The sequence below is a fragment of the Artibeus jamaicensis genome, unplaced genomic scaffold (assembly GCF_021234435.1).
Source record: "Artibeus jamaicensis isolate MK-2021 breed Jamaican fruit bat unplaced genomic scaffold, CSHL_Jam_final scaffold_286, whole genome shotgun sequence".
NCBI classification, from domain to species: domain Eukaryota; kingdom Metazoa; phylum Chordata; class Mammalia; order Chiroptera; family Phyllostomidae; genus Artibeus; species Artibeus jamaicensis.
Window position 1 is genome coordinate 4,093,981 of NW_026522034.1, and position 143,409 is coordinate 4,237,389.

A 143,409-nucleotide genomic window follows, 5' to 3' on the forward strand; every position below is an offset into this window, starting at 1 on the left:
CTCACCCACTGTGACCTCCTAGGCCAGGCACACAAATGTGCACACACAAACACATCCACACCCACACCCACAAGTGCCAACACCTGGGCAGGATCCAGAAATGGCCCTTCTGGTCTCCGTCAGTTTGGCAACATTTCACAGATATTCTGTTTCCAGAGACAGCCCTAGCTGAGGAGGCCAAGCAGAGGGGGAGGCTGACCATGGGGACTTCTAAGGGCAGAGCCCATGAGAACAGGGCAGAGTAGGAGGACCCCAGATGCCTGGACTGACAGGAGGGGATATACTGAGCCAGAGCTTTCTGGGTGTGGGGTAAAGGAGGAGGCTGAAGATCAGCAGCGATATCCTGAAGTTTTGGGACAGAGAGAAGGTTCCATACCTGTCCTGGCACATGCAAATACCTGGGAGAAGCAGGGCAACCAGAAATGTTTCTTTCCCACTACATTCCCGGTTCTTTCCCTTTTCAGAACTAGTCTATCTTCCAAACCCTGGGAGAGACTGGGAGTGCTGCCTTTGGTCCATGATTGTTCTGGAGAAAAAGATAGAAAGCTTATCCCTGGGATTCTCAAATCTCAGGGCAGCTGGCCGATGCCTGGAAGCAGTGCTATTTCACAGCTCTGTCTGAGGGAGCAGGCCCCCTGTGGCCTTTGCCCTTATCTCTGGAACCTGCTTGGGGGAACCTGGCATGTATTTCTTCCATGTCTGCAACTCTCTCATTTGGCCAGCTGTGGGGGCCAGGCGTGCTGCTCCTGCCCTGAACACCCCACCCTGGTGTGGTCATCAGCACCCAACACCCCTGAAGAAGGGCCAGGAGTTCACCCCTCCCCTACCCCTACTCCAGCCTCTATTCCTCTGTAGCCTGCCCCATGCCACGTCCCTGCTTTCTGCCATCCTCGAACAAGCTGTCATAGATTATTCTTGCCCCTCTTGGGCATGGCTGCCAGGCCCACAGTAATGCTGCCTTGGCAGAGCAACCCTTTCCACTGATGGGATTCTGCAGAAAAATGTTAGGTCAAGAGCTCGAAGCCATTCAGAATTATGGGGGCAATTCTTCTGTGACAGGACCTGAACTTACATTGAATCCTGACACTGGCCAAGGGCTGGTCTTGATCGCAGAGTTTTAAATTAAGCCCTGAAGAATATTTACAGCAAATCTACTTCATACATAGAGAAATTAAGCTCCTGAGAGGGGCAGTAACTCATTCAAGGTCACACAGCAAATCAAAGACAGTCCTGTAACTAGAATCCAGTCACCTGCCTCCTGGCCCAGTGTCTTTAAATCTCAACAAAAGGTGATGTTTCAAGGCCAGGCTTTGAGGAAAAGGGTAAATGCTCAGGTGAGGGGGAATCCTTATAAAAGTGCGTCATACTCTCTGGGGCTTAAGCGTTCTTTTTTCCTTCTCCTCCCTTCTGGAGTCGGGCCAAGTGACGGTCAGAAAGTGAGGGCTCTACTCATCGCCCCCACTTTGGGAGACAGGAAGCAAAGGAGACGGGCAGGTCTCCTGAGAGAGCAGCAGCAGCAGCAGCAACATGTAACACTGGCACAGAGAGGCTGAGATAAGAAGGTGGATTGATCTCTGCTGCTTCAAACAGAACAGAGGCCACCCTGTCATGGCTGTTGATCAAAGTCTCTTTTATGTGTCCTTCCTGGCCCCTCCTCCTCCAGCCCCACGGTGGCAGGAGTCCCACTCCTTGTCTTGCTGAGGCCTTCCTCCAGGTCTCACTGGATACTAGAGACCCTCCCCTTCACCCAGCAGCCAAGGTCCCACAGCAGCTACCAGGAGACAGTGCTTCCAGTTCCCCACAAGCTTTTTCTCTAGGCAGCTCAGTCCAAGGTCTGTGGGAACTAATATATCCCCATTATTCAGATGAGAAACTGAGGCATGGAGAAGTTAAGTAACTTCTCTAGATCCACAGGCTAGTTACGCATAGGAAACCCCCATTTTTACAGGCTCACGTGGCTTTGTCCTCAGAAAGTCTTGTGTGATAGTGGAGGCGTATGGAGCTGCCAGATCACCTAGTAGGTCTAGACCCCCAGAAGACTGTGCAATAAATAACCCCTGTGAAAAAGGAGAGCTGGGCCCTGCTTCTAAATGTCTCAACTCAGACATCTGGAAAAATCCAAATTTCTAATTTCAACCCAGAGGTGGGACAGAATGCAGATTTTTCCTCCCCACTCAAACCACACCCAACTCAGCTATCTGCAAATCTGTGCCTTGCATATGAAAATCCTTAAATACTTATCCATTAAATCCAGTGCAGACTCCACATTCCCCAGCCTGGCATTCAAGGCCCCCGGGCCTGTGGTTGAGAGCGTGGGCTCCTGGACCACACTCCTGCGCTAGCATATCAGCTCCTCTACCACCCGGCTCTTCGACCCATGGACTGTTTAGAAATGGGCTGCTTACTTGCCAGTAATTGGTGAATTTAGATGCTTTTGTTTCTAGTTTAATTTCTATTCATTTCTAGTTTAATTCCATTATGGGCAGAGAATATATTTTGTGATTTCAATCGTTTTACATTTGTTAAGGTTTGTTTTATAACCCTAAATATAATCATCTATATTGAAGGATCCATGAGCAACTTGAAAAGAATGTAGATTCTGCTTCCGGTGGTGGAATGTTCTATTAATGTCAGTTAGATTAAGTTGATTGAAACTGTTGTTTAGCTCTCCTATATCCTTGCTGATTTTCTCTCTGATTTTTCTGTCAGTTAATGAGACACGAGTGTTTTAAAGTATACAAGTATAAATGGATTTGTCTATTCACCTTTTAGTTCTATGAGTATTTTTGCTTCATATATTTTGAAGTTTCATTGTTTGGTGCATACACATATAGAATTGTTATATCTTCTAGGTGAATTGATCTCTTTCTCATTATGGAATATTCCTCTCTAACCCTGATAAGTTTTTGTCTCCAGGAGTTACTTTGCTTGACATTAATATAGCTTTCCCAGTTTTTTAAAAAAAAGTTTTATGCTATATTTCTTACATCCTTTTAATCTATTTATGTCATTACATTTAAAGTGAGTTTCTTATAGACAACATGAATTTGTGTTTAAGTCTGATCTGTCTTGTAATTGGTATGTTTAAATCATTTGTATCTAATATACTTATTGATATGGTTGGATTTAGGTTTTACTATTTTATTGTTTGGTGTTGGTTTCTCCCTCTCTTTTTCATTCTTCTGTTTCCCCTTTTCTGCCTTCTTTTGGATTATTTGAATATTGGTTTAGTATTCCATTTTTATTTTTCTGTTGGCTTTTTGACTATATCTTTTTGCATAGTTTTAAAGTGATTATTTTAGAGATAATGACACACATACCTAACTCTTCATGGTCTATTTAGAGTTAATATTTTACCACTAAGTGAAATATGTTGACTTTGTCGTCACACAAGTCCTGTTTCCCTCCTCCTTTTATGCTGTATTTATTATAGGTAGTACACCAATATGCACTGAAAACTGAATTAGACAGTGCTATCATTTTTACTTTTAGTAATCATATACATTTTAAAGTACATACAAGGTTGAAAATGGTCTATTATTTATCATTTTTGTTTCTCTTATTTTATTTCTAAAGTTCCAGGTTTCCTTCTAGTATCATTTCTCTTCTCAAGAACTTCCTCTAGCATTTTTTGTACAGCTGGCAATGAATTGTCTTAGTTTTCCTACATCTAAATATGTCTTTCTTTTGCTCCAAAATATGTATTTTCACAAGATAGAGAGTTCTGAGTTGGCAGTTTTTTTACTTCAGAACTTTAGAGGTGTTATTCTACTATTTCCTGGCCTCCCTGATCTCTAATGAGAAATATACAGTCATTTAAATAGTTGCTTCCCCCCAGAATACTATACCTGCTTTAGCCAGATGGACACACAGTGTTGTCTATCAGAGAATCAGCTTGAGATGAGATGTTAAGACTCTTTTGAGGGGCCATAACTTGACATCTTCTCAGATCGCCAGCATCTGAATAAAGCTCCCGTAAAGATTCAATCTGAGATACAAGATGGTGGAAGAGTAAGTGGAAGCTTCACTAACCTCTTCCTAGGACCAATCTGGAAAGACAACTAAGTTGTAGAGATATCATCCAGAATAAACAACTGAACAACAATGGGAGAGAAGCCTTATAACCACAGACAGACAAAAGAAACAGCTTCACAATAATGTGACTGGTACAGAGTGCAACAGAGATGCAAGAGGGCTGGCTGGGCTCCCATTGGTGGCAGCTGAAATGTTGGAGGAATATTTCTGTGGCCAGGGGATTCACCCTGAGAAGTGTGGGGTCTAAACCCCAAGCTGGGCTCTCCAACCTATAGCACCAGAGCTCAAAAAGAACCCAGATAACATCCAGCTATGAAAAGCAGCAGGGTTTCTCTCTGCCAGGGACAGATGGCTGGTGTCATAGAAAGGTTTTAAAGGGCCAATGTACAAAATTTCATTTGCAGCCACTTACCCTGGGCTCCAGAAAAGGGGGGATAGAGTGGACTAGAGAAGAGACTTGGGGATGGTGGCTTTGGGCAGAGAACTGAGGGAGCAGCCACCAGGATACCAGTGCTGAGTCATCCCCTATACTGCAGGAGCCATATTGGTCAGGTAGATCACTCCCCTCCAAGTGGCATCAGCCTGAAAGGAAACAATAGCCCTACCCACAGGAATTCCTCTGACCCCTACTGTGGTGGTGAAGCCAGACTGCTGATTACAAAGTGACTAGATTAACAACTGAAGGAGTCAGCCATGGACTATGGGTCCCTGGTAGTCTCAAACAGGCTGCCTAAGGCCAGCCTGGGACACCATCTGACATCACTAGAGGCAGATCCAAAAATAAAAAAAGTGATTTCCTACCATAGGTCGCACCATGAAGAGAGGGAGTCAAAGCAGACCAATCTAAGAAGAAACAAAAAGAGTACCTAAAGTGAGGGTACCTAATGTGACTGGTACAGAGTGCAGCAGAGATGCAAGAGGGCTGGCTGGGCTCCTATAGGTGGCAGCTGAAATGTTGGAGGAATATTTCTGTGGCCAGGGGATTCACCCTGAGAAGTGTGGGGTCACCCTGAGAAGAAAAAACCCATAACTGAAAGGAAAAGAAGAATTTCCAGAAAGAATGATAAATGAAATACAGGTAAGTGAACTATGAGACACTGAGTTTAAAATAATGGTTATAAGGAAGCTCATGAGCTCAGTGAGAACCACAAAGAACTACAGGGAAGCGACAAGGAACTTACTGCAAACTACATAAGCATGAAAAAGGACATAGAAACTATCAATAAGAGCCAGGAGGAAATGAAGAATACAATTTCTGAATTGAAGAACACAGTAGAAGGAATCAAAAACAGGCTGGATTAAGCAGAAAATCAAATCAATCAGCTGGGGAGCAAGGTAGAAAATATTCCCATACAGAGCAAGAAAATTTTTTTGAAAGACTCAAAAGGAATGAAGAGGGTTTAAGGGAACTGCAGGACAACATGAAATGTAATAATATCTGTATCAAAAAAAATACCAGAAGGAGAAGAAGAGCAAGACATACAAAACCTGTTTGAAAAAGAAATGACAGAAAACTTCCCTAACTTGATGAGAGAAAAAGTCATGCAAGTCAAGGAAGCAGAGAGGGTCCCAATCAAGATGAATCCAAAGAGGCCCACTCCAAGAAACATTATATAATAAAAATGGCAAAATTTAAAACAAAGAGAGAATACTTAAGGCAGCAAGGGAGAAACAGCTAGTAACATACAAGGGAGCCAAGATAAGGCTAGCAGCTGAATACTCAATAGAAACACTATAAACCAGAAGGGAATGGCAAGAAATATTCCAAGTAGTGAAACACAAAGGTCTGCAAACAAGACTACTCTACCCAGCAAGTCTCTCATTTAAAATGGAGGGTGAAAATAAGAAGCTTCCCAGACAAAAGAAGGCTAAAAGAATACACCTCCACCAAACCAGTGCTGCAAGATATGCTAAAGGAACTACTTTTAGAAGATAAAGAAAAGAGTGAGGAACGGAGATACAAAGGGGGTAAAATGGCAATGAATAAGTGCCCATCAATGTAAATTAATTAAATGCTCTAATTAAAAGACATAGAGGAGCTGAATGGATAAGATATGACTTGCATTTATGCTGTCTACAAGAGACCCACCTCAGAACAAAAGATGTACACAGACTGAAACTGAAGGGGAAAAATATTCCAAACAAATGGACATGAAAAAAAGCCAGGGTAGCAATATTTATATCAGACAAAATACATTTCAAAACAAAGGCCACAAAAAGAGACAAAGGAGGACACTGTATAATACTTAAGAGAATAACCCATTGAGAAGATAAAACCCTTGTAAACATATATGCACTCAACATAGGAGCACCCAAATATATAAGGAAAATATTAAAAGACTTCAAGAAAGCTATCAACAGCAACACACATAGTAGGGGATTTTAACAGCCTATTGTCAACAATTGATAGATCTTCTAAGCAAAGAATCAACAAGGATATTGTGGCAGTGAACAACACTCTAGATCAAATGAACTTAATTGATATTTACAGAACATTTCACCCCAAATAAGCAAAATATATATTCTTTTCAAATACACATGGAACATTTTCAAAGATAGACCACATGGTAGGTCACAAAACAAGCTTCAACAAACTCAAGGAAATTGAAATCATTTCAAGTATCTTCACAGATGACAATGGCTTGAAACTCGAAACCAATCTCAAGGAAAAGACTCAAAAACATTCAATTTCATGGAGATGGAATAACATGTTATGAAATAATGAATGGGTTAACAATGAGATCAAAGAAGAAACCAAAATGTTTCTGGAAACAGATGAAAATAAACACACAACAACCCAATACCAATGAGACACAGTGAAGGCAATACTACTAAGGAAGCTCATAACAGTACAGGCCTACCTAAAAAAGAGACAAACATTTCAAATAACAGCAACCTAACCCTACATCTACAAGAGGTACAAGAACAACAATAACAGTGCCCAGAGAGAGTAGAAGGAAGGAAGTAATCAAGATCAGAGCAGATTTAAATGACATAGAAACTTAAAGGACAATTCAAAGGATCATTAAATCCAGGAGCTGGTTCTTTGAAAAGGTAAATAAAATTGACAAGTTTTTAACTAGACTCATCAAGAAAAAAAGAGAGAGGACCCAAATAAATAAAATCAGAAACAAAAGAGGAGAAATTACAACCAACAACACAGAAATACAAAGGATTGTATGAAATTACTATGAACAACTATATGCCAAAAAATTTGACAACTGGGTGAAATGGACAAGTTTCTAGAAACATAGTCTTCCAAAAATGAAGAAAGAAGAAGCTGAAAGCTGAAAGAGACTGATAATAGCTAGTGAAATTGGAGCAGTAATCAAAAAACTCCCAGCACACAAAAGCCCTGGACCAGATGGCTTCACAGATGAATTTTAACAAACATTTAGGAGAGAGCTAAATCCTGTCTTTCTCAAACTATTCCAAAAAATTCAAGAAAAGTGAAAACTCCCAATCTCTTTTTATGAGGCCAGTATTGTCCTAATTCCAAAACCAGGCAAAGACACAAGAAAGAAAAAAAAGTACAGGCTAATATTGTTGATGAACGTACATGCTAAAATCCAACAAAATATTGGCCAATCAGATCCAGTATACATTAAAAAGATCATACACCATGATCAAGTGGGGTTCACCCCAGGGATGCAAGGATGGTACAATATTCACAAATCAATAAATATAATACACCACATAAACAAAAGGAAACACTAAAATCACACGTTATGGCTGAAAAGCACTTGATAAAGTACAGCACCCAGAAATAATCTGACTTCCGGCCAAGACGGAGGCATAGGTAGACACACATTGCCTCCTTGCACAACCAAAAGAGAAACAACAAATTAAAAAAAAAACCAACCAGAACTGCCAGAAAATAGAACTACATGGAAGTCCAACAATCAAGAAGTTAAAGAAACATTAATTCATACTGGTAGGAGGGGTGGAGATGGGCAGCTGGGGCAGAGAAGACATGTGGTAAGGCAGAATCTGGCAGTCTCACACTTGTGTGTGGGTAAACTGAAGGAACAACTGGGAAGCAAAACAGATCACACAACCCAGGGTTCCAGTGTGGGGGAATAAAGCCTCAAACTTTTGATTGAAAACACCAGTAAGGGTTGAGGCAGCAGTGGGAGAAACTCCCAGTCTCGCAGGAGAGTTTGTTGGAGAGACCCTCAGGGTCCTAGAATGTACACAAACCCACCCACCCAGGAATCATCACCAGAAGGGCCCAGTTTGCTTGTGGGAAGTGGGGGAAGCGACTGAAAAGCATCAAGAGAGCAGAGCAAGTGGCACTGTTCCCTCTCGGACCACTTCTCCATATACAGCATCATAAAGCAGCGACATGGGTTACCCCACCCTGGTGAACACTTAAGGCTCTACTCGTTACAATGTAACAGGTGCACCAAGACAAAGGAATATGGCTCAAATGAAAGAACAGATCCAAATTCCAGAAAGACAACTAAGTGATAAGGAGATAGACAACTTAACAGATATAGAGTTCAAAACACTGGTAATCAGGATGCTCACAGAAATGATTGAGAATGGTCACAAAATAGAGGGGAAAAAAGTGAAGGCTATGCAAAGTGAAGTAAAGAAAAATATACAGGGATCCAACAGTGAAGGGAAGGAAATTGGGACTCAAACCAACAGTGTGGACCAGAAGGAAGAAGTAAATATTTGACCACAACAGAATGAAGAAACAAGAATTTTAAAAAATGAGGAGAGGCTAGGAACCTCTGGGACAACTTTGAATGTTCCAGCATCCAAATCATAAGGGTGCCAAAAGGAGAAGAGAAATAGCAAGAAATGGAAAACTTATTTGAAAAAATAATGAAGGAGAAATCCCCCAACCTGGCAAAGGAAATGGACTTCCAGGAAGTCCAGGAAGCTCAGAGAGTCCCAAAGAGCTGGACCCAAGGAAACACACACCAAGGCACATCATAATTACATTACCCAAGGTTAAAGATAAGGAGAGAATCTTCAAAGCAGCAAGAGAAAAGGAGACAGTTACCTACAAAGGAGTTCCCATAAGATTATCAGTTGATTTCTTAAAAGAAAATTTATGGGCAAGAAGGGGCTGCAAAGAAGTATTCAAAGTCATGAAAGACAATGACTTAAATCCAAGATTACTCTATTCGGCAAAGCTGAATGGAGGGCAGATAAAGTGCTTCTCAGGTAAGGGCAAGTTAAAGGAGTTCATCATCACTAAGCACTTATATGAAATGTTAAAGGGACTAACCTAAGAAAAAGAAGATAAAAAGTATGAACACTAAAATGACAGCAAACTCACAGTTATTAACAACCATACCTAAAACAAAAACAAAAACAAACTAAGCAAACAAGTAGAACAGGAACAGAATCACAGAAATGGAGATCACCTGGAGGGTTATCAGCAGGGGAGTGGGAGGGGGAAAAGGCACAGGGAATAAGAAGCATAAATAGCAGGCAGAAAATAGTCAGGGGGGAGGTTAAGAATAGTGTAGGAAATGTAGAAGTCAAAAAACTTATATGTATGACCCATGGACATGAACTAAAGGCAGGGAATTCCTAAGGGAGGCATTGTGCATTGCAGAGGGAAATAAAGGAGGAAAAATGGGACAACTATAAGAGTATAATCAATAAAATATACTTAAAACAAAAAATTATAGTTTTTAAGATCAGTCTTAAATATTCCAGAACATATTAGAATATGACCTAATAATTCTTTGAATCACTGGACTGGAGTCTAGTAACTATATAGGTCTAACTTAGGACTAAGGCACAATTTTAAAAATACATAATGTAGGAAGTTTGAAGTGATGTTTGGTTTCTTTCTATAAGTATAAATACATTTTAAATTCCATCACATCAGAATGTCGAGTTACGCCATGTATCCACAGCAAGGAGGCAATATTTTGTTCATTTTGAAGGATAAAAAGAGAATACATTTCTTTTCTAGAAAGGAAAATAGAACATTAAGAAATTCTAACAGGGAAAGAGAAGCCTAGTCCCCAAGATAAAAGGGCCATTAATTGAAAAGAGTAATACTACTCTTTATTGACATTTAGAAGCAGTACCCCTATTATTAGGAGTAATGTAATAGTGTAACCGAGGGGTCAGGCCAAACTGCGCAGAGAAGGCAGGGAGGGGCAAGAGGAAAACCCCAAGGTGCAAGCGAAGGTTAGGAGCAGCTTGCCCTCGCTGCGGAGGGAGGGGCCGCGGGGGAAAGAAGCGGGCGCAGAGCACGTGCGGCTGCAGCCTGTGCCCTCGGGTTACACACAGTACACACAGCGGCTGAAGCCGGGCAGAGGCCTACGGCATTGGACAGCCTTGGTTGCAAAGCTGGACCCTCCCACTGGCTCACAGCACGCCTGGGATTCTGGGAGAGGACTTTTAAATGGAGGGCACTAGAAAGCAAAGGGCAATTCTGTTCTTTCCCCTGCCCCAGTAGAGGGTGTGACGACAGACACGGCCAGTGCTGGCCTGGGAGCCCGGGCCTGGGGGCAGGCTCCGGAAGATGCCCAAAGCTGGCCAGTTACTGGAGACCCACTAAGCCACCTGCAATTATGACGCTTTCGGGCAGAAGAGGTTCCTGGTGCAACTTTGAACTGCGCCTGCAGAGGGCGACAGGGCGAGTTTTCTTCGAGCATCTTAGAGGGAATGGGCTTTCAGGGAGAAACTTGCCATTATTTCGAAAGACCTTGGTGATGATAGTCAGCACTGTGAACAGATTTCTGTTCCTCTGTCATTTTCGGTTCTTGAACCTATATACCAATTGTAAAGACAAATATTTAAGTAGCTATTTTTGATGTCATACTTCGACTTTTTCTTTCCCCTTACTTTTGTTACCAAGATATTTTAGACAGAAACTTGCCATTATCTCAAATTATATGATGGTTATCTTTTCCACCAAACTGAATATTTGCCTGGTAGGCAGTGAGCAGTAAGATTCCCCCCCACTGGTTGGGTTTGGTAGCAATAACATCTCCTGTTTTTAATGTATTATAATCATTGAGTGTATCTAAGTACATATATAAAAAATTCAGACATGGCATTCATAAGTACTTTATATCTTAACTGCTCATTTACACCTGAACACGTTTTCATGAACATACTAATAATTTTCAAATGATGTAATAGAAAATCTGGTTGCCAGATTTTATTATTTTGCTGAATTACATTTGGAAAAAAGAAGCTAGATGCTTCACCTATTTTAATGCTAGCTACATTCTGGATCACATTACCAATACATGTATTGAAACTTAAAAGATTATAAATTTCTCAGAGGGAAAATTATTTAGTCTGTGTCATTGGTGTGCACTTCTACACAAGGCCCCTTAGTGGCATCGATCAACTGGAGGTAGGAGTTTATGAATGGCTTGATATCATCACGTCATCATTTCCTGTTGACATGAACTATGCGTCATGACTTCATAGGTTTTGAATGTTACATTGGCTGGATTTACCAATGTTTTTAGGTTTTTCACAGTAAGAGAACCAAACATCAGGGGAACTGAAGGGTCATAATCTCCCTGGCACTGAAGAATGGAAATGTCCCTATGGACACCACTGATAGGACCCTGTGGGAGTGCAGCCCACAGTGGAGGCCAGCAGCCGAGCGCAGTGGCACCTGCCAGCTTCTGCTCTGTGGTAAGAAAGGTGTATAGATAAAGCTCCTCCCTCAGGAGGAATGCCATTCTTCATCTCTTGCTCTATCAAAGCTTTTACATTTTCTGCTCCTGTTTAATTCCAAGTTCATCCTCTGGCGAAAGCCCAATAATATCAAGCCAAGAAGGTATAGCCATGTTCATATTTTATGTTACAGGCATAAGTGGTGTGGGCGGGCAGCGGGCAGATATATTTGATATGTGAACTTCTGATACCTGCAAAGGCTTCCACCCATCCATGCCTTGAATCTCCCAATCTATGAAGGAAAGCCACCGCAGCAGTGGCCTTTGGAGGTTGGCCCGATGTCGGGAAGCTGGGCAGACACATTATTGCCACATTATTGCTGCACACACCTGGGCTGCGCCTGCTGCAATCACCTTGGAGGCGGAAAGGGCACCCTGCCATTGCCCGTGCGAGTGGTGAGTCCGTGATGTATTATTTTTTAAAAATATTTTATTTCTTTTTTAAAAAATTATTTTTAGAGAGGGGAAGGGAGGGAGATAGAGAGGGAGAGAAACATCAAAGTGTGGTTGCCTCTCATGCACCCCCACTGGGGACCGGCCCACAACATTCCCAGGCATGTGCCCTGACTGGGAATCAAATGAGTAACCCTCTGGTTCGCAGCCTGCGCTCAATCCACTCAAGCCAGCAGCACTGCGGGAGCACAGCTTCATGGTTGGGGCTTTGCATGCAGCAACCCGGGGGAGCAACAGAAAAAACCCCCGACATTCTACCCACGCCCCCACGGTCCCAGTCCCTGTGCCCAGTCCTCCAGCCAGAAAGAGAGGTTTCTCTCGGAGCTTGTTCAATATGTGCCCATTGCGCAGTTCTAGGATTCAGACCCTGGACAGTACCAGCTGAAAGATACAGGAAAAAAAACCCCAGAAAATTCACTGTCATGTTGGTCCTTCTTTAAGTGTTTATTTCCCTCCTTAATCTACCTGCATTTATCTATTTTTTAAGGGTCCTTAGTGCTGTCTGTGTCTGTTCTGGGGTTTTTATTTGCAATCAGTGGGAGAGGGACAGTGAAGTGTGTTTACTCTGTTTTAGCAGTAACCACAAGCCTGTAATCTGAGGTTGAAAGATAAGGAAGAACTTGACTAATTTTGCAAAAGGATTGCAACATTTAAGAGAACATGAAAGTTGCTATATTTGTACATTTAATTTATTCAATTTACAACAGTTTTTTAGGTACAAAGTAGAGAGTTTTTGCTTGTTCAGGTAGACATTTAAGTTACTCAGGAAAATCAAACATATTAAATGCTCAAATGTAGTTGAAATTGTTTGAGCAAATTTAATTAAGTTGTAAGTGCCACTGACTGGTTAAGGGAGTTGAGTTTTTTTCAACTTGAGTTAATGAAATTTTAATTGCAGAAAAGTCACGTTTTTATTATACTTATAAATTGAACAATAAGATTGGTAAGTGGAACTTAATCCTTAGGAAAAGCTAGGTTTTTTCAATGTTTTTTATTTATCCTAATAAATTAAATGTTAATTTAAAAAATGACTGTAAGTAGTATTTTTATGCTCCTGACCTTGCCCCAGCACACAGTACAAAAGCTTCACTGATGGGGGGCTCACTTCCTGCAGACGCAGACGTCAGGTTGGAGAGACGTTTTTCCTTCCACCTGACACCTGTAGGTAGTGTAGCCTGTACAGGTTTTTGGAAACAGAGTGGCAAGTTACTTTACTTCTCTGAGAGTCCATTTCCTTATCTACAAAATGGGAATGAAAGCTTTGTTCTGAAGATGAATAGGAGGGTGTGTGTAAAGCATGTGTCTGTGTACGAGGAGTGCTCAGTGCAGAGAGGTGTTGCAGATGAGTAGAGGCAGGCAGCAGTTACAGGAGAGATTAATGCTGTTGCTGGTTCTCTTGCACCCTGAGCCAGTTTCCAGGGGTCCCCAGCACAGGGAGAAGCAATGAGGAAGCCAAACTGGAGTGGGGACAGGCAGGGGACCTCACTCTGGTGCTGCCTGCAGGCCACTCCTGCTCAGCCCAGCCCTTCCTGACAGTGCACACAGGTGTCTGGTGTGGCCGGGTGATGCTGGAAAGATACAAAGCTTAGGCTTCAGAGAAACTTGTTTTCAGACCCTGACTCTGCCCTTCCTCCATGGTGATTTGGACTCTCCTTTACCCATCTGTGGCATGGGGCTGAGGATAATTCACTCATACGGTGGACTTGAGTCCTGCACGAGGCCCCATGAAGTGTCCAGCACGGCACCCAGCATGGCAGCCTTATACTCACACACCGTGGTCATCGCACATCTCCACAGGGCCAGTTGTATTTCAAAATGCGTTCTTTAGCCCCAGGTAATCTGGTTGTCTGCACTGACCCAGATTATCTGGTTGGCTTTTCTACGCTGACTTAACTGAGGAGTAGAAGGCTTGGGATCCAGTTCTGGTCAAACCCCTTCTCCTCCCTCAGACTGGGTTTTCTCATCTCTAAATGGGGTGTAACAATCTCCACTCTGCCTCCAGGGGAGCCCCATGGCTCAGGTGGTGTGTGTGTGTGTGTGTGTGTGTGTGTGTGTGTGTGTGTGAGGTGCCCTGCCTGGCAGACCTGGATGATCTGTGGATCTTGAAGAATTCTCTGGCCTCTTCTCACCCTGACAGAAAGTTGGACGCCTTGAGATTCTGAGGGCTGATGATTCTGGCCAGGCACATGGGCAAACCAGAGAGCCACTCATAGGAGTGTGTTCTGGGTTATCCATTCATTAGCCTAGTGCTCCCTCCTTTGGAGCAAAAGCTGCTGTGGCAGGAACAGAAGGAAACCTCTGTGGCACCAGTGCCATCCCTCCGCTGCTTGAGCTCCCCTCCAGCCACCATAGGCCCTGCTGCTGAACACCTATGCACGAGTGGGTGTCTGTTCCTTAGTCCTGGATGGTCACAAGCTCCTTCCCTGGAGTTTGGTTGTCCTGTCTCCAGGCTGTGTAACCTCGATCAGCCGTGCCCATGCTCACTGCAGCTGCCACTGCATCCTTTAAGGTCAGCTTAAGCCTCTCCCTTCCTCCAGGAAGCCCTCTGGCCTCCTTCAGGACCCACACCACCCTCCTCCTCTTGGAGATTCTAAGCTCACACTCAGCCTTACTCAGACCTCTTAATGTTCACCTTGTCAACACCCCAGGTGAGAAGCTTCTGAAGGGAAGGCTCAGAATACTTCCTTCTCTGCCTAGCTAACAGCCCTATCCTGACTGCTGGCTGGTTGGGGGAACATGAAGTGGAGTATGGGGAAGAGGAGGGGAATCACATCCAGGTCATGCTCCCCAAAGCCTAGGCTGCAAAGAGTCTGCAAAGGAGGAACATGAGGCCCCCACAATGAGGCCCAACACACATCGGAGACCACTCTGTGGGCTTGATAAATGGAAACATGTGTGTACAGAGGGCCTCTTAGGTTCAGAAGATCTTCCCCATCCCTGAGACCATTCGACAGAATGAGCTTAATTATCCCTTGCCTGCAGAAGAGAAAACCAGGTATTCAGATGTCCAAAGGAAGAGCTGGGTTTTCCAAGGGCAAACGCCCGACTAGAACCTAAAGTTCTGACTTCCAGCCTCTTGGTCTCTGTCTCTGACTTTCACAGAAGGAAGGAGAATGGTGGGATGGGAACAGAGCAGCAAGGGAGCAGCTACCCACAGCTTTTCTATGCTTCCTGCCAGCCTTCTCTGCAGACCGAGGCAGCCAAGAAAGGAGCAAAGCATAGAAGCAAAGCTGAAGACTGCATCAGGTCAACCCCTCGTGGTCTGGGATATGTGGAGGCCTTGGGTAGCAGGGTGGATATGAGTACAGGCCTGGCTTTCCTCCACCCTGCCATCCCAGCCATAGCAACAAACATCCCATCAACTCCTGTCCCGTGTTCCTTCCTGAAACTCAGAGGGCGAATATGATCTGAGCATCTCTGGAGCTTCCTCAGCTCCAAACAGCATAAAGGTGAGGTTGGATCAAGAGCAACACTGGCTAGAGGCTGCAGTCTAGCTCGGAGGCCCCTGCCTCCCTTCCTGCACTGCATCCAGGAAGCTGCACCCTCCAAGGTGCGCCGGCCTGGCCCTCTGCCTTCTGAAAGCCCTCATCCCTGTTTTTGGAAAGCTGAAGTGGACAGGTCTTCCACTCTCTGTGTAATTTTACACCGGCCCATTTTCCCTCTGTTTCTTCTCACCCGACTCTAGCGATGGAAATCCAGGCGTCAGCATTCCTTCCTACTGGTCCAGTAGAGAAGCTGCCAGGAGAGAAGCTGTGTGTGCACATGTGCATGTGTGTGTGTGTGCACGTGTGTGTAAATTTCCTGAAGAGGGGGTAGGCGTTTCCGGTCAAACAGGCAGGGGCCCAGCCTTGCCCAGCAGAGCTTCCAGGAGAGGTGACTTGAAACACCAGGGCCTCAATAATTCCAGAGGCAACTTTAGGAAGAGGAGGGGGCTGGCAGTCAGAAGCTGGACCAACTCAGCAGCCACCGCTCTCTGAAAGCTTGGCTGGTTTGTGAGCGGGCAGGAAGCTCTGACACAGTCAGAGCCGAGGAGGAGTGGTGGGAGGGACAGGCCAGGGCTGGCAGCCAGGGACAGGACACATGGGCAAACTTCACAGATGCTCAGCATCGGCAGGCAGTGGGGAGAGGGGTCAAACCCTAATTATATATAGGGGGAAACTGAGGCGGAGGGAGGGACAGGACTATGCCAAGTATTACAGAGCAAGGTAAGGACTGAATATAGGTGTTTGGATTTTTATATGGTGTATGATTTCTCCTTATTTCAAAATCAATAGCTGGAGAGTGTATTCATCTCTACTCATTGCCCACTGCCCAGATGCTTCTGGGTATGGCCCCTGTGCTAAGGCTCTGCAGGATCTCAGGTTACATGAGCCCTGCTCCCTCTGTGGCCAGGTAGGACCTACTTACTGCACAGGAGATTCTACAGCTCCATAGACTGATAGCTATGAAAGAGATTACTACAGGACCTCCACAGTGGGGTACATTGGAGGGGCAGAGGGGGTGGATTTTACTTTCTTCCTTTACCTTACCTCCTTCCCAAAAGGTTTATAGTGGCTGTGAGGCTGTGTGTCCATAAAAGTTTCTAGGCTATGACCTAATGTTTTTATTATTTTTATTTATTTATTATTGCATTTTTTCCCATTGCCATTTAGCCCCTTGTCCTTGGCTGGGGGCTAGGACAGCCTGGCTCTGCTCCACAAATCTCTCATCCTCCAGGAGGCTAGCTCAGGTGTGTTCTCATGGTCGTAGCAGAACACAAGGAGCAGGCTCCAAGGTAAAAGCTCATTACAAACCTCTGCTCGCCGCATGTCTTGTCTGCTGGCATCCATTGGCCAAGGCAAGTCATATACCTGGCCAGGAGTCAAGGGGCAGAGCAGGGCAGGTTGGGGAAAGAAGTACAGTTACACATAAACAGCATGGACCCAGGGAGGGTGAAGTGTTGGGGTTGTGAAAGTGATCAACCAGTCATTTTCCACCCAGCCTGGGCACAAGGGTCCACACCCACTCCTGTTGACAGGCACAGAGCCAGCTGCCAAGACCTAGCTCCAGTCCTGCTTTCTCAGGGAACCTGTCTTATTGACTTAGCCCTCAACTCAGTACAGCTGCTTGATCCCGTGAAGGCTCAGATGGTTCCTTATGTTTGTAATTGGGTGAATGTGCATGAGAAGTATATGTGAATGGTGTATCATATGAGAGTGTGGTAGTGTATATGTGGATATAGATGGGGCTGTGTGTGTGCATGAGCATAACTTGTTCTGTGTAGATGTGTATGTTGTCACCTCAGCCAGGTGGTAGGAAATGGTGAAGGGCCACCTGGTTCCTTGTCATCTTTATATGTTGGGCTGTGGAGCTCAGAGGTCAATCAGACATGCTCCTGTCCTCCAGGAGACAGTCCCACTGTCAGTGACAGTCCAGTGTGGCAGGGACCAGAACACAAAGAACACAGGTCACAGAAAGAGCACTGGCCCAGCCTGACAGCCAGGAAAGCCTTTCCAAAGAAGACGAAGCTTAAATGGAGTCTAGAAAATGAGTGAAAGGAGAGGAGAGAACTGTTGCGTTCAGGCAGGTGGAGGCCTAGGGCCAGTGGGAAGGGCAAAGGTGTGTTTCCGGTCATGGCTGTGTGTAGCTGAGGCTGGGGCCATACCTAGGGGAGAGTGTGGATGAACCTGGAGAGGTCGAGGGGGGCCATATCCTTGTACCTTGGGTCTTGGGTGAAGGATGAGAGAGGCATTGACACTAAGTTAGAAACGGCTCTGCCATGGTTTGGGCAGACCAGACATGTGTGACAACAATCCAAGGGGAGATGGGGAAGGTCTGAACAAGGCACAGGTGGCAGAACCAAAGAAGACAGAGTAGATTAGAAAAGGCATTTAAAATCTGCCGGACTGGGTGACCTGTAAGACATGGCCTCTGAGGCAGAGACATCTTGGACCCAGGGTTCGGGAGCTGGAGATGCGGGGGGTGTGGTTCTTTGAGGTTAGAGGTAAACAGGGCTGGTGCTGGGAGACTGCTGGTTAGAAGCCAGTGAGACATAGGCCAGGGTTACTTAGAAGCCAGGGTGTCCCAGAGGCAAAGGCTGTGGACTCCTAGGCTGGGTTTGGGCTGCAGATAGGCTTCAAGGCCCTGACTACAACCCCGAGGTCCCAGCACCAGGGCAGGGCTCTCTTCCCTCTGAGTAGCCTGGCACAGCCCCTCCTACTACCCGCTTCATCTTCATCTGGCACATCTTCACACAACAGTGCTACTTGATAAAGAGCTGAGGAATCTTGAAAAAGCCACTGAAGAAAGGAAGCATCAAAGCGCCTTCCTAGACCTGCACTCTCCCCCGTAGTTCCAAAGCTTGCTTCAGAAAACCCACTCATGTCACAGGCTCAAAGGGCCTGACTGATCACCAGGGAGGCTCTGAGTCTCATGTCCCTGCCCTGAGGAGCTTCAAAGACGGCCTTGCCACCGACCTCCTATTTCACACCAGGAGTGGAAGTCTTAGTTCCACCCGCCACCTGGATGTCTTTGGTGTCTTCACCTCTGAGCTTCTGGCTGACATTGGCTCACGAAGCATGCCTTCCTCCCCGCAAGGTGTCCTCTTGCCCCCGAGTCCCCTTTGAGAATTGTCACGAGCTGTGTCTACTCCAGCCCAGAGCAAAGGCTTCTCTCTTTGCCAAGAGCTTGCCAGGCCCCCGTCTGGTTCAGCATGCTGGCAGTGTGGCCTGTCTGTCTTGAAGAGCTAGACCCAGCTCTCGAGCAGCCGCTGAGGGAAGTGAGGGCCCCTAGATCCCAAACTCAGAATCCCCTGGGGAAGAGTAGTCCTCTGTATAAGCGTTTTCTTCTTTTATTTACAGACAGAAGCTGGGGTTCAGTACCAACTCTGGCTGCACAATCAGGAGACATGAGTTCCTATCGTTTGACTTTGTGAAACCATTTGGGCTTCAGGTCCTTCAACTCTAAAGTAGGGCCAATATGCCTCGAAAGACTGATCTATAAGTCCGATAAGGTGAAAAATGTCCGATATCTGAAAAATGTCTAATACTGCCTAAAATATAGAAACTATTAATTTTTAAAAAATTATTAATTCAATAATGTATGTAGGTTACCACGTAACCCCTAGTCCTCATATTCAGGGAAGCCTCCAAAGGGCGGGAATTGGATCCCTTTGGAGGCGGGAAGCCTCCAAAGGGTGGAGGGGAGGGAATTTGGAGAGCTCACAGGCAGTTTCCATTAAACACCCTATTCCACTCTGTGCCAAAGAACACAGGTCAGGTATAAAGTCAGCGAGTTCCGGGTTGGGAGAGATCAGTACTGAGAGCCCAGATAGTCTGCCAGGGCTGTGGGAATTGGGGAGGAAGCAGTGCTGTGGGAACTGGGGCAGGAGGCTGAGTGATCAGGATGGAGAGAAGTGAGTTGGGCTGAGCAGGATGTGAATATTTGGGAGACTAAGACGATGAGAATAAGAACCTTCATAAATCCGGCATGGTGTTGGCCGTGGGTCCTTCAGGAGGCCCTCTCCTCTGGAAGGAGAAGAGACTCGTATGAATTCTGCACCATTGATTGACAAAGGGCATGTCCGACTGGCCTGACCCAGGGAGACCAAACCAGCCTGCACTGCAGGCCTCAGGCCAGGTCTCCTGGACTCAGGATGGTGAGGCAGCATGGTCTTGAGCCTCTTGGGCATCCTGAAGTCTTTGCTGCCACAGACCCTTTTGGAAAATGCCTGTTGCTGGTTTTTGTGTGCGTGTGCGTGCGTGCCTGCGTGTGTGTGCCCCCAGCTACCCCCTCCACAGCTGGAAATGGAAACTTAGGGAAAGAGAGTTAAAGTCCTCAACCTCTAATGGCAGGACTGGGAGCCTGGGGACATAGAAACTGCGTGTTAACCACGGGGCGTCTGGAAAGTGATTCTCTCCCTGGCCTGCAGAAGCAAGCCCTGGAGTTCCTGGGCAGGAGGAGCTGGGATGGTCAAGAGAAGAGGGGTGGGGAGGAAGGCAGACACACCCAGAGCTCCTGAAGGTAGGGGCCTGCATTGACTTCTCAGAGCACAGCCAGGGCCTGGTCCAGGTGTGGCGAGAGAGGTTGTCCAGTTGGTTTGAAAAGAGAGATCCACAGTAAGATATAGGGGTGACAGGGGGACAGAGAAACTGAGAGATGAAAAGACACGCACACTCAGGGAGAAAAACCTAAAGATAATGGAAATGGAGAAGCAAGAGGAGAGAAAATAAAACAGCAGAAATGGAGGAGAGAGAGAGAGAGAGAAGACAGTGTCTTCACCAAGGCCCAAAATAGAAGTTGCTGCTGGTGCTGGCAGCCTGCCCTGAGATGGCCCCTTAATTGGGGCTGAATTCAGCATTCTCCAAGCCCAGTGCGTGTGTCACTGAGGACGGCACGTGCTGGGCCAAGGTTGTCAGAAGAGCCCCAGCTGGAGCTGGAATGTGTACCGGGTGCATGGCTTCCTGTCCCAGGCTCCCACACCATGTCCAGCTCCACCCCTGCACATCCAGTCCAGCCCAGGGCTGCTGCTCTGAGGAGACAGTGCCCACCCTGGAGAACTCAGGGCCTTTCCTGCTCCTGGGAGCAGGAGGATGGTGGAGGGGAGTGTGTGATCACTGCATTTGGAGAAGAGACAGTGCTGGTGCAGGCTAACTTGTCTGTTCATGTGCTCTCTTCCACTTGTGTGTCCCAAGCAGCCATAATTTAAGGTATCACCTCCGCTTCAATCCAGTCCTCTATTGCTTAGAAAGAAGGGCTGGTCCTGTGTCTTAAGGGGGCAGAGCCTCTGGGCCAGCTGTGTGTAAGAGGATGTCTTGTTGTGTCCCATTTCCCCTTAAGGTAAAATGAAAACACCTGCTATTCCTCATGCCATGGGAAATTTTTGTTAGATGTCAATAATTTTTCAACAGCGTGAAAATCAAGACTAGCATACAAGAAGAACTGAGTTTAATTGAAGCCAGAAAAGCCAGTGTTCATGCTGCCTGTCACCTCCCAGACCCAATAAGCAGAGACAGGGATTGACTCTTTATGGGCGCTTTATTTATTTGGTCCATGATCTGAGAAGACAGTGGGTTTGTACCCTAACAAACTATCTTAAATTCCATTTTCAACTAACCCTTTTTATAAGGAGAAGGAAAGTGTGGGTAAGAGGATTAGAATTCAGGGAAAAAGTTACTCACATAAAAAGCTGCAGCATTCTTTCATCTGTGCCCTGGGGGGTGGGCATCTCTCCCAGGAGGATGACGGCTCAGATACCACCTTGATTGCTTGTGACCTGCCGGGGCACAAAGGTGGAACTGCTTATGGTCTCCTAAAGTCAGGGTGGGTCATACCTTCAGTTCCTGAAACAATAGTTTTTTTACATACATTGATTACTAAGCTTATTAGCAATTACCTGAAACTAAAATTTTCCCAACATTTGAGTCCCCCATTATTCCCCCACTGTTAATTTAAACTATCTTATTTCTATGAGATCTGTTTCATGTGGAAGTTGAGCACATATCTTAGCATTAGACCATCTGGTAGGGGGCTTAGGGAACATTTAATTGCAGATCCACGTAAGGGGGTGTAGTGTGTGCAACAACAAGCTGTGATAAAGCACAAATTTAGCACAGTTCACAGGAGTTGCGTGCTCTCCAGCTGGGGCCACATTAGTGACTTTTAAGGAAAAGCATTTCCCTGTTTTTTAGAGTTACCACAGGCTCCCAATTATATTTATCAGAGTAGGTTATTTTCTTATTGATATGCTGAAACAGTGTAATTTCAAAGGCTTTCTAGGGGAGTACAAACACCTATAAGACATGTAGTGAATGCTTGTTCAACATAAGTTCCTCCTGCAAAAGAAAAGTCAGAGAGGTTTAGAACAATTTTGCTACACATACCCAAATATTTTCATCTAATTTGAAAGGAACAAGTTCTTCATAACATGAGTTTAAACAAAAAATAATGAAAAGAATGTCAGTCATTGTTTTCAAAAGACGACTTTCAGGTCCTCTTGAGGTTCAGTGGTCCATTGTTGTTCTGGTGATTTTTTAAAAAAGATTTTATTTATTTTTAGAGAAAGGGAAAGGGAGGGAGACAGAGAGGGAGAGAAACATCAATGTGTGGTTGCCTCTCATGTGCCCCCTAGTGGGGACCTGGCTCACAACCCAGGCATGTGCCCTGACTGGGAATTGAACTAGCAACCCTTTGGTTCACAGCTCGCGCTCAATCCAATGAGCTACAGCAGCCAGGGTGTGCTGATTTCTTTAGTATGATGAATCCAAGGTTTTATTTCTGCCAACTTCACTGCAGTGGGACTGGTGAGGAGTATATCCCAAGGTCCAGTCCACTTTTCTTCTGGTTGGCTTTCGGGAGATGCTATTGTCCAAGTCTTGAGGAGCGCCTTATCTGTAGGCTCAAAGGAATGGAGCGAACCTGTAGGAGACATCTCTGTTACAGGCAAGGTCATTAATTACAACTAAGGTCTGACTTAAATGTTGTACATTTTCTTTACCTTCACTTCTTGGTCTAGATACAAATCTCTTCCTGCCCCGCCCCCCCCCATTATAGTCTGAAATGGTCACTCATTCACAGTTTCATAAGACTCAACTGAATCCCACTTCTAGGAGCCACCCTCATTCTGAGCAGGGCAATAGGCAAAGCTCGATCCCAATGGAGACGAGTTTCCTGACACAGCTTGGCTATATTTTTCTTCAAGGTGTGGTTCATCTTGTCTACCTTCCCGGAGGCCTGAGGTCTCCATGCCATGTGGAGTCTCCACTTGATTCCTAAAAGTCTACTAACCTGTGTAATTTCTGAAACAAAAGCAGCTCTATTATCGCTCTGGATGCTGCTGGGTAGGCCAAAGCGAGTAATTATTTCCTTCAGTGAGCTTTTCACTACCTCGAGGATTTCTCCATTCTAGTGGGATAGGCTCTTACCCATCCTGAAAAGTGTCAACAAAGATGAACAAATATTTCCTCCCTCAGACTCTTGGCATCTGGGTAAATTCTATTTTCCAGTCCTCAAGTGGGCTCTGTCATTGGTATTGTTCCCCTTCTTTCTTTGGATAGAGATCTGTCTTGGGATTGTTCTGGCACAAAACACATCTAACAATTATTTTTCATATGGCTTCAGAAATTCCAGAACCTGTGAGCCATGGTTTGACATAGGTGGTTAATGAGTCTCTTCCATAGTGAGTGGCCTCACGCACATGCTTCATGACTGGCTCTACTAAATGTTCAGGAGGCAGTATAACTCCTTTCTTATTCTTTCCCCATCCACTGTCAGGTCCTTCTTCACCAAAACTTCAACTCTCAGCTTTCTCTAAGTCTGCGGTCAAATACTCAGGGTCAAATTGTGACAAGTCTGTAACAGGCACCAAAGGCATTTATAAACGTCCCTTTAGCAGCCTCTTTCACTGCTCCATCAGCCAGTTTCCTCTAGTCACCTCAGCGTCCTCTTTCTGGTGCCCCGGGCAGTGCATTACTGCCATCTGTAAAGGTACTTGAACAGCCTCGAACAATTAAAAAAATTCTGCTGCATGCTTATTCTCTTGTTTTTTAAATTGAAAGTTAACAGTTCTTTTTTACTTCCAGATGGAACCATGTGGTTGAAAAATTAGGAAAGCTTACCTTGAGTTGATGTACACATTCACTCTCTTTTCATGCGACAATTCCAGTGCCCTCGTCAATGCAATCAGTTCAGCTTTCTGAGCAGAGGTTCCTGGCAGCAAAGCCTTGACCTTCACTCCTTCAAGATTCACAACTGCATACCCAGGTTTTCTGTTTCCTTTGTCCATATAAGGGCTTCCATCTGCATGGACAGTCCAGTCTGCCTCTTCAGGAGGATAGTCCTGTAAATTAATTCTAATAGAATACACTTCATCAGTTATCTCAGCACAGTCACGTATTAGTGCAGCCAAGTCAGACTCTGGGAGAAGAGAGGCAGGATTTAACTTACAGTTTTGAGGGAGACATTGGGATTGTCAAGAAGAATGGCTTGGTACCCGCCCCTTCTTCCAGCAGTGAGCCACAAATTTCCCTCTTGCTCCAGCAGGCTCAACACTTGCTGGGGTGCATAAACGGTGATAGGCTGTCCCAGGGAAAATTTTCAGCCCTGTAAGAGCTCACAGGTGGCTGCCACAGCTCTCAGGCAGGCTGGCCACCGCTGGACAGTGTGATCTAGTTTTCCTTGACAAGTAAGTGATAGATTGTAGCATGTCACTAAGCATTTGGGTGAGGACTCCTAGGGCAATGCCCTGCCTTTCATGAACTGAGAGGCCTTTAGTAGGTTTGGAAGCCCCTGGGCTGGTGCAGAAGCCAGGTGCAGCTTCAGGGACTCAAGAGCCTGGTGCACTCCTTCGTCCATTCTAAAGGGATATATACTCTGGTCCTTTCAGTTTTTCCAGTTTAACAGATTTTATGTAGAAAGTGGAGTATGTTCCCAATAACATCGAGTGAGCTGGCCCTCTGGCCCTACTCCCCCTGGAAGTTTTCACAGAGTATTGCCCCGCCCTGGTAGGGGCTCTTCTGCCACTGAATTTAGTTCCCCGACAGGTTCAAGACAACTGGGACCAGTTCAGGGTCACTTTCCCCAGTTCCCTCAGCCGAGTAAGGAGGAAGGTCCCCCAGGGCTGAAGGGGCCTGGGTACCCTGACCACGCTCACAGCAGCCATCATATCCAGATCTTCCTGGGCCCTCTCCTCTGAGCTTGTTATGTGAAAGGTAGCAAATTCCCTTTTCTCTGGACCATTAATCTAGTTCCTTTTAATCCTGCATCCCGATTATATAAACTTATGAAAGTTTCTAATTAAGGCATTTTGCCCCACTTCCCAGATCTTTGACAAAGTAACTCTAGTTAAAATATAATACAGTACTTTAAAGACCCATTCAGCAGCCAACACCATTCTGAGTCTAGATTATACAATACATAGGCCAAACAGTATTACAATAAAAACCACTTTCTTTTTAGTTATAAGTTTATCAGCATAGGTCAACCAATCAGCCAAAATTTACCCCCAAAAGCTGTTTCCCAAACCAAAAAAACGCCATTTTACCAGACACAGCTCTGTAAACCAGAAGGTTTACACCTTAATTCCTGATGAACTAAATTGTGACCTGGGATTGTAACCTCAACCAGAAAGCACAGTGATTTCATCAAGTGTGCAGACGACGGGAGGTGCTGAGAGTTGGAGGAGAAGAGTCTCCAGGTGAAATCACTTGGCAGCAGCTAGTGGTGGGTCTCCAATTCCACACGCCAGGGCCCTCCAGGCAGCCGATGGGAATCCTGGTCAAATACACAGATTTACTGGAGAGTCCCAAAGTTTGTTTTGGTGTGGAGTCTCCAGAATATGAAACAGGAAAAACCAGTGTTCGTGCTGCCTGTCACCTCCCAGACCCAATAAGCAGAGACAGGGTTGAATCTTTATGGGTGCTTCATTCAGATGGCCGGTGATCTGAGAAGACAGCAGGTGTGTACCCTAGTGGACCATCTTAAATTTCATTTTCAACCAACCCTTTTTATAAGGAGAAGAAAAGTGTGGGTAAGGGGATTAGAATTCAGGGAAAAGTTAATCACATAACAAGTGGCAGCATTCTTTCATCTGTGCCCTGGGAGGTGGGCATTTCTCCCTGGATGACAATGGCTCAGGTACCATCTTGATTGCTTGAGACCTGCTGAGATGGGACTGCTTATGGTCTCCTGGAGTCAAGGTGGGTCGAGGCCTTCAGAAGGTTTGGAAGCCCCTAGGCTGGTGCAGAAGCCAGGTTCACCTGCAGGGACTCAAAAGCCTAGTGCACGTCTTCATCCATTCTAAAGGAATATATTCTGGTTATTTCAGTTTTTCCAGTTTAACAGACTTGATGTAGAACATGAAGTATGTTCCCAATAATATCCAGCACCCTGGCCCTCTGGCTCTACTGCCCCTGGAAGTCTTTGCAAAGGGTATTTCCCTGCCCTTGTAGGGGCTTTTCCTCCACCAAGTTTGGTTTACTTCAGTTCCTGAAACTATATATATATATATATATATATATATAGATATAGATATATATCGATTACTAAGCTTATTAGCTACTACCTGAACTAAAATTTTTCCAACGTTTGAGCCCCCCATCGGAATGACCACCACCTCACCTTCCCGCTCCATCACATGAAGCTGTTTTATAGACTTACACCACATCTGTGCTATAGTGCTCAATACTGGGTCAACTTAAAAATAGTAATAGGTAATTAGTTGGAAAGTGCCCCCAGACCCAAAAGAAGAAGGGAAGGGAATTAATTCATATTTGTTGAGCCATATTTAGATGTTAGGCATTGTGCTAAATATTTTTCATTATGTGATATCATTTACTCCTACAACAGTCCTGTGGTGTTTTTATTATCATTTCTGCTTCCAAATATGGTAACAATGGTTAAAGGGATTAGGTATCTTGCCCAAGGTCACAGAGCTGGTTAGTGAAGGAGCTGGGGCCCAAACCCTCATCTGCTTGCCTTCAAAACCCATATTACTATGCCAGCACACCCAAGGAACACCAGGGAAGGCCTGCTTCTGTAGAAGCAAGGCTGAGGACTATCACAGAAAGTAAACAGTCTTTTAGGAGGTTTGGAAGAAAGCGATTTGTGGGACAGCGCCGCTCTGCCTTGGTGGGCCTGGGCTCATGTAGTCAGGCAGTGGGCAGGGGAGTCAGCAGGAAGTGTAATACAATTGGGCCAAGACTTTAGAGCTATCACAGGTCAGGTTCACCTGGAAGTAGACTGAGATGATTGGTATGCGGAAGACTTCTTGGGGAGTGGTCCTTGGAACAAGGATTGTAGGGGAGGGAAGGGAGCAGGATTGGGCAGAGGGAGGAATTCGAATGTGATATGGTCTCAGTGAAGCTTCAGCTGATTCTGCAGGAGCTCTGGAGCCAGGGTGACCCTTCAGTGTTGTCTTGAGTTGGGGTGAGGGAGCTGGGCCTTTGTACCCTGTCAGTGACCTGTCCCTGAGTGTTGACTGCTCATGGAAGAGGATGTATCCTTGGATAAGGATGCTTTTCTCAGCTGAGGCAATTCCCAGAGAGTGGATGGATGAGGGTTGTCAGACAACTGCTTCCCAGAAGCTGGGAGAATAAGTCTTGTGGGGGGTTTTTTGGACACACAGCACCCATGACAAGGTTTCTCAGTGATACCAGTGGGGGAGGTTGCTGGGAAAGGCCACCTCCAGGGTAGACAGAGAGGTCCAGGTATAATACGACCATGCATGAGATTTCCCAGGGGCGATGGCCTTACAGATTATGGGAGAAAGGGAAGGAAACTGGGCCAAGGAGTTCTGAAAGGAAACTTGAAATTTGAATATGCCCCACTGCTCTCTGTGCCAGACGGAAAACGAGCCCAGGATGGAGTCCTGGGAGGAAAATCAAAGCCGAAGTCATCCCCTGGCTAACATGCCCTCCAGAACACCTTGAGATCCTAGCCTTGTGTGGAGCTCCATTGGGTAGGAGCAAAAGAGGGAGAGAATGGAAGAGGCAAGTAAAGGACAAGTTGGTCTTGTCTCAAGGAATTCACGTTCTGGCTGGGGTGCAGCTTCATATGTGGGAGCAGGTGAAGAGCAAACAGTACACGGTGTGCTCCCAGGCTGTCTGGGATGGTTCTGCCAGCTCTTGGGGTAAATTAATTCAGAGAAGAGATCCAGTAAGGTGAGAAAGTCAAGGAGAGATCCCTGGAACTAAAAAGACTTAGGATGAGCTTGGAGTACTGGGGAGGAGTCAGGCATGCAGGATCTGCACTCCTGAGATGTCCTCTCACTTCCCAGTCCTGTGACCTTGGGAGAAAAAGGGCAGACTGTTCCCACTCAGGGTATGTCCATCTCCAGATGAAGAGGTGACTCACAGAAGCTCCCAGTCCTTTCTCTTGCCTTTTTTCCTATTATATAAACTTTAAAAAATTATTATTCTATTATAGTCCCAATTTTTTCCCCTTTGTCCCCTGCTGCCCAGCTCAACCCCTACTCCCACAGTCAATCCCTACAACATTGTCCATGTCTGTGGGTCATTCATACATGTTCTTTGATCCCTCCCCTTCTTCCCCTCTTATCCCCTCCACCCTCCCTTCTGGCAGCTGTCTGTCTGTCACATGTTTCCATGTCTCTGGTTCTATTTTGCTCATTAGTTTATTTTGTTCATTAGATTCCTCATCTAAGTGAGGTCATATGGTGTTTGTCCTTCACTGACTGGTTTATTTCACTTAGGATAATAGTCTCCATTTCCAACCATGCTGTCCCAAAAAGGTAGGAATTCCTTCTTTCTTTCTGCTGCATAGTATTCCATTGTGTAAGTGTACCACAGTTTTTTTTTTAATCCACTCATCTACTAATGGGAATTTAGGCTGTCTCCAGTACTTGGCTACTATAAATGGTGCTGCTATGAACATAAGAGGTGCATAAGTTCTTTTGAATTGGTGCCTTAGGATTCTTAGAATATATTCCCAGCAGTGGAATCACTGGGTCAAAAGGCAGCTCCATTTTTAATTTTTGAGGAAATTCCATACTGTTTTCCACAGTGGTGATACTAAGAGATCTGATCAGATCACTGAGGAGGAGTAGGGAGGGGATAAAGGAGGAGGTTGCCGGAGGCAATGGTAAACAGTCTAGAACAGGATTGGCTGAGAAGCCAAGTGCCTCCACAGCACATGGAATTATGGGCCAGAGATTTGAATTAAAAGAAGGGCTCTTGCGCTCTTAGTCAGGCTGGCTCTCTGGTTCTGTTTTCTTTCTCGAGGATACCTGGGTGGTTGTGCAGCAGCTGCCTGCCTTCCCCAACAGACAGAATATAGCCTAGGATCAGGCTATGCTGGCACAGTCATTCTTCTTTGGGTATTCTAGTGGAGATGAGCAATGAGGCAGAAGCCTGCCATTCTCCCAAAATTGTGTAGCTTTTGTATCTTATGTTGTGTTAGTTTGTAAACTAACCCTATACAAATGTGATAGTTAAAAACTAACAGGGGAGCCCTGGTTGGTGTGGTTCAGTGGATTGAGTGCTGACCTGTGAACTAAAGAGTCGCAGGTTGGGTTCCCAGTCAGGGAACCTGCCTGGGTTGTGGGCCAGGTCCCCAGTAGGGGGTATGTGAGAGGTAACCACACATTGATGTTTCTTTCCCTCTCTTTCTCCCTCCCTTTGCCTCTCTCTAAAAATAAATAAGTAAATAAAGTCTTAAAAAAAACTAACAAGGAGAATGATAGGGGAACTCAGTGTAAAAGAGTTTAGCCATAATTGATAGGTTTAAGTAATAAAATATGTAACTAAAGAGTTAAAGGGTTTAGCCTTCATTGATAGGCTTAAGTGACTAATTGATAGGTCTAAGTAACAGCAGGTGGAAAGCTGTTACTCCAAAGTTGTGAAACTTTTGAATAAAGACTTCTTTCCTTTATCACCAAAACTTTGCCTCTGGAATTTTGCCTAAAGATTGGTGGTGGGCAGCAGGATCCCACCTGCTGTTCAGTAACAATGTTGAGTATTTTTTCATACGTCTATAGGCCATCTGAATATCTACCTTGGAGAAGTGTCTATTCAGGTCCTTTGCCCATTTATTATTTGGATTGCTTTTCTTCATTATGTTCAGTTGTATGAGTTCTTTATATATTTTGGAGATTAAAACTTTGTCTGGCCCTGGCTGGTGTGGCTCAGTGGATTGAGTACCTGCAAACCAAAGGGTTGCTGGTTCAATTCCCCATCAGGGCACATTCCTGGGTTGTGAGCCAGGTCCCCACTAGGGGGCACATGAGAGGCAACCACACACTGATGTTTCTCTTCCTCACTTGCATCCACTCTCTCTAAAATAAGTAACTGAATCTTTTTTAAAAGGTAGGGAATAGAAACCTAGTGAATAAAGGGAGGTAATAAAATTTACAGTGTAAATAAAAAAAGAGGGAGTGAGGGAAAATGAGTGATAAAAGGGAAGAATATAATATTGGGTTTGAATTTTTTAAGTGAAAAAATAGGAACAAAATTGAAAAAAACAACCACTGCAGCAATATCCATGACAATGAGCAAAGATTAATAAAGATGGAAAATGAATAAGAATATTATAAGAAAGAAGGGAGATTATAAGATGCCTAAAGGAAAGAAAAATGATTTGTGAGGGTAGAGGGAGTAGAAATAATAAACGCAAGGATTAGAAACCAGCTTAAGAAAGTGACAAAACAAAATTAAAAAAGAAAGGAAAGGAGGAAAATGAAATGAAGTAGGACAGGGGAACAGTAAAATATGAGATTTGAAATGAAAAAATAGTGAACATCTAGGAATAAAAATTGAAGAAATGCAACAACAACCACAATATCAATGACAAATTAGCAAAGATTAATAAAGGTGGAAAGAGAATTAGTATATTATAATAAAGGGGAAAAGAATGTGAGATGACTAATAGAAAATGGTTTTGAGAGGATGGAGGGAGGAGAAATTGTAAAAGTGAGGAATAGAATCAAGGTGTGGAAAGGGAAAAATATAACATTTAAAACAATAAAGGGAAGGAAGAAAGCAAAATGGAGTAAGAGAAAGGACTAGTAAAATATGAGATTTAAAATAAAAATAGGAACAAAATAGGAACAAAATGGAAGAAAAATGTTAAAAAGCTATTCAGAAGAAAAAATAATGCAAATAATGAAAAAGAACAAGGTGGAATTAGTCTCAGCAGAGTCTAGTGTTTGCCTATTCTCTTTTCTTTCTGGATCTTTCTCTGGTAATGTCGGATGGTGTCCTGGTATCCCAGTCTAGTTTGAGGCAGACTGTTCGAGGCTTCAAGCGCTCCACAGTCTGTAGCTGTCTTCTTCAGGCTTGGCTGGTCCATGCTGTTCTCCGGGCTGGCTTTTTATCAGCGTAAGGTCCAGGGATGGTTCATCTAACATCCAATAGCACCACATGTACCACCTCCACCTGCCTCTAGAAGGGGCTTCTGCTGTGATCAGGAGGGTAGAATCCCTCGTTCTCCCCTGGGAGGTACTGTTCAGTCTTCATGGAAGATGGCAGATGTATTTCCCCACCCCTGTGCCACGTCTTGGTTTATCCCAGATTATTTCCAATAATGTATAGTTTCAGATGAATTAGCTGTCCATTTCATGTGAGGGACCAATCTATGTAAAAGGGTCAAGTCTTTCCTGCTTGGCACTGATGGCAGCTCTCTATAAAAGCCAAGCCTGGTCAGGGCCTTAAATAACCCTTGCTGCACCAATTTCTAATCTCTCTGCTCTCTGTTTTCAGTGGAATAGGGCCCAAGGAGGAGCCAGCAGAGTCTAATACATAGTGTCTAATTAAAGTTCATAAAGGCCTTTTTGGAAATTGTCTTTCTTTTCCCCGTGGCTATGCGCCTGGGAGGGGCTTCTGGAATCTGGCTTTACTATTCTTCAGAGTTTGCAGTCCTGCAGGTGGGGGTTAGGCGAGCCTTCCTCTTCCCAGAGTTTTGTACTCCATGATGTGAAGAGACTTGCCTGGATGCAAAGAATCTCGGGCACTCAGCTCTTGCTCCTCTAGCTCCCAGCCCACTGCTCTCACAGGAAACTCAGACCTGAACTTTCCATTTTGCTTGCTGCCCCCACTTACCAGCCCACTGGGTGGGGCCCCACAATCCCTTCGCCATGCAGCTTTCTAATATTCCTTACCAGCTGGATTCTGTGAGTACGAACTGCACTTTCAATCTAGTTTCTTTGCTGGCAGGGCAGCTGCATATGTGTGCAGGGTCCCTGCCCAGCCATGTTTCTGCTCCCCTTTTAAAAAGTCTCTATGTGGTACCCACACTGCAGTGCTGAGTCACTGCCCAGGTCTCCACCTTCCCCAAAAGCAAAAAGTCTCTCTCAGTCAGGGTTGGCCATGGCCAGCTGGTGCCTCTGACAGTTTTAGGAGAGAGAATTTCTCTCTAGGACTCTCCCAGTTGGTACTGCAGCAATGAGGCTGCTTGCTGCGTGTGTGCAGCCTGAGATTCCCAGTCTCTGCATGTCCTCCCAAGTCTCTTGAATATGGTAGGGGGTTGCATCTGTGGGACTGGTGTCTGCCCACCTACTCTGGGAGGGGAAGGAGCAACGAAGCTGCATTTTCTGTCTGGTCTCTCCTCTGTTGGAGGAACCTCACACAAGGTATTTCCCCTCCAACTTATAAAATCTCTCACTGGATGGTACAAAGCATCCTCTGTACTCCTTGAATTAAAAAAATTTATATCGGTTGAGGTTACATTAATTGTTCAAGTCACTTGTCAGAAGATCAGCTGAAAATCTGTGTTGGGGCCACTAGCAAGTGGGCTCAACTTCCACCTACTCAGACATGAAGGAGAGGGATGAAGGACAGCTGATCATTGCCACCCCCCAAAATGGGGCTCTCAACTCCTTATCCCTCTCTTGCCCCTATAAATCCCCTTTGCTATCCCAGGTACCCTGGAGCTGTTTGTGGTGCTGAGTCTCAGGGGCTTGTCCACACCTCACCTTGGGAGGACCAGGTCTGCAGAGTTTCAGTTTCTCTTCTGCAAGAAGGTCACAAATGAGCCTTTTCACAGACAGCTGGCCCTTAGGGGTGGCAGCCAACTCCAGGAGATATGCCTCTGGACACCCAGGCTCTGCTTCCCCTGCCTGTTCCTGATTTCGAGGTTGAAAATAATTCCTGACATCTTTAACGCCCTTCCCATAAATCATCCCACTTGGATGAACAAGTATGGATTGATGGTTCCGATTTAAAGATGAAACGAATCTTCAGCAGGCGATGCTAAAGGGACTTGCCTAATGTCACCCAGGGAGACTGTGGCAAGGCTGTCTAATCCCAGGGCTCCTAATTTTTGCTCCTGCACTCAGTTTAGGGTTCCCGTCCCTATCAGCCCTCCATAGTCTGCCGGCAAACACTGCCATGGCCTCCTTTGCCATACTTCCCTGTGTACTGTGCTTTGCTTTGTCTTTCTCCTTTCTTCCCCAGGACCCAGCTTTGAGCTGGGTGCTGTGGGGGAGGAAGAGGAGGCAAAGTCCAAATCCCAATGAGCTTCAGGCTCAGGGGGCCAGAACAGCTTCACAAACACATTAAGTTTCCAATTGCCATAATAAATTACCACAAATTTGGTGGCTTAAAATAACACATTTATTTTCTCACAGTTCTGGAGGTAAGTCTGCCACTGGTCTTACTGGGCTAAAATTAAAGTGTTTGCAGACTGTGTTCCTTCTGGAGGCTCTAAGGGAGAATTCATTCCCTTGCCCTTCTCAGCTTCTAGAGGCCACCTGCATTCCTTGGCTCATGGCCCCTTTCCCATCTTCAAAGCCAGTGTCAACCTCTGGTCTTCAGTGCTAATTCAATGCCAATAGGATCCCCAGTTTGGGGTGTGATGAAGAAGGAAACATTATTCAGTGCAAAACAGTTCAGCTGTGATACAGCACCAATGTGAAAACAGCACGGCTGTGACTAAACCCTGGGGTCAGGTTCTTCTCTGGCTAGACAGGTCTTTTCTGCATGTGCGAACTCTGCACTGTGCTGATCTGCTCCTCTCTGCCCTGGGCATCTGCTGTGGCCTGCACTGGTCTGCTCTACTCTGTTTCAGTGAGATAACTCAACTGAGGAAACACAATCTTCAGTCTTTGGTGGAAAAGAGAAGTGTGTTCCTAGAGCCACAGGTGAGCTGGCTTATATAGACAGAGGTTCCTATTTCTGGTCCCTGATTGGTCTGTCCTTATGCAAATGAGGACTCCAATCATTACAAGTTTGATTGGTCCATAATGCACTATCCTGATTGGTCAGAATAGAGCTGCCCTTGTTGGTCAGAGTTGTCAGCTGTGATTGGATGGGGAAAGACCAGCTCTTCTTAGTCAACATAGGACTCCAGGAACTCCTTTATAAGGTCTGACTCAGATGGTAGAATCAGTGCAGGCAGGCATTTCAGCACAGAGGCAAGTAGTTCAGTCCAGGCTTCTCCTTGAAGTGCAGTTTGTATGAAAGGCCCTGTGTAGAAATGGCTGCTAGGCTTTGTTTGTTTGTTTATTTGTTTGATTCCAGTTAGCCACCAGGAGCCCAGTTAGCCTAATTCTAGTAGGTATCTTCTTTCTCAGGGTTTACACTAGCAACACTGGCTGAATTTTTCTAATCTATCACTCTAACATGACTCAACCACTTTTAAGGACCATTGTGATTACACTGTGCCAACTTGGATAATCCACGTTATCTCACCGTTTTATGGTCAGCTGATTAGCAACCTTGATTCCATCTGCAACTTTAATTCTCCTTTGCCATATAAGCTAACATATTCACAAGTTCTTCCGATTAGGTTGTGAACATCTTTGGGGGCCTGGGAGCATTATTCCGCTTACTACACCAAGTAAAAGAAAGTGTAGCTTCTACCAGTGGGGCTCAGGCTGCCATTAGGAGCCATAGACCTGGGTCGTCACTATGGTTTGCCCCAACTGTTGTATGGCCTTAAATAGGTCCTTCCCCTCTTGGGCCTCAGGATTTCCTTCTATGTTTAAGGAGGGGAAACTAGATGACAGCTCTATTAGTGTAGAACTGGGCTTTGAAACACAGATATCCAGCAATAATTCAGTGGCTCTAAAAAAGCAGCCTGATATACCAAACCAAGATGGACAACCCAGGTACACAGAGGTTCTGCTCCATGTACTCATTCAGGGATTGAGATTTTTTTTCTCTGTCATACATTGGGGCCTTGCCACTTAAGGTGTGGTTCCTGGACCAACAGCATCAGCACCACCTTGGAGCTCTTTAGAAATGCAAAGTTGGATAGCATGACAGGGAACACACTGGTTAGTGCCCTCCCCACTCCATCAGTGTTATTAGTGCCAATATTTATTGAGTCTTCATCATGTTCCAATCCCTGAGTTATATGCTTAATGAGAAAGTGACACTGATTGCTGAAGATTTCAGAAATGCCAATGATGTAGGTAAGAAAAGAGGGAAACAACTTCTCATCCTCCCCTCCCTCCTGCCACATTGCTCCAGGAGCCTCTTAGGGTAAGGTGAGAGGCCTGTTTCTCTATACTGGATGTAGTTTAGGGACAGAGACTCTGCCTGCCCTTGGGTTCAGAAGCCTCAGGAGTAGAGTGTGTCTCCTGCTCTCTCTCCTCAGTCATATGGAGCCCTCTCTACCATTCAGATTTTCTGGATGTTCACTTGCAGATACCCCACACCTCCAGCCTGTGGTGACTGCAGGAACACTGCCCCAGGCTGGCCTTGGTGCTGAGCCATGGCTTCTACAGAGGAACTGTGAAGAGCGTGGCTGCATTTTCTTTGGCTGTTTGGGAGATGCTGCTGGTTGTACAACTCAATGTACCTTAAGTAATGGTTCCCATGATAAATTCTGCTTAGAATTTAACACCAGGGGCATGTTTATGTTTCCTGAAATCTGGCCCTTTGTTTTGTCAGGGAGAACACTATATTCTTTTGGTTCCACTTTGGTCTTGAGCTGCCAGGAACCTTGGAGCTAAATTTAATGATTAATTTCAACAACCTCCATGTTTTCAGTGTGGAATGTGGTTCTTGATTCCTTTCCCATTCACCAGAGCTTCTCAAAGAGAGGCCTATAGATGTTTGGACCAGACACAACTTGCTCAAGTGCAGCTTACTGGTCTGATCTCAGACCTGTGGGGTCAGAATCCTAACAAGGGAGGGGGTCTTATGCATCCCAAGTCAATTTTTATGCAAACTTAAGACTGAGACTCACTGCTACGAGTTAACTTGATCTTTTCTCTCAAGCATCCTCTGCTGAAGGTATGCTTTCCTATAAACCACCTCAAAATGTGTTTGGGTGTAGGAGCATTTTGAATAATAAAAAAGACTGCAACGGAGTACTATGCAGTTGTGAAAATAAATGAGTGAGCTTATTAAGAAATAAAATGATCTCCAAGATATTTCATGAGGTGAAAAAGAAAAAAGCAAGATGGCAGGTATAAGATACTAACTTTTGTGAAAAATAGGGGGAAATGGGAATACATATTTGGCTTGTCTTATAATAGACATAAAGATACTCTGGAAGACTTCATAAGAAATTAATAGCTGTTTGGAGTGGGGGAGTGGTAGAAACTGTTTGGATCTTAGATGGGAATGAAAATAAAACTTTTCACTATATACCTTTCATAGTTTTTCATTTGGAACCATGTCAAGATATTTCAGATTTAAAAAACTTAAAAACTTATATATCTCTGATCAAAAGACACTGCTTTGTGAGAACCATGTTACCTGTTTTACTAAGACAGGTATTTGGAGCCACAGAGATCCTTCTATGTGAATTCTCATCCTTTGAAAGGGCCCTGTAGAACATTGCTTTGGATAGAACTAGCTGTACCCTCATAGAGTGGAAAGTGAACTGGGGAAATTAGAATGAAATGCTTCCCAGCATCGAAGAACATCTGATGTTCAAGACCCAGGTTCAGAAATGTTTCTCCATCATTTATTCAAAGGAGGTCTCTTAATGAGACAGCCTCTGATAACATTAGACATCCATAAGACCAATTAGAATTTGAGAACTGAGGCTTCAGATTCTGACATTGGGTTTGGGACAACACTGGGATCCTTTCTGGCTTGACAAAATGTGGTTTGAAATAGTTTGTGGGAAGCCAGAGAGCAAATTTCAAGGCAGGCATAAATCAGATAAGAAGGAAAGGGAGAGAGAAAGAAAGCAGAGGAAAAGAGGGGGTGGGAGCCAGCAGGGAAGCACCACCCCCAAAAGAACAGCTCCAGATGGCAGCCACCCAATGTGAGGCTGATTAAGTGTCATCCTCACAGACCCAGCCTTGGCCTTTGCCTCTGGCTTCCCTCTGGAACTCTGGAATTCCCACCCTAGACCAGGCTTTGCCTGGAGCCAAGGCATCCAGAATCTGTGCTTCCCCAGTTTCAGAGTGGGAAGAAGCGTTAGGACTCATCCAGTTCGGCCCTGTCATTTGATGAAGAAAGTGACAGTCCCAAGAGTGAAGAGTGACTTCTCCAAGGCCACACAACTGGGACCCAGAATTGCCATTGTTTCTGTAGAGCCATCAAGGGTGAGAGATGGGGGCTCCCCTGTAATGCTCACATCCCCAGAGTGTTCAGCAGGCAAATCAGGAAAGGGGCCTAATATAGGTTATACTCTGGTCATCTGTTCTCCCAGGTCAGATGCAGGGGCTGCCCTGAGGTGAGAACTGACCCATGGGATTGGAGGAGATAATAGAAAATGTCCCCCAGAAAAGACCTGCAGGTGGGCAGACACATGTCTTAGGTCATTAGGAATGGCACGTCAGGGAGATAGAGGTGTTTCAGGAAGACTGTCCCTGAAATGAAAGAGTGACATCCATTGTGACTTAACACCCCCAGTAAATACTAATCTGACACTTCAGTGTTATGGCTGCAGGCATAAATGGGGGGCCTGGAACGGATGGATGGACAGATGATGTGCTTGAAATGATGGAGTGTTCTACCTGCACTTTCAGTTTCTTGGATGGTGCCTGCTCGTGTTATGCTCAGTATCGGTAACAAGGATGTGTCCTATAGTGAAAGATAGTCCAGAGATGGCAGGACCAACCCATGTCCACTACATCTTCATGGCAGCAGAGGACTGCAGGGTCAGCCTTGGACCAAAGGAGCTCATGGTCCGTCTCCTGGTGGAAGGAGAGTGCACACGCACTGGCCTCCCCTCCTACCACTTGCATCTCTCCACCTCTTGGCCGTGAGGAAGCACGGAGTGACCAGGTTTACACCATCATCAGCACAGCAGAGGAGTATCACTTATTCCAATTTGGTTTCATTTTCTATGGCTTAGGGCATCAGGGCTTGGGTAACCTGTTCTACAAACCCAAGACTGAGGGCTACAGATGCCTGAGTCCTTGGCCATTAAGATCTGGACTGACCTCCTAGAGATGAATCTGTGTATGTGGGGAAATGAAATGAATTCATTCTTGGGCCCAGGCTCTGCTCACAGAGAAACAATCCTGGAGGGGCCTTGGGCCTGATGGGATCACCCAAGGATATATTTTCTGTATCCATAACCTTAGCTCTGAGCTGAAGTTCAGAAAAATCTCTTTCTGGATACTCTTTCCCACCGCTACACATTTATATATGCTGAGCCCACCTGGGGGGCATCCCCCTCCTCTAATCTTCTAAGCCATTCTTTCTCATTCCTCAAAGGAATGAGACTTAACAAAGGCCAGGTTCAAACTCTGCCTCATCCAAGAAGCCTTCACTGACCACTCTGGTCTGTACCAAATTCTTCTTCCCCAGCTCCTATGCACTTAATATGTGAATCCCCTGTCACCTTGAGTTACCTGGGTATTTCACTTCTATCTAATTGCTTCTATGTTTCAATTCCAGACAAACTATAAACTTTACTTTTTATTTAAACATTTTTAAAAATATTTTATTTATTTATTTTTTAGAGAGAGGGGTAGAGTGGGGAGAAAGAGAGGGAGAGGAACGTCCATGTGCCAGAGAAACTTATCAGTTGCCTCTCACATGCCCCCAGCCAGGGACCTGGCCTGCAAACCAGGCATGCGCCCCAACCGGGAATCAAACCAGCAAACTTCCAGTTGGCAGGACAATGCCCAACCCACTGAGCCACATTGGTCAGGGCCAAACCATAAATTTTTTAACTTCCACAGTTAGCTCCTATCCTGCCCATGTCTAGCAGAGGATAGATGCTCAATAAATGGAAACTGAATGATTACCCTGAGTTGGAGTGTGAGTCTCTTCTTTCTCACCAACCTGGGAGCTCATCAAGCATCCAGAGGCCACCTTCTGTCATGCCCCATTGTCCGGCACAGAGCACTAGCACAGATGTTGCTAGAGTGAGAGCCAGTGGAGCTGCGGTTCAGTCTCTCACAGCAAAGCTAGGCTGTCTCAGGAGTAGCTAGGCAAAGCAAGCATTCTCCAGATGCTGGTGCTGAGCTCCCCAATTCTTGCAGGAATCTCTCCACAGATCCCAGGAATCTCACCTGCCATAAGGGCCCAGACAGGCTTCTGTCCCTCAGAGCCTCAAAGATCCCAGGGCCAGGCAACCTGCTGCTTCCTCTGTGGGCTTGGGGAGTGGCTGCAATGCCGGCGCAGCTCCTGGTCTGACCCAGGGGACAGAAGCTCAGAAGGAGAAAAAGGGATCATTGAAGACTTCCTCACATTGTCAGGTTCAAGCATTGTGTGTCTACCTCCGTGGGGCCTGGCTGACTTTTCCAGCTCTGTTTGCAGGAAGGCCTCTGGGACTTGCTGTACACTGAGCCCTCTTCCCTTTGCCCTCTTCCCAAGTGTCATCTGCCTCCACCTGCACAGTCTTCTCATTTGACAACAGAGCCATTCCTATCCCCACACACCTTGGAAAGGTCCCTGTGTCCAAACCTGTCCAGGTGGGATATATGTGTCCTTGGAAAAAGGAGGTGATGTCACACCTATGCCAATGTTTAAGCCCCTCACCTTCAGGAAGTTCATCCTTGTACCTGACCGCAATTTCCATGAGTGCAGGTGAAGCCCAGTTTGCTCACTGTCCTCCACAGAGGTTGGCTGCTGTCCTTGAGCTCATTCCCTTGCCTTCTCTTTGCCTGCTGTGCAGCCAAGATGGGGTCATTCTGTGGCCTCACTTTAAATCTCAGAGCCTGGAGATCAGCTTTTATCATTCCCACCGGTTGGTTCCATCTGACTTAATTACATTTTTTATTTTGTCACTTACAGTCACTTTGTATTTCCTTCAGTGGTTGAGCATGCCTTTGAGGACCTGGGTGGGGGGTCCCTGCCCTTCCTGGCTGCTTGGTGGTTCCTGGCTCCATCCATCAGGGCTGGAAAATTGCTGGCACCTGCCCCAGGGATTACTGCAGAGCAGGCTGAATAAACCTCAGCCTCACCCTCTGCCCCAACTGAACTGCCTTGGCTTCGGCCCAAGGCTCTGATCCAGGATGTCCCTGCTGCCAACTCCTCCAGCTGGCCGCCTGCCTGCCCATGGGCTTCAGGGTGAGCTGGGGCTTCTCTCCAAAGCACTGCAGGAAGCTGACAGTCCACTAGGATGCCCTGGGCTGGTCACCTGCTCAACTGGCCTCTTGCCTGGCTCTGTCTCTTTCTGAACTTGCTATAAGAATAGAAGTAGCTTGTTTTAACCCTCTTTGCCTGCACATCCTCTTCTACCAGAAGGGATGAGGGTCTAAACCTAAGTTTGGAGGAAGAATAGAGAAGACACCTGGAGTAAAATGGATTTGAAGGGTAAGTGAGAAATAAATGTAGAAATCACACACGCTGACTGCCTGTCATTGTGGTTTCTTATTCAAGGAACTAATGGCATTGGGCTCACACACAGGAATCATACACAGGGGTTAACAATCTTTTCCCATCAAAACCTGAACCGGACACGAGTCCCAGACTGAGCCCTGCCACTGGTTCTAGAATGAGCTGTGGCCCTCATCGCAGTCTAAGCTGTGAGCCTGGCCCAGGCTGAGTCTAACCCCAGCACAGGCTGGTTCATGGCTAAGTCTAATTTCCTATCCTGGCCCTGGACTCATCCTTCACCCTGGACAGTCCTGACCTGGTCCCTAAATAACCCCTGGCCCTGTCCAGTTGAGGCCTAGTCCCCACATCGTAAACATGCACCCTTTATAAAGATGGGTGAAGAGAGAATGGCTAGGTGGGTGTGGCCCAACCCCAGTGCTGGACATGCAGTCTCACGGACTGTCCCTGTGCCCCAGGCCACTGGCCTACTAGGGACACCCCTGTTTGAAGGCCTTCCTGTGGAGCTACAGGGCAGAGGTGGGGAGAGCCAGACCAGGCTCTACTTCATGACTTGAGGCCATTTCCTGAGTGTGTCCATCCCCATCCTTGTTTTCAGGGACTTGAAACTAATGTCTCGGAGATACAGGTCCCTCCCTGTGGAGCAATGCCCAGCCCCTTTCCCTTCAAACCTCCCAGGCCACCCTCTGGTCTCTATCTTGCTCCAGGGAGAAGGTCAGCTCTCCACGTTGACTGTGGGCACCACACGCTCTCCTGCCTAGGAGCTGGCAGAGGGCTCTGGGGAAGGGAAGGAAAATGGCCTCCACCAGAAAGCCATTCTCTTTCTCTCCATCCCCAGCTTTACCTCCAATAAGAAGTCTTCCCCAATACCCCTGGACCCTCTGAGCACCCTCCAATTTCCCTTTGCACAGAATCAATGGCTCACATTTGGCACCAGCCACAGCCTTGAATACTGCTTTGTCTCTCAGGGGAGTATTTGTTGCTGCAGTCCTGATGGCCAGGCTGAGCTGATACTCCAGCACCATCAACACTGCAGGTTCTGGAAGTGATTATCTCGGAGGCCTCATTTCACACTTCTTGGTGCTGTGTCAGAACAGGCTCAGCTGCTGAAACCGTGACTTAAACAAGACAGAAGTTTACTTCTCAGCCATGCAAAGGTCCCAGTTTCTGTGGCATTTTTGAGACCTGTAATGTGATTGGCTGCCATCCCACAAAGTTAGCTTCACCGTCACGTCCTCGTTCCAGCTGGCAGGAAGGGTGGTAGTGAGTACTGAGCAGTGGCGTTTGGCCTGTCCCTGCCCTCCTCTGCTTTCACTTTATCACAGAGCCTGGAAGCCTCAGTACTGAACTGCTCAGACCCATTCGCTGCTAGGATTCTGGGCGTGACTAGTTCCAGCCAATGAGCTTCACGCATATGTGACTGGGAAGGCAGAAAGAAGGCTGAGGCCATTCATCCTGAGGCAGTGACACAATTGGCCTGTAGCCTCTGGCCCAGGGGGGGTTCCTACTAGTGGCTAGATCTCCAGTTTGCTGTCTGGTAACCTTGTATCTATGGGCAGCTGTGACATTGGAGTGGTTTTCTGGAGCTTCCTGACTTCTGCTTTGTAGCTGCCAGGACTGCAAATCCTAGCAGCACCCCGCCACCTCCCTGCTTCCAACCCTGCCAGTTGGACTTCGTAAGTGCCTTCCTCATTATCGAGTCTCATCTTGCTTAGAAATAATACGGTAGATCTTGTTTCCTTTACTGCACCCAGAGTGATTCTCAGGTTATGTCCACCACACCCTGTTAAAAGATCGTATCTAGGCTGTCTGGGAAGTGCAGACTTGGTTCTGAGATGCATGTCCCCAGATAAAGCACTCTGTTAGCAAAGGAACAGGAGAGAGTGGACACAGAGGAGCAATGTGATGTTTTGGGTGCTGTGATGCACGTGACAAACCTGACGAACACTACCACAGGCTTCGTGAGGGATACCACCCTAGCACCGGTAACTTCAGAGTGCCCCCAAGGCCACGTAACTACTGCAGATTCCAGAACACGATCAGGTGAATCCAAGGCAACTGACATAACTGGGTTTCTCTGTCACCGATATTCTGGCCAAGATGTGGAGATGATGTGAATGAGTGAGAGCCAGGCTCTGGGCCACTGTGTCAGCTGGACCTCTCTGGGCCTGGCCTTCGGCCCTACTCAAAGGTCATATTAAAGCCATTCATCCAACAAGTCCTGGGCTCCCACCACTCTAGTACCTACCTCCAACTCAGCACCACAACACAGATTGTACTGATCCTTCTGTAGCTCTGTCTCTCCCATGAGGTGGGCGGTCTGAGATGGCGATGACCTCATCTGATTAACCTCTGGATTCTCAGAGCCCAGCACCACTTGCCCAAATACTGTCCTCCATCCACGTTCCCCGCTGCCCTTCTCTAACCTGCAATTTTTCTCCTGCTGCTGGGACTCCACAAATGGTGCTCCTCCACCCAGCACGTCTTCTCTACTTTTCTCCCTCAAGTCTTATCAGCAAAGACCCTCCAGATACCACCTCCTACAAGAAGACCCATAAAAGGGACCAGGTACCTCCTCTGAGCTCGCGTAGCCTCTGAGCTTCCCTCTGCACCTTCTCTACTCAGTGCGTCAGGGACCATTGGCAGCAGCATCCACCCAGAAATAGTTGGAAATGTGGAATCTTGGGCCCCACCCCAGAGCTCCTACAGTTTAACAACATCCCCAGTTGATTCGTGAGCATATTCAAGTTTGGGAAGTGCTGTACATGGACCAAGGCCATCTCCTGCCAGGCTGTGAGCTTGTTCTGGGGGCAAGAAATATTTCTTATTCTTTTTATCCCCTCCTTCTTCCCCTAGTCAGGTTGCCAGATTTAGCAAATAAAATACAGAACACTAGCAAATAAAATACATAACAACGAATAATATTGTATTTGAGTGTATGTTCCATGCAAGATTTGGGGCACAGTTAACACTACGAAATGATTTTCTGTTTATCTGAAGTTCAAATTTAACTGGGTGTCCTGTATTTCATCTGCAGCCCAATCCCAGCCCCTGTTTAGTACCTGACCTGCTCACAACATGTCCTCCGTCCACATTTACTGGATGTGAGCCTCATTTACAAACCAAAGAGGCTTGCTGCTGTCTACTTACTTCCCAGGGTCAATGCTAAAATAAAACTGTGGAAGTCCTCTGCAATCACCAAAGCTGTGTGCAAATGCAGTTTGTTATTACAGCCATTATTACCATTGCCATATTTCTAAATGGTCCCAAATAAATCTGAGCTAGGCTTTGGGAGCATTTGTGTATGCCAGTAATTCTTTTCTATTGCTCAGATCAATCTGGATTTAGCATGTTAGGACAGATGACATTACATTCTAGTCATATGATTACTATTATTATTGCCACTTCTGATATTGTTACATTATGCCACTTTATGGATCACTGTGATTATTTTCTCTGCAGAGAATTTTATGTTCTTGTCAGTGACTTCACTGTGATACCAACAGCCAAACCCTCCCCAGGGCCCTGAGTGGTGGGTGGCTGGAAACCCCTCCTCCCGCTTAGTCAGGGCAGCTGTCAGTGGATGCCAGACCAACAGAGTGGTGTGCTGGCATTGGGCTCTTTCGGGGGAAACCGAGATACAGGGTTACCTTCCAAGTCAAAATCTAGGTCAGCTGTTCCCCAAAGTGTGGTCCTTAGACCAGCAGTATCAGCATCCTCCTGTAGCTTGTTAGAAATGAAAATACTTAGACTGCACTCCAGACCTCCTGAATCAGAAACTCTGAGGGTGGGACCCAAGAATCTGTGTTTTAACAAACCGTCAAGGGGATTTGATGTGCCCTGAATATGAGAATTACCGATCTAGGGCGGTGGGGGAGGACTTGGAGCTCTCAGGTTCCTTCTAACTCCATTAGATAATTCTGCTGTATTTACCAGGATCTAGGGAGACAGAGGCTGGGGGAGCACGGTTTAAATCCTGAATTGACAAAGTAATAAATGGACAGTATACACTTTCTATTGGAAGACACTGAGTTACCCTGAAAGGGCACGATCTCATGATCAGGCCTGCTGGTTAGGTTCTCCTTGCATCGCAGACTCCGAGGGGAAAAGTGGGATGGAGGACCATGGAGCACTCCATGCAGAGGATGCATCATGTGTGAAAGCTGTGAGGCTTGCTGGCAAGGGGCAAGTTTAAGTTTGACTGGAATCTACCCTTTGAGTAAAGGTGGTTTAGAGCCACGGTGTAGCAGCACAGTGTACTGGGTACTATACAATCTTTGATTTTTCAAAAATCCTCACCAGAAGACCTGCTTATTGACTTTAGAGAGAGAGGGGAAAAAAGGGAGGGAGAGAGAGAGAGAGAAACATCAATCGGTTGCCTCCCTGCACATATGCTGACCAGGGATCAAACCCAAAACCTAGGTATGTGTCCTGACCAAGAATTGAACCTGCAACTTTTGGTGTACGGGACAATGCCTCAACCAGTGGGGCCACCCGGCCAGGCCAAATCTTCGATGGTTTTTGAACAGAAGAGGGGCATGATCAGAGCCGTGCTGGTGTGGGATGAAGAGGCTGAGAAGAGAAGCCGGAAGCACGGCAAGGAGGCATCTGCCGGGGCTGCCTCTGACAGCCACACAGCTGGGCCCTGGGGTTGTACAACATGCCACCTCGTCACCCTGGCTCCAGAGGAAGGTTGGTGTCCTTCTCCACAAAGATATCATTTCACTCACAGCATTAAAGAGGTAAAAACAGCAGCCTTGGCCGGTTGAACTTTGCAGCTCCTGTCAGCTGGGGATTTGGGATCTGTTACCATGACCATGACCCCTGTGACAGCTCTGACACCCTCCGCAGGCCTTGCCCTGAGCTTCCCAGCAGAGGCTTTGGTCCAGCAGCAGCTGTTGCTGTAGACATTCATGAGGGCAGGTTTTGGGGGGAAAGTGAAGGGGATTGGGCCTCACAAGGGCAAGATGGCAGGCGGAATCGTGCCCTGCCCCTCTTTACTTCCCTGGCCTGTGGGAAGGAGGCTGCCCTTGATATGGTCTTGTTAAGGAGGAGGAAGCAGGATGGAGCTTGGGAGGCAGGGGAGAAGGAAAGGACGCATATTTAAACACCCCTGTTCACCCTCTTTCGCCTCCTTCACTGGCCCCGGGCCTGCCTCAGAGGACAGAGGGCATCTCTCCTTTTCCTCTGAGGAGGGTCAGAGAGAACATCAGGCTTCCTGGTCCCCGTGGACGGGCATCTCTGGGAGCACAGCCAGCTGTGGCCTTCTCATTAAAGGCATTGGTGATGAAGCCAGCAGTGGGCAACGCTGAGAGGGTCTCTGGTAGGAGAGCAAGGACATGGCGTGTCCCCACTTGATAGCAGGGATAAATCCCCAGGGACACCCCATGGAAACTCCAAATATCCCTGTGCGTTGCGAGGGGGGAGAGGCTTACATAGGGAAAGGGCCAGTGAATTGAAAGCAATTACTATGAAGTTGCCCCCATTGTACCTCTAAGCAGGGGAGACATGATTTACATGTGCAGAGTCCCTGGCACAGTGCAAGCCCCCGACAAATGTTTGTCGATAGGTGAATGTTTCATACATGAGCATTGAGTAGTCACGGAGATCTAAATGCTTCTGCAGCCCCATGGCCCCCTTCCCCAGTCCCTTGGGGACAAAGCCACTGATGGAATGTACCTTCTCTGCTTTCCACGGATGGACATCTGGTCTCTCCCTCTCGTGGGTGATCCCCAGAGAAGCAGCCAGAAAGTGAGAGCCAAGTCTCTTCACGACTTTTTAATTAACTCCCACCATGTAGTGGAAATGGAGACACAGAGCCCTGCTGGGGGAGTATTACGGTCCCAAGTCCTGAAGGAGGCTCTAGAGTCTGGGTTGTCTGACTTTCACACTAACACTGGCTCCTCTGAGTCGTGTTATCAATCTCAGGACCATCCCAGGAGGGACTGGGGAGAGTTTGCTGAAAGAGCGCTCTGACACACGGGGCCAGAGCTGCAGGGTTTGCATCTTCCTTTGCCTCACCCCCCCCCCGACAGAGACCTCAGGGGAAGCTACCCCCCATCCTTCTAGACACCCATGCCTCTAGAGCAGTTGCTGAGGTTAGTGATTAACTCTTGGGCAGTGTGATGTTTACAGACACAGAGTCTGCAACCAGACTGACTGGGTTCATGTCCCTGTTCTGCACTTACTTCCTATGTTGACCTTGGGCAAATCCCTCAGCCCTTCTGTGTCTCCGTTTTCTTATCTCAAAGTAGAGATGCTAATAATGCCTACCTCACAGGGTAGCTGTGAGGATGAAATAAACTTTTTTTTCATAAAGGACTTAGAACAGTATTTACACACTATTACAGCTAGACAAGAATTTAATGAAATAAAGTACCATTGGAATTTAGATTCCCTAGAAACTGGGCCAAGACAGAGTTTCAGGTGCATGGGATTTATTGACAGATCCTCAAAGGAGAAAGGGAGGGAGGGAGGAGGACAGAATAGAGGAAGGACTTAAATAAGAATGTGGTCTCAGCTGGAGTCTGGCTGCACACTCTGGAACATTAACCACAGCAAAGAGGCAGCCTCACCCGGCAGCAAGGGGCAGGGGTAGGGGCAGGGGTAGGGACAGGTGCAGTGGGGCAGCCTTTGCTTATACCACTCAGACCTTGTCTAGAGGATGCCTGAGCAGCAGGGAGAATGGAAACTCCCAGTGGATCTGAATTCCTTTTGCCAAAAGCAATTATAGAGAATAGGGAACTGTGAGCCATTAGCGGCTGGCACTTGCAGCCACTGGGCAATGGGGGTTGGCCCAGCAAAGGGGCTCTGGGCAGGCACCAATGGTGCTGGCTCAGAGCACTAAGACCTCAAAAATCCCCCTCTGCGTGACAGAAGGAAGGGCAGCGTCTTTGGTCCTGATCCTTCCCTTGTACTTCCAGCAGAGCTGGGCTTCCTCTGCTACCCCATCCTCAGCGATAAATCCAAACTTTCATCAGGAGCCAGAGAAATTTAAGGGCATCATCACCGCCTGCACCATGTTATTAGCTCTCCTCAACCACCTCAGCCCCCTAAGGATTCCCTTGACTCAGGAGGCTCTGACTCCTGGCGCTCAGGCAGGGTCCAGCCTGCTGGTGATAGTTTGACCTCAGCTGCCCCCACCCAGGTCCCTACGGTGGGGACTTTACCATCCAGGAACTTCTATCACACCATGATCACCTCAAAGGAAAATCAGCAAAATTAATTGAAAATTAAAGTCACCAAATGAGCACTGAATTAAGAAACCATTAACTCCAAATGACTGCTGGAAGGGAATGGAAGTTATTGTAATTACAAAGGCTGCCTGGTTATTTTGTGTGTTTTCTGTATCGCAGTTTCATCTGAAATCCTGAGTCTGAGTCTGGTCAGCATTCTGTGGATACCAGTGTTTGTTTCGATGAGGTGTGTGACCCTGCCCTGTACCCATGGACCAACATGGGCATTGAGGCAGTCTCCCTGGCCTGAGACACGGCCCACCCACAAACCCCCTGCCTGGTGCATGGCAGCATGCCCCCGCGCATGCCCCCCACCTCAGCACTCTGTAAGGGAAGCTATTGCCAGGGGCATCCCAGGAGTACTTGCCCACACATTATCATTGCATAATGGGCACCACCATCCACCTCATTAGGCTCTGCAGGGGACCAGGACTAAGTGAGATAAAATGGAAGAAGTGCATGGCTTATTGGCCAAGGGGGCTGTGGGAGAGAGTTGGAGTAGGGAAAAGCTGACTGATCACCCAGAGAGCCTCCCAGATGTACTGCCCTGAAAGACAACTCTGGACCCACTTTCCTCTCTCCCTGGGAGCAGTCTACAGCAATAGAGTTGGCTATTATGGTGGCAGCCCCACAGAAGCAGGGGATTTCACTGTTTGGATCACAGATCTATCTCCAGTGCCTAGACTCATTTTAGAACAATGAATATGTGCTAAATGAATGGGTGAATTGCAACCCCCAAGAAACCTTCATTTGACCACGTGCCAAGGAAAAGGATCTGTTTGTAATGGCCATTCAACTGCTGGGAGCCAGGTATCTCAACTGGAGGATGTGGTTGAGTCCTCCATGATCGCTCCCTGATGCTTTGGCAAAGCTGGTTTCCCTTGATTCTCATCTCCCACCCTCATCTCTATATTATGAATGAGAGTACTTTTTCTAAAATCCATATCTAATCATGTGCCTCCTCAGCTTCATACTCCTCAATGACTCTTTGCTGCCTACAGAGTAAAATATAACCATAGAGAAGGTCCCCAACCTGGCGTTGGAGATCCTCAGAGATCTATTGTCCCACAGTTTCCCTTCCTGAATGTCCCTCCTCCAGGAAGCCTTTCCCCAACACTTAGACCATTATGAACCCGAGTCCTCTCTTCTGTGATGTTCTTTGTCTTGACTTTAGCATGTAGCCAGCAATTGTCCAATATTTTTATTCTTAGTGTCTTATGAGTGTTTCCCCCTTCATATTAATTTCGTTGAGCAAATGGATTAGCATTTTCTTGGGACTCCCACAGAAAACTCCAGAAAGGGCTGAGGAGATTGAGATGTCCTGAAGGACACTCATTGCTCAATTGAGTTCACTGGTTTCCCCTCCTTCCACTCTCCCACCACACTGTCTTATCATAGTCCTCAGCCCAACTCTTCCTGGAAGACCTCACACTCTCTTCTACGCATTAATTTTCTTATCTGGCCTCATTCCCTGGGCTATGGGATCTTAGAGAATAGGGTACAAATGCCCCTTCTCTCTAAATCCCCAGCAACTGGTACAGTGCCTTCCACTGTCAGTAAACAGGAGATGATTGAACAACACCTCCTCAGGTGTCTCCTCATCCCACACTCTAACAGAGCCTTATCTATACCTTCCATAGCATTGTCTCCTTTGCTTACTCATTTACTTACTTATTTGTTCAGCAACTTTATTAAATCTGGACTACATGTCAGATATCAAGTTAGGTATTGGGGAGAGAGTGATGAAAAGACAAGACATCTTGCTTTGCCTATTGTACAGTGAGTTTCTTGAGGTTGGGAACATTGCCAAATCACCCCATGGTTCCATTGCTTAGCATAGTGCTTGGCACATTAAGTGTCTACTGAATTGGTTAGTAATGCATCTAACTGGCTTTATCTTCCTTTTATGCCTAAGATCTCCTATTAATCCTATGGGATATTAGAGGGACTGGCATTGCTTATAAGGCTGGAGTTGGAGGAACCACAGAAAGGCCAGGTCACTGAGAAGACACTTCCATTCAGGAAATATTTCCTGAAAATGTCCCTGCCATTGAGGAACCCATAGTCTGAAAGAAAAGACAAAGATAAATAGAGAGGTAAACCCCGCAGGGCAAGTACAGGGAGAGAGAGACAGCCAGACTAGGGAGAGAGGGCAGTGATAACAGAGAGAAAGTAGGGAGGGCTGCTTCCTCTGTCCTGAAGTGGGGGTGGGGCTCCGCAGAGGAGGGATCTCTTGACCTGGACAGCCAATCAAACAAAGTGCAGTGCATCATGCAGATGAAGTGGCAAAGGCAGAGGAAACGGGTTGTGAGAGACATGGTGAAGACCTGGGAATTTGAAGAACTGCTGGTGGAAGCTGAACATTGCCAGAGCTTGTGAGATAATGGAGAGGGTGGAGCCCGGGCAATAGGAAAGGTATGTTATAGCCTCGGAAGCACAGACTTTATTTATCGTGTGAGTTGGAAGAGACTCGAACATTGCTGTAGCCTCTTGAGAGGCTACAACCTTTAGCAGAGAAGGATGAAGTAAAAATCCATGAGGGTGAAGCAATACAAACCCACCAGGTGTGGTAAGATGTTTATCTCTAGTTCCTGCCTGGCCAGCACCCTCCACCTGGTAGGAGCATTTTTCTCTGTGGAACAGCCCCTGCCAGTCTAAGTTGGCCTAACCAGAGAGGTCACCTGCCGAACCTCCATCTCGAGTAGAACCCAGGCCCCACCAATCACAATCATCCCTTCCCCTGGCCAGTGATTGCCTCAGAGATGGTCCAGTGACCACACCCAAGGCACTGAGACTCAGTTTCAAGGTGGTGGTGGTGGTGGTGGTTACAGTGTAGGAGACCTATCTTCTTTTGAAGATGTTGAGAGGGTTTAAGAAGCCGAAGCAGTGTGTAGCCCTCTGCCCACCAGGTGGGAAAGGCCTGCTCAAGTGAAGCCATCCCAGGAATACAGAGCCAAGAGATGATATGCAGCTGAGTCCAGATGACATCACCTGAGTTCTGGGAGCCATAAGATCAGCTTTTAGACTTTTCAGTGGAAATCTTTTTTCATTTTGTTTTAAAGTTAAGCTAATTTGGATAAGGTTTCTGTTATTTGCAACTGAAAAAAGTCCTAACACGCGGTTTACAAAGAAGTTTGGGTCTCCTAGGGGAGATTCCTGGGGTAGCTGCTGGTGTTGTCCAGGCCATAAGTGTGGCATGGGGAAGATGAGCAGGAGGCTATGTGCCTAAGGGGAGTGGGCTTAGGAAACATTTGTGAAAGAGCTCAGAGAACACCACTAAGTTACTGTTTGAGGAGAGTTGTTTAAATGTAAAGAGACGGTGGACCTAGGACCCATACGAGTGCAGAAGCCTGCTGGGGGAGGCTGTCATCACAAGCCTAAATTGTTGACATCACCACAGCCGTAGATGAGAGCTATCTAAGTGAACATTCTACTGTTTCTTGGGCAAAGGGTTCAGCATGCTTAGAACACTTCTGCAAAGCCAGTCCACACCAATGGACTATAAAAAAAAAGTGCACATTACAAAAAGCCATTAAAGTTTTGGAAACCTGTAGAAAACAACGGAAAGACCCAACTCAGTATTCTGACTCCCCTCATGGGCACATCACACTGTGCTGCCCCAGAGACCACACAGGTCCTTGGGTCAGGGGTGCAGAGTCCCCAGCTGCCTCTCCCAGGCCAGGGGCACCCTGCTCAAGCAGGGTCAGAGGCAAGGCACCAATAACTTATATATCCTGTCTACCAGAGAGTAGTGTGAAATGAGATTGTGTCCTTTTATTAATGATATTACATGAGACCCTCTTTATATTCTCATTGGCTGTATTTTTTCCTTTCCCAGGGCCTCCTGCCTATGGGAAAATCAATGACCCCAGGGGTACATTCACAGTCCAATGTATGGGTTGATCCTGGTTCCATGGCCTCAAGGAGAAGTGGAAAGCTATGGGCCAGCGAAGGCATCCTATGATCTGCAGCTGAGCGTCCAAGCTCTGGAAGGGCTGTGTGCAGTTTGGCAGGCTGGCGGAGTGAGTCCCTGTCAGAGGCCAAAGCTGTGCTGGTACTGATGCCCAGCAGCACTTTCTCCAGGGATGTGGGAGGTGGAGAGCTCATACTGACCTGTGGCCACATCCAGTCTCTGTAGGCCTGAGGTCCCAAAGCAGTTTTCTTAACTCAGGAGCACACTCACTCCCTACCCATACACACATACACACACACAACACACCACATACCCCTTCACTCTTCTCTAGGGCTAAGCCATGCGTTTCTGCCTGGGACCAGCAGACTATGCACTGTTTTTTTTTCATGTCCCCTGATCACAAAAGGGGTCCCAGTGTAGAAGGTCTTCCATCTCAGGCCTTCTCCTCCTGGTTCTGCACCCTCGGTGCTTTTCTCTGCCCCTAAAGGATGGTCCAGTGGAGCAACCCAGCTCTCCCAAGGAATGCACTCATACCTGAGCATTAGTGAAAGATGTAAACTTTACTGAAGACCCCACAGGACAGATGAGGAGAAATCCATATTGCAAACCCCAGAAACATCCCATGGACCTGTCTCCAAAGCCTCTCCCTGCCTGCCTGACCCCCAGCAGGATGCAGTCCTCTCCACTGCAGCCGCAGACCCTGTGCCTCCCTTTGCTAAATATAAATGTCAACCTTTAGTGATGGGCGACATTTCTAAATGAATTTAACACTATAGTTGTAGTAGGCTGAATAAGGCCCCCCAAAATATCAAGTCCTGGAAATGTTACCTTATTTGAAGAAGAGTCTTTGCAGACATGATTAAGTTAAGAATCTGGTGAAGGGAGATTACCCGAGATTATCTGGGTGGGGCCTAAATGCCATCACCTGTGTCCTCGGAAGAGGGAGGCAGAGGGAGATGTTATACACACAGAAGGAAGGCAGCGTGACCACCACAGAGGCAGAGAGAGTAGTGATGTGGCCACAAGCCAAGGAATGCCAGCAGCCACCAGCACTTGGAAGAGATAAGGAATGAATTCTCCTCCAGAGCCTCTGGAGACAAGTGCAGCTCTGCTGAAATCCTTGATGTTAGCCTTCGAGGTCCCAGAACCATGAGAGACTAGATTTCTGTTGTTTTAAGCCACCCGGTTTGTGGTCCTTTGTTATGGCAACCTCAGCAAACAATTACAGCAATTTAAAACAAATCCTATCCACAGCGAACCTTTAAAGTCACCCTTTGAAGAAACTGACAATCCCCCCAGGCTGACCTGATGGTACATAATGCATCCAAATCACAGAGAAGAAAATGGGTCCAGATAAAGGTAGGAATTTGCCTAAAGCACAAAAGCAACTGATTTTTACCATAGGCACAGACAGAACAAGAACCCAAGAAACTCAACTCTCAGTCCTCCCATGGCCCCAGGTCACTTCCTCCCACCCTTTATTTTTTTTCACCTGGGGAGAGAGAAAGATCTAGAAAGGTCTGATGAAGCTGGAAAGTGATATTGGAGCCAAGGTGGGAAGAATCCAGAACAGAACACTGTAGAGCTGGAATCCTGTCCAACAAGGTGCAGACACTCTAATACTTTTCCTACTAAAAAGCAACTTCCAGAGACTGTGATGAATATCAAATGTGGTTAATAAGGCCTTAAGGGAAAAGTTGGTTTTAGATGGTATTCTTCACAACCTGCAATGGAAATCAAAATGGGCACTTGTCAGCCCTGACCTGTGTGGCTCAGTTGGCTGGGCACTGTCCTGCAAAGCAAAAGGTTGCCAGTTTGATTCCCGGTCAGGGCACATGCCAGGGTTGTGGGCTGGATGTCCAGTGAGGGCATGTACAAGAGGCAACCAGTCAACGTTTCTCTCTCACATTGATGTTTCTCTCCCTCTCTTTCTTCTCTCTCTAGAAACAAACAAACAAACAAACAAACAAATAAATAAAGTATTTAAAAATGAGCACTTGTCAGTCAAGAGGCATCTGGTGGGGAAATAGCGTAGAAGGGAAAGCCAAAGGGGCAGCCTAAGTTGTGGAGGGAGCCAGGGCCAGGGTCTGAGAGGGGGATGGAGCACCAGCCTTGGAATTCTCAAACTTCTCAGCTTTGCTGAAGAGTAGCCCTTGCTGTGGGCAGAAGATATGGGCAGATGTAGCCAGGCCTTAGCATGTAGACATACTACATGCACATGTGTATAGTTAGGAAATACTTGTTTCTAACTATTTTTAAGGAGAGAGAAATTTTCAGCTTAGAGGGAGAGAGAGGGTCCAGTGTAGCAGCTGACCCAGGAAGTGGAGCTGCCCAGAACTACTAGTCTTGCCCTCCTCTCTTAAAAACTTGTGTAGAGACAGCTTGGGATCAGGGCATAGGCCCCAGGCCCCAGCTCCTATGGTTGAGGGTAGCACCTGCACACAGCCATTCTGCTATGCTGGGTGCTCACTGTCCACAAGTCTGTCTCCCTGCCAGGCTGAGAGCCTTGGGCAATAGACTGTTCAGTTCACCCCTGACCCTGGCATCGCCAGGCTGGATCTGCACCGGAGCATGCCTAGTGAGTCCCTCTCTTGGAAGAAGTGAGGGGGTGCTCATCAGAGGGCCCAGAGTTCCACATGGAAGCTTCACTAGAAGCTCCCAGAGGTCCCTTCTCCTCCAGAGTCTGGGAGGCATTACCTTGTCAGGCCCTCCTGCTGACAAATGATGGACATCCAATTTGAGACAGTTAGGCACAAAGGGAATGTTACTGGATCCCAAAACCAAATGTTGGGAAAGTCTGGGGAGCAGTGAGCCTCAGAAAGGCTGGATGTGATGCGTGCACTGCAAGGGCCCCTCTCAGCCTCTCCTTTCTGCTGGCAGAGCCGTCAGCCTCCTTACTCATGGTAGTCTTCTCTGCCAGCCAGAGCCTGGCCCCTGGGCACCAGGGTTCCCTCTGCCAAGAGCTTTCTGCTCTTCCTTGGGCTCTAGATGTTCAAATCTAAGGGAAAGATGCTAATTGGCCAGGCTTGGGTCTTGCACCTCTCCCTTTGAGCAGGGACTGGGGTGGAAGGCAGGGTGGGGTGGGGTGGTTCAATGATTGGCAGGTCCCTGAGAAGCAGGAAGAGGGGCTGAGCAGACAAAGCAATGGAGGTCTTGTATTACTTACAATATTCCCTCCTCTTCTGAGCTGGCAGAAGCCAGAAGTGGGGGTGCTATAGGTGGGAAAGTGGTTCAGGGAATATACAGAGGCTGTCACTTCTACTTCCCTGCCATCCATCAGATCAGGTCTCTCATCCTCTCTAGCATTTAAGTGCTTTTACAACTCCTCCCTCATGCCATTACCTCTCCAACTCCTCCTGTCCCAAACCCCTCCTCCACTCAGGTAACTTCTCACACAACAGAGCAGAGTGGTTATGAGCCTGTTCTCTGGGGCTAGACTATCTGAGTTCAAATCCCAGCCTTGCACCCTGGCTGGTGTGGCTCAGTGGATTGAGTGCTGGCCTGCAAACCAAAGGGTCGCTGGTTTGATTCCCAGTTAGGGCACAGGCCTCGCTTGTGGGCCAGGTCCCCAGTACGGTGCACGTGAGAAGCAACCACACACTGATGTTTCTCTCCCTTTCTCCTTCCCTTCCACTCTCTCTAAAAATAAATTTAAAATTTTTTAAAAAATCTCAGCCTTGCCACTTACTAGCTATTTTGGCCAGTGACTTAACTTCTCTGTGCCTTAGTTGTGACGATGAAATAAATTCATCCCTGCAAGTCCACTTAAAGCAATGCCTGGCACATTGTCAGCCCTCAGGAAGCACCAGTGCTTTGGTTCTCGCTGCCTGCATCCAGGAGGCCCTCTTCTCGTCCAAGCCCTCCCCGCCCGAAGACTCCCCTGACTTGCACCACATGGGACCCTCCTCCTGGCAGACTCCTACTGTCTTAGGGCATCTGTGGGGGAGACTCACGGTTCAGGCTCCCTCCTTTTGGTGGCACTGTCCCCAGAGCACTCTGGCAGGTCTAGGCACGCTGGGTCAGGAAACACTTGACTCCTCTCCCCTGCAGGGCAGGAAGCACTGGGAAGGAGAAGCCATTAGGGACACTGGAGAGCAGCACTGACGGGAGCCAGTAGAGCCAAGCAGGCACAGTCCCTCCTCCCTGGCTGCCACTCCCCGGGAGCCAGGCAGGCCCTGTACCTGTGCCATCACACCTTCACCCATAAAAATAACCAGCACATCTAAGCAGTCTGCTCTGTGAGGTGATGCAAGCCAGGCCCCGCTGAATGGGCGACACCCCTCCTTTCCGACCCCGGAGCAGGGTGATGTGCGCCCATCGGCAGAGGGCTCCGAAGACTGGGAGAGACAGGAGAGGCAGGAAGGCAGGCAGAGGCGGAGCCTAGATCTTCTAAATTCAAATTGTAAACTGGGGCCTGGCTGCTGTGGGCTCTTGTTCGGGCTCTGGGCCTGGGCCCCAGCCCCGGCTTCTGCCTTCATTCTTCCCTCCCCAAGCCCGTCTTGGCTCAGGGCACGCTGAGGGCTGTGGGTGCTGGACGGCAAAGGGCAGCATGACAGGGGGTTGAGGAAGACAAACACAGATTAGGGAGGAACTGTCAGGCTCAATTACATCTCCAGGGAGCCCAGCAGCAGCATTATTTAGTCTTCGGGCCTCCACAGGGCCTCCCTGGGCTCTGGCCACAGAGGGCAGCTGGGTGCTCCACCCGACTTTCTAAGCGAGCCAGGGTTAGAGGGGGTGCCTGCCAGTCCTTCTGCACTCAGCAAACGGTCTGGGATGGGCAGCGGTGTTCCTGTTCCTCCCCAACCCGGGGGAAGCTGACAGTGACGATAGCAGTCTGGGTCACTCTTGGCCCCCGGCCCCCCAACCTTTCAGCTCCCTAGCATCTAGGAGGTTATCAGAAGCAGCAATGGCCTAGAGAAACACTCAGAATAGCCCTGAGTGTATGCATGTGTGTGCGTGTGCAGTTCTCGAGTCTGCATGTGCTCAGAGGGGAGTGTGTGACTGTGAGCTTGGATGAGTGCTTGGCGGTGACTGTGGTGTAGCTGGTGGTGGCGTGCTGTGGGAGGGTGTCTATGAGGGGAAAGCTGGGGAGGCTTTTTGGGGGGGGAGACAGTGAAGGAGGCTCCCTGCACATGTACCTTTAAAGGCTAACCCCCTTTATTATGTTATCCCACTTCTATCCCTTCTGGCAAAGAGTGGAGACAGATCGCTCCAAACACTATTTAACTTGAGACCTCATTACACAATTATTTTTTTCATCAGAAATTTTTTTTTGCAGCAAAATGCTGTCTGAATTCAGCAAAAATTAAGCCTGTTTACTTTCCCAGAGCTCAGCTGGAGGAAGGGCAGCGAGGAGCCCAGGGCCACGGGAGGCCAACTGGGGACCCTGGTTGGCAGCGAGAACCCTCCACGCTGCCCAGTGAGCAGCCTCAAGGCCAGGGGGGGCTCACCCTGGTCTGCCTTTGCTTGTACCATCTCTGCCCTAATGTTCTCCTCTCCCCCTGCCTACCGATGGACTACAGCTCTGCCTTCAGGGGTTCGCGCACCTGCCACGTCTGTGACGTCACCTGATGCCCTTTCTCTCATGATGCCCGCAGCACCCACCGCATCTCTGCAGTTGTCCTGCGTTCTCTGGTGGTTACTCTGAACTTCTCCCCCACAAACTGGTGTCTCCTTGCAGAGAATGCTCTATTCAGTTTCTAACCCCAGGCTAGGGTCTACGCACAGTAGTGACTGTAAAAGTTAACACATATTGGACACCTACTATGCACCAGGCACTTTACAAGGATGCCTCTTTCGTTCTTCCAATAACCCATGAGCTCAGTTCCCTTTAGCATCCCTATTTTACAGAAGAGACTGAGAGTCGCATTGGCCAGGAGAGGAGGTGGGCAGTGAAGCTACATCTTTCCACCATCAGAGCCCATGGTCTTCACTGTTAGGTTGTGCTGCCGCCTTATAGGGACAGAGGCTCTGGACTTAGGTCAGGAGTCTCAAGGTCCATCACGGCCACGCCACTTAGCTCTTTGTCACCTGAGGCCTTGGTTTCTCCACCCATAAATGGAAAAGTAGGTGCTTCCCCCTTTAGAGCTATGCCAGTAGCTGCAAAGACAATGGTTGTGCCCGTGAATCCACATCTCATTTCCAAGGTTCTTCTCTCAGCTTTGTTTAATTACAGCCTCTGCCCATGGCCTCTGGAGCCTGGCTGAGTGAGGCAGGCTTGTTTTCTCCTACAGTTGGAGCAGGGGACAGCACCCGAAGCTGGGGTCTCAGACACTGGGGTTCAGTTCCCACTCTGCCCAGGCACCTCTGTGTGGTCTGCACCACCCAGCCCCGGGGCTGGTATCTACGGCCACGGGGAGCCAGCCAAGCTGGATCAGAGCCAGCCTCTGGAGCTGCGGGACAGGCACCACTAGCTGTAGAGACCCCCGTTTCTCCTGTCTCTAAGGGACCTGTCACTCTGGGTGCCCCTAAAGCTCAGGCTGAATCCAGCACAGTCTCCCCAGCCCCTCCGGGGGAGCCAGAGACCCAAGTGCCCAGCCGGGCAGGCAGGGCTGTGGGAGGCGGTGACCAGGTGCTGGGTGCCTGAGCGTGCAACCGTGCCCACACTGCCCCCAGCCACTCCCAGACAAGCCTGCTCACAGCACCGGGGACCCAGGACCAAGGAGCCCTGGGAGTGTGAACCCATGGGCCCCGAGCCACCGCCTTCTGAACAATCCCAGCAGGGCACGACTCTCTTCCTCTGCCTCCTCTCCTCAGCTCCTTGCTCCTTCTCCCCTCCCCCTCCTCAGCCTTCTTTTCTCTTATTGTCCGCTCTGACACACAGCTACCTCCTAGGAACTCCTGATGACATAGTCAAGCCTTGAAGCAGAAGACAGCAACAGGGCTTCAGCTGCGCTGTTTGTTCTCAATCGGAGAAGTTCTCATGGAGACTGACAGCCTGACTCAGGTTACCTGAACCCCCATCTGCAGGGACCATGACCTTTCATAATTTAACTTCTGATTAAAGTCTCACACGCAGCTGGGAGCTTGTGGAGTTGTACAGCCACCCAATACACACACACACACGGAGCACACACCCATGCACGTGCGAGTGCAGGCACACACCACACCCCGCCCGATTAGACCACAGGCTAATAGGACGGATGGGTGGATGTTTGAGAGATGGAAGGCTGGGCGCTACCACGAGTGGACAAATGAGCCTGGCGTGGCAGATGAAGGGGAGATAGACAGGAGGCTGGCAGTGAATGGGGGGCGTTTGGTGAATGGAGAGGTGAAAACCAGTGTTGCTGGTGCGTGGAGGTGCCGATGAACAGGCGTGGAGCCAGGCCGACCGCGTGCTCACACAGTGCTTGCTCGTGGTGTGCCAGTGGGTGTGCAGGGGGGGCGCTGCCTAAAAATTCAACCCTGATGGATGTGCGGCTTTCATGATCCAGCTGATCTGTGAACAGTCTCAGGCTGGAGGGCGGCAGTCATTCAGTAAAGACACAAAGGCCACACAGAAGGTGAGGGACTGGCCCACGGCAAGGCCAGCAAACTGCCGTACAAAGGGTCGGATAGCACGTCATCCCGACTCTGCAGGCCCCACAATCTCTGCTGTGACTGTTCCACTCCACGGTCGTGGCAGCAGAGCCACAGAGAGTAAGTAACAGGTGAATGGGCTGAGTTCCACCAAAGCTTTATCTGGGGTGCTGAGGTTCGAATTTTATGTAGTTTTCTCATGTCAAGCAATATTATTTTTCTTTCGGTTTATTTTCAATCACTTGGAAATGTAGAAACCATTTTTAGCTCACAGGCTGCATAAACACAAGCAGTGGGCTGAAGGGGGTGACCCCAGGGGCAGAGGGTGCCCGAGACAGATCGGGTCGCAGAGGTAGGGGGGCACGTGTGTGCGTGAGGCATTAGACAGCGAACCACGCTGCCGTCCCTCTGTTCAGCCCAGCGTTCATTTAGGTTTGCTCAAGGGTCTCCTGATGATCTTCTCTTGTAACGTATTTTAGGGAGAAAGACAGACTCGCTCGGAGTACTGTTTCTCACTGTGAATCACTAAGCCAGCATTTCTGATGATAATTCCACTTCCCATACTACTTGCCTACTGGGAGAGACTCCGTTCTGTCAAGGCAAACATCCGTTCCACTTGAGTAGCATTTCTGATTACAAATTAATAAGTCGGCATGAGGGTATGTGTGTAAGCACCAGTCCCTGTGAGCCTGGTAAATATTAGTCTGTCACAGAGCGATCACTGTCCTTAGTACCCAGCTCCCCAGAGCAGGTTCTGCAGCTCCAAGGCTGGCAGCTGGGTCCTTGGTACCTTCCCAAGGTAGTGCCCCCTTGAGGAGCCTCCGGGCTGCCAGCCAGGCTGCGGGTGAGGAGCCCCTGTCTGTGCTGCACCGTCCGCCTTTCCCTTGTGTGGGGAGCTGGCTGAATGGGTGGCTAGACGTGTGGGTAGATGAGGGAACAGGTAGATGGTAGATGGGAACTGGTGTGTGTGTAGGGGGATGGGTGGATGAGTGGACCCAATCTACAGATTTGTGCCCACCAGCACGAGTGGCCCTGGTGGCCACTGAGGGTGACTAGGCAGTGACATATGCCTCAAAAGTTAAAGGTAGAGCCAATGACTAACGTATTAAGCACCTACCATATGTGAGCACACAGCATAAGGCGGGTTCCCTCTCCCCTTGCCCCCTTTGTCCCCTCTCCCTGCTCTCATGAACTCGTATGCATGAGCTTGACCTTCACAGACCTTATTCAGGCCCTTACTGGCTCAGTTGCTAATTAAGAGACAACTCTCTTAACTGTTCCGAGGGCTTGCAGGAGCTGGAGGGGGGCTGTCTCCTCCCACACCCTCTCATCAGCTCCAGCCCTTGGTTTATTTGTAGCAGGTACAGAGTGTTTTTGCCCCAAACCTCACTTGCAGGGGCAGAGCCCATCTCTAGAGAGATTTTGCAACAGTTAAGGCTTCCAAAAAAGGTCCCCAGCCCCTCTCTGGACTTCACCCCCCTTCACTACATAGCAACACTGTATCTGCCTGTGCCTTTAGTCCATTATGGGTCAGATTCAGACAACCCCTTCCCATTCTCAGATCTGCAGGGCTTTTCCTCCAGGAAGCCTGCCCTGATTGCTCCCAGTTGAGCCCCTTCTTCTACAGAGTGCCTCCTGACACTCTGTGTAACAGTCATAACCGTACACAGAGAGATGCAGCAGGCTGTGGTGTCTGTGTGTAGGGGGGCATTCTGAAGCTTCTGCATCTCCTCTCCCCTCCAAGCTGAGCTGGCATGAGCTCTCATAGGTGCTAAGCAGCAGCCAGCACAGGCTGATTGCTCCATCTTAAATGAGGAGCTGTTTAATTTTCCCAGCAAAGCTCCCCTTCACAGATGCAGTAAGGGAGCACGGCAGGCTCATCAGAGGAGGGGACCGGCAGAAAATAAACACCAAACTGGCTATTATTACTTTTTGTTGTTAATTTATCCCCTGCTTGGCTCCTAATAGGCTCCAAGATGACTAAATAAACCCAGGAATCAACTCCCTGCTCCGCAAACTCGATCTTCAGCAAGGAAGAGCTCTGTCTGCAACATAAATTAGCAGAAGCCTGGGTATAAAAATATGACTCTGTGAACAAACAAAAGCCTTCAGTCATGAGACCAGCAGTGGCCGCGTGTTCCCACTGCCGTCAGCTCTGTTTCCAAGCAATTAAAAGGCAGCGGGAGAAGAGAGAATAGCACCCCTCAACCCCCTGTGGGGCCAGCAGGGAGGCCCCCAGGGCCCCGATGCTGCCCTCGAGACCCTGCAAGCTGGTGCCAGGGCAGGCCTGGCAGGCAGGAGACCTGGTCTGTCTGGCCCCAGGCTGCTGGGGCATCAGCAAGCACAGTTCTTGCCTCTTGGCTTCAGTTTCTTCATCTTTAAAATGAGCATAATAACTCCTGGTTGGTTTCTCACAGATCTGGGAGAATCAGACAAAATAGTTTGAGGAAAGGTAGAGGCATGTGAGGGGTGATTGCTGGACTGCCTGTGGTCAGCCAAAGGACTGCCCAGGAAGATGCATGGCCCAGAGGCCTCCCTTCCTGGTCAAAACCTCCACCCAGGCCCAGGTCAAAAGTGGAGGCTCAAGGAGGTTGGGTCTGGCCCAAGGTTACTTTCCAGAAATCAAGCCATGTCTACCAGACACAGTAGGCTGTGTCCTCCCTGCTCCACTTTACAGTCAGAGCACCGTCTGGCGAGCCAGGGCCAGTTTGTTGACACAAGCGAGAGCTGTGGACTAGCCGGTGCAGGGAGTGTGATGGCAACTTGGGCCTGGCTCACTCGGCTGACTCCAGGAGAGACTGGGCAGCTCGCGGCACAGCACCTGCCAGGAAGGTTGGACTAAAACACCCCTCGTCAGAGCCTGAAGGCATTGCTTCTCTGGCCACTCAGATTCCCAAGAGGGCTCATTACAGGAAAGGACACTGGGGACCCTGAAATGGCAAGACATGGTCCCTGTCCCCGAAGGACTTCCAGTCTGCTGTTGCCGACAGACTCACAGTGAACTTCATGACTGGCCTTGGACGGAGCATCCTCTGCCCAAAATGCCACACTGGGGCCCCCAGAAATGCTAGAGGTGGGGGTCCACTTCACTGCGCTGACTCAGAGCCACGTGCTCCCCCTGCTCTCTCCTCCCGCAGGGCTCCAAGCAACCACCTCTGTGAGCCAGCTTACAGTCTACTGTTGTTGAGCAAAATGAAACACAGGATGTTAAATGGTGTCAAGTGCTATGCAAAAAAACAAAAAACAACAGTGAAGGGTGTTAATAGCTTTAAGTCAGGCTAATTTAATCCTTAAAATACCCCTCATTTGACAGTTGAGGAAACTGAGACTCTCAAAGTTTAAGTCACTTGCCCCAGGTCAGATGGTGAGGGATGGAGGTATTAGGTTTTGATCCAGAAGGTTCTGATGGGGGAACTCTGCTCTGAACTCCCAGGCAATCATGACACCAAACGACCCCACAGCAGACAGAAAGCGATCTGGATGGAAGTTCCAGCAAGGAAGCTAGCCGACCGAGAAGTTCCGTTTATTCTGTGTAATCAGGAAGGCTTCATGTAGGAGGTGGCAGCACCTGCAGCTTATAGGGGAGAGGCCCCTGCTGCCCCTGACAGGTGTGTTGGGCCTGGTGGAATGTGCTGGTGCAGGCTAGGGTCTGCCCCTAGTTCCCTGCCTTTCCTCTGCTGGGCTGACCAGCTACATTCTCTCAGCCAACCTCTGCCTTCTGACTTGGTTTGGGAGGCAAGCACAGAGCTCCCTTCCTGCGCTGGTCTATGTGAGGTCCACAGCCAGCTCAGCCTGTGGCTCCTCCTGGTTGCCTGCACAGCAGAGGGGCTCCAGCCCTGGGCTCTGGGCATCAGCCTGTTGGCCCAGCAGAAAGGCTGCTGGAGGTAGTTAGGTTGACAAAATGAGAGACATAAAGTGAGAGAACTGATTTTTTTTTTTCAGGTACACGGTTGTAAACATAAACTGGAAGATGCATCTCTTCCTTTATGGGAGACAATATAAAACACAATGCAAGTTTATGGAGGGAACGTGTCTTTCTTACACAGAGTATTTTCCCCAAAACACTTGGCGGCCTGAAACCACTTCATTCCAGACACAGGTAATCAGGGGAAGAGAAAGTGTAGGAAGAGACAGCCACAGTTTTATGATCAGAGGCCCTAGTTGGTTAGGGGGGGAGGCTCTTTCCTTATTTCTTGCTCCACTGGAGACCCAGGGCCTTCTGAGATGATGAGCCCAGGGACCTGCAGTCAGCCTTCGGCAGCCGAGAACGCAGCCTGGGTTGTCGCCACACACTAAGTTTTCCAGTGCAGCTTCCCTGGGCAGCTCCTCTTTACCAGGCGCTGTGCTGGGAGCGTGAACAGACAGATCAGATCGGATCCTTGCCCTTGGGGAGCCAGGGAGCCAGCCAGCCAGCCGCAGGGAAGGAAGATGCTTAGGCAACTGATGCTGACTGTCAACAAAAGAAATTAAGACTTCTCTTTAAGATTTCTGGGCTGACCTCCCAGCCAGTGGAGTTTGAAGCCAGTGGGTCACTTGTTCCGGCCTTCCATCTTTCAGGTAAACAGTTAGGGAGGTCCCAGGGGAACGGAGCCCCACCCCCACCTTGGCTTTTCTGCTAATGTTCCTTTTTTTTTTTTTAATCAGCCTTTCTGCTTTTCCTCTTTCACTCTCCTGACTCCCTCTCTCCTGCTCCCAAGTACACCACTGACACTCACATCCTCCTCTCAAGTTCCGCTTTCAAGGGAACTCCAATTAAGAAGCCTCCCCTCCCCCACTTCCATGCCTCTGACGGGCACTATCTCTGGCACTAACCCACTTGGAACTGTTGTGAGAACAAAGCGAAGTCCAGTGTGGAAGTAGAAGCACAATCCAGCTAAAAAACGGTGAACCACTGTTCGTATAAATGTTGTCTCCCTAAACAGACGCCAATTTCTTGAAGGCCAGGGCCTTCTTTACCATTTCCTGTCTACCCCGCAGCACCGCCTGGAGGATCTCACCGAACACTCCAGAGCAGGAGGGGATTGCCCCCCTCCCCCTCGCTGAGCGTCCGGAGGCTGAGCAGGCCCTGGACTGCATGGAGCTGGCCCGGCCCCTGCCTGGTGGCGCGGGAAGACGTCCCAAGCTGGGAGTGGGGAGTGAGCCGGCCAGAACCTCAGGGAGGTGGCACTGGCTGGCACGGTCCCTCCGCCCTCCTGAGATGACAGTGTAGGGCACTTTCCTCAGCCCTTGAGGAAAGGGAAAAAACTGGCTTCCACTCTGAGCCCAACTGCATCCGACATCTGGCAGCTCGAAGTGAAGTGACTCATGCAATCCTTAGACACGAGGAAGTGGGGGGAAGGAGGGGAAGAGGGAAGAAGATTGCAGAGGGAGAGCAGACGGGCAAGGCCATGCAGCCCCTGAAAAAAATATCAGCAGTCAGAGTGGGGAGCAAAGGCTGGTCTGTGCCCAGGTGGCCAACGAGCTGTGGCCCAGCCTTTGTTCTGTTCACCCAGCTTTGGGTCAGGACCTCTGGCACCAGGCACAGCAGACCTAAAGACACACAGGTTCTGACTAGCCCAGGCAGGATATGAAGTGATGCTACAGGTAGTGAGTAGCCTGTCACTTGAGGCATGTAAGAGAAGCTGCATGTTAAAGGCTTTGGTTTAATAACCACATATGCTTGTCGGACCCTGCCATGATCCATCCACTCAGGGCTTAGGAGGGGGCTGACCTAGGTAGTGGATGAAGTCATAGAGATTAGGGGGCACCTAATCTCGTGCCTAAAGCCATTTCTCTGTCCACGGAGGTGACAAAAGGCAGGCGGGATAGGGTGGAAAGGCCCGTCTCCGGCTTCCCCTATACATCAAGGCCTGGTGGCCTTCTCTTCTCCAGCAGGTTTGCTCCGGAGGCAGGACAGGGCTGGTGCCTGGAGAGCAGCCTGCCACAGGCTCATCCCCTCGGGGAGCTCAGAGCATGGCAGGGAGCAACAGCGGGCCCGTGGAAGGACAGAGTAAGAAACCCCGACTTCACACAATCCCGTCACCCTCGTGAGAACAGACTCAGGCTGAGAGTATGTGGGGGAAGTGGGGTGGGAGGGGAGTGGGCAGGTGGGGACAATCTTGGGAGACTTCTTGGAGGGAGTGAACCTGGAGCGGGGTCCAGCCGCAGATAAAGGCCTGGCCAATATAGGGAGATTTGGAGAGATGGAAAGGAGGGCGGAGGTCATTCGAGGTGCCGGGAGCTACTGAGCGAAGATGAGGAGCAGCAAAGAAGCTGGCCTGTGAGGGGCAGAAGCAGCAATCGGGAGCTAGGGTGAGGGAGGTCAGCCTCTGTCCTTTCTAGGCTTTATTTTATTTTTTTATTTTAAAAAGATTGTATTTATTTATTTTTAGAGAGAGGGGAAGGGAAGGAGAAAGAGAGGGAGAGGAAGATCAATGTGTGAGAGAAACATCAGTTACCTCTCATACGCCCCCTACTGGAGACCTGGCACACAACCTAAGCATGTGCCCTGACCTGGAATCGAACCTGTGCCCTTTGAATCACAGGCCAGTGCTCAGTCCCTGAGCCATATTGGCCAGGGCATAGGCTTTAGTTTAGGTCTCCCTCAGGGATCTATCTTTTCAGGGTTTCTCCTGGGTGGAAATATCCTGCCTGTGCTCCCCTGGGAGGTAGGGGCCCTGAGCTGCCCTCCCTTCCTGGGCCTCCTGTGTCCCATCTGCACAAGGCAGACTGGGCCATCTGATCTGTGAAGGTCCCTAACTATTTCCAAAGTCGGACCAAAGCAGAGGTCACCTCTCGGCCAATGTAGCAGCCTGACTACCAGCATCTCCCCTTTGCATCAGCCAGACCAACTTCAACACTCGCTGGTGGGTCCTCAGCACCCCTTCCCCACCCACTCAGGAACTCTCTCCTCAGACTCCTCTCACGGGAGGCCCTGTCAATCATCCTCACCGCCAGACCCCATCTCACGCTATTCCTTGTCCTGTTGATGACCTTGCTCTTCCTCTCTGACCAAACTACAGGTCCTTAAAGGGCCAGCGGGAGACCCACATCACGTTCCTTCACTCAGCCTTCCTGGAGACCGGGGGCCGCGCAGGGCCCTGTGCTGGGAGCAGTCACCGCAGGGTTCTGCTCAGCATCTGCCTGGGAGGAGCACCCTCCTGTGGGTGCCTTTGCAGAAGGCACCGTCCACAGAAATTTTGCCTCTCCAAGCACTGAGCTTAGAGGAATCAACACCTTGCTTTTCTTGATTGTCATAACCTTGCCCTGCTGTCCCCTGGTTGCCTCTCAGGAGGGCACGGTGTGGGCTTTAGGACCCCTGGGCTGTATGCCATCTCCCCACCCCTAGCTAGATGATCATGGGCAAGTGAGGGGACCTCCTGGACTTGTAAAATGGGGACACGATGGAACCTACTCCCTAGAGTTCTCATGAGCAATAAACGGGTGACATACATTCAGTGCTAAGCATCACACCTGGCATATTGTGGAGTTCAATGGTAAGTGTGATGTTCACATGGTAGTATTGTGAGGACCCAGGCCCCTCTCCCTACTTGTATCCCAGGTCCTCACGGGCAGGGTTTTGGGGGCCCGTGTCGTTGAGGGCTGCATCATGAATGTGTTGGCCATTTGCTTCATTAGTTCCTCGAGTCCCAGGGACTCCTAGGAACAGCCTGAAGAAAAGTGGGGAGGTTGAGGCACCCCACAGAGTTCCTGTCGAGGTGTGTGGTAAACCCTGGGGTGAGGACTACTGACACAGGCGAAGCAGCTTTGGCCATATCAGGCCTCGTTCAGTGCAGGGAGCTTGAGGGAATAACCTTAAGTGACAGACAGGCCTTGGGTCCCTCCTCAGGTGCCACAGTCCCACAGTCCCTGGCTGGGTAGGAGCCCTAGGCTGCCACGCCTCCCTCAGCACAGATCTGGACTGAGGAGGTGGAGAACTTGGGGTGCTTCCGGGAAGGGGCCTGGCCAGGGCATCTGGGAACCACACTCCGGGGAGGCTCTCACCTGGAACGAAGGGCGCTCCAAGGGTAGGTATAATGGTCTGCTTCCTCCTGGAATTCCTCACCCCTCCCCCCAAAATAGGGCCTGCATGTGGTAGCTGCTCAGTCAGCTTCCGTGAAATGAATGAGTAACCCAGAGTTGGGTTACCAGGCAAAGCTTGCCCATGGGATCTTCCCTAACTCCCCAGAAAAGCCCACCTTCTGGAGTTCCCCGGTCCTCCTACCACTTGAGTCCCTGGCCCTGGTCCAACTACTTCCCCTGGTCCAGCCCCTCTCCCTGGCCCAACCTCAGCCCCGCTGGCAGCCTCTTGCAGGCTTTCAGGCAGCCCCAGGGAGAAAAGCCAATATGCAGACTTTCTATTGTCAGTGGCTGGCAGGTACTAGGTAATAATAGCTCCTGTGGAGAACTAGCTGCCTTCTCTGGAGAGTTGGCAAATGCAGCCCTGAGGGAAAGGGAGGGAGAGGCCAGCCTTGGGGCAGACCTCCAAGTTGGCTCCTCCTCTGGACACCCTGCTCCACCACAAGCAGGGATCAATACAAGTGCAAAGGCCCAGGTTGTCCATGCCGGCCCCTCCTGGCCTGGAGCTCCTCATCCCAGCCACAGCTCTCCCAGGTCCAGGTCACTCCTGAGCAAGCAGGAAGGCAGATGGGGAAACGAGGCTCAGACCAGGCACATGCCTTACCCCAGATCAAAGAGTGAGCTGCCTGTGGAGCATGGGGACCAGAGCTCATGTCTGTCTCAGCCAACGAGTGGGCAAGGACGGTTGGTTGTGCAGAATTCACAAACAAATCTAGCCAAGGACACAAGTGGCACCAAAAGATCCTGTAGGTCTCAATGTTGTCCCTTAAGGTCGAGGGGTCATAAGTGGGAGGAAGGAAATTAGCAGCCCCTCCCTCCTATAGTTAGGAGGTTCACCACCCAGGAGGAGCCTCAGGACACCTATCAACCCCCAAAACTAGTGGTGTCAAAGGGGTTAACTGCATCCAACTAGGGTGAGCAGCTCATCTCAGTTTGCCTGAGACTTCTCTGTTTTTAGCACCACAAGTCCCAGTGCTCCAGGAAAGCCCTCGGCCTCAGACAAATCAGGACAACTGGTCATCCACTTCTACCTCGCCTTGCATCTCCCCTCCCAGCCCAGCACAGCCTGGGCTCCAATCCCCAGGGCTTCTCACTCACCTGCACCACCTCCGCAGAGCCTGGTCTCCCGTGAGGGCCGCCAAGGCCTCCACCTCAGAAAGCTCCAGCAGCGGGCCCTAACTGGCCTCAGGTAGAGCCTGCCGTACTGTCCTGCCAAGACCCTCTACGGCCATAATGACATACTGACAAATGGGACTTTTCAGGTAGCACTCCCTCCACAGAGGGCAGGCCTCTGGCTGTAGACTGGGCAGGCCCCAAGGCCCAAGGTGGAACTGCCTTGATGTCATTCTTAGATAATTGGCTGCAGTGCCCAGCCAGGTTCAGGGTGCCCTCTGACCCTCCTCTGCTGGCTCAATACCTGGTTCGCATGGGCTGAGTGTCTCTAACTGGGTCACCCCCACACCACCCCCCACCAACACGCCTCCACCAGCGATAGCATTTCAGCTGCAATTAAGAATTTCAAGTTGCAATTAAAAATTAATTGGAAACTGTGGGTTGTTTATATCTCTCTGACCTCAGTCACCAGTGGGCTGGGAGGGTGGGGTGTGGAGGAGGGAAGAGGGGCAGGTGAGAGAAGGAGGTCTTTTCAGAGCAGTTAGTCACGGGGGGAGGGCTCTCTGAGCTGGTCCGAGGTGCATTGGAGCAGATTTCTCCTGGAGGCTGGAAGGAATGACATCAGCCAGCTGGCCTTGAATGCCACAGTCCCTGAATCCTCTGACAGCCCCAGAGCATGCTGGTCTGTGGGTGGAAGACAAGAGAGAGGAGATGAAATTCACGTAAGAGAACTGATGGCAAGAACCAGGATTGGAGGTAAAGCTCATGGTTGCTTTCTTGGATCCTTGGCTCCCCCTCCCCAGAGGCAATGACAGCCAGTGGGGTGGACAAGGAACTTGGACCAGGTAGTTCAGCTTCCTCAGAACCCACAGAGAGGTGGCTCTGAAATGGGCCTCATGTTCTCTGGCCTCAGGGCCCTCTGGCCAGGCCCACAGACAAGATTCTCCCTGATGTTCTCAAGCAAAGAGATTCTGAATTCACCACAGTCCTCAGTCTTCCTCCAGGGTTTGGTGATATGATCTCCACTTTCAGGTGAAGATGTTTCTCCTGCTGAGGATCCCCCGTGGACATAGAAGCCAAAGGCACCTTAGCAGTAAGCATCACCTTAGCCTGTGCCTACAGCTGGCCTCTGTCCACCCTGAATGTCTTCTCAAAACTTGCTGCCCTCAGCTGGTTTTTAGGGACCAGGTCCAGGGTTCTCTCCCCCTCCAGGAAATCCCCCCTAATTCCTACAGGCCGCTATCTTCTCTCAGATCCCTAGCACCTCGTGGTTACAGCCCCCCATGGACCCAGATTTTATTTTGTCTGAATTGATGATAAACCAGTCTCTGTGAGCCTAGCTCCCCGGGACTTGGCGAGGGCAAGTCCTGCGTTCTCTTCTACCCCTGATGCAGAAATCTGATCTCACAGCACTAGAAGCAAAAAAGCTATCAACAAAAAGGTTCTAGATGCCAGATGTGAGATGGGTTTGTGCCCCAAAGTCCCAGAAATGGGGAACCACAGTGACAAAAGCCTGGGGTGGAGCACTGAGGAGATGGTTGGGCTCCCTACTTAGAGGAGGTGACTACTCCTTCCAGACTGAGGTCATGTGTGAAACAGTGTATTCATGTGTGTTTGTGTGTGTACACGCATGCCTGTGCCTGCAGAGTGGGCTCCCATTTTTTTTAATCACATTCTCCAAGGGGTCATTGCATTAGTTAGGATTTGCACGTAGCTGCTAGTAACAGAAACCCAACTACAATGAGCTTAAGCAAATTAGAGAATTATTTTCTCTCAAAAGAGAAGTCTGGATTTAAGCAGTCCAAGGTGGTGTAATAATTCCACAATTACTAGGGATCTGAGCTCCTTCTATCTTTTGACCCACCATCCTTGGCATACAGCTTTCATCCTCAAGGGCCCAAAATGGTTGCTTGAGCTCCAGCCATCATATCCACACTCTAAGCAAGAAGTAGAACCCAGGAGGACAGTGAAAAAGGGCATATGTCATCTGTCTATCTTTCTCTCAAGGAATAGTCTTAAAAGTCCACCCTACATCTTCTGCTTATAATATCATTGGTAACCTCTAGCTGCAAGAGAGGCTGGGAAATGCAGTCTTTTTGTTGAGTATCTTGCTATCTGGAATAAAAGTTAGGTTCAATTGCTAAGAAGAAAAGTGGAGAATGGGTATCAGGCATGTGACAAGAGGGCTATGTCCCAGCCGGCAAACCCCATAAGCTGAATAAGCCCTAAGATATTCAGCTTGGCTGGCCTAGACCAAGATATTATCTCTTCCAGGAAGGAGAGGGCCTCCACACAGCCCCAGGACCTGAGCCACACCAGCCTGTTCACAGAGAGTAGGAGGGCAAAAGTTCACCTGAGCAGATGCTCAGCAGAGCTTCCTTTTAGCTATAGCTGTGGCTATGAAGGACAGAGGTGGTAGAAGGAGGAGCAGCCAGGTAAAGCCTGGCTGGGAGATGGAGATATCAGAGACCTAATTATTTCATTCTTATATTTGCTGTTTTGTTGTGCATCTAAATTGTTGGCCTTCCAATAACTCTCCTAGGAGGTGGTGGGTACCATGACTGTCCCCGTTCTCCAACTCTTTTCTAATAAAACGCCTTTGTCTGCCTCTGGCTCCTGCCAGGAGAGGCTCAGGATGCTACCCAGAGCCTGCAATTCGCCTCTGTTTTAATTAGGAAAGAGGCATCTTCTGAGGATGTCCACAGCGAGGCTGGTAATTAGGGAGCAAACTAACTGCCTGCTCACTCGCAACTGACTTGGATGTGCTGGAGGGGGCTGCTTTGACCTGTGCTGCTTGGAAGCTCATTAACAAACCGGTGTTGAGCACTTAGCATAGTTCAGGTGGGGGTTAGGTGATGTGGGCGATATCCCTCCCACCTCCAGTAAGTAGTTACAAATGGAACAGGGGATGGAATAAGAATGCTGGACGGAAGGGGCCGGTGGCATTATTATGGTGAGGTGACTGGTGGGAAAGATGGAGGAAGTGTTAGGTAGGATAGATAGCAAAGCAAGGCAGGGAGGAGGAGGGAGACACTCTCACCGGCTAACCCAGCAGTCCTGAGCCTGGTCGGATAAGATTGCCAGATGTTCCAACATCACAAGAAACACCATGTTAGCCCAGGAGGAGGGGAACCCTTGAAGTTCTATGTATCTTTTCCACTCACTATCTGGGAAAGGAAGCCTTTGAAACTGTGTATTCATCCCAAGGTTTAGAAGGGGAAGAGGAGGGGGTCCACAGCACCCAGAAAAGAAGGTCCATAAAACAACTTTGGTTCATTGTCTGTTTCCAGTCACTATCAGTTTTATAAGGAGGTCCCTAGTACTTACAGAAAGAGCCCATTAATAACCTTGGGTAATGCCTTAACTTTAATTAACTGCCTCCTGTCACATATCTGTTTTACAACAAGATGGGAAAGTGTGGTCTGGAGCAAGATAAGAGTTCTGGGCTAACAACCCCCCCCCCACATACCTACTTTTGGGTAGTCATGCCCCCCCGCCCCGACCAGGGTCGGGGGAGCTGGCACCACCTTTACCCACCAATCAATATGCAACGTCCTCATCCCCATCCCACCAACCATACAGGTCTTCAAGACAAAGGACCTGATGCTCTTGCCTCCCCTGCTTTTGCAGCCCTTGCTTTTTGCCATCCAAGCCTATGCCTTTCACCCCCACCTTGGCAAGACCCAGTCTCTTTCCTGAGACTTACCTCTAATAAACCCTGCTTGCATGCTAATAGACTTGCTGATCTGTAATTCTTTACTGCATCGGCAAGAAAAACCACGTGTTTCCAGTAACAGGTAGAGGAGAAGGAGGCCTAGCCCCTCTCCTGGGAGCCTAGACTAGGGAGAGACAGGGCTCAGCTGCATGGGACAATAATAGAAGCACATTCATTTAACTAGTGTCTACTGAGCACCTACTTTGTGTCAGCCTCAATTCTAAGCCTGCGGATGCCTCAGTGAACACAGCAAAGGTCTGTCTGCCTTTACAGAGCTTACAATCTAGAGACAGACAGTAAATGAATGAGAAATTAAATGCACATGCTATGGAAAAATAAAGCAGGTGAGGGGACTAGGGAGTGAAGGTGGGGGCTGGGAGATTGCTATTTCCTACTGGCTGGTCAGGAAAGATACCATTCGAGATGAGATGGAAAGTGGATCATGGAGGAAGCCTTGAGGGTCATCTACGCCCTATTATGGCAGAAGGAACAGCTAGTACAAAGGTCCAGAGGTGGGGATGTGCCATGCATTTGTTCAGAAGCAGTAAGGAGGCTAATTTGGCTAGAACAGAATGAGGAAAGAGGAGAGGGACAGGAAGGGTGTTCAGGCTGGTGAGGGAAGGCAGGTCATTGAGGGCCTTATAGGCCACAGTGAGGACGGAGGATGTTGAGCCTGCTGTAGTGCAGAGATCAGGACAGAGAGGGCAAGGGCCCTCTGCAGGGAGCATAGCACAGTCATCTCAGGAGGTTGTGAACATTTCGATCAAACCCGTCAGGTACATCAGATTATAAAAACAAAAACAAAAGAAAAGCTGCAAATGGCCTAAGCATGAACAAAGGAATTTATTGGCTCACAGAAAGTTGAATCAGGGGCTCAAATGAGGTTCTCAGGAATCCATATGATTTTCTCTGTGCCAGCTTCCCTTGTAGTAGCAAACAGTCCCCAGCAGTTCCCAGTTTACATTATACCAGCTTAGCCAGTATAATGGAGGGCACCTCTTTCCTATTGATTCCAGTGAAAGTCCCAGAGCAGGACTTCACTGGCCTAGGATGGATCATGTGACCACCATTGTGACTCTGATTGGTTAGGCCTGGGCAATGTGCCCATTGATAAAATTATGGGGGTGAGGTCAGCACCACCCAGGCCTCATAGACTGAAGTGAAAGAAGGGAAATTTCACAAAAAGGAAAAATGGTTATGGTTTCCAGAAGAAGGGGGAACTGATCCTAAGAGAGCAAAAACAACAGGTACACTTTTTTTTTAAAGATTTTATTTATTTAGTTTTAGAGAATGGAAGGGAGGGAGAAAGAGATGGAGAGAAACCTCAACATGTGTTTGACTCTCACATGCCCTCAAATGGGGGATGCGAGACATGTGCCCTGACTGGGAATCGAACCAGTGACCTTTTGGTTCATAGGCTGGCAGTCAATCCACTGAGCCACACCAGCCAGGACAGGCACACTTTACATGGCATATACAGAACAGAGAGCCAGTATACAGCCATTATTAGATGAAAGAAAGGAAGGCAGAGAGGAAGAAGACTGAGACGAAGGAAGATTCAAACCTAAGAGAACTTGTTCCAAGAGGAGATTATGGAGAACAGGACCATCAGTGAGGACTTCCTGGAAGGGGAGGGGCTGATTCAGAGAAAGAAGAGGATTGTGAGTTTGGACAGGGAAGGGGTAGACTGACCCATTGCACTGCGCAGCCACTTCTTGCAGCAAGAACACAGAGTAACCAGGTGGTTCTGCCTGTGCCTACTCTATGCCCTTGGAATATGTCCCACCAACTGCCTCCCCGGCCACCTTTCTATTTGTGGAACAGTTATCACACCCCATGTTAGACATGGCTGCCATTCCAAATGGATTATTACAGATGATTTAATCACTTATATTAGCACTCCCTGGCTCCCACGTGGGGGCCCTGGAGCTTCTCCTCTCACATCAGCCCTGGCAGAAGCTTTTCTTCTGAAGGGGCTGTTGCCCAAATCACTACGGTGCACGCAAGCTGCTAGTACATGAAGCAGTCGCCAAAGCTCTGTGTCTGCCCCTAGTAGGGGTGCCAAAGGACCCACTGGGGTGTGGGGAGAAGGTATTAAAACTTCTGTTTACATTTGATTCATCTTATCCTTTTAAAAGTACGATATTATATATGTTTTATGACACACAGAATATATTACCACAGAAATATATGCATACAAATGAATTGGTATCTATAATATTGGAGGAGTGAACTGTCAGAAATGTTTGACACCCACTAGCAGAAATAAATACGGTTAACAATTATATTGAACTTGCCATGTTCTAAGTCATTTACTCTTCACAACAGCCCATTTTATGTAAAGATACTGGAGCACAGAGAGGTTGAATAACTTTTCCAAGGCTATGTAGCTTGGAAAATGCAGGGTTGGGATTACCCCACTGGTCTGGTTTAGAATCCTCTATGCCTATCTGATAAGATTGGGGTCCACTGGACAGGAAGAGGGGAGCTGAGATTATTGAGTTTCTCTTCGTTTCTAGCCTGAGAGAATCTTAATCACTCTCCAGCACAGCCTCAGACGCTCAGGAGCCCCTGGGTCCTCCCAGTGGCCCTTAACAGGAGGGAGAGGGCAGGGATGTTGCTTCCCGTTTGCAGATGAGTCAAGGAAAAGGGGTTGGGAAAGGGGAAGTAGCCCATCCAAGTCCCTGCCACTTCTCTAGGAAGCCTTTCTGATACTTCTGATCGTCTCAGAGGTCTCCATCCTCTGCCCACTGGCACGAAAGGCCCAGAGCTTGGCCTTTTTCAAGGCCATAGTCTGTCTTTATAACTATGCAGATGCAGATGTTAGAGTCAGCGATGGAATGAATGAATGAATGAATCAGTGTATTCATTACTGGGTAGCTGGCTTACTGCATGATTAAGGTCTTTGTCAACATCACAGATTCTCCAAAATGGCTTGGCCATCCCGCACCAGGGGCCTGACCTCAGTTCTCTCTCCCCTTCGCTGAGGAGATGAGGCTCATCCCAGCTGTGGCGCATGGGGATGCTAAACTCTGAGCGACTCCAGGCAAGTCATTGGCCTCTTTGTGCAGTTCCCTTGTGGGAAATTAAGATAGCAGTGGTGTCCACCTCCCAGGTTTGCTGTTAGGGTTGTACCTGGAGCTGCATGTAAAGCAGCTATGAATGAGTGGGACCTAGCAGAGTACCTGGCACTCAGTGGATGGTCAATTCATCAGAATCCCAGTTCCCAGCCTCTACCTACCACCCTCTGTATGTTGTCATTGGCAAGGGATGAAGTGAGGTGTCATTGTCTGGCCAATCCTCTATCCCCGTTGAATCCTCAGTCTCCCCCACACCCCCAACGCCAATTCATTCCCGCAATTCTCCACTCTGCCTTCCCACCCCCACCCCTTTGCTCCTGGAGCTGTTGGTTTAATGTGCACAATACAATTAAGGCAAAATGACTTTCCCATCAAACCCCCATCAACTTCCCGCTCCCCACCCTACCCCAGCATCACTAGCCCTATTCCCTCCCTCACTCAGGGACCATGGAGTTTAATTTCAGGAAATAATTCCCTGAATGGTCTCCTCTGGGGAGCCCCACCTACTACATCTCAGAGAACCCTCAGAAACCAAGATGGGGTTTTGTTTGATGGGAAGCTGCAGGAATCGGGGCGGGTGCCCAGTGGTAATTGAAGTCCTCGGTAGAGAAATTTCTACTGTGTAGCTCACTGTCTTAGTAAGGGTTTTCTCCAAAACAAAACCTAAGATTAGGATGTGGGGGCAGAAAGTTTGATAGTAAGGGAACAGCACCGCGAGCAGGGAGAGAGAAGCAGCCAGCAAGAGCAGCATATGCAGGGTCCTACTGTGGAGACTGGGGCTCCATGCAGCCTTGACCTCTTGGAACAGGGTGGGTGGGACAGATGGCTGTGGAGCAGGGACCCTAGAAGTGGAGCCAGAGCCAGCACCTCCCCCCCCCACAAAGGGAGAGGGGTTTCAGAAAGTGCCAGAGGCCACCTGGATTCACATCAAAACCTCAGGACAGCCTTCCCTTACCCTAGTGCTACTGTAAACAAAGGCAATGCGGCTGCACTGAGCCAACCAGTATGTGTTGCCTCAGCAGCTGAGGAACAGAGGCTTCGAGAGCTATGGGGCCCAGAAGCCCACCCTTGGGCCAAAGTGCTCGTGAGCCTGTGTGTGGCTAGGAAACTTCTGACCCTTTCTGCAAAGGGGCAGTCAGAAGAGGGGTAAAGACACTGGGGGGCTGACAAACATGGCAGACATTAGTCCATCTTGTTTGAAAAGCCAGACACTCCACGGCGCACGGGGTTCTGGGCTGAGGCTTCAAAACAGACTGTGCAGGGAAATACGAGGTCTTTCCCCTCCCCTTGCTAGTGGGTCAGCTGCAGGGGGCCTGAGTTCCCGGGCTCGTGGGCCCTGGAGGCCATGTGGCCTGAGAGCATTCTCAGCACCCCTCCCTGAGTACAATCGGCAGCAGCACTGGCACTGTGTGGGCAGGCCTGGCCAGGCAGACGGAGGTAGCAGTGAGCCAGCGGCGGAGGAAAGGAGCTGTGCGCAGCAAGTGGGACTCCAGCCTGTGTGCACAGCCTCCAAAGGACGCCTGGGGCAGAACTGCAACTGGGAATCTGCCAAGCAGCCTGGATGAATATGCTACAGCCACCTTCACTTCCCGAAGGATGGTACTTTTCAATGGGAAAGAAGGGATTCCAGGCACATTTTTTAACTGGTCTGGCCTGGCAGAGGATGACAGGGTTATTTCTCTTCAGGTGTCTTAAAAAGAACAGGGCTCTAAGGCAGAAACTTGCCATTATTCCAAAATGGTATAGCCTTTAAATCAACAACTCTTTTCCTTTTCCACCAGCTCTCTGACTCCAGAGTTTTGCCCCTAGGCAGTGAGCAGAACCCCATGAAGCCGTTCAGTAACACTGAGAAGCACACAGGCCTCCTCCAGAACTGTCTACCTGAAAGGCAGGGGCTGGAACAGTTACCCATTGGCTCCTTTTCCCCCATTGGCTGAGGTTGTTAATTTCCCTGCACTTTCAGCTCTGTGTTTGCTCAGATCAAGCAAACTTCCCTAGCACTGAACAAGACCCTGAAACATAAAGTGAACTATCTCAGGGATGTGCTTGAGGAATAGCCCACTGCTAGCACACAGTGAGCCTGAGCTTACCTCCGCACCACAGCTGCGGTGAGAAGCAAGCAGAAATGTGGTGCTGGCCTTGAAGAGATCCACTATGCTCGGTGTCACCTTCCTGCTTCAATTTAAGTGACTTTCATTTGTCGAAGACCCTCCAAGTGTGGGGATCACAGTTTTCCTCAGTTGAAACCATCCCGCTCAGTCACTCATTTATTCTGCACACATTTTGGGATACATGACGAGTGCCAGGACCTTGCTTGGCATTTGAGTTATGGAGATGAATCAGGCAAGTGTCCTTCCCTCCACGACTTCCCAGGCTGGGGGGGAGGCAGAGTCACATCTAAGTGGTGCCATGGAGGTTTGGGAAATTGGGAGCACAGAGGACGTAGTTACCTTGGAGGAGTCAGGAAGGGCTTCATTGGGGAGGTGGTGTTTGAATTGGGCCTTAAAGGAGTTCACCGAGCTGAGAAGTAGGCAAGGATTGTCTAAATCTATGGCCTGCCCATAAACAGCTTACAGGTAGTCAAGAGACCATGTGTTTAAAATCCACGTCAATCTCTTTAAGAGTTCTCCTGCCCAGCTAGCTCTCTCTGCTCCTCCACGAACCCCAGCAGGGGCTGACCTGAGAATTCGAGATTCAGCACTGGAAGAGGCTGCCTGCTGGACCTGAGCCACCAGCTCTGGGTTCCTCTGACCCCTGGGTCCTGCCTATGCGTGTGCCAACTGCCCGCCCCCACCCCCGCAACCTACCAGGCCTCCCTAGGTCTCCAGTGCCACAAGCCAAAAGGCCTCAAGCTGGAGTCCTGAGATACACGTACCTGGATTTGGATTCCGGTACCACAATGGTGAGGTCTGGGGCAAAGTGCCGCTCTTTGTGAGTCTTAGTTCCATAGGTTACAGGGTGAGGCTTGCAAGAGATAACTCAGATGAATGGAGCACCTCACAGAGGAGGAATGAGGACGAGGCAGCTGTTATTGTCAAATATTTGCAAAGGGACATTGGGAAGCGGCAACTGTTCATCTCATGGACCCTGCTCTGTGGAACTACCCAGCCCACCAGGGCACTTGCCAGGACTGTTGGGTGTGGGGCTGGAACCCAGTGATAAGCATATGGTGGTGGGAACTAGGAGGCTAGTCTGGAAAGGACCCTGTTGGTGGGGGTCTTTTCCCCAGGGCCCACGCATGGGGTAGATTTCCTGTAGTCATCAATTTCTCCTTCAAGCTACTCCCAGCCTCTTTCTGTATTAGCATGAGAATGGGATGCCAGCTGGGATTGGAGGGTCCAAAGGCATTTGTATTCCAAAGAGCTCCCTCAGCTCCCTCAGCTCCCTCTCCCTCAGCTCCCTCAGCTCCCTCAGGGTTGGTAGGCTGGGCTGGGATCCAGAGGCCTCTTCCGGGTGGACTGACAGGCAGGCAAGGGGTGAGAGGCCCCCACTGGAGGTGGGCTGCTCCCAGAAGCACTGCTCTGGGCTCTTGGCCCTTCTCTGCCCGCCCCTCCAAGGTCCCTGCCAGGCCTCTGTCTGGCTGACTCCAGGGCCCCACAAGTCCAGTCCAAGCTATTTTACCTCCCCACTCCACACCCCCAGAGTGAGCCTCAGCTGTGTGTGGGAGCGCCTTTTAGTTTGAAAAAGCATGTTCCATATAATAAGTGCTTTGATTTGTTTTGGGCGTCTTTTCATTTCTTTGACATTTTTCAATCCCATACCATTAAAAGGAGGAGTTTGAGCTTTATATGCTTATCACAAGGGAGCCTGGACTTTTTTAAAGTTGAGAAGCAGTGCCTAATGGGATTAATAATAATAACCATAATAATAGCTAACGGTTGTGAGCATTTGCCCAATGCCACGAATTATGCTAAGCAGTTTACAGACATTACCTTTATTAATCATCATAACAAACTTATGAGAAGCTGTTACAATCATCATTTTACAGATGAAGCAACTAAGGCTTAGAAAAGTAAAATGGCTTGTGTAGGATGATACAGCTAGTGAATGGCAGGATGGACCACAGCACTTGAGCAGCCCCTCTTCTCCAGCTGCCTCTCTGAGAAGGAGTAGCACTGGCAGGGGAGAGAGGCAGGGGGTGTTCAGGTACCAAGGTGCCATTCGAGGCAGAAGTTCACCCTCAGGCTCCTCCCCACCCATTTTGCTCTGGAGGTCCCCCTGCATGAGGGTGACTGACATCAGCCCCCTCCAGCCTGGTGTGTAACCATGGGGCTCAGAACCTGCAATCAGGGTCTCCACTGGGCTGAGCTCGAGGACATTTCCAAGGAAAGGGCAGAGAAATGTCCCCAGCTTGGGGCACAGCGTCCAACGTCAACCACAAGGAAGCATCCAAGATGATGGGTCTGCCGTGCAGTGATGTTCTTTACTCATCTGCCAACTTCCTCTCCATCTCCCCTGTCTCCTGCCCGGACACTCTTGACACCCCCTCTTTCTCCTCCCCTCCCCTTTTCCCTGCCCACTGAGAGGCAAGAGCATATCAGACACTACAGTGGACAGAAGAGTGCTGCAGAGCCTGGCCGTGTGGTCCCAAATCAGGTCCCCACCAGGCCCAAGACCCCCACTGACTCCCTTTGCAAAGTCTGTGCCTGGTTTCCATTAGGATTCTACCACACAAGCCAGAGCCTTCATGTCTGCTTTGTCACTTGCTCCCGCATCCGAAGAGTCCCAGGATCCCAGTGTGATCTAGGAGATCCTGACCACTGCTTCCCTACTGGGTGGGAGTACTCGGTGTGACCCCACCAGGATGTGCTACTGGGGGATTTCAGGCACCAGGTTAGTCCTGTGATATGTGTGCGTCACACAAAGGCCATGACTGCTTAAGTCCCACTGCAGACCAGGTACAAGGTCTGAGCCCAAAGACGCTGGAGGTGGAGGTGGGGGCAGGCTGGGTGCTAGGGGGAAGGGGCACTGGGAGGAGAGGCCTTGCCAGGCTTTTCACCTGCTCCTTGTTATCTAATGCTTGAGAAGGTAGTTAAGTCCTTCTCCCATCCAAGGCTGAGGCTGGCTGCACCCTGAGGCCTAGCTTGTAAGGAAGGGAAATAATAAGCACTCTAGCCCTGCCCCCAACCCCATCACACACATTCAGGAGGCCAGTCTGAAAGTCCCCCATTAGCATTCCTGAGGACGAGGAAAGGTCTCCAGGGCATCCTGGAGGCCAAAAGTGTGGGCTATGTTGACCTGTGCTCTGGGGACCCCAGGAGGAGGGTGCTGTGCCCCTAAGGCATTCTTCTAATGCAACAGAGCACAGGACGGGGACCAAGGGTGCCCTGGGAGCTCAGAACGGGGAACCTGTAGAAGGATGAGGGTGATGAAGAAGTTGCTGCAGTTCCCTCTGCCTGAGCTCTCAGTGTGAGCGGATGGGGGGTGGGGAGGGGCGGGGCAGGGAGGCACTGCGCTGAGCCCCGGGTGTGTATTATCTCACTCAGTGAAAGCCTCACCATAGTCCTCTTGAGGCAGATTCTTATTCCCTTATTCTTTTTCATAAGTACAATGCAAAGGCTGGAGAGGTTAAATCATTTGCCCCAATTACAGAGTACAGACTGGAAGGCTACTGGAAGAGTTCCTTTCGAAGGATGGGTGGATGGCAGGAAGGCCACAGTTGGGGTAGAAAGGAGGGTTGTGGCACTGGAGGATGCTGAGAAGAGTGAGTGGTCCAGGCAGGTTAAGGCTGGTGATCGGGGGAGGGGAGGTAGAAGGGAGGGTGTCAGTGGGTCCTGGAGGAGCAAAGGAGCCCCTTATTGTTCTGTTTAAGAGCAGAAGAATAACAGGAATACACCCTAGGAACAGTATTGTGGTGTGGAGGGAAGGGGCCCATGTGTAGTAGCTTCAGGAGGCTGGTCTGGCCCCAGACCTCAAAAGCCCACATTTTGAGCTCTGATTCATCAGGAAAGGAGCCCAGGGTGAGGGACTTGAGCCAGGAATAAGAGGCCTGGCCACACATTTGGCTATGCCACCTGACCTCATGAGCAGCAAACTGCCCTGACACTGGACATGGTACAATAGGAATCCGACATACCTCTCTGAACCTCAGTTTCCTCGTCCGTGAAAGAGTATAATGATGATGTCCATCACATGGAGCTAGAGAGGATTATATGATGATTGTGTCAAAACAGACCTGCTCTGGGTTGCCACAGGTTTCTTCCAGCCAGAGAAGGGTCTGGATGGGCCTCCTGCCTTTTAAGGAGGCTCTTAAATCTCAGGAATGAGTACAGTTCATGGGAGGGTTTCAGGGTAGCCTGCACCTTTCAGGGATTTAGTGAGCATCACGTCCAGAGCAGCTACTCAAGTTTCCCTAATTTTCTTGATGATGTGGAGCTGGCCCAGTCATTGCAGGGCCCCAGACCAAGTCCTCAAGCTCCGTCTGCAGGTCACAACCACCCCAAACCCCTCCCTGTACTCCCCTGATGACTGGGTGGGGGTGTGGATGGCTCAAGACAGCTTATCTCTCCTCTCCAAAACTGTATCCTTGTGCCAGTGGGTCAGACTGGCAGGCTGAAAGAGAAAATGTTTTGTGCCATAAAATCTGTTTGAAATCCCACTATTTGCTCTTGGCTCTGGGCCTGGAAAGCCCTTCTCAACCTGTCAGTCCTCTCTGGGCACTCTTATTAGTCCTGAACAGCTGCCTCTAGGAGTGATTTCATCAGATCCCCCTAACCAGCAGATCTGTGAGCGGGAGCAGGTTTGGATGGTGGGAGAGCAGAGCCGAGGGGGTTGGTCTCATGGAGCAAGGGAGGAAGCCAAGAACACCGAGCACCGACAGCCATCTAGGTTGGGGCACTTATCTCAAGAGCCAACAGTGGGTCCCCTGCCTCATAGCTTGAGTTTGGGTTGAATCTATCCCACTGCAGGATTCCCAGAAGGAAGATCCCTGGGCGCGTGACAAAACAAATACATACCTGCACACACACGCATGCATGCAGGCACATCCAGGGAACTCTTCCTGGCTACTTCTGGGCTGAGTGAGGCCCTTATACCCACTGGAGGAGAAGGGGCAACGAATGGGAGGCTGAGGCTGGTAACCCAGGCAAAGCCTCACTCTGCTATGGACTCACATTCTCTTTCTGTAAATGGGGAGATATTCTGACTTCGTGTGATCAGCCCACAGGGTCCACATCCTCTTCCAGAGCTGATGGAAATACAAGGAAAGACAGAGCCCCGAGGCCTGCCATGCAAGACCGGAGGACTGAGCTGCAGCTGCTTCCCTGGAGAAGTGTAGCTGACTCGCACAGCTGGCAGGAGGGTGGTTAGGGAAGAGCCGGATCAGATATGCTGGAAGGCTGCCCTTCTGCCTTGAGGTTAGAAAGGCCTGGCCATGGTCCAGAGGAACTGGTGAGAGGGCAGTATGGTTCTTTTTCACCCAAGCACTTTGGTTTCAAAGCCGATGCTGCCACAAGGTGTCACTAAAGGCAAAGAGAGGTCAACTGACTTGCTCAAGGCCACACAGGCCTTCTGAGGCCCAGCCCCGGGCATTTCTCACCAGACCTAGAGTGAATTGAGGTTGGAAAGAGAGCAGTAGGGGGCTCAGCAAGACTTGGGGACCTTGCTCTGCTGTAATGTCACAAGTCGTTTTACAGGCTCAGGGCTCTGAGCTTGAGGATATGCCAGATAACATCAGCAGAAAATCAGGCCTGGGCTTCTCTGCCACTGGGAGCTGACCTTGCTGGGAGAGCCGTGACCCGTCACACCATACCCAGTCCACACTGTAACTCTACTGCCCCCACTTGTCTGCACGTGTGCTCCAACTTCCAAGGAACCCACTTCATAACTGGTCAGAAGAAGAGGCCAGAGCCTGTCCTCTGGGGTTTTAAGCCTTCACTGACACAATTTTTCACTGGGTTGGCTGAGGGCTTAAGTTCTGGCATGAACACCCACCTGTAGCAGACACCGCTAGCTAGTCATCCCAAGCCCTTCCACACCTCTTTCTCCCCAGCCACCTTCCAGTCTAGAGTGGCCATGTGACCCACTCCTGTCCAATGAGATGTAAAGGAAGCACTGGGGAGTTTCAGGGTGCTTTTTAATTTTATTTTTAAAGATTTTGTTATTTTTAGAGAGAAGAGAAGGAAAGGAGAAATAGAGGGACAGAAACATCAATGTGTGAGAGATCCACTGATTGGTTGCCTCTCACGTCCCCCCACCCCACTCCCCACAACTGGGGACCTGGCCTACAACCCAGGCATGTGCCTGAACAGGGAATCGAACTGGCAATCCTTGGATTCACAGGCCAGCACTCAATGCACTGAGCCACACTAGCCAGGGCTCAGGGTGCTCTTTTTAAAAGCTGCAGAATTGGCATTCCCTGTTGCTTTTCCATATTCTTTCTGCCTAGAATATGGACAGAGATCTGGAGTTGCTGCAGCCATCTTACTATTATGAAGCAACATGCATGGAAACAAAGGCTTTTGCACTAAGAATCTTGGGGGAAAGGATGGAAGGAACCTGGGGCCAAGACAGCCTAGTGAACTTTTCACACCAGCCCTGGACTGCCCATCCTTGTTGTATGGAACCAATACCACCCTCGTAAGTGTTAGGAAACCATTTATTAGGTTATGTTTTACTTACAGCCTTGTGCATCCTTGGTTGTTATACCACCCTCCTCCATTTAGAATGCCGAGCTTGGGTAGAAAAGGATGTCTTTCCCCTGACCTTGGTATATGCCGGAGAGGTCGGGACCCTGAGCTTCCAATGCACTGTGAGCCCAGGACTCTCTAGGCTCAGTAAATGCCCTGGAAATACGCTGAGTATTAACTAACTTTACTAACTGACTGAGATCAGGATTCTCACTCACCTGCGTAACTGCATGTGTGTTTCTTACCCTCTGAACTCTCCCAGTTCCACTGACCTCCTGGGTAACTCCTACTTATTCTTTAAAACTCATCCCATTTTAAAAAAACAGAAACAAAAAAACTCAGCCCTCTTGTAAGAAATCACCGCTGTCGCCCTGGCCGTACCACTAGGATGGACTGGGCATTTTTCCTTTGTACCCCATGATACCCTGGGCCACTTTAAGCACTGCATTCGTCACCCACAGATGCAGTGCTACAGTGTACCCCGCCTCCCTCTCCAGACAAGGTGTCTTTCACCTTCCGTGCTGGTACATGTAGTAGGTATTTCAGTCATTCAATGAGCCATCGTTCATTGGCTCATTCATTTCTTTCAGAGCTTACTGAGCTCTCCTAGAGACCCTAGTGCCGTGTGGGCAGCTCTGCTGTGCCAAGCTGTCTCGGGGACTAGAACACCTCTGCATAAATAGAAGACTGCTAGTGATAGTCACCAGAAGCCTGGACTCAGGGATGAGTACTTCCAGCCACAGACCTACGTCCTTACAGCTTCACACAGCATGGAGGGGGTGAAAGCCCAGAGCCAAGATACCAAAGCAGCTTCTCATTCTGGGCATTCTGCCCAGCCCCCACTCAACCCTGATGTTCAGTGAGGAGGCAGCGTCACAGCCAAAGGGTCACAGAAGTTATGATCCAAGCTCTCCAGCCTGGGCTCTGGAGCTGGAGGGGTGGTCATGGGGGTATCTTGCAGGGTCTGCAATTATAGTCACCTCCTCCTGGACTCAGTTTTGGGAGCCGAAGATCCAGCAGGAGGCAGGGGAAGGGGCAGGGGCAGGGGACATCCCCTCAGGTAGTAACCACCTGGCCCCGAAGGCTTACTCGTGAGGGAAGCCCCTAAAACACCTTCCCTGTCCTCCTCTGGACCAAGAAACCTTTCCTCTGCATCTCCCCTGCCCTCCATTCCCTTGTTCCTTACTCTCCCTTCATAAGCATTACCCAAGTGCCAGTCAGGTGCTCAGCATTTCAAAACCAGGACCGCTCGGCCCATTGACACGGAGAAGGGCCCTAGTACAGTGTTTCCATTGGCTCTCCGGGCTGCCCCAGGCCTTGTACAGCCCCTTGGGCTGCATGTGCCAAACTTTCAGGCCTTCCCGCCCTAACCCAGTCCTCTCTCAAATTTTTATTTATGTATTATTTCTTTTGTATGTGTGTGTGTGATTTTTAAATATATTTTATTGATTATGCTTCACAGCTGTCCCATTTTTTTCTCCCCTTTATTCTTCTCCACCCTGTACCCCACCTCCCACCAGCATTCCCCCAACTTAGTTCATGTCCATGGGTCATATATATAAGTTCTTTGGCTTCTCCATTTCCCATACTATTCTTAACCTCCCCCTGTCTATTTTGTACCCACCATTTATGCTTCTTATTCCCTGTACCTCCCCCCATTCTCCCCCCTCCCCTTCCCCTCTGATAACCCTCCGTGTGATCTCCATTTCTGTGACTCTGTTTCTGTTCTAGTTGTTTGCTTAGTGTTTTCTCCTTTTTGTTTTGTGTTAGGTTCATCGTTGATAGTTGTGAGTTTGTTGTCATTTTACTGTTCACTCTCTTGCATTTTAGAAGAGCTCAGGCCCCACACCCAGTGAGCAGGTGCTGGCTCCTATCCTGGCCCTCCTGGGCTCTGAAGGAGGGAGGGGCGGACGTCAGGATGACCAAGTGCAATGTCAGGAGACCTAGTGTGTTTCAGGCCTAGATGGTTACAGCGTGGAACAAGTAAGTGAGCTCCATTACTCCACCCAATAAACCTGCCTGGCAGGAATAGTTACCGTCTTCTCAAAGGGAAGAAAATTTACCAAAACTGACACATGAAGAAACAGAAAATAGAATTCTTCCAAAGCCCTGAAAGAACTGGAATTTTAATCAAAACTTTTCTTACAGAGAAAACTCCAGGCCCAGAAGATTTTCCTGCTGATTTTTATCTAATATTTAAGAAAAATAGATAAACCTTACTATACAAAGTTTTCCTAATAATATAAAAAGGTGGAACCCTTTCAAAGTCATTTTATGAGGCCAGCATAACCTTGGTATCTCAATTCCCACATCTGCGAAGTGGGGATAACGGTAGGTAGCACCTATGTTAGAGGTAGGGATTGAGATTAAGGGAGTTGTTCGCAAGCCCTTTGCATGGTTCCTGGTACCTTGCATGTGCCCTGTGTTTCCTTGGTAATTATTTCCTTGTGGACGAGCCAGAGTTCAGGCCAAGGCCTGTGTCATATCTGCCCAAGGCTGAGCCCAGAACAGCATCCCTTAGACATAAAAAGAAAGAAGAAGAGATCTGGGGCAGTACCGTGAACAGAGCCCCTGTCCTGTGACATCCACGCAGCAAACTCTGTTTCAGTCAACCTGCTCGGAAACTCTTCAAAGTAGGTATTTTGATCACACTTTACAGAGAGGAAAGCTGAGGCCCGAGAACCTATGACCGACAGTGTAAGGTCAAAGCCAGGCCTGTCTGAAGATGAAGCTCATGATTCTCTGAGCCTTGCCAATGACGCAGGTATATTAACTAACCAAACCACAGTGAGGGTGGTGCTCTGACCTGAGCTGATCCGTCTCGGACTTAAAGGTGTCCCACTACAAAATGGGCTGAGGGGCTGCTCTCAGTGTGGAAAGATGGATGAAGTACATAGGGTCTCCTGGCAAAAACCTGTCATGTCTGTCTGGAAAGTTCCCATGAACCAGCCCACCTGGCTGTCAGACCCCCCCTCACAAACCAGGGCCACCACCTGCCCCAGCCCCATACGACACCACCTAGGGCATGGGGAGATGGCTCACCAGGCAGAATCATGCCTCCTGGGTACCGTGTCTTTACTGCATAAGTAATACATGAACAAATGATCACTGTAATAAAACCAATTCAGAAATATATTGACTAATAAGGGGATTTTCCCCGTTTTCCCTATGTCTACTCCGCCCCTGCCCCCCACTCCAGGGGCGACGCAGCTCCAACAGAGGCACAGCCCTCCTTCCAGACCTGCTTCTGTCACGTCCTCCCAGACACACACATACGTACACAAACATTTTGGTTCCAGGTGGTGTTTTACACGACTGCCAGCCAGCCTGTGGGTATTGTTCTGTGTGCTTTTTTGGCTTCACAATCTCACATGCTATTTATATCTCCTCTACTTCCCAAAGGGTTTGAGGAGGTTTACCAGAGTTCCAGATGGTGGGGTGCAGAGCAGAGAGAGAACAAGGGCCCTGGAGTGGTGCTGACCTGGACTGATAACCCAGTTCTGCCAAATGTATCTGGGTGACCTTGGGCCGGCCCCTAAACTCTCTGAGGTGTAGCTTCCTCCTTCATGAGATGGGGATAAGGGTAATAGTAGTTACTTCACAGGGTCACTATGATCCAACAAAGAGGCTGTTCAGTCATTTCAGCTCCCTGGCCTCCGTAGCACTTTGAGAACAAGGACCTAAGTGGCCAAGAGGCCAGAAGTAGTCAGTCGGTCCTTAGAGCTCAGGGCATGGAGTCCTCTCGCTACCAAAACAGGAGCGGCAGAGCAGCCAGGAGCGCGGGGGCCAGCATGGCAGACCCGGGGTTGTGGCTGCACAGCTGCCTGTCCCGTCAGGGTGTTCTGAGGGAGAGGTTGGGTCTCCTGTTCCTCTGTGTCCCATGGAGGTGGCCGCTGTGACCGCAGCTTGGCCCTCATTCCCTGAGCATGGGAGAAGCAAGCTACCCTTAACAAATCTCTGTCGATGTTCTTTAGATGATTCCGTGATCCATCCCTTCACTTCTGAAACCTGTTGGAAGGTGGGAAAACAGGACAAGGGGAGGCAGAGCTGCTGGGCCTCTGGACATTAGCCGGTCCAGCCTGGTCATTTAACATAAGGAAACTGAGCCCGGAGGTTAGAAAATAACTGGCACGCTGACTGTTCTGGTGTATAGTTAGTGCAATAAACGCTCACTATGGACAGTTGGGGCCAGATGCTTTGGTTAATTCTCACCCAGCCCTGTAGGGTTAGGTGTTCTAGTTTCCCATCTCAGAGGCCAGAAAGCTTAGGTCGATTTCTCAAGGACATGCCAGCATTGGAGCTCTGTGTGTGACCGTCCCCAACCTGCTCCCCACCTGCGCGTCTGTGTGACATGCCCCCTCTGCCTCATCCTTCTTCTCCAGGAGCGTCAGATCTCTGAGGAAGCCTCTCCTGGCCCGAAGGCTGGCCTGCTCACCGTCCCGTGTCCTGCTACTCCATCCTGACCTTTACAACCCCTGAACTCGCTGACTTGATGTTGAGTTTGTCCTCTCCCCACCTACAAGTCCTTAAGGAGGAGGGTCGGGTCTGATCCCTGTGTCCCCACACCCAGTGCAAGGCCGGGCACACAGTGAGCCAAAGTGAGTATTTCTGGAAGGAATGGAGGAAGGGATTCCAAAGCCCATTTTCTTCCCTCTGTCCCACAGCTTCTTGTGACAGAGTCAAGGTCAGGAGACAGGCCCCTGGATTTTATACCACATTTTATCTCCTTCCTCACCTCAGCACCCCTGCCCCTCCTTCCCTCTCTCTCACTCCCATATGTGAGTGCTCCCTATGGCCAAGGGCAACAGCCCCTTCCTGCCTCCTCTGCCATGCTGCCCATAGTCACTAGGAACTGCTCTGTGAACCTCACTCCCGTGAGGGTCCAGGCCTCAGTAAGGGGTCCCTCATCAGGACACTTGCCTTGCACAGGTGACAAGGCCTTGACCATAGGCCAGAGCAGGAAGGGCTTAGAAGCCCAGCTCTGCCTGGACTTTTGAAGCCACTGAGAAAGTGGCACTCCCTCCACCAGTGCCACACTCCTGCTTTCCAGGAGTTCTCGTGGTCCTCAATCCCTCTCCGAGGTGAGTAGGGGGCTGGGACACTCCCAGTGTTTGTCACTGAGAGTACTGTCATTGGGGAAGACTGTGTTTCCATGGATACAAGCCATGGGAGTTGCTGGGAGATGGGGCCGCGGTGTACACAGACACAGATCCACACAGAACTGCAAGAAAAATAGCAACAGATTTGCTGAGTCATTGGCCCCACATATTTATAGTTTCTGGCAAAGGCAGACCTGCCTATCAGAGGCTAATAATACTGCAGCAGCGTGTTAATTGCAGAGTCTCCAAGCATCCATTCAGATACCCGCGATCACTCCTTGAATAAAGAGGGGGGCCCTCACAGGGAGAGCCGGCATTTGTGAGTGTGTGTGTTTAGGAGTTGTATGCAGCCTGGCTCAGGCAGATAAAGAAAGCTAAACACCACATCAACCTGTCTGAATCCAGCCCACAGCAGTGTCACAAAGCACTCTGCAATCACCTAAGGATGTCTAGGACTCAACCTGTGTGGGAGAGGAAGCTGGTGGCTGTCTCCCAGGATAGGGGAGGGATCAGGGTGCATCCCACAGCCCGTGAAGACAGCTCTGGGCACCAGGTAGTTAAATGAAAGGGAGAAAAAGACCCCTGCCTTCTGGGAGGCAATCCTGTGGATCCTCCCACACACTCAAGATCACACACAGGTCACAATGAGGAAGCAGAGTCAAGGAAGAGAAGTGCTCAGGAGCCTGGGTTCCATCTTGAATAAACACCCAAAGGCCAAACTTGGCTTTGAAGGAGAGTCTTTGCAACTTTGCCTCTGGGAGCCAGAAAACCCATCCAGCTCTAACTCTGGCAAATCAAGCCCTTGCCTACGAGGACTTCCATCAGGACCTTGTGGTCCTACCTGCGTTGTGCTGACTTTCAGCGGTACTAGTCACATTCCCATCCATCACTTCTGCTACCTTGGGGGCTCCATAGTCACTGGGGCCACACGTTCTCAGCACCCAGCAGAGAAGGCCCTCAGTGAAGATTTGTGAATGAGAAACCAAACCCTTCACGTTCTTGGAAGGCAGTTCTCAGGTCCCCCCCCACCGTCTCTGAACTCCAAGCCAAATCCTCCCCTGGCACAGGCTCAGGGCTCCTATTGGCTGTGTCCCTCTCTGGATGTGCTGCTTCTTACACGGTGCCCCCACTGGATGCAGAGGGCAGAGATGGGGCCCCAACCAGATGCTGGCCTCACTGGTCTCCCGTCCCCACCTACCACACCCCATTCAGGTGTGCAAGGATTGCTGAGCCCAGCCTTCCTTTTGTTTCAGCTGGAACATGGCCCCTGGCCTCTGCCCCGTGGCTCAGCCTAGGAGGACAGAAGTCATACTCTCCTCCCAGAGGTCTCACAGCAGATGGGTTGGTGGCCTCCAGGGACCCACAGAGGAAAAGCAGAGCAAAGCTGTGCAGCGAGGAGGGGCAACTGGGTTCACTGTGTGAGCTAGGCCTCAATTTTTCCCATTCCAGCTCCCAAAACAGCTCAGTCATCTGTGACTGAGCTCACAGCACGGCAGGGGAGGCAGGAGAGGAGGGAGGAAAGGAGGAAGGGAGGAAAGAGAGGAACATACTTTTAGTTCTCACTTCTCTTCAAGAGCAGCTTGACTCAAGAGCTATTATTAATAGTAAATTAAATAGTGCCATTATTCTGAATAATAAAGAACTCTCCTGTTCCAAGTTCCCACTGTCCTCTCTCCAGACAAACACCCAGTGCTGCCTGAGGCGCAGCATCCAATGATGGGCACCTGTGGGACAACGCTGACGCTCCCGCCGTGCCCAGGCACAGGCTGCCAAGTGCCCCTGAGAATGAATGGGAGGAGACGAGCTTCCGGTGCCCAGGTGTCCTCCTTGATCCCACCACAGAGTCCATTCTGTGTGCAAAAAGCGGCCCTTCCACCTGCTAGCTAAGCGACCCGCGCACAATGCAAACTGATCTGTTCCCTCATCTGTGAAACAGGCATAAAAATATAAAGTATCTACTTCATTCTGTTGTTAGAGGGTGAAAGTTAATAATAATATTGTTATTGTACATATAAATTTAATATACATAAAGTGCAGTAAATGAGACACTGCTGGGATGTTCACAGGATAGAGCCTGAGACTCAAGACTGCAGGCATCAGGATCTCTGTGCTTGAACTGTTACTCATTGCACAGAGCTCCTCGCTGGACACGTGCCCAGGCTGAAGAAGGAATTCACGACTTGGTGTCTCGCTCTTCTTTGGGCCTCAGTTTCTCTACCCACCACTAGGAGACAAAGCTGTGAGGTGACGGCCATGGCCCAGACTGCTCGGACCAGCAATTTATAATATCAGTTAGGTGAACGCCTACTACATATCAGACCTTGTGCTGAGCACTTTTCAGTGGGTTGGTCATTTCGTTTAACCCCCACAACAGCTGTGGGGAGGCACTCTGTTCCACAGGTGAAGAAACTGAGGCTCAGAGAGGGTAAGTAACAAGTCCAAGATCACAAAGCTAGCAAGGGGGAGAGCTAGAATTTGAACCCAGGTCTGCCTGACTCCACAACCTGACTCCCGTGCCCTTTAGACCACATCACCTGACCTCTCAACAGATTCTTGTCTAGAAATGTGTTGTGTAAGTCAAGATGACTGGCGAGGGTGGGGGGATGCACAGAAGAGAATGGGCAGGTCTGGGCTGCCCCCACCCCAGCCATGCTTAAAGGTCAGGCAGCCCTCTATTTGCTATCAGTTTGTCCCCAAAGGTGAGAACTCTAGCTAGTTGCCTAGTGCCAGGAAAAGGCACAGATCTTAGAGGACGGGGAGAGGAGCCCCTGGGGGGAGGCTCAGTGGAAAGGCAGCGGCAGAGCTCTTGGCCAGGCCCGGATCAGGTGCCAGCAGGAAACCCGGGGTGCAGGCTCCGGGTGAGGGCAATGCAGCCCATTGGGTCCCTCTCACCGGTTCCTTCCCATCTCTCCCAGTCATCTGGTCCCCCAGGGCCCACTTGGCTTCTGCCTCCCGCATCTACAATGGCAGCAGTTTTGGGGAGGAGCACTGTCCCCTGGGACCCGACTGTGCTAAGTCTAAGTCGGTGTTTATGAGGAGGAAACAAGGCCGACTGCATTTCTAAAGAGGCTCTAGGGAGCTGCAGTTGCCTGTGGGGACATGATTGGGACCTCTCAACATTCAGCTGCTGGGGGTTGGGGTAGTGAGCTCTGGGATCAGCGGCAGTGCAGGGGCTCGGCAAGGTAGGTTTGGGAGTGTGAACACATGAGTGTGCTCATGGGTGTGTTCGGGGTATGTTCAACCTAGGCTGATGGAGCACTTTTGCTGTGGGGCAAGGCTGAGCTGGGAGGTGGGACCCAGGAGGCAAGGGATGGGGCAGGAGATAAACTGGTTGGTGCTTGGCTTCCCGGAGCTGCTGGAGACAGAGGTGCCCACAGGGTTACCTTCCACCTGGTAAGCACCAAAGCGGTAAGCTCCGGGGCTGGCACCTGCGGAGGGGCTCCTAACTCAGCCAGCGGGGTCACGGAAGCTCCCTGGAGGGACCTGTGAGTCCTTTCCGAGGAGGAAGGTGGGCAAGACATTTTAGGCTTGTGAACCACATGTGAGAGGGCCCAGAGGCACAGGGGGCCACACAGGGCTGCCACCTGCCAGGATTTCTGTGTAGCTAGAGGGGAGAAGGCGGAGATAACAAGGTGCGGTATTGGACAGGGCCAGTTGTAAGAGGCCTGGGCAATACACCTAGAAGCATGTGTTTTCTGCTGAAGGCAATCAGGAGCCACTGAAGAGAGTCATTTGACATGACTGGCCTTTCAAGATCACTCAGGGACTGGCTGACACTGCATCCAGCTGTCCAGAGCCTCGGCTCCAATCCCTGGGCATCCCAGTGAACCTCCCTGGGACTGCACCCTGCATTCGGGCCGGGGCCAAGGCAGGGTCTGTGTTAGACATGCTGTCCAACCAGGGTTCTCTGGGGCGATGGACCTCTCTCCCATAGAAATGCAACGGGGTGAAGACAGTTACATATCAGAAAATCAGTCCATATAATCAATCATATCAATTACTAGGAAGGAAAAAGTTACACAGCAACCTCAACAGACACCAAGACAAATCCTGATGAAAATACAGTAAAATAAAAAGAAGAGAACATTTCCTTGACAAAATAAAAAATATCTATGTGCAACCAACAGTCAACATCATTTTTAGCGATAAAACATGAGCAAGAGGTGTTCATAATTTAAGTTTGAGTGGAACAAGAATGCCTGCTATTAACACAATTGGTTTGCATTGTTCTGGAAGTTCTACCCAATGTGATAGTACATTAAAAATAAAAATCAAAAGAAGCACAATGTTCAGGAAGGAGGAGAAATTACTATCATTATTTGTTCATGATATGATTGCTTATCCAGAAAACTCAAGAGAATCAACTGAAAAACTACGAGAGAGGTCAGTAAGGTGGCCAGCATCAAAACAAATGCATGAGCAGTGTATTCCAGTTAGAAAACACAAAATAAAGAAATAATGTTCCTAATGTGGGTTCTTCAGTGAGCAAACGAAGTAAGGAAGGCACTCGAAGTTCAAAAACAAGCTCCAAGTACCAGCCCTGGTGAGGGAGGATAGGAAAGTGGATCCGGCAGGGGCCGGAGGCAGCAGAGGGGAACTGCAGAGGAGAGGGAGAGGAGGAAGCTGTCTTGGAGCACCTTCCAGGGCTGGAGGCAGTTAGGCTTGGTCTGGGAGCTTCCCTGTTAGCAGAAGACCCAGTCGTTTGGGCCTGGGTCCCAGGAGCCCAGACAGACAGCAAACAGTGCAGGACAATGAGACCAGGCCGTTCCCTATAGTTCAGTGAGCCTGGACTCCATCAGTGGAAGAATCTACGCCCTGGGGGCTCCAGGCTGTCCTAGGTATGGGGTAGAGGGTCTGCAGACCCTGGTGGAGAATCTTCATCCACTCCAGGGCACAGACTCCCAGAGAGTGGGATCCCAGCTAAAAGAGTGTTGCAGAACATTTGACAGGCCAATTACAGATTGCTTCTCTGGATTCATTAAAGCAGACTTCCTAAAAGAAACTGTCCATGGGAGAGGCACACCCGGCTAACCTCCACTCTGATGCCAGGGACTCACTCCCCAGCTCTCTGCCTCCGGACTCCTGGTAACTGGGCACCGTCTAGCTGGGGTGGCCTGATTCCCCCAGAGGCATCCGGCAAGACAGCAGGTGCACAGGAACTGGCTGAGTCGCTCCCAGGGCCCATTCTCAGAAAGCGAAGCGTCAAGATCTCTCTCCCATTTTCCATGGTGCGAGTATGGCAGGTTATGCATGCCTTGGTCCTCTTGCATGCTGGATGATGCCTGGGTTTTCCATCACTCTCCCTCAGAGAAACCCCACAGCTGAAGGCGTGACAGTTGCCTTTCAGAATAGCAAACTCTCTTGTCCACCTCTTCTAAAATGACAGGCTCCACTCCCAGCACTACTGCTCCTCCCCGGAAGACAGCCATGGTCACCACCCAGATAAGATGCTGCTGTTCAGAGAGAGGTTTGGTGCAAAGCAGTGGAGCTTCTGTGGTGGAATTTTAGGCCCTAAGACACTGTCTTGGGGCCATAAGGGCATTTAAGTCACTGAATTATGTGACAATCTGATTATTTAGTTCCCGAAAGCAGTAAATTAATGAGGGGCAAAGTGAGGCTTCAAGTGATCCTTCAGGTCAGTGGTGGGGAGGAGCAACAGGGCAGGACAGAGGAAACAAACCATACCTAGCATCTGATAGAGACTTAACTGAAATGTTCTGTGAAATCCACAACCAAAGTGCATTGGCATTATTTACACCTGGCTTCCACAGCCCGTGTTCTTCAGGGCTAGCCCCTGGCTGCTCCTTAGAAAACCAAGCATCATATGGCAAGCCTCCAATTCCTCACTAGAAGCTGATCTCCTCCTTGCAAACACGTTCCTCTGCTCTATTTCCTAATGACCTTGGTATTCTCATCTGCCTCGTTGCTTAGAATTGCTCCATTAATGCTTCCTTCTCTTGGGATGGGAACTGTCCTCCGAAGGTGCTCTGTAACCGTCCAGGTCTCCCTTCCCCGGGGAAGGGAGCTTTTCAGACAGGACAGGGGGTGGGCACAGGAAGAGAGAGCTCAGATTTCCTTTGTGGGCTCTGCCTTTGTGCCCAGCCCCCCCTTACTTCTGCAAGTTCATGGCTTATCTAGAAGCCTCTCTCCAAACCCAGAGTTGGGGAGGGGACTCTAGGCAAGAAGGTTGTTTGGCTTAATTCACCAAGTCCCCCTGGCTCCTTGGTCTAGTCACCATGGAAACCTTGTGAGGTCACCAATATCATTAAAACGAGAAGAAACAAATATTTCACTTTCTCCCAAAGTGAGTGCCCCCTTGGCTCCAGTGACTTCTGCCTAGGAGTGAGGAGGACAGGGAGCACTGTGAGGGGAGAGACCTAGCCCTGTCCTCAGATGGGGATTAACCCCTTGATGCGAGTGCTGGCTGCCCAGACACAAGCCATCTGCCTCTGAAATTTTCAGGAGTCCTTGCCTAGGAAAAGAGAATCTGCAGTTTTGTGCATATGTGAGCAGCCTTCATGCCATCCCTGGAGAAGTGGGAAAGAGCTCTTCCCAGGCAGTGGCACTGAATAAATGCTAGTCTAGCAAACTCGGGGAGCTGCTGTGGGGGGGAGAGAGGGACCACTGTTCTAGATCCTTCTTCCTCTCAACCAAAGGTGAGAGCAGCAATTTCCAGGGCATCAGGGGCCCTCCCCATCTTCAGAGGTGCTAAGGTTGGACCATGTGCCACCCTTCACAGCTTCATCCTCCATGCTGCCAGCAGAATGCAAATGTTCACTGCACTGGAGAGGCCCCAGTCCACCTGCTGCTCCCCTTTAAGGCCAGTAGTGGGACCAACAACTCAGCTTCTCGTACTCCTCTCCTCTGTCGTTCAGGCAACACAGCTTCTGCCCATTTCCCTCCCAGGATCCAAAAGTCTCTCTGTGCCACTTTCCAGACCTCTCCCAGTCCCATCACCACTGAATTTCTCTCCGACCAAGTGGGTCTCCTGTTCTCGAATCCTGCTGCCTCCTTTATCTCTCTTGCTCCCCACACCTAAGAGAACCTCTCCCCCTTTGGTATCTATTTAATCCTGCATGACATTCTTCATCATCACTCATGTCACCTTCGTATTTCCACAGCACCCAGCTCTGCCGTTAGGAACTTCCCCGCCACTCCACCACTACGGCCGTCAGCACCACCACCTCCACGGTGCTCACCTCACCACCAACACTACTCTCACCACCACTGAACTACTGCCCCGGCCCTTCTATCACCCAATCACCCATGCTGCCTCTCACCACCATCATCACACCTTCCCACCACTGGCAGGAGCCCACTGTCAGTGCCAGCACCACCGTCTCCACCATCAACACCACATTCACATCGCCACCACCGTTATGGTGGCCGTTGTCAGCATCATCATAAATCACCACCAATGACATCATCCCAACTGCCACCACTGTAAGTGCTGTTCTGTGGTCAACACCACCACCATCCTGTCCTTCACTGACACTGTACTCAGTGCCACCACCACTGTGACCTGTCTCACCACCATCCTAACCACATGACTGCTCACCACTATGTCACCACCTCTGTACTCAGCACCATCGTTTGGAGGGAAATGATATCTTCCTTCGCAAAATCACTCAATTGGTTAATCAATCAATCAATTTCAAATCCTCCATTGGAAGGCATGGGAGAATCCACATGGAGGGCCCTGGATCGAAAGGCCCCCTTCTTGCTCCCCGGGATTCTTCCTCCTTTGAAGAATCTCTTACCAGTTGCTATTGCTGCCACCAAAATGGCCAAGGGAGCTCGTCCTTGACTACCTCAAGGCATAAATGAGACAAAGCTAGGACATTTATAGTAAGTGGAATAATAAGATAAGCTGCTGGTCAGAGTATATATTGGCACAAACTTACTAAAGACTAGTGAAACAATATGACAAAGCCTTTGAAAAGTGCATTCTCAGAAATTTTACTTCTGAGAAACTATCCTAAGTAAATAGTTAGATAAATGTGAAAAAATGACGTGTGGATCTTACAATAGCAATAATTAGTAACAGTCTAAATGCACACAAAAAGAGACATGGTATAAAGAAACCGTATGGAGACTTCTGGCCAAGATGGAGGCATAGATAGATAAGCTTTGCTTCCTTGCACCACCAAAAGGACAACAACAAATTTATAAACAAAAAACAGCCAGAACTGCCAGAAAATCAAACTGGATGGAAGTCTGACAATCAAGGAGTTAAAGGAGGAACATTCATCCAGACCAGTAGGACAGGCAGAGACAGGCAGCCAGGGTGAACAGGATGCCTGGCGAGATGGTGGCTGGCAGACTGGGTGGTCCCACATTTACATATGGATAAACCAGGAGGAACACTGGTGATGACTGCTGAAATAAATGCAACAGAGTCTTAAAAAATAATGATATAAAAAATCAACGAGTGCAAGAGCTAGGTCATTAAAAAGATAAATAAGACTGACAAAACTTTAACCAGACTATCAAGAAAAAAAGAGAGAAGACTCAAAGTAAATAAAATCAGAGTTGAAAGAAGAGACATAACAAGTGACACCAAAGAAATACAAAGGGATGTAGGAAAATATCATGAAAAACTATATGCCAACAAATTGGACAACCTGGACAAAATGGATAAATTCCTAGAAACATACAATCTTCCTAAACTAAATCAGGAAGAATCAGAGAATCTGAATAGACATATTATATTGAGTCAACTGCAGCAACAATTAAAAAAAAAACTCCCAAGAAACAAAAGCCCTGAACCAGATGGCTTCACACGTGAATTTTACAAACATTCTGGAAACTAACATTTCTCCTTCTCAAACTATTTAAAAAAATTCAAGAGTAGAAAAGACTCCCAATCTCATTTTATGAGGCCAGCATTATCTTAATTCTAAAATCAGATAAAAACACTACAAGTAAACAAAATTATAGGCTAATATACCTGATGAACATAGATGCTAAAGTCCTCAACAAAATGTTAGCAAACTGAATACAGCAATACATCAAAAGATCATACACCATGATCAAGTGGGATTTATTCCAGGGAAATAAGGTTGGTACAACTATCACAAATGAACAAATGTGATACACCACATAAACAAAATGAAGGATAAAAACCACATGACCATATCAATAGATGCAGAAAAAGTATTTGATAAAATCCAGAACCCATTTATGATAAATAAAAAACTCTCAACAAAGTGGGAATAGAGGGAACATACCTAAACATAATAAAAGGAATATGACAAGGCCCTGGCTGGTGTAGCTCAGTGGACTGAGCGCAGGCTTCAAATCAAAGGATTACCAGTTCGATTCCCAGTCAGGGCACATGCCCAGGTTGTGGGCCAAGTTGCCAGTGAGGGCCATGTGAGAGGCAACCACACATTGATGTTTCTCTCCCTCTCTTTCTCCATTCCTTCCCCTCTCTCTAAAAATAAATAAATAAATTAATTTAAAAAATCATCTTTAAAAGGAATATGACAAACCCACTGCCAGCATCATACTCAATGGGCAAAAATATAAGCATTCCCCTTAAGCTGGGGAACAAGACAGGAATGTCTGCTTTCAACTTTCTTGCTTAACATAGTACTGGAAATCCTAGCTATAGTAAACATACAGAAGGAGAAATAAATGGCATCCAAACTGGAAAGGAAGAAGTAAAACTGTCTTTATTTGCAGATGACATAATACTGTACACAGAGAACCCCAAAGACTCCGCCAAGAAACTACTAGAACTGATAAATGAATACAGTAATGTAGCAGGATATAAAATTAATATCCATAAATCAGTTGCATTTTTATATACCAGTGACGAGCTATAAGAAAAGGAAAGTAAGAAAACAATCCTATTTGCAATTGTTTCAAAAAGAATAATACTTAGGAATAAATCTAAGGATATAAAAGACTTGTACTTGGAAAATTATAAGACACTGAAGAAAGAAATTGAAGAAGATATGAATAAGTAGAAGCACATACTATGTTCACAGATAGGAAGAATTAACATAATCAAAATGTCCGTGCTACCCAAAGCAATCTACAAATTCAATGCAATTCATATCACGATACCAATGACATATTTCATGGAACTAGACCAATTATTTAAAAAATTTCTACAGAACCCCAAAAGGCCCTGAATAACAACAGCGATCTTGAGAAAAAAGAACAAACTTGTAGAAATCATGTTACCTAATATGAAACTATACTATAAGGTCATAGTAATCAAAACAGCAAGGTGCTGGCATAAAAACAGACACATGGATCAATGGAACAGAATAGACAGCCCCAAAGTAAACTCATGCCTTTATAGTCAATTAATATTTGACAGAGGAAGCAAGCACATACAATGAGCTCAAGATACTTTATTCAGTAAATGGTGTTGGGAAAATTAGGTACATAAAGAAAACTGAAATTATGCCACATTTTATGTAACACACAAAAATATATTCAAAATGGATTAAAGACTTAGATGTGAGACCAAAAACCATAAAAAGCCTAGAAGAAAACATAGGCAGCAAAATCTTGGACACTGCTTGTAGCAATATTTTTTCTGGGACATCTCCTCAGGAAAGGGAAAGAAGAAAAATAAACAAATGGGATTATAATGAACTAAAAAGTTTTTGTAGCACAAAGGAAACCATCAACAAAATAAAAAGACAACCCACTGAATGGGAGAATGTACTCACCAATACATGTGATAAGGGGTTAATAGCCAAATTTATAAAGAACTTATAAAACTCAACACCAAAAAACCCCAAACAACCCAATTAATAAGTGGGAAGGGACCTATATAGACACTTCTCCAAAGAGGACATACAGATGGCCAATAGACTTATGAAGAGATGTTCAACATCACTAATCATCATCAGAGAAATGCAAATTAAAGCCACAACGAGCTATCACCTCCCACTGGTCATAATGGCTACCTAATAAATCCACAAACAGCAAGCACTGGTGAGGATGTGGAGAAAAAGGAACCCTTTTGTACTGTTGGTGGTGGGAATACAGATTTGTGTAGCCACTGTGGAAAGGAATGTGGAGATACTTCAAAAAATTAAAAATGGAATTGACTTATGACCCAGGGATTCCACTTCTGGGAATTTATCTGAAGAAACCTGAAAAAATAATTCAAAAGAACATAAGCATCCCTATGTTCATTGCAGCTTATTTACAATCACCAAGATATGGAAGCAGCCCAAGTGTCCGTCAGTAGACAAGTTCATAAAACAACTTTGGGATATTTGCACAATGGAATTCTACTCAGCCATGAAAAGAAGAAAATTTTACCCTTTGCGACAGCATGGATGGACCTGGAGAACATTCTGCTAAGGGAAATAAGCCAGTCAGAAAAAGACAAATGCCATAGGGTTTTATTCATATGTGGAACCTAATAAACAAATTTAACTAACAAGCAAAATAAAGACAGACTCACAGACAGTGAGCAGGCTGACAGCTCTTAGGGGAAGGGTCAGAGTGTGGAGGAATTGAGCAAAAAGGAAAAAGGACTCATGGACATGGAAAATAGTGGGATGGTTGCAGGGGAATGGGAGTTTAAGGGGCATATATGGTAATGGAAAAAGTACAACAAAATATTTTTAAAATAAAATAAAATACACATCAAAGGAGAAAAGTGAGTTTCAGGGACCACATTGGGAATACATAGAGCCAGATGGAACCTGATAATCTGGGTGTCAAGTATGGCCTAGCCCACCCACTGCAGGCCCCTACCTGCCTGCACATCGTAGGCATGGCCTTAATGAGCACCTGTCCGTACCCAGGAACATCCACCTGGATGGTTCAGCACTTGGAGGCCTGGTCCCAAAAGAGCAACATTTTGGGGATGCAGGGAATTCTCACTCTAGTGCCTAAACCTAGACCCATCTTCTCATACTGCTCTTATACTGCTCAGAGCACCCACATCTTCCTGTAGTTTGGGTAACAAAAGGAATGATACCATCTGTAGGGGATGGCCTGCCACCCACAAGGACATAGGCATGTGAGCTTATACAAGATACTACTCTCTTATGACAACACACAGCAATCATACAAAAGATGTACACACATAATAGCAGGGTAATTGTCTGTTTTGGCACAACACATTTACCACCATTATCATCACTTCCACCACCATCATTATCACCTCTCCATCACCACCACCACCACTACCACCAACACCATCATCACTCCAGGTATCACCATTAACATTATCACCTCTACCACTATCACCACCATCATCACCTCTACCACCATTACCACCACCATGACATCATCATCCCATCCACCACCACCACCATCATCACCTTCACCACCATCACCATCATAACCTCCAGTCTCCTTTTTATCCAAGCAGTGTACACCCGTCCAGTTCTACCTATATTTAGGGTTAGCTTACCTCTCACATGTCCCGAACTGTAAACAAAGAGGAAAGTGGACAGAGGGCTGTTTTGTCCCCATCTCCGGACATGTCCCTGATCCACACAAAACTCTATGCAGTTCATTCACTTGGTATTCAATGGAATAATGCGGCTGGTAATGAAATTGTTTTGCATTCAGTTGGATAACACTGTTAGTTATGAATTTATAATTCACAGAGGGATGGACTTTTTTTTCCAAGGCATCAGAGAAGCTGTTGCTTACAAACTTGTAATTTGCCGCTGCAAATCCATCTGTAAATGACACCACTGCAAGCCGAAAATCTCCCAGGCACAAGAATAGTGCTTCAGAATTAAATTGTGTGTTTGACAGAACCTGCTGTTTTGTCCTGCCCTGGCCCCAGTGTCCCACCCTTCCTCCTGGGTGCAGCTTCAGCCTCGCCAGTGTGCCTTCATCAGTTTGGCCCCCACTGCCCCCAGCAGTCCAGCACCCTGCCCCTGCTCCTCTCCTTCCACATCCAGAAGGGGAGTCAATGGCCCACCCAAGGTCACACAGCTTTCTGGCTGGGCCAGAAACTGCAGACTGGCTCAGTCAGACAGGCATAATCCGAGTTGTGGAGTGAACAGAGAAGACCACTGTCCACTACTCCTGACTCTCTAGGCCCACGTCCTCCCATCATTAATGGGACGCCGAACCCTCTTAGAAGCATTCTCCCAGATCTGTCAGCCAGAGTACGGATAGGCAGAGTCTGCTCAGGAAAGAGCCCCCCTTAGCCAGAACAGAGCCCAGATGAGGTGGTAAACAAGTGTGAGTGAGGAATTGAGCCAAGGCCCAAAAGGGCAGATGGGGGGGGCAGTGCTTTGTGAGAGCACAGTATACAGACCATATGGGGCTAAACCTCATTGCTTCAACTATTTCTAGGCTCTCGTATTTCATTTTTTCTTATTTCCTTTTGTGTTTCTTTCAATTATTCACTGATTTATTTTTTCATAAAAAAATTATTTTTAGAGCCCTGACTGATGTGACTCAGTGGATTGAGTGCTGGACTGTGGACCAAAGGATCGCTGGTTTGATTCCCAGTCAGGACACATGCGTGGGTTGAGGGCCAGGTCCCCAGTAGGGGGCTCATGAGAGGCAAGGCACCCACACATTGATGATTCTCTCCCTCTCTTCCTCCCTTCCCCTTTCTCTAAAAATAAATAAATCATTTATTAAAAAAGAGTAAAATTACCCTTGGTTGATGCAGCTCAGTGGATTGAGCACAGATCTGTGAACAAGAAGTCATTGGTTTGATTCCCAGTCAGGGCACATGCCTGGGTTGTGGGCCAAGCCCTCAGTAGAGAGCATGTGAGAGGCAACCACACACTGATGTTTCTCTCCCTCTCTTTCCCTCTCCCTTCCCCTCTCTCTAAAAAAAATTTTTTTAAAAAGAGTAAAATCAAAATATTTGATGAGCACCTTGAGGAGCTCATTGAGAACTGCAACTACTACTATGAAATCAGATATTAATGCACTAGTTTCTCAAGTACAATGTCAAGCATCCCACTAGTTTTATGTCTTTTATGATAAAAATATTAAAATATAAAAAAATTATTTTTAAACTCATATTTCTTTCACATAAGATGAAAATAAAAAGGAGGCTCAGTCTATAGCAGGGTTGAAAAATGAAATTGATGCTTGGTAAGAAGGCAGCACTGGAAAAGAATTTTGGCACCTCATCAACAGAGTCAATCAACAAACATCCACGCACATGGACAAATAAGAGACCATGGCCTCTGCTGTAGAGGCTTAGCATAGAGGCAGGCCATTGTACAGCAGCATGGATAAGATGGGATCACTGCTTTGATAAATCTGTGTGCTGTGGAGCCCCATGGCAGAATTACCAAACTAGCCTAAAAGAATTTAACATGAGACTTGCTACTGATAGCTGTGACCTCCAGCAAGTTGCTTAACCACCCTGGACTTCCTCAGTCATCAGTCAGTACTGGCTGCACACTTGTACTGTAGTCAACAGGAGGGATGTACATTCTAGCAAGGGATGCAGATGGGACATTCCAGGGGGCATGGGCTAGTCTTGGGGAGGGCTCTGGGAAGGCTTCCTGAGGACTGAATGGTAAGCCAGGGCCTCAAGGGTGAGTGGGAGTTAGCTAGGTGAGGGAAGGGTAAGAGTGCCTTCAGGCAGAGGGAACAGCACATGCCAAAGTCCAGAAGTAAGAAATGTGGGTGACCCAGACATGGGAAGATCAATGTGACTAAAACGCAGAGACTAATGGGAGGTAAAGAGAGAAGGGAGCTGACAGAATTAAAGGGGCCAGACCACCCATAGACTGGGGATGTGATGAGAATTTGAGACTTCAGTAAAATGTGGAACACACAAGGGATTTTGAGCAGGGAAATGATAATGTTTAACCCAAAGTTTTTTGAGATCCTAGTGGCTGTTGTGGGGCAAATACCTTGAAGTAGGGTGTCCAACTCGTTTTCACTGGGGGCCACATCAGCCTCGCGGTTGCCTTCAAAGGGCCAAATGTACTTTTAGGACTGTATAAATGTAACTACTCCTTAACAGTTAAGCGAGAGCTCGGCGCTGCTGCCAGGTAGAAACAAGGTGCCAGGCCAGATAAAATAAGGTGGAGGGCCATGTGTTTGCCACCTGTGCCTTAACGAGAACCAGAAAGCATGTGGTAGAGACTGAATTTCATTGTCTGATGGAGAGCTGATGGTGTCTCAGACAAAGGGATGGCAGCAAAGTTGAGACGGGACACATATTCAGGAGGCAGAATGAGAAGACATGTGGATTCGATGTGGGTGGGTGGTGAGGCAAAAGCCAAAAAGAAGATTCCCATAGTTTCTGCAAGAGCAGCTGAGATAAGGGAGACAGGGTGAAGAACTGCTTAGGAAACACCCCAAGTTCAGTTTTGAATTTTAGCTGCCAAGGAGGCAGGAGGATCCAAGAGTCTGGAACTTAGAGAGAATCTGGGCTGGAAGATGTGTATACAGGACGAGGGGCCATATAGGGGCAACAGCAACCATAAGAGAGGAGGAAATGATGGAGGGGAAGGAAAAGAGGGAGAATAAAAAGGACACAGAACTGAGCCTTGAGCAACGCCAGCGTTCAGAGATGGGCAGGGTGGAGAGCGGGCAGGGGAGGCTGACAGCCAACAGAAACCGGGATGGCTCGGCGTCCCTGAAGCTGAGGGAAGACAGGTGTTTGTACCAAATACAGTGAGAAGACGAGTCAGTTCAGGACTTGTGGATTGAGCACTTGGAGGTCAGCAGTGAAGTTAGCATTTAAGGTTTTGTTAGGGGTGTAGTGGAAGTGGACTCAGCATAAAACAAGGAGGAATGAGTGAGGGCTGGGGAAGCAGAGGCAGGAAATAGGCATGGCACGTGGGGTGAGGCTGGCGGTGGACAGGAAGAGGAGGCAGTACTCAGAGAGGTAAGATGGGAGAGTTGGGAGAGCAGGTTTAGATGCTGATGGAAAGGGGTGGGGATGGAGGGGTAACGGACAGCACAGGGTTCCCCCGAAGGCCGGAGGGGATGACCAAACACGGTCTCCCAGGCTGGAGGGACACGACCCACATTTTGATGTGTATAATACGCATTATTTTCACCCAAAGTTTTGAGGGAAAAAATAAGAATGTACATTATACATAAGAAGTACTAATTCTGTATCTGTATAAATGTTTTTAATTCTTTATTTATGCTTATGTGTTAAAAGTGTAACTCCGGAAAGCAATAATGATATCTGTATGCTAAATGATGGTCTGGAATACAATCATTGGTTTTGTTTCTAAATATAAATAAATAAATAAATCATTTAATTAAAAAATTAAAATGAAAGATTTTTTTCCTAAAAGTTTGGCCCAAAAAGTGGGTGTGCATTATACATGTCAAAATACTGCAATTGAGGATTCTCTGTGAGAATGTACAATACCATCTGCAAAATATCACCTTCCTGGGATATCCCTGTACCCCATTTTCAGAAGAGAATGCAGTGGCACAGAGAGGGTATGTGATCGGTCTAAGTCACACAGAAGGGCTTTGTATACAGGTCTTTCATGAGGAGAGCGGGGCCTGAGTGTTAGAGGTCCATGGGGGAGTGTGAAGCCTCAGGATGTGCCTTGGGGAGCACCTCTGACCTCTGAGCTCTGCCCCTTCCCTCCAGCATTTCCTATCTCAGGTCATCTTTAAAACATTTAATAAAGATGTACCACAAGTGACTATTTCAGAGATTCAGTAGTCAGAAACCATACCGTGACAACAGACTACAGCAGACTGTGCTGGACATCGAGCGCGTGGAGGTGTCTGCTCTTCAACAGTTCACTGTCTAGTAGGAGAGGGTCAGAGTCACAGTGGTGACGTTAATGTGCTATATTTGTGGCAGATGAGGGTTCTGCAGTGGTGCAGAAGCGGGACCTTACACACTGGGAGAAGAAGTCAGGAGGTTCTGGTCGACCCTGAGGAGAAGGGTGAGAAGAGGAACAAAGAGGGGAGCAAGTGTAAGGAGGCTAGTAGGGAGAAGCTGCAAGGAGCTCGGTGTGGCAGAAGTGTAGGGAGCAAGAGGCAACAGAGAGGAGGTTGGACAGATGGACAAGGACAAGCTTCTGAAGAAGCATGAATGCCAAACAAGTAGGTCAGAAATCCAATGCCAACAACAGTGGAATCCACAGGGTAAGTCCGAAGGTTGACAGATCCATTAATTGGCCATCAGCTAATGCAGGAGCCAGTGAGCATAACCAAGGGCCTGGTCATCAGTAGAAGGAAGAAACCTGTCTATACAATGTCCAGAGGGGACAATCGACAGGACTTAGTGACTAATTAGATGTAGAAGAACGGGACTTTAGGGCAATCTCAAGTTTCTGGCTTGTGTTGGGGTGAAGGGTGATGCCATCCTCTGAGACGGGGAAGACAAAAAGGGAATATGTTTGGGCAGCGGGATGACAATGGGCTGTGACTGGGGCACAGTGAGCTTCAGGTGCCTGTAGCACATCTTCACGGAAACATCCAGTAGACGGGGAGCAATACAGTCTGAAGCTACGGAGAGGTCTCTTCTGGAAATAGCAAATTTGGAGTCAAATATTTCTAGGGAGTGTGAGAGAGCTCCCTTGGGGGAGGTTTGTGGAATGAGAAGAGAGTCTAGGTGGAAACTCCATGCATCACCAACATTTAAGGGAGCAGAGGAAGAAGAAAGACCCTTGAGGCCATCTGAGCAGCAGCCCTCAGAGAGGTGAAAGAGAGCCGAGAGAAATGAGTTATGATGCCACAGAGGAGTGAGTGCCAGGAAGCAGGACAAGCTCAGCAGGGTCAGGTACCATGAAGGGATTGCCTTGGACAGGGGAGGAAAAGTGTCCGCTGGCCTTAACAAGAACAAGGTCTTGCCCAGTGAGGGCGATTTCAGCAGCGCAAGGACGGCCACAACTAGGTTATCAAGTTTGAGGCATGATAGGAAGTGAACAAGAGGCGGCAACCAGTGTAGGAAATCTTTTGAGAACCTTGATTCAGCTGGAGAGATTACAGTGAACAGGAAGATGTCCCCAGACATGAGCCCACTGCTGTCCATCCAGTCACCTCCTCCTTGTTCTGAAATGGCCTAGGAGACTCAGATATGGACCCTCCTTTACTTGGGGAATTTCTCATGAAAAATTTGCCTATGGTGCTATCCACTCATCCCACCTTTATGTTCAGAAAATTTCTCAAAGCCCAAAATGTTGATTAAAAAGCTAATATTCACAGAACATGTACTAGAAGGACTGTTTTACTTAGACCTCAAGACAACAATCAGGAAGGTATTTGCAAAGAGAGGAAACTGAGGCTTGGGAAGGTTTAGTGAGTGAGTTGCATGGTTAGTGGGAAAGCTGGTGTGTGAGCAACTCCACTGCCTAAGTGTAAGCTTCTCAAATGTCTCTATCACCTCTCTGTGAAGCCTGAACATGCTCACTCTGGCTCAGGCAGCGCCAGGACCCACCCCTTCTGTGAATTCAGTTTGCAGATTGAATCTTTGTTCCCTCCTGACCTGCACACCAACTGCAGTCCTGAACATTCAACCACAATGGATGACAGGCCAATAAAAACAGCTACCATTTTTCCAGCTTCTGCCCCCCACCCACCATAACCTAGGGCACTATGTTTGGTGTACCTTGTTCCTTATGTTATTCCATCTTCAAGGCAACCTTATTGCAGTCACTATTATTTTGCCTATTTTACAGACAAGGAATCTCAAATTCAGAGCAGGCAAATAATTTGCCCAAGATCACACAGCTGGTGAATGGCAGAACTGGGACCCAAACCGAAGTCTGCCTGATGCAATAATCTGCCAAATACTCACCTTCCCCTCTGTGGCCACAGGACAGCAGCTCCTGACCCTATATGGAAGTCTAATCATTTGGTTGATGATCTGTTCATTTAGTATTGAATACTAAATGCCACGTATATATGTCAGGCTCACCAAATCAATTGGAGTAATGAGGAATTTATTGGCTCTTATAGATGGGTAGGATGTTACTGCAATTCCCAGGACTCAAAAAAGAATGGCAGGAACCAAGGAATGAGAGCCAAAATCAGAACTCAGGACTACCGTTATGATCTCTAAATTCCTCTTCCGTCTGTTGCTTTGTTTGACTCCTACATTTAGTGGGAAAGATGCCTTGTTGGAAGCCTCGAAGCCTCAGCACTATAACATCCAGCTGTGTGCTCAGTGGGAAGGAGGCTTCTTCCTCCCAGAATCGATATATCTGTCCCAGGGAAAGCCTCTGATTGGCCCTGCAAGGGTGATGGGCCTACCCCCTGAGCCAATCACCGGTGCTGGAGAATGGACTGCTACGACTGGTACAGTCTGGGTCACACACCTACCTGCTGCCAATGGGGCAGCATGTGTGGAAGTAGTGGGATTTTAACAAATAACCTATCATGTCTGTGTGACAAGAGGGAAGAAGTTCCTAAAGGAAAGGGATGCCAGATATGGGATAAAAGACAGAAAATAGGCCAAAGTAAAAGTCACTAACTATCACATCCCCACCACTGGTCCATGTGAGAGACAGGGCAGACAGAACACAGATAGCACCCTGGGAGTCCATAGCCTCACATGGAAATAAGGTTTATAGACACAAAGCTGTTAATGAGAGCTGAGAGCAGCTACCATCTATGAAGCACCTACAAGGTACCGGGGACCTTGCAGTTACATTCCTATCCTTTCAGGCCAAGAACTTCCATGTTCACTTTCCTATTCCATGTTCACCATGACCCTAGAAAGTAGGTACTCTTGCCCTGGCTGGTGTTGCTCAGTAGACTGAGTGCCGGCCTGAGAACCAAAGAGTTGCTTGTTCGATTCCCAGTCAGAAAACGTGCCTGGGTTGTGGGCCATGTCCCCAGTTGCAAGAGGCAATTTTTAAAAAAAAGATTTTAGTTATTTTTAGAGAGGGGGGAAGGGAGGGAGGAAGGGTGAGAAACATCAGTGTGTGGTTGCCTCTCATGTGACCCCTACTGGGGACCTGGCCTACAACCCAGGCATGTGCCCTGACTGGGAATCGAACCAGCGACCCTTTGTTTCACAGGCCCGTGCTCAATCCATTGAGCTACACCAGCCAGGGCTAAAATCTTTTAAAAAAAGAAAGAAAGAAAGTAGGTACTCTTATCATCCCTATTTTTCTGAATCAAAGGGGCAACAGAAAACAACATTTCTTTTTTGGCAAGACAGCCAACACATGAAAAAATAAAAATGTTATGGGCTTCTTATTCTTGCTCAGAGAGGTTAAGTGACTTGCCCAAGGTCACACAGTTAGCATATTAAATAAACATCCTAGGAAACATTTACTTAAGGGCCAAAAGAGTGCTTCTGTTTCTTCCTGTTGACTAAAGGACCGGGGAAGGCTGTGGGGAATGGGGGGCAAGGGTAGTGAATCCAAGCAGAGCTCTGAAGAATGGGGCATCTGGGCAGAAAGGTAGGGAGGTCCGGAGAAAGAGAGAATGGGTCCATTTCCAGACACTATGGAAGGCAAAGCCTGAGAACCACCCAGAACCTATCTATTCCCTCTTGTCTGTGGCATCCCCTTGGCGATTTACAATCAGAGAGCCCTCCTGAGACTCCCCTTCCCCAGCCTGCCCTGACCAGCCAAGCCTTCTTCACAGGAGGTATATACCCCTCTGTGTTCAAAGGAGGGGAGTCTCTCCCCTCCTTTGTACTGGCTGCCCTCCTGTGGACACACCCAGTGAATTTAGGTCTTAGGTGTAGTTTGATCCACACAGATGACAAAAGAAATGTCCCTTCCTTTTTATGTTTTTTAAATTTTATTTTTTTAAATATTTTATTTATTTATTTTTAGAGAGAGGGGAAGGGGAGGAGAAAGAATGGGAGAGAAACATCAATGTGTGGTTGCCTCTCAAGTGTCCCCTACTGGGGACCTGGCCAGCAACCCAGGCATGTGCCCCGACTGGGAATTGAACAGGCGACCTTTTGCTTCACAGGCCTGTGCTCAATCCACTGAGCTACACCAGCCAGGGCATGTCACTTCCTTTTTAAAAATAAATCTTACTTTTATTAATGAGGTCCAAGATTAATTAGGTGTTAAGTAGTTACATTCCTATCCTCTCAAACTGAGATCATTGCCTCCAACACTTGAACCCTGAGGTTCAAGTCCCCCATGGGCCTGCCTCAAATCCTCATCTAAGCCCCCATCTCCCTCAAACCCTCATCCATCTGTAGTTCAAGATCTCCACAACCCTGTTGTTTGAATGTTTAGCAATGTCTCCTGGGCTCACTGACTCCTATTCCTCACCAACCACTCAGCCCTCAGTGTCCGACGACTTAGCTCCTGCCACCTTCCTTCCCCTCCTCCCCCAACACCTGTCCCTGCCCCATCACCAGTGGCTTCCTATGGACACTTCCCATTCCTCCTCTCACAGTTGCTCACTGCAGCCTTTGAAACTGTTGAGTGCGTGCTTCCAACAAGCTCTCTCTCCCTGGGCCTGAACTTCCCAGGTTCTTCTCGCTCCCTGAGAGCTCCTGTCCGTCTCACCCAGGTACTCTTCTCCAAGGCTCTGACCTGGACCTGCTACTTTTGTTACTAGTCTACACAGTCTTTTTGTTCAATGTCATCCCCTCTAATGATGGTTTAAAAAATACTGAGGTTAGGCAGAGGCCTACATACTAACTTGTCTTCAGGATCTCTCTCTACTCCAAACTGGACTCCTCTCCCTCACCCCAGATTTGTTCTTCCCCCCTGTTCTCTAACTCAGCTGGTGGTGCAACCATCTACTCAGGCCCCCATGCTGTAATTCAGGACCAACTGGACTCTCCCTCTCTGTTAAAGTTCAACCAAGTCCTGCCATGTTCCCCTAAATCATTTCTCAAAGCATCCCCTCCGCTCCATCCTTGCTGCACCCCAGCCCCTCCTTCTCTCCCATTTCCATTCAAGTAACAGCCTCCTAACTGGTCTCCCTGCATCCTAGTCCTCAGATCCACCAGCCATAATGGCCCAGAGGGATCTCCTGGGAAGGCAAGCAGGACCCGGCTCTCCTCTGCTCCAGAATAAAACCCCAGCTCCAAACCAGGGGGTTAGAGTCTCTCCAGGATCTGGTGGTCTTCCTCTAAACCCCTTTCCGCAGAACTATCAACATGGGTATCTCTAAAATGCCACAGTTGGCTTAAACTCACCCTCTCCTCAACTCTGCATCTGGGCCCTGCCACTGCCTGAGTGCTCAGCTTCACCTCCCTCACACTGACTGTCACCTGGGTAACTCCTACTCCCCTTTGCCACACAGCTCCGGGGTGCTTATCAGGGGAGGCTGCCAGCCCCGGTCTGGGTTGTTCCCTACGCTTCCTCTCACCCTGCCTGGCCCACCTTGTCTCTCACCATTGCTTCTAGAACTTGCCTTTTTGTCCTGTACTTACCACCCTTCAGTTTACTCAGGAGTGTTCCCCCAAGAGCTGCGAGCTTCCTGAAATGCCTTTTTTTCCTTCCTGTACCGCAGAGTCTAGCGTGCGTGGGGTCTGGTACACAGAGGCGGGGGGGGGGGCGGGAAATGTTGAGTAAGTGGCTGCATAATCGACCGATGTGACTACCTGCCATCTAAGGAGCCTCCTGTTCGCAGCTGCTCCCAGCGAGAGTTTGGCACACTGTAGATGCTCCGAAAAGGTTGTGCATATTTTGTTTTCTGAATTAATCCTATGTAAGGCACTGTCTGGGGGTAGTCTGAGATGTGACAGGGAAAAGGAAAGGGTATGAATGCGGGAAACTTGACTAAAAGGGAAGCCTGGGGTGCCGCACAGTAGGGGAAGTGGTAAGGGGGGGTGGTGTCTTAAAGGTTGGAAGGAACTAAGTCTGCAGCCTGCTGTCCCTCCATGCCCGGAGGTCAGCGGAGTCCGGCGGGGCTAGACGCCTCCAGCCTCTCCGGCGCAGGACATCTCCCCATCTCCCCGGTGGCGAGGACCCTGCTCAGCGGTCGCGCTCGGCTCCGGCAGGCGTGTGTGTCGCTTTAAAAGCTCCCTCCCGGCGCGCTGGGCCGGCCCTTCCCTACCAGCGCGGAGCGCACGGAGCCGCGGAGCCAGGCGGCCTTGGAAGGAGCAGCGCCAGCCCAGGCGGCCAGTCCGGCTGGGATCGCGAGGAGGGCCTGGGGCGCCTGGGCGCGGGCGGCGCGGCACTCGAGGAGCGGGCCCGGGCCTACGGAGCCCGGCTGGGCAGCTCAGGGCGAGGCCTCGGAGGGAGGCCCAGCCTGAGCTGTCGCCTGTGCGCCCGGTCGGCAGCGACCCGGCGCCCTGGGCCAGGGAGGCGGCGAGCCGCGCGGAGCGGGCGGGAGGAGGCGGCTGCTGAGCCCGGGCTGCCGGCCCCGCGCTCCCCGCCCGGCCGGGCCGCCGCGCACCCTCCCTTTCCGCCCCTTACCTCGCCGCGCCTCCGCCTCGCGCTCGCGTCGCCTCCTCTCCTCCGCCCCACGCCGCTCCCGCCCGCGCCCCAGCCGCCCAGCCCAGCCCGGCCGGGCCCGGCCTCGCGCGTTCGTGGCCGGGCCGGGCGGACGCCAGTTCCACGGCCGACGCGGCCCCTCCCCCGGGGCCCGGCGGCTCCCGGACCTTTCCGACCGCGGACCGAGCGGTGGCCGCACTCTCGCCGCAGGCTGAGCACCGAGCTGGGCTGCGCAGCCCCCTGCGTCCGCTCGGGACGCCTCGGGTGACGGAGCGAGGACGACCTGCGTCCCGGCTGAGGGCGCCCCGGGCACACGGCGGGGCCGGCTCCGTCCCGGCGAGGCAGCCCCTGCGGGCCCCGGCCCTTCTGGACTGGACTGAGCGGAGCCCGGACAGCGCAGAGCCCCGGGGATGCCGGACGCGGGCTGAGGGGATCCCTCCGACTTTGGCTTGCGCGCCGGGACCGCCTCGGCGTCGCCTGGGGCGCCCTGCGACCGGGTCACTTGTGGCCTGAGAGCCCCGGCGCGCCGGACCGCGGCCTCGTCCCCACCCGCAGTCCGGCGGGGGTTGGGGAGGTGTTTCCTGCCCGCTTTCTGGGAGCGCGGAGGCCCCGCCCCCTCCCACCGCCCCGATGTCTCCCGGGGTGGCTCTGAGGACCTCCCTGAGGCCAGGGGCCGAAGGGTCCAGAGAGAGAAGCCCACCCTAGGGAGCCTGGGGGGCCCCCCAACCTCATCTTGGGGCTTGGCCCCCGACGCTGATCGGAAGGCAGGCCGGTACCCCCACCCTCGGTGAGTCCGGGATCGGAGCGGGGTTTTGAGGGGAAGGCGGGGCCGGGAAAGAGAAGGTCTGCTGGTAAGAGGACACCTTGGAGGCATTAGGGGCGAGGACAGAAGACTGGAGAGACCCTCTGGTGAACCTGCGGGGCATGGCCTGGCTGGGGAGGGGTGTTTAGGGGGACCTGGGTCACAGTGCCCCATCGCAGTCTCAGGACTTGTGCGTCTAAAGCAGGGACTCCCTCTTTTCCTTCTCAAAGAGGAGCTGTGCTGTAGACCATCTGCCTCCACCACCTCTCCCTACAAAGAAAAAAATTAATATATCCCCAGCGAGGAAGGGTGCAGGCTGGGGAGAGGGAGGCAGCAGCATTGCCGGCTGGTGCTGCAGCCTGGGAGGGCTGATGCCAGGCTTGCTCTCTCTGCAGGGGGCTGCCCTCCTCCAATCCAGCTCCCCTCCCAGAGCTGCCCACATCTGGAACCCCGTCCACATCTGGAAGATCCCAGCCACCGTCCTTCTGCAGGTGTCAATTGTATCCAGAGATCTCTGCCTTTGCAACTGCCCAAGAGTTGTGAGGGGATTGCCTCTACCTTCCTCTATCCCAAGGGCATCTCTTACCCTTAGCACCTGCAGAGTCACCCCTGCCTCTGTCCAGGCTCAGCTGGACACCAGCCCAGCACAGCTATAGGCACACTGAGTCCTGGAGGCCTCGCCTGAGATCCAAAGCCCCTCCCCCTGTCCTCCTATGTCCTCACCTTGACCTCCTGTGTCAGATCTGTCTTCCTCTGGGTGTCCTATTCCCCATCCAGAGGCAGGGGAGGCGGGGTAGCAGGGGTCAGGGGCTGGGTGAGAACCACCCAGGGCCAGGGTGGGCTGGGGGGCCGTTAAGATGTGGAGCTCTGCCTGGCTGAGGGGGGCTCTGTGGAGGCAGACGCAGTGTGTGCCTGGCTGGGGGAAGTATGGGCAGGCCTGCTGCCACGTGGTGAAGGATGAACATTCGGGGCACCCTGGACCTCGGGCAGCCCAGTGACGACCCCAGCAGTGGTGGTGAGCGGGAGCGGATTCGACAGCGCATGAGGATGGTCATCGGGCAGCTGGAGGGCATTCTGCGGGAGCTCAAGGAGGTGGCCAAGGAGCTCAGGGAGGTGAGTGGGGGGCCAGATGGACCCTAGACCAGTTTTCCTGGGCCTGGCACAAAAACATACTTTCACATGTATGTTTCTGTGTGTGTGTGTGTGTGTGTGTGTGTGTGTACAGAGCTGTGTGTACATGTGCCACTCTGCTGGGTACCTCCTCCTCCTTGTTCTCCTTTCCCCAAATCTGCTCTGCTAAACATGTCATGATAGCCCAGGGCTGGAGGAGTCTCAGTGTTGCTACAACTGCTTGGGCAGCGTGTCATGTGCCTAAGGTTCTGTGGTTAGCACTCAGGGCTGCCAAGGTGGCCAATAAGGACTGAGTCCCACCATAACCCCTTCATGGGATACACTTTTCTGGAGCCCAGGCTAATCTTCGACCCCACTATCTGCCTCTCAGGCTCTGATCTGGTCACAGGGGCCCCTGGGGAGAGTGTGGATGGCTCTAATGAGGCTGTCCCCGCTGCTTGGGTCCCAGCTTAGAGCATTCCCCAGACATTACACAGATACTCAAAACCCATGATCCTGGAAAAATTACAGCCAAGCTAGGCCCTCCCTGCCTCAGGTGGGAATGAATCTAGGGGGCTGCTGGGGGTGGGGGAGTATCAGTTTCTGTGCACACTGGCAGGGGCGAGAATCTTTTCTAAAGGAATGTATCCCTGTCCCACAGTTTTGACTGCCTTTTGCCAAAGCTGAAAAGACACCTAGAGACCTTATGATGTGTGTCCCTCTCTGTCTCTCTAAGTGAAGCCAGGTTTAATTACCACTTCCCACATTGCTGGGGTAATGAGGTACACATGTCCTCGGCCCTGCCTGCTGGGTTGTGTTCGAGCCCAAAATGCATGACCAGCGTTCTGAGCCACTGGCCTGAATTTGCCCACTGGGTGCCATTACACCAGCCAGGTGGGCTTTAGGCAAATTTCAACTCCTTGTAACGAGGGCCCCTGCAGAGATGGCGGGGAGCGTGACTGAACTGGAGTTATGAGCTTGGGCTTTCCCAGCCAGCTGTGCTAGGAGGATGGGGGCTAGGAAGATGGAGGAGAAGGGGTGATGGTGGGTACTGCCTCCAGACTGGCAGAGGGCCTGTAGCCTGGCCCATGAGCCAAGAAGCAGGGGTTGTTTGAAGGGAGTTTTTTCCAGAGTGGAGCTGGTGGGATGGGAGGTTGGGCAGGACAGCCCCTCTACCCAGTGTCAGTGTCATGGAGCCTGCCAGGGAGTCCCTACTCGGTGCTGCAGGGAGAGAGAGGTGGCGGTGCTTATGTCGATGAGCTGGGCTGGTCAGGGTCTGGGCTGAACATCTCTGGGGAATACAATTTGGTGGTCAGTGCCCCTGAACAACCCCTCCTCCTCCAACCCCATCAGTCCAAAAGGACTACATCCCCTCTTCAACCCTCCCCAACCCCCTTCTATTTCAGATGTTCTGTGGTTCCATCGGAGTTGTGGGAACTGTCCAGAGTCCCTGTCTTGAGCAGGGGCACGGGGCCTGTGCCCCAGCAGGCCCACCCAGAAAGAACCAGGATTGACTCAAAGCCTGAGAGTCAGCTTTGATATAGCAGAGCCCGTTCCCAACTGACCGACTGAGCATCTTGCAGGAATTTGCTCTCTTCCCGCTCCCGCCCCGGGGCAGAGCCATCCAGAGTTTGAAGGCATCTCACATGTCCTCCAGACCAGCCCTGTCCACTTACTGTAGAAAAAACTGAGGCCCAGAGAGGGATAGGGACTTGTTGAAAGTCACAGAGCCTACCAGCAGCACTCAGTAGAACTCAGGTTCTGATATCTACTCTGGGGCTTCAGAAGGTGGGCGAATGGGCAACCTCTTTCCATTTTGTTAGGGACCTTCTATAGATGGTGCCTTAGGCTCATGCTGTGAGAGCATACCCTTTAGGGGGTGAGGAAGATCAGAAGCCCTGGGATTTATTTGCAGATCGTTGAGATGTCCCCTCCCTCCCTGCTCAGCACACACACTCACCCACTCGCATGTCCTGAATGGCAGAGCTTCAGGTTCATGGGCTGTGCAGCCCAGACACCTGAGCCTGAACAGAGAAGGAAGAGTCCCCTCCTCCACATCCCCTCTAGGCCTTGTGCCTCCACTCAAGACTTTGATGGGTTGCTATGACAACCAGAATCGACCCCACATACCACCACCTGCCCACTGCCAGTGGCACCCAACCGGGGTGGGGGGCAGGCCTCAGAGCTCCCCCATCCCCCAGGCAGGGTCTGGACATGAGGTGATGGGCAGAGGAAAGTGTCAGCGAAGGCAGGTGGGTTCCAGGAGGCCTGGGAAGAAGAGGAGATGCCATTTCAGGGATTTGTCAGGAATGGGGTTACCACTTAGAGGTGCCAGGCCCTGGTTTGTGATAAAGGTTGTGCTGCCCACCCCCCCACATACTTGGAACCTGTGATCTTGGCTCTTGGTCCTCTAAGAGGGGGCTGCAAAGCTGGATCTGCCTGGCTCTTTTCAGTTGCTCTGTGTGACATTTTTCAATGGGGAGCCAGGGTAGGGCCAAAGTCGAGAGGGTTCCCTTATCACACCCTGCCCTGCAGGCAGCACCAGCTCAGAGTTCACCATGTAGGTTCTGGTTTCAGGAGGGCAAAGTGCTTAGATCTGAATCCAAAATTCACATACAAGACTCCTGGGAGCAGTACAGGGTGCTTGATGGAGGAGGAGGGCCAGCAGAAGGGAAGGGCTTAGCCGTGTCCCCCTGCTATCCTCCTCCTCCATCTGCTGCTCCCTTCCCCAGATACCACAGATCATGGCAAAGCCTCCTCATCCTCTTGAGCATGTGGCCTGAAATCCACAGAAAGATGAGGAGCACTAAAGCACTGCTCCCCAGCCCCCGTGCCTCAGTCTGCTCATCTCTGGAATGGGGATAATGATAATCCACAACTCAGAGTGATATTACAAGGATTTACTGGGGGGCGTGGCATGCAGTAAGTGGGGGCCAGTGCCCACTCACACCTCTAAAGGGTTCGGAGTTCCTTCTCCCATGTCTCCCTGCCCTCCAAACCCCTGCTGCAGCTCTGCCTCTGCTTCCGCAGGGAGACGGGGCAAGTTCTGTCCCGTGGGCGGGGAAAATAATTTTATGGATTAAGCAGGGTGAGGAATGGAAAAGTGTTTTAAAAGCAAAAATTGTGCTGCAGAGGGATGCGATGGTAAATCATTACTTAGCCCCCTGGGTTCACCAGTTCTCCAGGGTGCCGGGCCAGTCCTAGCAGGCTCTCCGAGCTCAGAGTTCTGTGGGTCTTAATGAGAGAAGCAGCGCAGCCTGGGGTCTACGAGCATGGGCTCCACAGCCCAGTGTCTCTCGTTCAGACCCAAGCTCCACCCTCTTCCTAGCTGTGTGAACTTAGGAAAGTTACTGTACCTCTCTGTGCTTCTGTTTTGCATATCCTAAAATGAGGATATGCAATTTTATGCCTCCTCCTGCCACCAGCCCTAGGGTGGTTGTGAGAATTAAATGTGATATTATATATGATGTACTTAGCCCAGTGATGGGCACAAAACTAGCCCATATGTGTTAGATATTATTGATGAAATATTCTGACACTGGCCTGCTCCTCAACTCCATCTCAGGCCTTGTTCTTCTGGAGTCTCCTTGGCTTCTTCACCGTGATCAGGGAGGTCAGAGCCAGGGCCCTGTAGTAGGTGGTTCCACCCTCTTCTGGTTGGGTCAGGGAACAGTGATGGGGGTGGGAAGCAGGGCTCCAATAAGATTGCTTTTGAACACAGACCCAAAGGAAGTGAGGGTACAAGTCAAATGGGTATGTGGGGGTGAGTCTCCAAGCAGTGGGAACAGCCAGTGCAAAGGTCCTGAGCAGGAGGTGTGCTCGGCATGGCCAGGACCAGCAGGGAGGCTGGTGCAGTCAGAATGGGTGGACCAGGAGGTGGAGAGCAGGTGGCAAGGGCACACGGAGTATTCTGGACACAGTACAGAATTTGGATTTTGTCCTCAGAATCCCACACGCTTTCCAGGAATCTCCTTGTGTTTCTGGGTGGGAATCTGCCTCTACACTGCTTTCCCTGTTCCCCACCAGTTGGGAGCCCCCAAGGGCAAGAGTGACATTTCCTTGGCCCCCTAGATGCTGAGCTTACCTTGAGTAGATACTTGGCCTCCTCCTCCTTGGTTCTCCCATCCCCAAGGTGTTGCTTAGCGTGGAGCCTCAAAACGTTCCTGCGTTGCCCATTATCACTGGCTGTTCAACAGGATGTAGCTCAAGGGCACAGTTGCCCACCTTGGCACGAACCCCCAGGAGAATGGCGAGGGGGCGAGACAAAATCCTTTTGCAGACTGAGGTGAAAGGGAAGCTCCCCTCCCGATTTTCTTGGAGTCTAGGCACACGGCAGTGGTGCCATCCCATTGGCAAGGTGCTGTGTAGGAAGTGGCCAGGACAGCCCCAGGCTCGACGACATGAGGAGAACGTGGCCCAGCCAGAAAGCGGCTGGAGCAGGAGCAGCTGGGGACCACGGAGCTGTGCCAAAGTGGGTCAGCTCTGTCACCCGCAGCTCAGCAAGGACTGTGCGAATTTTTTTTTTTCCTTGCCTCCCCTTTCCCTTTGTGTTCTCCTCCGGCAGATTCACGAAGCTCTGTGGCCAATTAGGCCAAATTGCAGGATGAGAGTTATGAATCATGGTCAACTCACTCCCCCCTCCCCAGTGCCACAGCCCCCAAGAAGACAATAAATAACGTAATCACAGAATTAAAAAATAATCAGTGGTCATAAAAAATGCAGAATCTCGGTTATGTAACCATCTGCCTGGAGAGCCAGGAGGGAGGAAAGGAGGTAGCAACTTGTCAAGAGAAGTGAGGAGGCCAGAGGTGAGCGAGGGAAGATGGGAGGAGGCAGAGGCTGCAGGACCCCAGGCCTCCGTCCGGCCCCAGGGTCTCATGGAACACAGCCCTGCTCTTCTTGGAGAGGCAGCTCAGCCAGGACTGGAGGGAGGGCTGGGACAGGCAATACTGGGATGTCTAGGACCATGGAACATTTTTCCAGAAAAGAACCCCCCCAGCAGTTTTGACTAAGCTGTCTGAAGCCATCCACTCACTCAATGGCTGTATTTGTAAAGAACGTATCCACTGGTGTCAAACTGGGGATCCACTGGTGGGCAAGGCATGTTCTGGCCCACTCCTCGTAGGGAGAAGACACCAGGCGCATTATAACCTCTGTGCATTGTAGCCGTGGTAAATACTGGACAATATGTAGAGGAAGGGTACAGGGTGCTTTGAGAGGCTTTCACGGGAAGCCTATCCTCACCTGGGGATCAAGGAAGACTTTTTTGTGGAACTGAGATGGAGTGAGTAGGAAAGGAGCGAGACATCTGGGCGAGGTGCAGAGGCAGCAGTGTGCACAAACTGTGCTCAGACAGTTTGTGTGTAAGGCTGGTGAGGGGGGCACGCCTGGGAGGGTGGAGAGCAAAGCGCCCTCGGCCAGATTTGGTGAGGGGTGTCGTTCGGAGGTGCAAGGGTTTGGGGAGCAAGGAAGTACTGGAAGCAGAGTCGCACTGAGGTCCTGCGGGCTGATTAAGGAGCTCCCTGGATGCGGCGCGCAGCAGGCGAGGGACAGGAAGCTGCTGCCTGCAGGGAGACTGGATGAGTTTGGGTGCATTTGTTCAGGTGAGGGGAGCTGAGGCTGTGACCAGGACAGAAGCTGGGGACACCCTTGGGTTAGGGCCGGGGACCCCAGAGGATTCTGTCTCCACCCACACCTGCCCTTCCTCTCCAGTGTCCCCTCTTGCCCTCTCTAAAGCAGGCAATTCATGTTCTTAAAGGGCCAGGCCCAGGAGTCAGGACTCCTGACTTCTGCTCTCAGCTCAGCATCTCCCAGTCTCTGGGCCTTAGTTTCTCTATCAGCAAGCACAGTAAGAAGGGTGGGCTCAACAGTGTCTCCAGTCCCTTCTGGCTCTGAGGTTTTAGGATTCTGTGGTATTTATGGTTTTGTTTCTCTCTATTCTTCCTCTTCCCCTTTTTTTTCTGTGTATATAATTATTTTCTCTGCAGTCCAAGACAATCCCAAATTACATGCAGGCAAAATGATTATTAAATCTCAGAGAGAAATCACAAATTTCCACGTATCTAAAGCAGAGTGGCAGGTAGCAAGGGGCCTCCCACCCCTGCCCTCCCACTGGCCCCGTGAGATGCAGCACCAGGGACAGGCGGACAGGCAGCCGGGCTGCGGCCGACCAGGCCCTGCACGCAACCCGGTGCCCCTGGCACCTCACTCCCCATCTCCGATCCTCACCGTGTCATTCATCACGTGAGCCTGACCTGTCCCACCTAGTGAACAGCCAGATTGGCCCGTGGGCCTCAACCATTCAGCTTTTAGAAACTCTTCTACATCTGTTCCATCTGAAAACAGCCCTACTTTAGGGAACATAGGTGCCACCCATGTGCTGGGGTTTGAAAGGCCCAACGTGTCCCATTGTTCTGCCACAGGCGCTGGATACGTCCCCATCAGCGTTATTCCTTCGGTAAAGAACTGACTCTCATCAGCTCTTGGGCCTGCCCCCGTGTTAGTGCCCAGTGGTGTGTGGTGGACATTGTCCTACATACTTTCTGTGACTCAAGTCCTTAAATCCTCACAACAACCTGACAAGCCTCAAATCCTCACTACAGTCTAACGAAGGAGCATTAGAGCTCTCCTTTGCTGAAGAAAGTCACCCACAGAGACAATGAGTAACTTGGCTCAACCCAAGTTATAAAGGCGGTGAGGTCATAAAGCCAGTGGGCTGGTGAGCCGGTGAGGCCATAAAGAAGTGGGGTGGAGCCCCAGGTGTGGCTCCCAGCCCAAGTTCTCAGGTGCTTGTGTGTGCTGACTGCACTTTAATACACATTCATGTATCTGTTAAGTCCCCATCACTGGGGCAAGGAGAAGAGCACCATCCCACTTTACAAGGGAGGAAAACGAGACTGGAGAGGGGAAAGTCAGTCCCGGGACTTGAACCCAGGCCTCCTCGTCCTCCCCCCACACCTGCAGGGTAGAACCAGGGAGTGTGTTCTAAGGGAGAAGGGAAAGGGCCTGAATGTGAAGGCCTCCGGAGAAGATGGCTGGCAAGGGCCTCTAGGATGAGGGAAGTGAGTTCAGACATGACAGCTTCAGGGATTTTGCCCTGTGCACCTTGGACCTTCCTCACAGGGTGTTAGGAACCCAGCTTCTAGGCATGGCCTGGCCTCAACCAGCTCTGTCATCCATCACAGCCAAGAAATTTCACTCCAGGTTTCTGCCCGTGTTGCCTCCTTTCAGGCAGCAGTAGACAGACTCTCAGTCCCTAGCTTGGCCCCGGGGAGTCTAATTGGAGGGCGTGGCTTCCCAGAGGTGCAAGTCCACTCCCAAGGCCAGCAATGCCCTGAGGCACTGTTTCTTCATCAGCTTAATCCCAGGCCCACAGGTCACTGGTTCTCAGTTTGTCCCCAGACTAACAACAGCAGCACAGGGAAGCCTTCTTGAACCTCACCCAGAACTTACTGAATCAGAAACTCTGGGGAGTGGGCCGATATACACTCCAATTGGAGAGTCCCCTATTCTAGGCCAGGGTCCCCACCAGCCCTCAGGTGGGGCTTGGGTTGAGCAAGGGCTTCTGGGCCATGCAGTCTTCTCTGTGATAGGGGGAGTGGTTGGAGTGGGAGACAGAACAAGGGATGGCCAGACTGGAGGGTGGGGCCCTATGCCCATTGCCTGCCCAAACCCAGGAATCACAGCAACACTCAGAGCGGTGTCCAGTCTTGCAGGGCATGGCAAAGGCAGGAATCTGAGCTGCCCCGGGAATGGTGCCTCGGCACCATTATCTGTGACCTCAGGAAATGATGATCTCATGGGTGGGAAGTTGGACATACAGTAGGTGCTCAGAGGCGGGAGATGAGGTCTCTTTTGTCACCAGCGCCCCACAGGCCCCTTTCACTACCTCTATCACTGTTCCTCACAAAGCTGTGGTGAAGTTGGCAGGGTTGAGGTTGTCAGGCCAACTTGGTGGCAAAGGACATGGAGGTCGAGAGAAGCTGTGTGACTTACCTAAAGACACACAAAGCAGTGCCTGCGTCTGGAACCCAGGTGTCTTGACTCAGCCAGCTCTTCTGCAGGCCTCGGACAAGTATTCCGGCCACTCTTGACCTAGGGCTGTGGGGAATGGTCATCCCTAGGCATCTGATTGGAGGGCCCTAATCGAAGCTGACTCTATACCCCAAGTCAGCTTCTACGGTCACTCTTGGAATCTCTGAGATTGGAAGAACCTTGGAGATCAACCACTTCAGCCAACTCCCCATTTAGAGATTGAAAAACCGAGACCTAAGTGGGAAATGGACCAGGTCGCCTGCATGGGACCCCCCGATCCAGCAATGCCCTGATCCCGCTGCACACGCCTCACTGACCCAGATGCTTCCTCACCCCTCAGTTTGGCCTTTGCTTTGCGCCTTCACTCCAGAGCACTCCTCGCCAAACCCCAGCACACCCCTGGACAGCAGTGGTCCATGGTAAAGATTCGTTGGCCAGAGACTGCATTAGGTCGTTAACTGACTGATCGGTCTCTGGGTAGAAATACTGGAGCGGCACTGAGAACTGGCCCTGGGCTTGGTCACTCCCTTCATATGGCTTTGTCCCTGGGTCTCTTGGTTCATCTGTTTTGTTTTTGATGTTTTGCTATTTTGCTTTTGACCTGAAGCCAGTCTCCTCCTCTCAATGGTCCTCTCCCCCTGTCTCTGATTGGGTCTCCGTTTTCCCCTCACCATCTCCATCCCCGACCCATGTGCTGACGGTTGTCTGGGCCAGGAGATGTCCTGAGGCAGGCCTGCCTAGGTGGAGTCAGCTTCAGTCTCTGAGGGGTGGGCGGGTTGCAGTGACCTCACAGCTGAGCTGCAGCCCAACCCTGAATGCATTTAACAGGCAGCTCTCGGCCCAGAAGGGATGGGTTTTTATATTGCTTACCAAATAACGATTGTTGTATTCCTTTCCCAACAAGCCAGGATCCATCTCCAGCCACCGGAGGCCAGGCAGAGGAAGGGGGGAGAAGGCTCTGGGGTGCATGGGGGTGGGGTGCTAGGGACTTCAGGGGGACATTTGCTGACCAGCTGCACAGGCTGATCCAGGGTGTTTCCTCATGGTCACCCATATCACTGTTCCCTCAGGGTGGGTAGACCTGTCAGCTCTCTGCTGAGTGGACTTGCTGATGTCTCTCAGCTCTCTTTAAACGGCCCCTCATTGGTCAAAGGAAGATCCAGCTCTGAGTGCCAGGGCTGCCCCCAGAACAGCAACTGGCTTGGGGGGTTCAGGGTATGTGAAGGGATGGGGGCAGGGCTAGAAGGCAGTCCCCCTGCTTCCAACAGACTACGGAGTGGAAAACTGGAATGGCAGGGACAAGCCCTGGTCCGTTCTGGGCTCTCCACTGGGCAAACAAGCCTGTGACTTCAAGTCTAGTCACCAGCCTGTAGGGTCATCAGCTGGGGGATGTGGGTAGGGGGACATGCTCACACCTAAGTGACACCAGGTGGTGCCTGGCCCTTCTCATGCCTCTGCCCTTCCCCGGCCAGGTGGTGAGCCAGATAGATAAGCTAACCTCAGACTTCGACTTTGAACTGGAGCCGGATGACTGGACCACAGCCACTGTGAGCAGCACCTCCAGCAGCGACAAGGCCGGTGTGGGCGGCCCCTTTGACCTGGGTCACCTGGACTTCATGACAGCCGACATCCTCTCAGACAGCTGGGAGTTCTGCTCCTTCCTGGATGTCTCTACCCCCTCGGACTCTGTGGACGGCCCGGAGCCGACCCGACCAGGGGCTGGCCCTGACTACCGACTCATGAATGGTGGCACACCCATCCCTAATGGGCCGCGGGTGGAGACCCCGGACTCTTCCAGTGAGGAGGCCTTCAGCACTGGCCCTGTTAAGGGCCAGCTGCCCCAGCGGACCCCGGGCACACGGGAGAGAGTGCGGTTCAGTGACAAAGTGCTCTACCATGCTTTGTGCTGTGATGATGAGGAGGGGGACGGCGAGGAGGTGGCAGCAGAGGAGGAGGCGGGCCTGTCCCCAGAGCCACCTAGAACAGAGGCCCACGGGGGCCCTCTCAAGACCTCTCTGGCCCCCAACAAGCCAAGGCGCTCCCTCCTCACTGGCCGATGCTCAGGCCCTACCCTGGCCCCTGAGCAGACCCGAAGGGTCACAAGGAACAGCAGCACCCAAACGGTTTCAGACAAGAGCACACAGACAGTGCTTCCTTACACAGCCACCAGGCAGAAAGCCAAGGGGAAAAACTAAGGGCCAGGGAGGGGACAGGGGGACGGCGGGTACATAGAGTCATAAATATATATATATATATTTAAACAAACACAGTCATAATAAAATTTTAAAATGCTGAGGATCCAGCCCCACAGGCCCCAAAGCTTTCTCCGAGCTCATCTCAGGCACAGAGATGCTTACTTGCCTCCTAGGTCCCAGGAAGTGTGTCCAGAACTTCCTTCTCACCCTTCTCATGGCAGGGCTCCTGAAGGGGGCGGTCCAAACTTAGGTAAATTAGGTGGGCTAGGTCTAACCTGGGGCTCCTCTGGAGTCCGGCTGCTGGCCTGGGCCACATCCTGGTGGGATTCATCCACAGGAGGCACGCTCTGAAGGAGCAGTGTCCAAGGTCAGGGCTAACAGTGTTGTGGAGGAGGCCATAGGACTGAGGGCCTGGGGCAGCAGCACTCCAACTGGGCCAAGGATCGCTTGCCTTCTACTCCATGGCAGACCTTGCCTCTCCTTCTCAAAGGATATACACAACCCCGCCCCCTCAGGCCCCATCTCAGGGTTGCCCAGGACACAGAGGGGGAGCAAGTTGCTCCCATGAGCCGGGCCTGCATGCTGGGAAGCTGACTTGTACAGACCCTGCAGGATTGGGCTGGGCTGGGCTGGGCAGGGGTTTAGAGAACCTGGACCACTCCCAAACCTTTCCATTCCATGCTCAGCCCTGTCCGCCAGGGATCAGAGACTCACAGCAGAGCCTCAGCCCTCCCCTGGCTCAGCCCTGAGCACAGCTGAGATCCATGTGGGAAAGGAGGCAGCAACCACCATGGGCCACAGACAGGCCGCTGACCTCGTCGGCAGGCAGGCAGCCCCCAGAGGAATCCAACGGCCTTGCCTCTACACACTGGGACCCTGAGCCCACCTTGGCAGGTCATGAATGACACCTACAGAGGCAAGGTAGGAGCCTAGCGGTACCAGGGTTTCACCTGGGGCATGGTCTGTGTAGATACAGCATCTGAATATTCTAGGGCTAATAATCCAAACTGTTGTTCACATTTGTTAAGCAGATCTCTATGCTGCTACTGTGCCAAATGTGTTTCATAGCATAATCTCATTTAATCTTCACAAAAACCCGACAAGGCAGAAACTATAGCTATCTCATTTTTCAAATGAGAAGACTCAGGTTCACAGAGGTTAAGTAACTGTCCCAAGGTCACAGAGCCTGTGCTACCCTGCCCCCCATGAGCATGTGGTTTCCAGGCCATACCTAGCTCTGCTATCTAGTAGTTGTGTGACCTTGGGCAAGTCCATTTGCCTCTCTGAGCCTATCTACCTCATCTATGAAGTGGGTCTGATAGTGTTCACCTACCTCACCAGCTACTGTGGGGCTTTGACAAGATGCGGACTATGAAAGCACTTGGTAAATGCCAAGGCACTGAGCATGTACTGTGGTCAATGGGACCCTGGCACCGATTCTAGTGTTTTCCAGGACTGGGAGCCCCGAGTAGGGAGCCCCGGCTATTGGGGAAGGGAAGGAAGTAGGGAAAGAAGCTACTGCCGCCAACTGGGAGCTGCTTCTGGGTCACAGCACTGTGGCCTCCCACTTGCTCAGAGCAGGGAGGTGGCAGTGATGGCAGTGCAAAAATGTCACTGCTCAGGGCCTCCCCACTGTGCACTCAATGAAGGCACAGGGGCAGCCTGCCAGGGACAGCCAGGAGGGGTGTCTGCTCCGCACATGGTGCCCAGAAGAGCCTGGCCAAAGAGACGCTCTGCAGCCCCTGGAGCGGGGCGACAGACTGAGCTGGCCAGTCTGGAGCGCATGCTGGGGGTGCTGTCAGGATGGGCCAGGCCAGGCCTAGGAGGCCTGCTCTTCAGTGTTGGGGTCTCCCCTCAGCCCTGAAGAGCCAGCCAGGTGCAGCCCCCAGAGTGGAAATCTAGGGTAGGGTGCTGTGGCTAGCTATTTCTGCCCAGGACTGAGAGTAAGAGGTCTGAGCTCCTCCATCAGCCCCAGGACATTCTGGGGCAGTGGTGTGAATTAGTGATAGGACCCCGGCTCAGGGGATAAATGCCAAGGGGTCCCCCAAGGAACGGCCAGCTGGGCCCTGCCCTGCCTCACCAGGTCTGGGCACACCTGGCTTTGGGACTCGTTTTTTATCTCCAATGGCAAACCTGATGGTAGACTTACAGTCTTTCTGCTTTACAACAGTCAAGGGGAAGACATCTTCAGGGAACTCCCACTTCACCAGGAAGAAACTGAGGGAGCCCTAGGGAGGGGAGGTCCCCTCTGCCAGGGATTGTCCTCTCCCAGGAGATCCCCCATTCTGCTCTGAGATTGCGTGTGGCCATGGCCATTGCACACATCACCTGGCTACTTGCCCCATTGGCACAGTAGTGAGAGAGTGCCCTGAATGAGGGGAAGTGGGTATTGAAATGGGTATAGGTCCTCAAAGGCCCCCAAAGTACTTGGCTGTCCTTGTGCTTATGTCATACCCAGCCTGGGCCTCACTGACAGGCAGTTCTCTGTGGCTTTCTGAGGACTGGAAAGGCAGAGGATGGCCACCTATGCAAAAGCTGGGACTGTCGGAGCTGCTGAGCATGCAACTCTGCTCCAGAGTAGTGGGCTCCCTGCCCTGATCAGACACGGCCAAACCCTGGGCTTCCTCCAGACCCGCCCGCTCTTCCAGGTACAGTCTCTCCCTGCTCTTCCCCACCTCCAAACCCCAGCCAGTTTCCAGGTTTCCTCACCCAGAATATCCCATCAAATCTCCCTGTTTCCAGAAGTCTTATTTTACTGACCACCTACTGTGAGCTCAGGCTTGTGACAGCCAGTGCCATGGTGGAGGCAGAGGGCGCTGTGTCAGAGAGGAGTCATAATCATAATACTCATGTTCACTGAGCACGTCCTATGCACTGGGCATGTCCTAAGAATATGTCTTATTGCAATTACTCCAGACAACAAATATGAATGAGATAAGCAATTATATTTATACCTATTTTCCAGATGAGGAAACTGAGGCTCTGAGAAGTTAGTAAGTTGCCTAAGGACACAGGATAGGTATGGCACCAGGATTTTACCCCAAATTCAATGACTTGGTACTCAAACATATGCTGTAGTCATAATCATGATGGACCAGTGCCCTGGTCTCTGGGAATGAGGGAGGGGCTGGGATCTGAGAGCCAGATGTGCCTCTGGTGGGGGGTGGGTCCTGGGAGCAGAAAACTTGTGAATGCCATTCAGTCTTTGGAGAGCTCAGCTATTATTAATGGTCCTTGACACAGAGCCTGGCACCAAATGGATTATGTATTCAATAAATGTTTGTTGAATGAATGAACGAGCCCCATTTGCAGAGGGAGCATTCATTCAATCAGCTTTTATTGTAGACCTCCTGCATGCCAGGTCTCATGTTGCTTGTGCACACACACACACAACCCCCCTGGGAGGGTCCGGTCTAGTGTCAAAATGAAGGGGTGTGGGATTTCAGCGAGAAGCCAGGGGTGGTGGTGGGTCTAGCCTGTGGTCCCTGGGAAAGAAGCCAGGAGCATGAGCCAGGGTGCCAGTTGGGTGGGGAGACCACTCTGGGATGTCAGGGCAGTGAGGAGGGGTCCTCAATCTAATTCCACTTTAATGGCATAGGCATATTGCAGGGTCTCCAGTGTCTGAGAATGAGGAGACCGCATTGTCTCCACTTTACAGGCGAGGGACAGCCTATCTAATCCACGGAAGTCTGATGTGACAGAGGAGCAAAAAGGGGGCAAACTATTCCGAGACTCCAGCACCATTTGCCACCCTTACAGATAAAGTGGGGCCCTATGAGTGGAGAGGAGATGGGTCAGGGGAGAGCTAGGAATTTAAGGCAGGCCCAGACCTCCTCCTCCACCCTTCCTAAGGTCCCTTTCTCTGTCCCTCACCCATCCCCCACCACCCCCATCTATCTCCCATTCTCCAGCTGGAACTTATGTAAGAAAACTGGCATTTATCGACCACCTATTATGCCAGGCGCTGTGCCGTGTCTTTGAACTAACACTAAATGACAGGTTTAGCTGTGCCCGGCACATAAGAGGTTGCTCAGTAATTATTAAATAAATGAGTGGCCACAATCTTCATTTTACAGATGAGGATGCTGATGAACTAACAAGGAGTTTTTTCAAAGTTGCACAGTCAGAAATAGGTAGAGCTGGACATTTGAGTTTGCGGTTATTTATTATTTATACTACACAAAAGCTCCTATTTCTGGAACACCTACAATTTGACGCATTAGGCACTTTACATAAATTATCTTACTTATTTTACAACAGCTCTCCAAATAACTGAGATGATTGCCCTTCTGCACGTGAGAAAATGGAGACTCAGCGAGGTATAGGGTCCTATCCAAAATAACTAGCACCTATGCGGAAACAGGAACTGAATCTAGACTTTCCCCTCCTTCCCACACTCCTAGCTCCAGGGGATCTAGAATCTCTGCAAGCAGAGATGTTGCCAGAGCCCAGATTTGCAGTTGGCACCACTGAGCAGAAGTGCTCACTGGGGGGTCAGACTCTACTTCCCTCAACTCAGCACTAACGCTCCCCTGGCAGCATTAGCCCAGGCTCCCAAAACCCACCCCCGGTTCCCTGTGGGTCTGGGCACTCACTGGGCGACCAGCCTAAACAGCTCTAAGTCCAGTGTCATTTCCCCGTCTCAGTCTGTGGCAGAACCTGGAAGATTAGGCTGCCTTCAGCCCATTTCTGGTGTAGACTAAACTGGCTTTAGTTTGGGGCTAGGGTATCTAGGAAAGGCTTCTGGGAGGAGGAGGGAACTGAAATGGAATTTATTTGCAATGGAGTAGAAACTTGGGCACCTAGAAGTGAGAACTAAGGGAAATTTGAGCCCGAAATGGCTGGGGTGGCCACCCAGACTAGAGAGAGGCCATGCTAAAGCCGAAGGTACAAGATGGGCAAGATGTGAGGGCTGCAAGTGGGACAGAGTCCCACAGCACCCCACAGCCACTCCATCCTCTTGTCTGTGGGAGAAGGAAAGGGGTCTCCTGTCTAGTCTGAGGCTGAGAGATCAGATTCAAGATAACTCAGTAAAAAGGGACCCACTGTAATGAATAGATAAGAACAGCACAAAATCACACATTGGTAAGTAAAATAGATGTGCTAAAGCCCCTGAAACTCATCGCACCTTCCATGTAGGTCCAACATTCCTCCTATAGTGCACGCTCACTGGACTTCTCTTTCCCCAGAGTGGGTGAGGAGACTGGGGTCACACCCTCCTGCTCCTGCTCCAGGCAAGCTAGCTGAGGTCCTGATGAGCCCTGACTGTGACCACCAGCCTGCCCTGAATCCTGACTACAGACCCAGCCACTGTCGCCACCTGACTCTCCCACTGTACCTGTCCCCAGCCATCCTAGCCAAGGAGACCAAGGTGGGTGACCCCAGGCCCACGCTGTCCACTGTACCTGATCAGATCCGACGCCCTGCCAGAAACACTCGAGCTCACACACCTGCCTGCGGCTCTCAGCTCCCTGTTTAGGCCTCTCCCTCTCCTGCCCTTGTAGGGTCTATATCACACATTGTTGCCCAGCTGGCTGTCCTCCCGGAAGCCCTCCTAAAAGCACCACAGAAAACTAGTCTCCAGGTGCCAGCTCACCTGTCAAGCCGCTATATCCCTCCGGTGCTCCACCCCCAGGAAGGAAGTACCGGGTGGAGGTCACTAAGAGGGGACAGCCGGCACAGAAGCTGTGGGAGGCCCTGATTTTTGTGGGGTTTCCGTATGGCCAGTGGCAGGGCCTTCCCAGGAGACCTCTGTAAGGATAGAGAATGGTTCTATTTCCCAGAACCAAGAAATAGACTGTTTGTGGGAAGGACCCCCAAAAAGGTAATGATGGCTACATCTACTTTGGTGCGGTGGGGAAGGGAAGAAGTTCACTGGTGACCCAGCTGTAGAAGTGTAGAGGGACAAGTCAAGGGCCCAGTGGGCCCTCCGAACTCCTCTCGACCAGAGATATCCCCCACCACGGAGCCTACTCACCCTCCGATTCCCCGAGCAGGTCTCTTCTCAATCAGAGGTTGCAAATTGGTGTCCTCCACACCTGTTTTGCCTCCTACACCTAGATTTGTTTTATTTTAAAGATACTTCTGGTCAAGATTGCAGAGTAGATATAAACGCTGTCCTCACCTCTGTCCATGACCACATAAAAATTACAACTAAATTATAGAAAAACCACTCTGCTAAACCACCTAGCTTAACAAAACTCCTATAACTAAGAATATAAGGAGGAGACCACATCATCCAGACCAGTAGAAGGGGCAGAGAAGCAGAAGAGGCTGATTCCATACCCACAAGTGACGGTTAAGAATTAGGAGGAATATCTGGCTGTGGAGGTTCCTGCAGGAGAGTGAGGGGTCCCAGCCCCACATCCACTCCCCAGCCTGGAGCACCAGTGCCAGAAGAGGAATCCCTATAACAGCTGATGGCAGAAACCAGTGGGGATTTCAAAAAGGACTGCTGTAGACACAGGTGTCTTCTTAAAGGGTTAGAGCATAGACTCATGTGCTCACAAACACTCACCCTAAGCTCCAGCAAAGGGACAGCAGCCCCCAAAGCACCAGGGACATATGGGGGGGGGGGATAAATAGTCTGGCTTCAGGGTAAGAGCAGGAGGGGCAGCTCTCTAGAAATAAATGCTAGTAGAAGCCATTGTCTCTTTACTGAGCTCTCCTTCTACACAGCCAGGAGGCTCAAGTGGGTAACAAATTGGACTTGCCATCAACCTGACTAACCCTGCTCTGCCCACCTGGTGATTTCCTGAGACCCTGCTCCACCCAACTAAGCACCAACCTGAACCTCTTTCGGTGGCTGTTTCTCAAAAGTAGCCTGCCTAGGCTCATACTGTGGACATTCCTAAAATCTCTCATAAGTACTCAAACCCCAAACAATCAGCAGCTGGCTTTGGTATGCCCTGTATCTCTTGCTGAGTGACCGCAAGCCTGGCACCACTGGAAGCTGGCCTTGGTTCACAAAACAGCCTCTCACAGGTGCCTCCAAGCCTAACACAGGAAGCTACCAACTGCAGATCACTTTGTAGCTCCTACCAGGTTGCCATGGGCCAGGTAAGGCAGAGGTTGAACTTGACCTGCACTGGAGCCTCTCACAAGAAGACCCAGAACCCGAATGTCCAGTGTTTGCTTCCAATCATATTAGAGCACCACCCATTAGCCCCACAAATAATAAAGGTGGAATTGGAAGGTGCCAGAGCCCCACTAAAGTGAATCCTGCTCTGTAGGGTCAGTCCCAATACAACAGCTCTTACGACGATGTAGACATAGTCCATCTTCATAGCCAGTCAGCCTGAGGGTCAGTTCCTCCCACTGATGTGCCAACAGAAATAGGAGGACTACAATAGGAGGACACACACAGCCAACCCAAGGAACACCCCTAGAGCATTCAGCTCATGTGATCAGGGAGATGGTGCCACTGGGCCCCACAAGACAACTACCATATAAGGCTACCTTGCCCAGACTGGAAGATGTAGCAACTCTACCTAATACATGAAAACAAAAACAGAGAGTCAGCCAAAATGATTTCTGATCAAGATTGCAGAGGAAGTATAAATGCTGTCTCAAATGAAAGAACAGGATGAAAACACCAGAAAAAAAAACCTAAACAAAATAGAGGCAAACAATCTACCACATACAGAGTTCAAAACACTGGTTATAAGGATGCTCAATGAAATTAGGAAATAAATGAACTCAGTGAGAATTTACACAAAGAGATAGAAACCATCAAAGTCAAAATGAAGAATTTGTTAACAGAAGTAAAGAATACATTATAGGAAATCAAGAGCAGATTAGATGAAGCAGAGGCTCAAACAGCAATTTGGAAGACAAGGTAGTAGAAAAAACCCAATCAGAAGAGAAAAAGAAAAAAGAATCCAAAAAATGATAGCTTAGGGACCTCTGGGACAACATCAAGTATATCAACATCTGCATCATAGGGTTACCAGAAGGAGGGGAGAGAGAGCAAGAGATTGAGAACCTATTTGAAAAAATAATGACTGAAACATTACTAACCTGGTGAAAGAAATAGACATATAAGTCCAGCAAGTGCAGAGTCCCAAAAAAGATGAACCCAAAGAAACCCACACCAATACACATCATAATTAAAATGCCAAAGATTAAAGACAAAGAGAGAATCTTAAAAGCAGCAAGGAAAGAAGCAGTTAGTTATCTACAAAGGAGCTTCCATAAAACTGTCTGTCGCCTGATTTCTCAACAGAAACTTTGGCATGAAACATTCAAAGTGATGAAAAGCAAGAACATAAAGTCAAGATTAGTCTACCCAGCAAAGCTATCATTTAGAATCAAAGGAGTGACAAAGAACTTCTTATACAAGAAAAAGCTAAGGGAATTTGTCACCACCAAATCAGTATTACAAAAAATATTAAACGAAGTTTTTTAAGAAGAGAAAAAAAGATAAAAATAGGCATGATAATGTGAAAATACCTACATACCTATCAATAGTTACTTCAAATGTAAATGGATTAAATGCTCCAATCAAAAGACATAGCGTGGCTGAATAGAGAAGGAAAAAAAACAGAACCCATACGTATGCTACTTATAAGAGGCCCACTTCAAATTAAAAGACACACATGGACCAAAAGGCAGTAACAAGAAACAAAATAGGACATTTCATAATGATAAAGGAATAATCTAACAAGAAGATATAACCCTTGTAAAAATGTATGTACCCAATGTAGGATATCTTAAATATATAAAGTAAGTATTGATAGACATAAAGGGAGAGATAAACAGTAATGCAGTAATAATAGGGAACTTTAACATCTCATTGACATCAAAAGACATACCATCGGGGAAAAAAATCAAGAAGGAAAGAGTGACGTTAAATGACACATTAGAGCAGATAGATTTGGTTGACATTTTTATAACATTTTACCCAAAGTAGCAGATTATACATTTTTTTCATGGGCACAGGCAACATTCTCCAGGATAGACTATATGTTAGGACAGAAAACAAATCTCAATAAGTTCAAAAAAATTAAAATATATGATCACAATGATATGAAACTAGAAATCAATTACAAGAAGAAAAACACACAAACACATGGAGGCCAAATAACATGCTACTAAACAGTGAATGGGTTAACAATGATTTCAAGGAATAAATCAAAAGTTACCTTGAGACTAATGAAAATGAAAACACGATGACCCAAAAACCTATGGGGCAGAGCCAAAGCAGTCCTGAGAGAGAAATTCATAGCAATACAGGCCTACCTCAAGAAGCAAGAAATATCTGAAGTAAATACTTTAACCATACACCAAAATGAGCTAGAAAAAGAACAACAAAGTTCAAAGTGAGTAGAAGGAAGGACATTAAAAAAATCAGAACGGAAATGAATGATAGAGTCTAAAAAATACAAAAAAGCAATAATTCAAGAGCTGGTTCTTTAAAAAGATAAACAAGATTGATAGAACTTTAACCAGACTCATTAAGAAAAAAAAAGAGGACTTAAATAAAATCAGAAATGAAAGAGGAGAACTAACAACCGGCACCACAGAAATACAAAGGGTAATAAGAAAATATGATGAACTACATGCCAACAAGTTGGACAATCTGGAAGAATTACAGAAACATACAACCTTCCAAAACCAAATTAAGAAGAAATAGAAAATCCGAACAGACCAATTACAAGTTATTAAAATCAAAGCATCAAAAATCTCCTAACTGCCTGGCTGGTGTAGCTCAGTGGATTGAGCACAGGCCTGTGAACCAAAGGATTGTGGTTTGATTCCCAGTCAGGGCACATGCCTGGGTTGCAGGCTAGTTCCCAGGAGGGGATGCACAAGAGGCAACCACACATTGATGTTTCTCTCCCTCTCTCCTTCCCTTCCCCTCTAAAAATAAATAAATAAAATCTTTTAAAAAATCTTCTAACAAACAAAAATCCTAGACAGAATGGCTTCACAGGTAAATTTAACCAAGTATTCAAAAAAGAATGAACACCTATCTGTGCTGGTGTGGCTCAGTGGACTGAGCACTGGGCTGTGAACCAAAAGGTCACCGATTTGATTCCCAGTCTAGGGAATCAAAACAGGAAACCTGCATGGTTGAGGCGGGGAGGCGGGCATGAAGGCATGGCCCAAATGGAGCTACAGTGGGAAAGTGGGGTGCAGAGAGCAGATTCACCTCACTCTGAAGGCCTCGGGACACTCCCTGTAATGTTAGGGCCTTGCAACCCAGACAAATGGGTTGTTGCCCCAGGGTCCTGCCCCAGCAGCGACTCTGCCTGCTGCCTTCATCCAGTGCTGCCTGTGCCACACAGTGGGTGCCCGAGAGGGTCAGGCTCAGCCTGCCCTGCTGACCAGGGCTCCTCAGCTCTCTCCCCACTAAATAAGACCCCTGGGGATGTGGGTGGGAGAGCCTGGGTCTGATCTCTCTCCTGGAGGTCCAGAGAGCGCACCTCCCCCCCCCCCCCCCCCCACCCCTGGTTGTGATCACACTGCCGTCTGGTTGTCAGGGAGCTCCGGGTCTGTAAAGGGAGCCCCCTTTATTGTGGCAAAGGGAGCTTCATATTCTAGGAACTTACTCTCCCCTCCTCCCCGGCCTCCTCTTCCTACTGTTCCTCCCCAATTCATCAGAAGTAAAGCAAGCGTTGTCCAGTCCCTCTTCCCCAGGAAGCTGACACTTCTCTGCTTTTTTAAGATGTGCGCTCTGGGCCGTGGACAGAGCCAGAGAGCACAGAGAGCATGACCAGGTTGAGTAAGTCGCTCTCCCACTGGTCGCCCAGCGACCCGCAGCATTCCCAGGGTGGCTGGGTGAGAGGAGGGCGGGGTCTCCATCAGATTTGGGGCTCGGGGAGGGGCCAAGGGTAGGCAGGGCTCAGCCTGCGACCTGGGTCAGAGCGCAGTCTGTGCTCCCTGACTCAGCTCCCTGATCTCTGATTTAAACCATTCTTCACATACAAATGCAAAACAACTTGTCACTTTCCTGCCATAAAACCTTCTAGGACACAAAACAAACTAACTCACTCCAGTGGTTCTCTGTGGCCTTCGTGGTTACAAACCAGGACAGAGGCTGGTCTGCGCTGCTCTCCGCCTTCGCAGCCCTGACCCTGCAGCTCTCAGCCAGGCCAAAGAGCTGCTCGCGGTCTCTGAAGCGCCTGGCTCCTCACGCCCTTTGTTCTTCTAGGCCATTTCCCCCATGGCACTAACCCTGCTCCTCCTGTGTCATGTAGTGTTTAGAAGCTGGAGCTTTCAAGTGGAGAAAAGCTGGGTTCAAACCCTTGTAACCAAACAGAAGGAGTTTGTCTACCTGGAGAAGTGTGGCATAGGATGTCATCTCAATCTTACAAATCACCCGGGCCCACAGGAAAAGCAAAATATAAAATAGTATAATACATTCTTCAGCTCCAGGGCTGTTGCCCAATCTGGGGCTTTTTGGCCCTGAATGCAGAGTGCAGACACAGTAACATGTGACTGAGGGGACAGACAGGCCCCATACACAGGGGAGCATGGAGGGTCAAATCTAGAAAATAACCGATGAGCAGAGGGTAAGTCTCTTGTGACTGGAAGCAGAAGAGGCAACAAGCCAAGCGGCGTCCCCACCCACGGCAGGCCCTGACTCACTTCACCTGGGACAGGGCCAGTGGCCCAGCCTTCGAACCCAGAAGGCCATGGCCGTGTCTGGGTGTGAATAGGGCAAGGCAACCGTTCCTTGAAAGTGTCAGATGCCTGCAACAAATGAAAGAAAACTGTGAGCCCCTTCAGAGAACATGGCTATGAAGCGGGGGCACAGTCGGGGAAAGACGACTCTGTGGACAGCTGTCTCTGCTGTCGGGTGAGAACGAACGGGCCCGGAGCTGGACAACCTGCAGGTTCCGCCCTGCCTGTGGCTGTCGCTGTGACACTGGGCAGACACCATGCCCACCTGGGCCTTCCTCTTCTCCAGCTGTGTAATTGGAACAGTAGGGTGTGCGCTGAAGGGCTCATGGGAAGATGGGAAACAAGAGAGAGCTGTGCAAGGCTGGGGGTCAGAAAGGGCGGAGGACTGAGAGGCAGAGCCCAAGCCATGGCAGGAAGGGAGCTCTGGCTGCGGAGCTGTCACCGACGAGGTTTCAACAGCCGGGGTTGGGCGTGAGTGAGCCTAAGGGACCGGACCTCCTCCATCTCAACACTCAGCACACTTCAAATTAATAATTAAAATGCTTCCTGTCAGGTTCCAGCCTGACCCATAATTAGAGCAGCTTTAGGCTTCAGGCAACAGTGATGAAAACAGTTCTTGTTAGAAAGGAATTTTCTGAGGACCAGTGTGGGATGAGAATAGAACCTCCTCCCCAGATTTCTCCATCAGGCCCTGCCCTCCATCGTCACTCCAGGCAGCTGGGGCAGGGGCCTTCCTTGTAGCCTGGGAAGGGGCTCGGGGTGGGCAGCAGCATCCATCTCCTCACTGCACAGGAGGAGGTCGGACAAGGCGCCCTTCTAGCTGACATGAGCGGGCAGCACAGGGGTTTGTGCAAGAAGGCCGGGCAGGGCTCCTCGAAGTTTCAAAGGGCAGACAGACAAATCTGGGGCCCGGCTGCAGACCTTGAACCCCACCCCCACCCAGTATGTGCGTACAAGGTGTTGCTATCACAGCCGTTCCTCTGAGGGCTGCTGGGGAGGAGCTGAGCTTGGCCATCCGCTGCTCAGTGGTCGACACACCTCAGCCCCTCCCCACTAACCCCTCCCGGAGGACAGCCCTTCCTATCAACAAGTTGGGCACCGACCCAGGAGTCCAAGCTCCCAGCTCCTGGGCTTCCCAGTTGCCTGGGGGCAGAGACTGGAAGTGCTGTCCATGGTTCTCGAGAACCTTGCAGTTTTCCGGCCCCTCCCGCGTCAGTTCTTCCAGAGCCTCAGCCAGTCGCCTGGCTCCCTTGACCCATTCTTCGAGAATCCAGTCTTTGAGCCCTGCCAACTGTGTCATACCTCCTCACCTGCCACCAGGCCTGCCCCTGACCCAGGAGGGCAGGATCCCCAATGCTTAGCTCATAAAGGGAGAGCCCTGAGTGCCCACCGTATAGGCCTGCCCTGCGGAGCTTGGGAACAGAGCTCATGCCAAAGTTAACTATTAGAAGAAGATCATTTTAAAGCAATGCTATGCTACCTCATGGAAGTTACCTTCATAAATATTTTAAAGGTGTTTATTAGGAAAACCACAGGAGCAGAGAGGAGGTTGCTGAGGCCGGAGGAGAGGTGTCCTGTGAGGTCTCCGCTGCTGCCACCACTGCCACCGAGAAAACCTTTACTCCTTCAGAGGGGCTGACGCTGTAGGGGCTGCACCACCCCCTGCAGGAGGAGGCTGAGAGCTGCACGTGTTCCTGTCCTTGGGACTTAGCAGTAGGGCTGTGTAACAGAGTTCCCACAGACATGGCACTGAGCCAGGGCCTCCTCTGAGCTTTGCTCCCAATTGCTGGGCAGTTCCTCCTGTTCTCTGAGCTCATGATACAGTGGAGAAGAGGCTCAGGGTCCCTTCTCGGGTGACGTTGCCAGATTTGTGGATTCTGTCCTTTGCTCTCCTCTCCCACTCCCTCTTCCACTCTCCTTCCTGGGCTCACAACCATCCGGGGCCCTGTCGGACCAGGCGCAGCAGAGCCAGAGCAGGTGCACAGAGCCACACAAACACTTGCAGGAGCATCTTGGCCTGCCTCACCCCAGTCCAGCCGGCAGGGAGAGCGGGGCTCGGGCCCTGGGGAGGGGTAAGAACGGCATCTGGCCCTGGCTGGATGGCTCGGTTTGTTGGGTCATCCTCCCATACACCAAAAGGTTGTGGGTCCGATTCCCCGTCAGGGCACATACCTAGGTTGCATGTTCAATCCTCGATCAGGGCGCAGAAGGGAGGTGGCTGGTCAATGTTTCTCTCTCACATCAAAGTCTCTCTCTCTCTGTGCCCCCTTCTCTTGCTCTAAAATAAATTACAATATATCTTCAGGTGAAGATGAAAAAGAGAAAAAAAGACAGACTGGCTGTCTGCTACCCCATCTTCCCTCCGATAGGGTGGGACCAGGAGGGCGGCATCATGGCTGCCTTGGACACAGCTTCTCTCCTTCGGAAAAAGCCTCTTTCTCTTCCTCAGGCCAAAGCCAACAAGCCAATTAAACCTGGAGAAAACAGAGTCAATCTGCAGGCTAAGGGACGACACTGATCCCCTCAGCTGGTACCCAGGAGCCCTGGCTGCTTTCTTGCACGCCTGGGGCTCCTCTAGGGCCATCGTCCCAGCACTGAACCGTCCTCCCACCCCCGTCTCTATCTTAACCGCCCCACTGCCCCACATACCCGGTCTCATCGCCTGTCCCCTCTCTGTTGGTCTCAGCGCAAATCTCTTCACTCTGTCTCGACTGAGCCAGATGCCAAATGCTCAGAACCATCTATTCACACAGTGTCGTGTGTGCAGGTGGGTGGCACCATGGAGCCTCTGTCCTTGGGATGATCTCTTTCCATCTCTGTCAGCCAGGGAAGTGGGCACTACTCTTGACCCCATTTCACAGCTGCTGCCTGAGTGGTCAGAGCATTCAGCTCCCCAAGTGTTAGCAGGCAGCGTAGGCCCCCACATACTTTAGGGACCCTCCTCTGGTAAACACTATATGCATATAGAATGACTTGCCATTATTATATCCATTGTTTATGGGCAAATAGGGGTTTCTAAGAGATTTTAAAAATTGATTACTGCTTTAAATAAGTGTGCGGTATGTGAGAACACGGGCCCCTTTCCAAGCTCCGATTCCCTCTCCCACCCTGTGGGAACATGAGGAAGCCCATCTGCACGTGTGCTGTGAGACACTGGGGGCCTGGAGGAATGGCCAAAAAGAAACTGTTCTTCCTGCAAGCCCAGACTGTAAATAGCTGGCACTTTGATCTCGCAGTTTGCTTGCAAGCACGTCACTCTGCGTGCCCAAATGCTTTGTCTTCTGTACTCGATGTAATCCTGTCCTGGGAAGGCCTGGGTTGTGGAGACTTCACCAGCAGGCTGCCCCGGTGCCCACAGAAGTCCAGATACGCCCACGTCTTTCACAGCCAGTCCTCTGGGTTATTTCTTTGGCATGCAAACAATACGCTGAAGTCTTTTGGGACCTCGGCTCTTTGCATAACAATAGGTTAAGCACCCTTGGCGGCCTCATTTCTATTATTCACTTGTTGGGGAAGCAAGTTTTCAAGGGGCAGTGCAGAAGCAAACTTCAGCCTCGTCCTTTTCATTCAGAGACTGGATGAACAGTACTTAGGTGCTTGCACTGGGCTGGCAGGGGGCAAATGCAGACCTGCTCTGGGGAGGTGAACTCCTGGAGAGCAGTGAAGGAGCTAGTGCCTTGTTTGGCTGTGAAACACCAGGCGCAGCTGGAGACCAAATGATACACAGGAAGGCACGCATAGGATTTGCATGGGTAGAGGAGACCGGGAAGGCAGGTCCTTGAGAGGAAGAGCTTGAGCAAAGCCTTATGACCAAGACTGGATATGGTCCGTGCAACTTCTGCCCTCCATAGATCACCTGCACCTCCTCCCTCATCACCCATCCTCCCAACAGAGTAGAATGCACCCCTCTCCCAGTACTGCAGACCCTATTCCACAAACATTGGGGGGTCCAGATTCCCCTGCTGCCAGAACATTCTCTTTGGGGCTGACCCAGATCCGTCTGGCTGCAGTGGGTGGGGGGCACTCAGAAAGACAGCATGGAGACACCAAGGCAATCGGCATGGTAGCCAGGCTTCCTGGGTCACCACGGCCCTTACTGTGGCCATACAAAGAGCTTGAGCCCCTTGGCCAGCTTCGGGTGCCCATAATGTATGCTCAAGTTTCCCTGACTGGTGTGGCTCAATGGATTGAGTGCCGGCCTGTGAACTAAAGGGTCACTGGTTCAATTCCCAGTGAGGACACATTCCTGAGTTGCAGACCAGGTCCCCAGTTGAGGGTGCACAAGAGGCAACCACACACTGATGTTTCTCTCCCTCTCCCTAAAAAATAACTAAATAAAATGTATGCTCAAGTGGCCATGATGAACATATAGACTTCAAAGCAGTTACGAAAACTAGAGGAACAAGAAGCAGTGTGTTCATTCATTAGCAGCAAATTACACAAAATTATCTTAGCAAATGAGACAACATGTCGATTCAGTGGTTGGGAGAGAAACGTCGGTCCTTGCTCCCAGCACCCCAAGACTGGGAGTCACATTCTGCAGAAACTGTTTAGGGGGGATATTGAAACACAAAAAAGGCAGGAGGGGAGCCTGAAGGCTTGTGAATTATGGGACTAGGTAGGTGAACCCCAGCTATATAAAATTCAAGCCTGAGGAAGGACTAGAGGCCAGCGACCCTGCGGAGGGCAGTTGGGGCATCGGTAGAGCCAGGAGCCTCTGCTCTGGTCACTCTGGGTACAGCAGGGCTTCAGAACAGTAGGGCCCCAGGCTACCCCGGGGTGGAAGCAAATATGAGACAGTGGGGGGAAGAAAGCAGGAAGAGTGTGAAGGCTGCTTTCTTGAGCCCGGTGCACACGCACAGAGTGACGGCTGCCAGAGCGGGACAGATGGTCCTGGCCTCATGAAGAACACAGTGCTGAGGAGACAGAGCTGAACCCGCCACCTGACTGCACATCTGGAGGCCTGAGGGTGAAAAGGGAGAGAGACGCGGGGAGAAAGTGGGGAGGGCCTCTCATTTCCTGGACTGAACTGAAAGGGATTGAGCCACTGTCCTTCCCCACTCCTCCAGAGCCTGGGTGCCTGCTCTGACTTAGGGCAGGGGCTCAGGGCTCCTGGGCCCCCCACACAGGGAGCGGGCCCCTCTCTTTTCCACACTAACCGTGATCATGTCCCTTGACAGTCCTTGCATCTGTATTTTCTGTGCATCCTTTAATGTGAAAACAAACACCTCTTGGTCTGACTCGGTGATCGTTGAGAACAACAGGCTCATCTCAGGTGCCTGGTCTTGGAAACCTCTGCTCAGGGTTGTCCTCTGAATCCCATTTTGCATTAGCTTCTTAGGCTAGCTAGAGCCTCTGGGTATGCACATGAAATATTTAGCAATTATCTCAACCAACTGCACCAGAACTTCTAGGGATGGATACCAGGTACTTCTATTGTTTAAAAAATCTCCTAAGTGATCCTGCTGTGCAGCCAGGGTTAAAAACCACTGGATTAATGGGATCTGGAGCTGTATCACTAGGAGCATAGCACTCAAGATCAGGGAGGTGAGAGGCTGATTTATTATAAGCTGCAATATTACAGTTCGTGCCAGAGCCTCGCCTAAAAAGGCAATGACAAAACCTGTTCAGGGAATTGCCACAGGGGTAAAGTCATACCGGCTGAGGGAGGGTGAGGGGATGGGGCTTTTTTGCAGCTCAAATGCTGGGGAAAGCCTGGGGACAAAGGCCACAGGCACTCTTTTGCCCCAGGAGACCCAGGTTTCTCGTGCTCTAACAAGCACCACCTCATTCATGGTGAAATAGTGTCACCATAATTACCTGGAGCTAAGGGAGCCAAATAGCAGGTTAGGAGCATCCTCAGACACAAGTGCAGAAGATTTAACTTGCCCTGAGGCACCTGCACCCAGCAAGGTGAGGATGAACTGCCCCCATCCATTCCGGTCAGGTGTCCCAAGTGCAGGATGCAGGGCTTAGCCCAGCCTCAGCACACACTCAGACCACCCCATCTAGCAAGAGGAAGACACACTCACCCTCAGGACTGGGGTCCCAGAAACGTGAAGATAGCTCCCTGGGAACTGAGGCAGCTGCTGAAGAGAGCAGTGGTCCAGAGTGGGTGAGAGAGGGAGAGGTGACCACAGGCCCATACACCAGATCAAGCCCCTGGAGGTTCCTGACCAATGGGGGTGGCAGTTCCCAGCACCCTTCCTGCCCTCTCTAGAATCGGTTTTGCTCATGGCCCCAAGTGTTCTTTGCTTGTGCATTCTCGCTAACAGAGGCTGGCTAAAACAGGCAGCCCAAACAACTGTCAACTCTACCAACAGTTAAAATGTGCAGGCCTGTGATCCCAAGACCCCACTTCTGGGGCTCCATCCTGTGGAAACCCTGGCACAAGTCTGCATGATTTATACGCAAACTGCGCATAGGAACTGGGGAAACATGTACTAGAACAGTAATATTAATAATACTATGAGATACTATGTAGCCACTTAAATAGAATGAGGGAGGTCTTTGAACTAAGCCAGACACAAAATAGTGGATGCTATAGGATTCCACTTACAAGCAAAACAAATTCATGGTGAAAGCAGCCAGAATAGTATCATGGGGGTGCTACTGATTGGGAAGGGTCACAGGGGAACTTTCTGGATTTGAAAAGTGAGTCATACCTTGACCTGGATAATGGTTACACGGTGGAGACACTTGTGTGAGAATTCATGGAGCTATACACTGAGGGCGGATGTCTTTTAAACGGTAGATGTATGTTACACCTCAATTAAAAAAATAAACAGAAGAACTGACTTGGGAAAATGGCAAAGAGAAAGAAGTTGCAGAATGACATGTATGACTTCGCTTTTGTGAATCTGTAATGGGGGGAAGGTCTGGAAGGCCGGCAAACCCCTAGTGGTGCTTCCCTCTGGGTAGGGGCCTGGAGATGAGGCCAAGCACTCCACGTGTGTCTCTACTGTCTGCGTTTGTAGCATCTGATCCTGCTGCCCCACCCCCACCCATTCTGGGTCCTCACTTCATGTCAGCCTCCGGCTTCCCCGCGGGTTTCCTACCCTTGGAGGCCCGGGCTTTGGCCACTTGGGGCGAACTCTGGCTCCGCATCACAGGGTGAGACCTGGGCTCTCCAACGGAATACGTGGGCCTCGCCTGGCTCTGGTTGGCTGGGCTGTCTGCTCTTTAAGGACCAGCAGCCCACTCAAGAAAACTGACTCCTGGGATGAGCAAGGTCAGGCGCCTCCCCTAAACGAACCCTGGAGGAGGCGGGCCCTGGGGGAGGCGCAGCTCACCCATGAGCAGCCGAAGGAGGGAACGAGCAGGCAGAGGAAGGCAGGTCAGCTTGGGGCCCTGGCCATGCTGTCTTCACTCCCACCCGGGCTGCTCCGCTGAGTGGTCAGGTACACTAACGGTCCCCACAGCCTTGGTTACACATGGTCCTGGGGTGAGTTCCAGTCACACCCTGAGCCAGGCACACGAACCCTGACCCTTGCAGGCTACAGCTTGCCACAACGTGAGAAGTATTTCTCCGCTAAAATGCAGGAGTTGGACCTTTGCCCAGAAAGGCAGCTAAAAATACTGCTCCCTGAAGCACTTGTCACCAGGGACACAGTGGCCACCTCCCTCCTCTCTCAGCCCCCTGGGCAAGCCCCTCATCTGCTGGGTCGCTGGCCCAGGCACTTGATATAGTGTCACATCTAAGCCTGGCCCTGTCAGAAGAAAAT

At 49.7% G+C, this 143,409-nt stretch overlaps 1 protein-coding gene and 1 pseudogene across 1 annotated transcript; one reads left to right on the top strand and one right to left on the bottom strand.

Annotated features, from left to right (window-relative positions):
* Positions 1-11,354: 11,354 nt before the first annotated feature.
* On the bottom strand, positions 11,355-96,070 carry LOC119041302 (acyl-protein thioesterase 1-like; annotated as a pseudogene).
* A 15,309-nt stretch (positions 96,071-111,379) lies between these two features.
* Positions 111,380-124,157, top strand: INSYN1 (inhibitory synaptic factor 1). The gene is made up of 3 exons (XM_037134556.2): positions 111,380-112,703; positions 113,114-113,831; positions 123,335-124,157. Exons 2-3 carry the CDS (start codon positions 113,676-113,678, stop codon positions 124,055-124,057), a joined length of 879 nt encoding a protein of 292 aa, XP_036990451.1. The 5' UTR covers positions 111,380-112,703; positions 113,114-113,675; the 3' UTR covers positions 124,058-124,157.
* The last annotated feature ends 19,252 nt before the right edge of the window (positions 124,158-143,409 follow it).

Bases quoted from the DNA above. Each gene is read 5' to 3' on its own strand.
- INSYN1 (XM_037134556.2), top strand. From the start codon at position 113,676: ATGAACATTCGGGGCACCCTGGACCTCGGGCAGCCCAGTGACGACCCC. The intron at 113,832-123,334 runs GTGAGTGGGGGG...TTCCCCGGCCAG, and splicing joins TGGCCAAGGAGCTCAGGGAG to GTGGTGAGCCAGATAGATAA.